The 140577-nt window shown below is 42.1% G+C and overlaps 10 protein-coding genes and 1 long non-coding RNA gene across 15 annotated transcripts in view; 6 read left to right on the top strand and 5 right to left on the bottom strand.

The window, feature by feature from the left end:
* The window catches only part of LOC103354390 (probable UDP-sugar transporter protein SLC35A4), a 1440-nt gene extending 397 nt beyond the window's left edge, over positions 1-1043 (top strand). Inside the window, exon 1 of the mRNA XM_008277735.1 lies at positions 1-1043. This exon is cut by the window's left edge and continues 397 nt beyond it. Within this exon, the coding sequence (XP_008275957.1) occupies positions 1-597 (597 nt within the window). The 3' untranslated portion in view covers positions 598-1043.
* Positions 1044-11818: 10775 nt separating this feature from the next.
* cd74a (CD74 molecule, major histocompatibility complex, class II invariant chain a) lies at positions 11819-17213 on the bottom strand. Of its 2 annotated transcripts, none has more exons than XM_008277733.1 (9): positions 17021-17213; positions 15247-15425; positions 14178-14260; positions 13999-14055; positions 13827-13910; positions 13662-13737; positions 12913-13113; positions 12751-12813; positions 11819-12642 (listed from the first exon to the last, which is right to left on the bottom strand). In XM_008277733.1, exons 1-9 carry the CDS (start codon positions 17107-17109, stop codon positions 12635-12637), a joined length of 840 nt encoding a protein of 279 aa, XP_008275955.1. In that variant the 5' UTR covers positions 17110-17213; the 3' UTR covers positions 11819-12634. The 2 variants fall into 2 exon arrangements, with proteins under 2 accessions (XP_008275955.1, XP_008275956.1); XM_008277734.1 differs by having other exon boundaries at positions 13662-13698.
* A 2536-nt stretch (positions 17214-19749) lies between these two features.
* Positions 19750-33714, bottom strand: ndst1b (N-deacetylase/N-sulfotransferase (heparan glucosaminyl) 1b). The gene is made up of 14 exons (XM_008277732.1): positions 33128-33714; positions 30632-31114; positions 29794-29881; positions 29239-29393; positions 26896-27081; positions 25617-25745; positions 23801-23983; positions 23367-23463; positions 22939-23062; positions 21798-21972; positions 21512-21682; positions 20903-21012; positions 20097-20199; positions 19750-19993 (listed from the first exon to the last, which is right to left on the bottom strand). The coding sequence occupies exons 1-14, from the start codon at positions 33671-33673 to the stop codon at positions 19874-19876; spliced, it is 2670 nt and encodes an 889-aa protein (XP_008275954.1). The 5' UTR covers positions 33674-33714; the 3' UTR covers positions 19750-19873.
* Positions 33715-66434: 32720 nt separating this feature from the next.
* On the top strand, positions 66435-71742 carry rbm22 (RNA binding motif protein 22). Its single transcript, XM_008277728.1, has 11 exons — positions 66435-66497; positions 67931-67984; positions 68085-68114; positions 68234-68366; positions 68467-68567; positions 68907-69079; positions 69260-69460; positions 69598-69762; positions 70266-70354; positions 70625-70753; positions 70994-71742. The coding sequence occupies exons 1-11, from the start codon at positions 66444-66446 to the stop codon at positions 71146-71148; spliced, it is 1284 nt and encodes a 427-aa protein (XP_008275950.1). The 5' UTR covers positions 66435-66443; the 3' UTR covers positions 71149-71742.
* On the bottom strand, positions 71616-77298 carry myoz3a (myozenin 3a). 3 transcript variants are annotated; one of them, XM_008277730.1, is made up of 6 exons: positions 77175-77298; positions 76600-76693; positions 75505-75665; positions 73931-74084; positions 73120-73303; positions 71616-72333 (listed from the first exon to the last, which is right to left on the bottom strand). In XM_008277730.1, the coding sequence occupies exons 2-6, from the start codon at positions 76685-76687 to the stop codon at positions 72150-72152; spliced, it is 771 nt and encodes a 256-aa protein (XP_008275952.1). In that variant the 5' UTR covers positions 76688-76693; positions 77175-77298; the 3' UTR covers positions 71616-72149. The 3 variants fall into 3 exon arrangements, with proteins under 3 accessions (XP_008275952.1, XP_008275951.1, XP_008275953.1); XM_008277729.1 differs by having other exon boundaries at positions 76600-76696; positions 77175-77297; XM_008277731.1 differs by having other exon boundaries at positions 74003-74084; positions 76600-76696; positions 77175-77295.
* Positions 77299-78914: 1616 nt separating this feature from the next.
* LOC103354395 (soluble guanylate cyclase 88E-like) lies at positions 78915-86636 on the top strand. Its single transcript, XM_008277742.1, has 18 exons — positions 78915-79034; positions 79217-79357; positions 80204-80343; positions 80515-80649; positions 80968-81091; positions 81181-81300; positions 81442-81526; positions 81792-81878; positions 82381-82498; positions 83096-83225; positions 83413-83559; positions 84319-84465; positions 84585-84741; positions 84817-84926; positions 85067-85156; positions 85938-86096; positions 86198-86335; positions 86484-86636. Exons 1-18 carry the CDS (start codon positions 78915-78917, stop codon positions 86634-86636), a joined length of 2301 nt encoding a protein of 766 aa, XP_008275964.1.
* Positions 86637-90586: 3950 nt separating this feature from the next.
* On the bottom strand, positions 90587-94086 carry LOC103354384 (ADP-ribosylation factor-like protein 3). The gene is made up of 6 exons (XM_008277727.1): positions 94069-94086; positions 92970-93113; positions 91611-91727; positions 91188-91238; positions 90895-91080; positions 90587-90654 (listed from the first exon to the last, which is right to left on the bottom strand). Exons 1-6 carry the CDS (start codon positions 94084-94086, stop codon positions 90607-90609), a joined length of 564 nt encoding a protein of 187 aa, XP_008275949.1. The 3' UTR covers positions 90587-90606.
* Positions 94087-95026: 940 nt separating this feature from the next.
* On the bottom strand, positions 95027-97679 carry LOC103354383 (uncharacterized). 2 transcript variants are annotated; one of them, XM_008277724.1, is made up of 8 exons: positions 97602-97679; positions 97373-97475; positions 97199-97267; positions 96983-97024; positions 96684-96719; positions 96329-96580; positions 96002-96100; positions 95027-95213 (listed from the first exon to the last, which is right to left on the bottom strand). In XM_008277724.1, exons 2-8 carry the CDS (start codon positions 97416-97418, stop codon positions 95131-95133), a joined length of 627 nt encoding a protein of 208 aa, XP_008275946.1. In that variant the 5' UTR covers positions 97419-97475; positions 97602-97679; the 3' UTR covers positions 95027-95130. The 2 variants fall into 2 exon arrangements, with proteins under 2 accessions (XP_008275946.1, XP_008275947.1); XM_008277725.1 differs by lacking the exon at positions 96684-96719.
* A 4437-nt stretch (positions 97680-102116) lies between these two features.
* On the top strand, positions 102117-113430 carry rgs14b (regulator of G protein signaling 14b). Its single transcript, XM_008277723.1, has 15 exons — positions 102117-102264; positions 104590-104611; positions 104765-104916; positions 105031-105123; positions 105928-106071; positions 106174-106347; positions 106440-106521; positions 106655-106755; positions 106954-107172; positions 107436-107512; positions 107883-108009; positions 109996-110077; positions 110870-110922; positions 111608-111701; positions 112324-113430. Exons 1-15 carry the CDS (start codon positions 102220-102222, stop codon positions 112599-112601), a joined length of 1743 nt encoding a protein of 580 aa, XP_008275945.1. The 5' UTR covers positions 102117-102219; the 3' UTR covers positions 112602-113430.
* A 379-nt stretch (positions 113431-113809) lies between these two features.
* LOC103354381 (uncharacterized) lies at positions 113810-120848 on the top strand. Its single transcript, XR_520042.1, has 5 exons — positions 113810-114358; positions 119916-120009; positions 120083-120160; positions 120240-120293; positions 120472-120848. It is a non-coding gene; the product is annotated as an uncharacterized LOC103354381 (long non-coding RNA).
* A 2574-nt stretch (positions 120849-123422) lies between these two features.
* Positions 123423-139062, top strand: LOC103354379 (sodium-dependent phosphate transport protein 2A-like). Its single transcript, XM_008277722.1, has 13 exons — positions 123423-123494; positions 124605-124678; positions 124783-124971; positions 125390-125536; positions 125822-125965; positions 127719-127830; positions 128334-128529; positions 130635-130736; positions 130885-130954; positions 131139-131306; positions 132884-133000; positions 137102-137226; positions 137745-139062. Exons 2-13 carry the CDS (start codon positions 124618-124620, stop codon positions 138342-138344), a joined length of 2031 nt encoding a protein of 676 aa, XP_008275944.1. The 5' UTR covers positions 123423-123494; positions 124605-124617; the 3' UTR covers positions 138345-139062.
* The last annotated feature ends 1515 nt before the right edge of the window (positions 139063-140577 follow it).

Genomic DNA, 140577 nt, shown 5'->3' with positions numbered 1-140577 from the left:
CTTAAAATCGCCTCCACTGCCCTGCTGTACTCCATCTGCCTGGGCAAGAGGCTCCGTCCTGCTCAGTGGTTAGCTCTGGGGCTGCTCATGTTCGCAGGGGCGTTCCACAGCTACAGCAGCCTGGATCTAGAAGACCCTATGGGGACAGATGCTGAGGAAGGTCCCAGGCTTCACATCACAGCTTGGGGGCTTTTCCTCGTGCTGGTTTACTGCTGTGTTTCAGGGCTGGCAGCAGTTTACACAGAGAGGATGCTGAAGAGCCAGAAGCTGCCCCTCAGCCTGCAGAATCTCTACCTCTACATGTTTGGTGTGGCCATTAATGGGCTGTCCTCCTTCACTACTGTAGCAAGTGACAAGAGCTTTCTGGAGGGTTACTCAGGGGTGGTTTGGGTCATCATAGCAGGACAAGCAGCTAATGGACTCCTTATGTCTGTGGTTCTCAAGCACGGCAGTGGGATCACCAGACTCTTTGTCATTTCCTGCTCCATGCTGGTTAATGCTTTGTTGTCTTGGGCCATCTTAGGTCTGCAGCTCACTCCCTTTTTCCCACTACCCGTTACTATGATTGGACTGGCAGCTTACCTTTATTACAAATAAGAGAGTCTTCATCAAAGGAACCACACGGGCAATTAAACCCTAAAAGAGTTCCCCATACAGTCTACCTAAAATTTTCTTTCTTTAGACTTTGAGATTAACTTTCAGATGTGGTTTGTTTTCTGCCTTCCATCCATCTGCCTTCTGAGCCTTGAAACTGGAGTTTTTCATTCAGAATCCAACCCATGTATTTGATTTGTAACCATATCAAGTGTTAACAGGCATGTTGGCCAATGCTGAATATGACAATTTGAATCATACACAAAAGTTTATTATTGTTACACTGTTACAGGTAATTCATATTCTGATGAATATTATATCTTGAGTTAAACATTTCTGAAGAGTGCTGCTATTTTTTTTTTGTTTGCTTTCATACCACATTCTTTGCCAAGCACAATGTCAAATATAATGTTGTACAGTGTGACAGCAATAAATTGTGCAAAACATTGTACTTATTCAACAGTTATTTCTCTCGATTTACAGTAAGTAGTGTGATCATATATTCATTGCTGGTGGGATATCATGTCAGCCATGGCGTCTCCTCGCACAGCTAAAGTGTCCTTTAACTCTCCCAGTGCTGTAAAAGAAGAATTTTAAAAAGAGTTTAGGTTTGATCTGTAATATAACCACATATCTGGTAGAGGTTATACACTGACCTTTACAGAGTTGTTTGTTGTCGGCTTGAAGCTGCTGGTTCTGGGCAGACAGGTAGATGGCATCCTGCACGGCTTCCAGCAGCACACTTCTGTATCTGCCCTCTGAAATCTTCCTCTGCTCCTCACTGACCTGACGAAACACTCTGAACACCTAGACAGCGGTACAACGGATCAGAAATGCAAAAGGCCAAACTCAAACATGCAACATTTTATTGACCAGCTAGTTTTAAATGAATTGAGGGTTACATATTAAAATGGCCTGTTTAATTTTGCATTGTATGTTTTTAGGTGGTCTTCTGTAGAACCAGTGTCTCTAGTATGAAGAGTTGCTCGACAAAATCCTGCCTGTTGATCTATTTTGTTTTTTATTGTGTACTGCTTCTAAAACGTTCATCAAATTTAAAGTGTGATTCTTAATCTCCGACTGCGGTGACTCCGAAGTGTTGTGTAAAATGCAAACTACTATAAATGGTATAGTCAGTATATTGAGACAGGCAAGAAGAAAACGCATTTGCTCAACATTATCCATGCTGTATGGGACAGTTCGTCATACACGTTTAATTGATTCAGTATGTTAGAGAGCTTAATGGTAGACTTAAAAATAAAATAAGTCCATGAAAACTTTATGGGCATCTGTATATACATATTTAGAATCACATTTTATAACAGATTAGAAGTGTTGTGATTGATAACAACCCTGATATTTAAAAAATTAAATATTGAAATCATGTTAATATACTACATTTGCATTTTGAGTGTAATTCATTTGACCAGTAGCATTTTTAAAAAAAATTCTCTGTAGATATTGCGATGATATTGTTATCCTGAATTCCTTTGACATGGATAATAATGTGGTGAAAATCTTGTGTTGTGAGAGCCCTAGAGCTAATGCAAATGTGTTAAAACTGGACACGAGGAAACATGTAAACATCTGACTGTGTTCGTGCTGAGTCCACAGGGTCATGCACTCTTCTGTGGTATACAGAAGTGTAGGTATTGGGTTAGACTTTGTCGTAATTTATTATTTCCAAAATTGGAAAATGCATAGCTGCTGCCTCCACTGGTAACTGCATTACAGCTTCCTGATTAGGGATGTGAAAAATGACAATAATTTTAGAATATCACCATACTAGAGACCAAAATGTTGCAGAACAGCAGATGTGTCGAACACCAGGGTAACTCATTATTTTCTGCATGTAGGCTCAATCACTGTGGCATCTATTGCTGGGACGGACTACCCACCTGCAGGCTCTCCTCCCTCAGACAGTGCAGCTCTGCTTGGTGTCTGTGATATTGATCCTGTAGGTCTCTTTCAGCCTGCTGGGCCTCAGCACGTAGAGCCTCCATCCGCAGCACCAGGACCTGCCTCTCTCTGGTCAGCAACAGCAGCTCTCTCTGGGGACCTTCTGTCTAACAGAGGAATGGATGAAACCGTGAAAAATGCAAGGAAATAACAGAATTAAGTTGCAAATGCAGTGGTTTTCACTGCCCGCCATAAATCCAGCCTTGAATTAATTAAAACTGACTCAGCACCCTCAGCTAAGATAGATCGCAAACAGAATAATGTTAAACAACAGTGTATCTCATTATCTCACCGGTAGCTGTTCCTGTGCCAAGTCTCTCTCCATCTTCTCCACCTCCTCCTGAATTAATCTCCCATGATCCTCCTTAAGTTGCCTCCTCTGCTCCTGTGCTTTGTTGTATTCCAACTGAGACTAATCATTAAATTGGCAAAACAAACGTCTTAGTGTAGGTTGTCCACTCTTACATAAATCTTATTTAGATTTAGAAAAGACTATTGACTCAGCCTTGTGAGCGTATAATCCAATCAAATAGCTTTCAGGATATACTCAGACCCCTTCATTTTTTTTACACTTTTTTGTGCTGTCCTACAATTCACACTGCATGTCAGAAATAGAGAAAAAAAAACCCACTGTAGACCTATTAAATTGTGGCAAGGCGTCAATCAGTGCAAGGGCATAAAAGCATTTCTAAAGCTTTGAGTGTTCCCAGGAGCAGCAACCTCAATAATTCTGAAATGGAAGCGTGGCATGACCGGGACTCTTTTTTTTTTTTTTTTTGAGTTTGATGTCTGGACAAACTGAGAAAGTGAGCAAGAAGGGTCTCAGCCAGACAGGTGACGAGGAACCCAAAGGTCACTTAAGTTCTCTGCAGAGATGGGAGAACCTGCCAGAAGGAAAGCCATCACAGCAGCACTCCATCATCAGGTCTTCATGGCAGAATGGCTAGATTGAAGTCACTCATGAGTAAAAGGGTAATAACAGCCCGCTTGAAGCTTGCCAAGCTGCGTTTAAAAGATTCTGAGAGCAGAAAGGAAAAGAGTCTCTGGTCTGAGGAGACAAAAATTTTGCTCTAACACTAGGCAGTGCTCATTAAATGACTAGTATCAGCTCTGTGTCAAAGCATGGTGTTGGCAGCATCATTGTATGCGGATGCTCCTCAGTGGCAGGGTCAGGGAGGCCGTGCTTGCAACCAAATACAGGGAAAGTTGCAACTTTTGCTTAAATGGGTGTCTATCAAGCACCAAATCAATAGTCTGACTGCTTATCAGCATTCAGCTTTTCAATATGTGTGCCTAGCAAGTTTATCCATTTCAAATTAAATCTGCAACAGAAAGTATGCAAAAAAAAAAGAAGGAGTCTGAATACTTTCTAATAATCTGTAGTAACACAGAGAGTTTAAAATGTCTGACGATGTGCGTTACTTGCTGACAGAGCTGAGCTCTCCCTGTCACGGCTCCACTCTTCAGCGTCTCCTCTCTGAGAGCCTCCTTCAGCTGCTGGATTCTCGCTACTCTCTCCTGGACTTTTTCTACATTCCCTTTACCTTCTGTAAATATGAGAATACACTGGTTACGGTTGGCCTTGTGCACAAAATGACAGTTTTGAATTACAGCACATTACCTCTAATATGCTCTTCCATCTCTCGCCTGAGCTGATCTTGCAGATATTTCATTGTTTCTGTATTTTCTCTGTGGTCAGTGTGATGATCTCCAAAAAACTGCTGATTGCTGTTTGAGGACTTGCATCTCTGCCAAATCAGTGCAAAACATGGAACTCATCTTGTTGTACTGAGAACATATACAATGCGATGTGTTAATGATCGCGCCGCATTACACTTATGACTAAAGAAATTCTGGTAGAAACCTTTGTTTTGTTTTTTATCTTCTCTGACTCTTCCCTCCTCTTCTCCCAGGACTGATTCTTCACAATCTGTTGTAGAGATCACAGAATGAATTTGCAGCTATGAGCTGAAATGGACCCCATGTAACATTTTGTGACAGTATTTAGTGTGGAGGCTCATTGTATCAATTACCTGCAGGTTTTGAGTCAGCTCAGCCAGCCTGTAAATGTTGTTGACTTCACTTTCGCCCTGTGACATTATCGTACTTCTGAGGTTCACGATGCCATCGCGAATCTTTTGCTCAGCTGCCTTTGGACTCCAGCAGCCAACAGTGGCCTTAGTTACCAGGCCTCTCACTCTCTGGGCCAAATCTAAAGCAGAAGGTGTTTCATCATCTATCAGACCTGTAAGGGGGAGAGTCACTTTTACATAAATTCAACACTCAAATTAGTTTTTGTGTATCCTATAGTTGGGGCCCAGAGGAACACAAACCTTGAGGGTTAATGCAGTAGATGAGGACTGTCCTGCTGTTTCCAGTCAAGGCATCATTAAGGAGCGAAGGGAGGAGGCTGGCATCGATTGTGGGAGAAGAATTTGGGATTTGGTCCAGAACCTTCACCAGTGGGTTGACTCTGAATAATATATATATTCAGCTGTTACCACTGAGTCCAACACACATTTTACTTAAATGGCCATTCCAAATTCCTCAGAGCTCCATCATTTGAACACGCTCATACTGTATATAATGATTGAAAGCACTGAAAAAATAATGTTTGTGTGGTGCATATGTTATAGCATTTTGAAAGGAGAAAGTGTGCTATAGAATTTAGGATGATTCATTTTAATGTTTCATGAAGCTGATAGATTCATTCAAGGGATTGATAACATACTTATCAAATTTGACGAGAATAAAGTCGTTCCACCGCGAAAAATCTTTCAACACTTTGACTGTCACATTGTGTATATAGAAGGCAAATGATGTCCTCCTGTTGATTTGACTTCATTAACGGGCCCTTTTCACTGCAGACATCTTGTCACAGTGAAAGAAATATAGGTGTTGCTAATGAGGTAAAACCTGCAAACCCATTCAGGCAGTCGCTCCAGTCTGCCGTGCTCATATGGCACACTCCCCTCAATACAGCACACATGCGACTATCTATACGCACCCTTTTAATCTCGGTGGTACAAGCTGTCAGTGCTCTGCTCATTCTTTCCACGCAGTGCTTGCTGCCGCTGATACCATTGCTAGTGACAGCACTTCAAAACACCCACCCCCCACCCCAGCATCCACCTGTTGGCTTCTCTGTTTGGGGGGTTGGTTAGTATTGACGCTCCAGACTCCCTGCAGGGTTGGGATTGATGTTTCATTCAGGGAAGAAACAAGGTCTGAACCGAGACACTAAATGTTAGGTCTGTACGTATTCAACATTTACAATCTGCTCCATGTGAGCTGGATGACTAAAATGTCATATTGTCGGTCTGTGGAGGAGTAATATGACATCAGTAAGGAAAACATTTGACTGGTGAATATTATCCTCCAACCTCATCTGCTCTTTAGTTCACCAAGAAAGACCCCCATACAGAAAGTCATTGCATTCCACAACGACTACAATTTATCAAGCAGTGCAAAATATAAACATACTTTAATTTTACCTACAAATAAATAGATTTAGGTCTGGAACAGTTAGCTTATGACCTCTTAGAAATTCTCAATATCTGCTATAAATAATATGAAAGTGTTCCCTGTGCACAAGACAAAGCAAAATGTATGACTCAGTGCTTTCTCCAGATATAGTAACTGATTGGTGACCACAAACAGGATAATGATTTAACATGTGTAGGTTTTTTAGCATTTTTAGCTCCTGCAGCCCATGTAACAGATATCTCACTGGCTGTATCACTGACCCTCTGAGGTCAGTCCTGCTGGCTCCTCCTGCCAGGCTGAACAGCTGCAATCTGCCGCGGCAGACATCTGACTCCGACTCCTCTGGATGGAGTTTCTGCTCAACAGTCACTGAGAACAGGGAACTGCATCTGTGGGAAACACACACCACCAACTGCTCGAAACAATAACAAGTTCATTCCTTTAGAAATTTCAGGAAAGGGCAACTTGACCCGCACAGCGCAGCACGACCTGATCACAAAGACACAGAGGTAAATCTGCAACATCATTCATAGAGCAGTAACACGTGTAGCTGTGTTCTGATTAACTATTGTAATAACTCCTACCTACCTGCTGGAAATGGAGCCTGCGCTGGTCTTCAGTGTCTCTCTGCATGTTTCATACAGATTTAAGGCTTCTTCTGCTGAACACACACACACCTCGCATAAACCCCCTACAAGGCTGAGAAAGGAAGTCCAGTCATTTTGTTTACATTTCAGTCACATAAACATGCACATGCAGAATCAGTGCTGCATAAATATTACATTTCAGCATGTTTGCCATGTGGGGTTTGTTTTGATCATGTTTATCTTGATTTATCAGAGGAGTACGGTTGTGAACAAGAGTTTACATACACTTGTAAAGAGCATGTCAATCACTGCAGTCTTAAGTTTCTAATGACTTCTCAATCTTAGAATTTTCTGCAATGGAATCACTGAAATATGCATTTTTTTCACACAAAAAAAGATTTACTGTAGTTGTTCTATGATGAAATTCTGCTGGGTCAAAACACATACAGCGTGTTAATATGTGGTTTAATGTCCTTTGGCCATTTTCACCTCCACTAGGTGCTTTGGTAGACGTCTACAAGCTACCGGTTGTATCTTTGATCACTCCACTTGACAGATTTAGTGTTGTTTAACTAAATTTGTTGCTTTCTGACACACACACACTTGTTTCTTTATCACAGTCCACAGGTTCTTGATGGGGTTTAAGTCAGGACTTTGGAAAGACTAGTGTAAAACCTAAACTTCAGCCTGATTTAGGCATTTCTTTAACACTTCTGATGTGTGTTTAGTGTCATTGTCTTGTTTGAACACCCAGTTGCGTCTAAGATCAAACCTTCTGGCTGATGATTTTAGGTTTTCCTGAGGAACGCAGAGGTAATCCTCCTTCTTCATTATTCTATTTACTTTGTCTAAAACACCAGCTCCACTGCCAGTAAATCAGCTTAATGCATAATACTGCCACCACCATGCTTGATTGTCGGTTGGTGTTTTTGGAGTTAAAAGTGCCACCATCTTTCATTCGAACATATTTCTGGTCATTTGGTCAAATAGCTTAATTTCTGTTTCATCTTAAGAACAGAACTTTCCTTGAGAAGGTATTTTCTTTGTCCATGTGATCAGCAGCAAACTTTAGGGGCCAAAGTTTCTTTCTTTCGCTGAGAGGCTGTCGTGCCTTAATAGTTATTGGAGCCATTGGACAATCAAGACTGCCGTGATACACATGGTCCTAACAAGTGTATGAAAACTTTTGTTCATGATCGTACATTATTAAGACACACCTTCCGAGTTCTGGATGTGTTACAAGTTGTAGAGTCTGTTTGTTGAGGCTCAGGAGATCCACTGCACTACCATCTGGATAAAACTGAAAATGAGGAACTTTAGTAGTTTTCCTGTATTATAGTGTGTCCAATGTGCTTTGAAATAGAAGGACAAACCTGAAGAAAGGAGACAGTGATGAATAACTCCTCTTTCACTTGTGACACTATACAACTAAACAGATTTGCCAAGACCTACAACAGAGTCACGAGTGAGATTATTCACGCAACAACTTTGAATCTGCCAATATTAGGTGTCGTGTGGTTTGGGGCCCCACCTGTCTGATGACGCTGCGGTCAATCAGAGCTTGAATTGTTTCTGTGGAGGCTCCACATATCAGCACCGCTCCATTATACCCGCTGGATATGGCCTCAGTGAGCGGCTGCAGGAGCTCAGCGTGGAAACTCTGCAGATTCACATTCACGCTTTTACCATCCACACATCATGACAGTGAATAGATGTGAAGAGGCTTGCGTTTGGTAGTACACAAACAGACTAGCTGGTTAAAATCTGAGGTCAGACACTCTTTTGTACCTCTGTGTTGTGAGCAGTCACGACTTGGTCAAATGAGAAGGACTTTTTCTCCTAATTGAAAAAAAGAAAAAAACCATCCGAGCAGTGAGAGCTTCCAGAGAGCAACATTTCTAACTGATGACTGAAGCACAAAGTGAATTCAAATGCTTTACCTCATCCTTTGCTGATTTGTAGTCAATGCCACGTCCTACTTCAGCAATAACTACACAGTCTTTACCCTCTGTGCATTAAAAAATAAATACATTTAAACATAATCCCCCATGACAGCGTTGCATGTTTACAGCCTTTACGCTTTCATCCGTGCTTTACCTGGGATTGTAGTGAGTACGACTCCTACTCTTACAGCTTCCTCACATATCTGGTGAAACACAGAGATCAGACATTGCCGCAGATGTTAAGACAATCTTCACTCCCTTAATTTCTACTATATTATGTTATCATACACTATCGGTAGTGTAAATAGTGTAGAATATACTTACAGGTGCATTCATGCTCACAGTTGCCATCCTGTGCGTACGTCTAACTCAGCTGCTGGCTCACCTGGATTCCATTACAGTGAGCTGAATTATTGATGACGTAGGACCCACTTTCACTGCTATGAGTGATCAGGGTACAGTTACCAAGATGGGCCGAAAGGTCACAGCAGGGGTTATTGATGAGCGGTAATTATTTTTGAAATCATATGCAATCATCTTCAATACGTCATTTAAATACTTTTAACCAGTTTAATTCTCACTGATTTATTAGATCATTTATTTCAAATCAGACTGACACAGATATTATAATATTAAACATTGGAGAAATACAGACATTGTGACAGTATTATTAGAAATTGATTTGTAGTCTCCTGATTTTCCATTTTATGACCCACATGTGTCCCCTTTTCCTGATAAGGCCCCCTTTAAAATGGGGCTATAAGTTTTAACTAATGTTTATTGATGGTTAAAAAATAATACCAATTACAGGTTAGAAATATTTTATGGTTTGATTCTTTATAATACTTTACAGATCAGTTATTAATCATTTAGAAAGAGCAAATTCGGAATTGCCAGTGGTGAAAAGCCTGAATTGCAGTTATAAATGGCTAATAAATTAATAATAAACTTTTTTTTTTAATCTGGGGAGAGAAGTAGTCGTGCATTCAAAGGTATTCTCACAACCTGGCACCCAAAAAGTTGCTTTAATTAATGAATTGTTATGATCTATATGTTTTAATAAATAATTCATTAAGCATATAGTGGGTTATTCGTTAAACTGTCTCTAAAAGTTGTCTAACCAAACACAAACGCTGTCAGCATAAAACAACAAGTATAGTATCGTGTCCCACTGCTCAGCATCACATTTTATTAGACACAGAAGCTGAGCTACTGGCGTGTTACACAAACTCTCAGGACAGTCGTCCATGAATCCGCTGTCTGTCCGTGAATGACGGTCTCACACTCACAGAGGCTTCTCCCAGCATAGAGGATGTCTAAGCTGCCCCAGCGTGCTCAAAGTCTCAAAGTTTGGAAACGATTCCAGTTTGTAGGTTGCGAATAATGATAATGTTCAACACGACAGTGCCATCCTCGTCTAAACAGTGAAGTAACTGCTGCTGAAATGACAGCGAGCCCCAAGAGCTCGAGCAGATTCAGTGACATCGCAGTCGGACTGAATATGTCAAGATTCGAAGTGGAAAATGTTGTCATGGTTTCGTTGGGACCTAGAAAATACATTTTTAAATGACTAAATGTAAGGCTTTAAACAAAACAAAAGATTTTTTTTATTAAAGAAAGATGTCATTTTGACATTGAAAAGATCTTGAAAGATTTCCTGAAACCTAAAGAAACTCTGATTTGATTTGATTGGACATTTCTGATATAAAATTTTTTCCCCAAAAAAACGTAACTTTTGTTTTCTGTTTTTTGTCTAAACACACTAATTTCTGGTTCAGATTGTTTCAAAAATCCCTGTTTTGTCAATTATGTGTTACAGGACAGTATTTTCTATGCAGTGTTTACTTACACCTGCAGAAGAACCTTTGGCTTCATTGTATACAAATTGCACAAGATACAAAAATCAAAATTTTCTCTCATACTTATTGAAATCAGACGCTTTCCTTCAGCCAGTTTAGACGCAGATAAGTATTTGTTGCCAGAGCTGTTCACCAAGTTGGAAGTAAAAATGTGCGACCTGCTTTATTCTCAGCTGACTTCTGATTTGTTGCCGCTGCCTTTCCTCACACCTCTAAAAGATGAGCAAGATCTGTGCTTTGGGACATACAGCACTTCCTCCACACGTGAAGGAGGACGTGCAAAACAAACTCAACATTCAAGAGCACAACAACAATCAACACTTTTTCAGCCATCCAGATTCTGCTGGCAGAAATGCAGAGCTCAACAATATAAGCAAGTGACATGACGCTGAAGACTGTGAAAACAGCTGAGACAGAGATCAACAGGGGGATTTTATCAGGTGTTTGTCAGATCTTGTTAATTTGATGAACGTTTGATAAAAAAAAAAACGGCCTTATTTTAAACTGGACTGGGTGTGAGTTTGGCATCTTTTGTGTCTTTCCTTTCTTAGAACTAGCCTGAGGAAAAAGAGAAAAAGACCTAAAGGTCTAAATGATTATTAACAAGCTGTGAAAAATGCTAAACATCTAAGGTGCTTGAACAGGAAATAACTTGAATGTTAAACTGAATGAGTCAATTGCACTTCACTGAAAAGTGAAACTTAAACCTAGAAACGGCACAAAATCTAGGACTAAATGAGTAGTTTTACTGGCATCAGGAAAAGTTTATAAAGGCCTCTTTATGCCTACTGTAAAAAAAAATAAAAACAAAACTGTAATTTTATGGAGTGTCCCCTTTTTATTTTAAAGATTTTTTTTTCCTGTTGTTTTTAAATCCACAAAAATACCAATAAAGTTACAAAATAATAATAATTACACATCTAATGCAAGATAACTTTAAGCACTTGTAACTGTAATAGCCATATAATTACATTTTTTTTAGATTTCTTTTTTACATATAATGATTGATGGAATACATTTGCAAATTTATCATAATTTCACAAATATTTCTATTTGTATTTAATGGACAAAACAACTAAATACAAATTTAATGCTGTAAATAAATGATAGTTTCTGTGATTTCACATAGATTTGTTTGTCAAATGAGAGATATATATTGCCAGACATTTTGACAAAGGAAATTTCATGAATTTTACACATGTAAATGTCCATTTAATTTAAAAAAACCTAAAAACAATCACACGATTAAACATTAAATTAAGGAAATTAAAGCTAAAAAAAAAAAGTTCTTTCTTTCTTGCTTTTTTTCTCACTTTCTTTTTCTTTCTTTCTTTCATTCTTTCTTTTACAGTCTCCAGACAGTGTGACATTGGTAAAATAATGTACACAGTGCTGTTAGGAAAACTTTATTTAACTTTCTTTAGGAGGAGTCACTTTCTCAAAGAGTCCCAACTTTTAAAGGGCAGGTTCACCCAAATTACATAAGATACTCAACTCACTCGACTCTCATGGACCAGCAATACCGATAGTTTCTGGGTTTATTTAGCTGGGCTTTCATTTGTGGTGCTACAGCATTGAAAACATTTAAGAAACTGAACAGCAACATCTCCTTCCAGAAACCATGTCCCCTGTACTCTGAATAATCCACAGACCTCACTGTGAACAGTTTTAACAGGAACTACTTTAATAGCACCTGTGAAAACTGTCCTCTGTGAGGTTTGTGGATTATCAGAGAAACAGGGGACACTGTTTCTGGAAAGAGTTTCAGCTCTTCACATTTTTAAATGACAATGCTGCATGCTCCATTAACAAACTTTTCCCAACATGGAGGTGGAGTGAAACGATGTGAAAGTGGAATGATCTCCGTTATTTGTAATTAAGATGAACTGACCCTTTAAGCATTCATTACAAAGACTCACTTGTAACACTCACATACTTTGATAAACACTGCTTAGATGATGCAGATACACCCTAAAATAGATTTTAAAAATTAAAAACAAAGAGTGACTTGCAGCGGTCTTCTATTGGTTTGATTTCAAGCAGCCAGAAACATGGTTAATATCAAGGGATTACAAGGAAGAAAAGCTCAACAGGAATTAAAAGTGCTAGCCTCTTAAAAGCAGATCAGCATCAAGTTTCACATAACCAATTTCTCATGTCTGCAAAGATAGCTCCATGAAGTTTCTTCTGCGTCGCTTCATTTGACTCAGTTGTCTGTGAAAAAAAGAAGCACAGCAAGTGATGATGTGCAGCACTCCAAAACGGTTGCAAATACGCAATATTGATTTTGTAAAATCTTTCAAGATCATCTGAGGGACTCACCATCAGGAATGAAGGTCTTCTGCATCATCCTGGGTGCGACCATCATGCGACGAGGAGCGTAGCCTAAAACCGACGGAGAAACAAAGACAGCAATTCAGTTCAGTCATCATTCATGGCAGCCTCAAGTGAAAAGATAAAAGCGCTGTAGTCCTTGTCTTTTACCTCCGCCGCACTGAGGACGGCCACGCATGGTGGTGCCCTGGATGGGATTGCCGGACTCATCCACACACCAGCAGAAGCCGGTGGCGTGCCAGCACTGCATGGGCTTGTAGCGGCCCTGGTCATCGCACTGGGGCTTGTATGAACCGACCTTGCCGGCCCCAGGTGCTGCCTCCATCTGGCATTTGGTCTTGATCAAAGAGGCTGTCCGATGGAAAGGATTAGAAACAAATTAAGGTCTGTTTGGTTTTAATTGTTGGTGACTGTACTACATAATGAACTATCTACAGGCAGTAATGGAGTCTACAGGAAAATAAACGGCAAGCTTTTGGGAAATGTACTTGTTCACTTTGTTGCCGAGTTAGATGAGAGGATTAGCATCACTCTCATGTCTGTCCATTTAATCTGAAGCTACCGTCAGCAGCAGCTAGTTAGCTTAGCATCACCCCAAAACTGAAAGAAGTGGGAAACAGGTAGCTTCATAAATATATATAATAAAGGCCTTTATTATATATATATCTATGGCTAGCTTAGCCTCCAGCACTGGTTGTTTTTTTTTAAAAGAAGATCAATCCACTACAACTAATTCTATTCCTGTTCAGTATTTCTGTTTTATATTGATATTGTCACAGTAATGTATTACAGCCAGGGTCGTTAAATCTTTAAATGCTGGGGGCTACTGGAATTACAGGAAAATCATCATCTTCTGTCACAGCTCTCTAAAACTTAAAGGGAATAAAACTTAAAGTAACCTGCAGATGTTGGGGGAACAGGTTTCTGCTGGGCCATCTGGAAAATCAGCCAGAAACGCATCCATGACTCAAAGCTCTGCAGAGTTCAACGTGTTAAACATTTTATTAGATTAATTTCTATTTTAGTCAAATTAAGTCTCCATATGAGTGTGTACGAGGCTTCACCTTCCACTCGGTCTCGTTGATCTGCTCCTTCAGGCCCCGCAGGTTGGCCAGGAAGGTCTCGTTGAACTGGGGCAGCTGGGAGTCCTGCTCAAAACATATCAGGAGCTTAGCTTAGCGGCAGCAGTGTAACATAAGTAAAGTGAGGACACAGTGGATACTGAGTGCAACAAACCTGCATGAGGTCCATCAGCTGTTTCTCCACACTGACAACAGCAGTGTCCTCCAGTTTCTGGTGGCAGGAAACAGAGAAGTAATTCAGAGTAAATACATTTAACATGAAAGTTTCGGATTCAAGCATTTGGTGTTCAAGTCTTACATAAAGGGTTTTCCAGGAAACATGCTTAAACTTACAGTCAAGGGTGTCTCCTCTGAAGTGAAGTCCATCATCAGTGGCAGGGTGTTCATTGGCATGGCCATCTTCATTGGACCCCGAGCTGAAAAACAAGGGACAGTGAAGAAACTTAGTATTTTTTCGAGGTGCAGGGATAACTATGAACTTTGCTTTTTTTGAAAAATAGAAGCTCCACAGAAAAGTTTAAATTGGGTCAAAGCAAAATAAAATACAAGATAAATAAGTTAAAAAACAAAAACAAAACTACATACATAACCTGGACTAAAACATACAAAAGTAAACCTGAAGAAATTGCCGTTGATGCCAGTGAAAGTAAAGCAGACCTGACTATGGCTGTGATTTATTCCCAAATCTGCTGCTTTATGTATTGTTCAGTGCATCGATGTGTAATCATCTTGTGTCAGATCTGTGATTGTTAATGACAATGGTTCCTATGATCATCTGCTCCCATCACGTTCAGCTCAGCAGATCCATTTGCATCATTCCATCTCAAATTATAGCATTTTAAAGCCATTTCTACCTGACCATCTCTGATTTGCATTTAAAGTTTATAGCATTAAATATAGATATTTTTAAAAATATATATATATATATTTGCGAAATTTAGCTTGATATGTCAAATACGTTTCAGGGTCCACTTTCAGCTGTGTCAGCTGTGTTCATCAGCATGCAACGAAAGCTTTATTGTCTTTCTTGATCACATGCTTTTGTGACGCAGATTTGTCCTACAAGTCAACCACAAATGCAAGATATTGGAACAGAATGGATTTCAAAAATATTATGGGAATTCCAAACGTTACTGCTTGAAATTTTATCATAATTATATCTACAAAAAGGTATCAGACAGTTGATTTCCTTCCCATGAATCAACATGCTTTCATTTCTCTGTCCAGCTCTCACATCATCTCACAACTTCTTCAGACCAAACTTTCACTTCCCTCTCCACCTCTTTAGCCTTCCTCCGCTTCCTCCTCCTCCTCCTCCTCCTCCTCCTGTCTGATGACTAATGTTGAAAATGATACATCCCTATTGGGCGGCTGCTTTGTCTAATAATTAAGATTTTTATACCCCCGGGACTCTGGGATGAGTGGCTCAGCTGTTTGCCAAGTCTCTCCGAGTTCTTCTGCAGCGTGTGGATCTGCTGCTTCTGGCCGAACACCATGTAGGCAGTGAAGACCTGGCTGGCCACCAGCAGACATGCCAAAGTTGTGAGGCCTGCAATCTTAAAGGCACGTTTGTTGGAACCCCTGTGGAAAAGAAACAAGTAAAACATGTCACTTGTGGAGGGTGAAACAGTGGAGGTTTTGACGCGCAGGAAATCTGAGCAAAACAAAAAGTGGGATTTAAACTTTTAGAAAAGATTCCGTGGTATTAAAGTGACTTGAGGGAATTTCCAAAAGTGAACTGTGTGGCATTTAATTCTGATTTTGGACAGTCCGGGACAAAAAAAAGTGCCCTTAACCTGACAAAAAAAAAAAAAAAAAGACCCAGTATTAATGGCATGGAAAGTATCTTCTCCTAATAATCCCAAAAATGTTATAATGATGCATATTGTCAGTATTTTGTACATGCCTGAATGTCTTTATTTGTTTCTGCACTTTTTTGCCCTTAATATCAATAGGACATATGTGCTGGAACCACTGGGCTATTGGATCCCCTTTAACACCTGCATAGAAAAACTGACACCTGACCATCCACTGCTTGTATTGCTGATGTTGTTGACCTCTAAACTGTATTGTTACTTTGTGTTAGTTGAATCAATAATTTACAACTGTTCTGTGAACTCTGGGGTAAATCAGCAATATCCATCCATTATGAAATCAATCCTTGCTTCAGCCAATAGAATTTGAGCATCACTAGTTACTAGGCAGACGATTTCTTCTGGCGCTACCAGGAAGTGCACATCCGACTATGATTTAGAGCATGTTTAAGACATCTAGGAGAGTGTAAAATGGTTTTTATCTCATGAAAAGTTGTAAAACCACAACAACTGCATTTTCATTTGTTTCACAAACAATTCTAATACAACTAAAGTGAAACTTCAACCAAGAAACCCATGTACTTCCATGTACTGTATGTAAACAAACGTCATCAAACACATCCAGGTGCTATTTTTAATAATATGTTAGATTTACTGTATTTTTTGGACATGATTATTACACAGAAATGCTTCAAAACCTACAATATAGTCAATGTTAGGGAACAGTAAGCCTAATTCGTCCATGGTAACTAACCAATCCTCCACTGCCAAATATTATTGTTTTTTTTTTATTTATATCTGAGTGACAGTGACAAAAAGCAACATTTTTAATGTATTTCTAACGGCAATAAAGAAAATTGACCAATGAGTTTATTTGTGATTATTTATGAGCCAATAAGAAATGACCACGTCAGCAATTGCTAGGCAGACCCGTCGCGCCGATGAAACGAGAAGCGATTGTACAATGTAGGTTAATTAGGAGGCATACAGTATGGTAGTAAATTTAAACACGTTTAAAACATTAAAAAGGTTGCAATAGATAACATTTACATGCAGCATATATAGATGACATATCTGCAGGATTTTACTGCTTCATGAACCAGGCTGAAAAAGTAACACTGGAAACCTGACAGAGATATTATCAGGTTTAAAAAATGCAGAATAGATTTGTTATTGCAAACGATATTTCAGGTAAGCTCTAAAGTTTAATTCTGACATGTGTCTCAGTTGTGACTTAGCTGAATACAGACACATGCTGCACGTTACAAGCAAAGATTACATTCTGGAAATACTTCAGAGTAAACAGCAGTTATTATTATTATTATTAGAAATAAAGCAGTTTGTTGAGCAGGTTCTCCTCACCCTCTTGTTACACTGGGGGGAACAAGGGCCGTTTCACTGGATGCCAGGCTCCCTGTGTCCATGACAGCATCTTCTGGGGTGTGGGCCATCTCTCTTGGAAGTCTGTCTCAGCTTCTTCAAGACAAAACACTGGAGAGAATCCCGCAGGTCAAGGGCATAAATCGCCACAGAGAATGAGGAAGGAACACAGTGCAGGTTCCAGAGAAAGTCCTCTTATTAAAAACGCTGTGGGATGGATCAGAGCAGCGAGCTCTGATTGGTCACATTTTGCAGCATCACTTGTTGAGAGAAGCAGACTTCAGGCTTACTTTACAAGAACTTGTCCTGTGCTGTGGTGTTTTCTATTGTTTATGGTAATTCTAAACCAAAGTGTTTTTTTTTTTTTTTTTCAATGAATTTCTAAGCTGAGATTTATTACTGCAATATAATATTATCACTTTATCACTATAACAGTAAACTTTGTACAGTATATAGTGTATTATGTGTAGTTTTTTGGTAAGGTAGCAATTGTTTCATTGGAAAATTTAATACTGAAATGCACCGTTTTTGTGAAATTCGTGTACTAATAATATGTGAATAGTGGTAAGTAGTCTTTTATTTACTTCCTGGAACAACAGGGGAGGCCACTTCTTTTTTTTGTTTTCCCCAAACAAGGAAAGTAAAATGAACAAACACGAGATACATGCAAGTCTACCTTTGGTTTGTCATGAGATCAAGGATACTTTAAATGATCTGATTTGTTGTTCAACAGGCCTGCGTTTAATACCATAATGAGGAATTCAGCTTCTGGAAAGTGCCTCACCCTGAAGTGAAACCAAAATTGAAGCCGGTCTGGTTTTCAGCCATTTTCAAGCCAAAGACAAAGAAACTGGCAGGTTTTCTAGAAATCTCAGCACAAAAGCAGCCACAGTCACTTTGAATTGGCAGTGACCCTGAAAAGTAAAAGCGGTTTTTAATTGTCACACGGAAGCTCAGGACGAGAAAGAAGAGAAGAAAAAAGATCCAACTACTGAAAAATACAGTGGTGTTTTATTTGCAAATTAAAAAGCACCGACAATATTAGTTACACTGTAAAAATTATTGACAACAATTACAAATCTTCATCATACAGTCCAGGAGATTAGTACCATCGTTGCTGTTATGTGTTATCACTTAATACTTTATATGGAGAGACTCGGTACCTTTGTACAATAGTTGGCAGTGAGAGGACATGAGAGGAAATAATCTTAGCGACACCTTCGCACAATGAAAACATCCAAACTCCCCTCAGCACAGCACTGACAGTTCACACTATGAAGAATGGGCTGATGGAGAGCGTAAACCCAAACACATTCAATAATTTAGGTCTACTGAGGGTTTTTTTTTTCTCGCATTATGTACATTACAAAGTCAGGAAATAATGGACCGACATGTGCATTGTTATTACATCAGAACATTGTACAAAACTATTGCAATAAGAGCAGCTTTTTGTTATCTATGCTTGACATCTAGTTGCAGTGGTGACACCTCGACCGACAACCAAACGTCCGTGTGGTCTCGCTGGGCATCCTGTTGGTTTCGCCTGGTGACTTTACACGCTTTTTACCCAGAGACAGCTTTTTTTTTTTCCTCTCCCCAAAAATTAAAATCCTATAGTAAATGAAATGTAATAAAATATAAGACAAAATATACAGTTTTGACAAAAAAAAAATAAAAAATAAAAATAACCCCAATGCTGAAAACAGATTTTGAAATGCACAATGGTTTCTGTACACTATCTGAATCTATGGGACCAGAGGGCTTAATTAAGATACAGTAGCTAGCTTATGATCTTCTTCACAGATTGAAGTCGGAGGAGCCATTGTGTTAGTGTGCTTTCCAGTAACCTGTATGTTCAGAATCGATGTTTTCGCTCGAGCGCCTAAAACATTGTGCTTTCAACGTCTATCCTACTTGTTCCTGCTTTAGCCAGTTCAGCGGTCATGAAACTGACTTTAAAAAAAAAAAAAAAAGGCAGGCTGAGCTGAAAACAGTATAAATAACTGCACTGTACACCCTGCCTATGTGACAACAACAGAGCTAAAATGTTTAGTTTTGGTACATTCTAAAAATAATGCATCGCCATCAGCATTATAGAACTGTTAAAATCAGAAAAAGAAAACAAAACATAAAAAAAAAAAAAAAGAACCCTCAAAAGTCCACGTGGTAATATTTTAATGAAGATTCTGTCCTGGCACTTGTAAATGTGATAACTAGATTCTACCAAGGCCTATCAAGTAAGGCTACAACATGCAGCCTAAGTCAAGACTCCAGGTGTCCCGTTCTCCCCTCATAAAAACACTTATATCAAAGGCATTTGTAACCAATGTCTCTCTGTGGATCAGGCAGCCAACCTAGAAGTCTGTATCACGTTGCCTGTTTGCCGGCATGAACAGATGATGGTGTTCGTGCTTCTGTCACCCGTTTTCCAGAGCTGAAACTGAAGACTGCTCGAGCTTCAGACCCTTTTTCCTTTATTCCTCCTCTCTTTGATTTCCAGGAAGTTCACGTGAAGAAAAGAACGTTTGATTGAGGAGAACCAGTGATGTGATTATCAAACACTGCAGGTCCCTCATGTGCCATCACTTCCCCGTTTCTTCTTCAGGACACACCATTAGGGCTTCCTACGTTCCTGGTTTTGTCCACTGTTGCCCTTATTTGGGAAGATCGCGGTTAAGTTTTGAGGTCTAGTTGGGTATCCCGTCCTCGAATCTCAACATATTTCTATTCTCTGGCAAAACTGTTTGGGATCTTCGACCCTTCAGGCCAGTGAGCCCCAGCAGGGTAGAGCAGTGGTTCAGAGTGTGGAGCTGTGGTCTTCCCCCGGTGGTGCTGCTACCTGGTGTGGACCAGCTCTTCTCGGAGCCAGCTGGGCAGCGGCTGACCCATCCTGTAGAGCAGCTTTGACAGCTCGATGTTGTGATCCCTATAGTACTCCCTGAGGAAGCCCTGTGACTGAAGGAGACAAAGAGGTGAAGCAGATGTAAGAAACATATCTAATGCACAGCAAATGTGACTGTAAAGACATTTTCTAAAGAAGATGCAACAATGATCTTACCTCTGGGTCCATGTCAGGGTACCTGCGTCCTTTACTCTTCCCCAAACACTTTGTCTTCCCTCCTTCCAGCAGCTGACACCAAAAGCCTTTCTTCGGGTCGAACCTGTTTGTGAGAGATACAAGAAAACATTAAGAACTTCAAAACACTTCATTTAAAGTTCTGATTGTATTTTCATTGACAGTCTCTCTCGCTCTTTTCTAGCTCATGCACGTACGATCGCAATTTCTGACTTCACAAATAACCACAGTCCAATAACCACTTTAAAGAAATGCAAAATGCACACTTATTTCTTCCAGCACACATTTTAAGAGTGTGTGGGAAATCTTGTTTTGAAGAGATACACCTTAAAATGAAAAATATTTCCATATTCAAAGAATAAATTTGATGTGCTTTTAGGACTTTTAATGAGTCAGATTAACTTTTCCATGGCAAAACAATCTGAAAAAAAATGCATTATTCAAAGCAAAGTCATTTTAAATTTCCTAATGCGTGGCTGGATGGGACTGTCAATAATTGTATATATGTATTTTCATTTAATAATTACAAATGTGTTTTGCTTTGGGTTTTTTTTAGATAGTGCCAGTAGAGTGATGGCAGTGACAACCACAAAGCCTCAATTTTCTTTAAGGAAAACTGCAATATGTTGTTGCTTTACACAACAAAACAAGAGCAGAAACTGAAGCCTGACAGGTGAACAAAACTCTACATCTGCATTTGGAGTTGATTTGGAACCAGCAATGCCATAAATCAGTCGGTTCGGAAACTTGGCAGCTGAAACATTATGCTGCGACAGAGGGATACTTACGCTAAGATCTTGTGGTAGTTGATAATGTTGGCGAGGCCAAGAAACTTCTGGATTTTGTCCATGACTGAGGCAGGCTCAGTCTTCAGCATCTGTCCATCCAAAACTAACAACTGGGTGAGACACACACACACACACACACACACAAAATATCAGAGTATGAACGCGGCAGCTGTATGGAAAAGCTGTAATATGACCTCAAATGAATATCACAACTTTTTTTTTTTTTTAAACTTCACAAATAACATTTCTATGCTATTCTTTTCCATAAAGGCTTTCTTTCGGTAAAGCTGCACACACTTAACTGTAGTTTGGTTGTGTGCAGCTTACGAATTTGGAAAGTTTGGGTTGATAAGTGCTTGTTTTTCCTCTTAAGTGTCCCTAAAGGGCAGCTCCTTTCCCTCAAGGTTAAGTGGATTTAAAATACTCCCTGTAAAGAATATAGAAAAGAGAGAACCGCACTCCCTCACCACAAACCCCTTATTATAAAGCTTAATATACCCACTGGAGGGCATTTTTACACGCCGACACGAGCAGACTTAGGTTGTTGAGAAACACTTAACATTGTTGGCTGATTGGACACTGCTCATTGCTATGTGCACGGACCAATACCTGGCTGGAGTGGTAGAAATTGAGCCAGCGTTCCAGGTGGATGGCGTACCAGCCTGGCACCAGACAGCGATTCTGCAGGACCCGTAGTTTGACCGGAGCGTTGTGGCCCGCAGTGATGACGTCGTGGAAGGAGTATTTCAATGCCACTGGGTCATCGTGGGCTCTTTGGTGCTGTGGGCAGAAAGAAAAGGTCATATTACAAAGTTGTTTATTTTTTTTTTTTTAATACTTCAATGTGCAGAGGTTAACAGAGCAGGTGTGAAATTTAGAGCTGCTTCTGACAGACCTGGTACCAAGAGTAAGCTCTGTCCGCTGGGTTGATGAGGATGGTGATGATCTTGGCTTTGGGCAGGAGAGCCGCGGCCCTCTGAGCAGCGACCTCAGAATCAAAGTAGTTGGCACTTTTCTCAAAGTAGTAGTCTGAACTGGTGTTGGAGGGCAGAGGGAAGTATTCCATGTACCTAACGCACAACAAACACAGAAACACTGAGTGTGACAGGCAGCCACAGATGATCTGGTCCAATTTGCTCTCTGTAGATAAGGATAAGTTCTCTGTTCATTGTGTGGGTGATTAACCATGCACAACAGCTTGGCGCCACACATACAAATAAATAAATAAATAAATAAAACATCTAACATTGTGTAGTGTTATACAATGTTAATATTTGTGCAGCCCAGTCAGAAATTTCCAGCCTGCCAAGTAAATTTTGTGTTGGATTCTTTTCAGGTGCTGTGACGCGCGAAGCTTCGCATTAATGCAGCTCGGAAATCAATTACAGGAAACTCTGAACAGAGACTTTCTAAATAAATAGGTGTTATGTGTGATGCTGGTCCTGCCCTTAGGAATGTCACTAATGAGTGGATATGTTGGTTGGCATCATTTGCATTTTAATGCTCGAGACAAGACACTACAGGTGGATAACAACTTACATGGAGTGAGACAATTATTTTTTAGTATAACACGGTTTATGAGATTTTCTGTTTGTTTAAGCAAATTAGGTATTATTTAATCAAATATGCACACACGTTCAATAAACCAGCTGTAATGAAATACACACCAACGGTTTATTTAGGGAGTTTTCTTCCACTATCGGAGCCAGAACAGTCTCAGTAATTGCTTGTGCATCAAAACAGCCTATTTTAACTGTGGTTTTATAACTTTAAATGCACAATACCTGCAAACCTGAAATTCAAATATGGAGAGGAACACGATTAAATTGCACTGTGTTATATACTGTGACTGTAATTCATTGCACCTGGACAAGACTTGTGTTTAAATAGAGATATTGTGAAACATACACAATATGAAAATTGGTTATAATATGGAGCCACTTCTGAAACTATATCCATCGTTAGTTGTTGCTGATGAGTCACTGCTGCAGCAGCACACAAAAAAAAAAACATGAAATGAGTGTAAGGTTTCCTACCAGTCAATGCCTCTGTGATAGTTGTGTCCATTGAAGAACTGGATCTCTTCAAAAGTCTCTTTGCTGGGGTAGTTGCTGGTCAGATCAGGGTGCATGCCAAGAAACAGATAAAGTGCCGTTGTCCCTGAGAGGAAAACGAAAGAGGGAATAGTATTAAGATTAAGATTAAGAAGATAAAGGAGGAAAAAAAAACACAAAAGGTTTCAGGGAATGTAATAATAAATGTATGTAATTCTTCTATGATCAATAAGATTAACATGCTGTAAAATGCAACCAAGGCAAACGACAGGAAGAAGATAAAAACACATCACAGATTTTTAAAGAAATAATGTATTCATATGAACTTCTGCTTCCAACCGAATGAGGAACTTCACATGTAATCCTTTCTAACTCTGTCCTGTAGAGGGTGTCGAAGCACTGCGTCTCACCTGTCTTCTGAGGCCCGATGACGAGCAGTTTGGGGAAGCGGTCACATGTTTTCTCTTTGGACCAGATGTCCTTGTGCCTTTTGTCCTCACAAGGATCCTGTAGCCCACCAAAACACATAAATCATCCCTTTGTTTAAAGTGTGCTTCCTACAAAACTCGAACACGTGTAAATGCAAAAATACACGCGAGGGCAGGTTAGCCAGGTCTACTGAAGGGTCCACCAAGCGCTATGATTTACAAAGGACATTCCTTTAATAAATAGAATCAAGGCTTCATATCAAATTATATATTGGACGATCGGAATACGTACTGCTAAGGATGATTGTACATTAAATTGTATATATGAGGAACATTATAAAGACGTTAAGATTATAGAAATCTAAGAACTGCAAATTATCGCCTAAATGATATTGTCGTCAGCGTTTTCTTCTCACCTGCCAGAGGGGGTCTCTCTCAGAGGGGAAGAGACTGAAGTACTTCTGAGCCAGCTGAATAGGCGGCAGCGTCTGCATCTTCAGGTTGGTCCACGTCTGGACGAACATCACCAGGCTTTTAAAGGTGTACAGGCCGAGGCGGTCGTTCCCGTAGTTGGACAGATGGGTCATGAAGATACTAATCTGTGAATGGAAAGCATAAGCAGAGTTTATTAAAGGGGTGAAGATTAACTCAATGTGGTCTGAAGTGGAAGTGAGTGGTGCTAATTGGGGTAAAGTGAGTGCCATCAAAAATCTGTGCCATGATGTGGAATTGACTGGAGCTCAATTAGTTAAATGACTGACAATTAGAAAAATGCAAAAGTCCAGAGTCCAGTTCATAGAGTGAGTATTGCATGTTTTTGTCATCTATCATAGTAAATGTTGAGTTCTGGGACACTGAATATTTTTACTACATTCAGATGTTTTATAGATTAAACAATAAACAGGTTCAATCAAGACAACAACAAAAAAAAAAAACAAGCAGATTAATCAGTAATCAAAATAACTGCTAGTCTGTGCCCTAACTTTGACTTTGCAGTTTATATGCCTACACAGTATAATGAATGTTAATTGTGTCATCAGCATTAGTGCAGCGTCCCTGTCCGTAATAAGCCACTAAAAACACACGGGTGAATGCTTTCTGTTCAGGGTTAAACAAGTGCACTTTAGGAAAACTGTTTAGAGAAATTCACAAAGAATAAAGACCAACAACCATGAAAAATACAGAGTAACGTTTCTGATTCCACAGTTGGAACGTGTCTTGGTAATGTTTTTACTCACTGTGGGCTCATTTTTCATTGGAATATAAATTCCTGCACCGCTATGGAAACAGCACAACCATGACTAGAAGAAACCAAAAATATCTCTTGTGCAGTAAAACACAAATTCCATAAATTAATTTATTTTACTAAAATTGAAAAAGCCCAGAGTCAACAAGCACTGTATTTTATCAGGTTCCCACAGAAGCTACCAAGACTGGGGAAAAAAATGGAGGTGCTTCATACTGTAGATAATTTACCATTTACATTTGTAATTTGTTTTCATACTTCTCTATCAGATATATATAATAACACGGATGGAGTTTACCCCAAGTCAACCCAAAAGTTCCCAATTTATTTGTCATGTGATTGTTGTTCGCAGCTGAGTCACTGAAGGCCACACTGTTCTGCTGAACAAAGCAGATTGTTTTAGCTTTTTTGAACACAAACTGTTCATTTGTGGCAATTTTTTACATGAGAGATCTATGAATAAAGTGATTAGGATGAAATGTCCTGGTTTTAAGCTTAAATTTGGTTAGTTTACCCAACAGAACTGTGAAATCACACACGAGTAGTTCAAGCACAGTCGTAAAGTTGAGAATCCGTAGCGTCTTTCTGTTACGTAATGTCATTCTGGTGGGGTTTTTTTTGTTTTGTTTTTTAAGATTACATGCCTATTAAACCTGCCTGCAGGTTTTGGACTTTAGGGTGGGAAAATGTCAGGCATTGAGAAGAATATTATCATCTGCTGAGCTGGTAATAAAAGCAGCCTTTTTATATCACCACAAACACACAAACATACAAGGAATTTTCAACACTCCACTGTGTTGTGTGTCCAATAAAAGAGGCTTTCACTGTAGTGTAAAAAGAGAAAGCGTGATGCAGACATCACCGCGTGAGTCACTGACTAGTCATTGTCCTGTCCCTTGTTTAAATTTCAATTTGCACCAGCAGTTAAATAGGTTTCCAAGTGTGCAAGACAAACGCTGTGCTGTGTGGGTGTGCACTTGACTCACAGGGTTGAGCAGAACGGTGAGGAAGAGTTCTCCTCCATTGATGAGCTTGTCCAGTTCATTCGGACTGCCTGGGTAGTCTTTATAGAAGATAGTGTGTGTGAAGAGTCCACATGTCTGCCTGGGCAACACCTGTGATATAAACAAACACAAAGTCACCAAACCAGAAAAAGGAAGAGAAAGAAAAAGATCACAAGCAATGCATTCACACAAATAAACACAGACACGCACACCATCAGCCCTCCACTGAGAGCGGAGCGGAGCTGTCAGTACTGCAGGCAGTTACCCCACACATTGTTTGCTTTCAATAACATTCATATTATGCAGCTCATTTAGCCAAAGCAAACCTCTTATTCACTCTGAGTCTATATGGAAATTCATGGAAATGCATTTACAGTTTGGAGTGTCTGGGGAACTGAATATCAATCATCAGTAAGCAGTGGAGACTGTCCATTCAGACTGCGCTATCTCAAGGACGGCAACAGAGCTCTGAGACCACACAGGCTGACTGAATGCCAGCACTACAAAGGAACTGGACTGAGGCTGCTCTGCTTCTTATCAGTTCTGAAGGTCAACCTGGGAAAGAAATGGATAAGATTTCTTTTCTTTCTTTTGTACCTCTTGAATGTAATCTATTCAACTTTAATTTTCTTCTCATAACCGTATTCTTCAGCAGCGGATAGGGCTGTGAGGCTGAATAAAGTGCAGTCTTTTTTCCCTCTGTGTTGACATTTCAGTGATTGGTTGTGTGCAGACACTTGCTATGCTGTTGCCAGATATGTCAGTCTTCGTTATGGTGCTGAGGCCTGCGAGGCAGCACTACCCAGACAGGTGTCTCATGCAACACTGGTTCACTTGAGCACATTATCATCTCCCACTCCATGTAAGAAAACAACGAGTCAACAGGACTAATAAGATGATTGCCTTTTTCAGGACTTCTGTTGCCTCATCCGTGTATGCTAAATGGAAATAATATTCTGCTCATCATCTTCAGGGACAAAACTTGAGAAAAGCAGAGGTGGAGGGGGATGGAGGGATGATGGACGAAGGCAGGCCGGAGAGAAACCGACGGCCACGGGAGAGGAATAAATGCAAGAAACTGGAGGAGATGCACAGATAATTACTGAATGAAGGACAGAATATGTAGATGGTGGTAGAGAACCCTGAAAGGGATTATTGGCTGAAAAGATGTTCAGAAGCCAAGTGGAGAGAAAGCAATGGGCCTTAGGTAAGAAGATAATGAGGCTTTATGAATGCCTGGGTGTATGAGAAGTGGCCTTACGCTAATGCCGCTGTGGATGAAACCTCGCCGGAAGCGAGCGGGCTTTAGGTGTGGGTATTCCTCTGTGCTGGTCACTTTGATGCCCCACACCTTCTTCCAGGCGTCGTAGAGCTGCATGTGCACGGGATAGACACCCGAGTGGTGAGGAGCCACCGCGTAGCCCATGTTAGTGGGGATCCCGTGCTCCTGGAGATGAACGCACATGAGTGAGAGTTAGGAGACAAGAACAGCGACAGGAAAGGCATTAAAATAAGACAAGGCTCATTAACGACCGCCAAGTTGCCGAAATGTTACAATTAGAATCCCTGAGAATTTTCCTGATATCAGTAGTGGAGCGCGCCATTCCCTTGCTGGATTCACACTGAGCAAATAAGCACACAGGATTCACAGGACAACAATTTAGTATGTAATCTAGTGCAATTTTATTTAATTGATAACAGCCTCACTGTTAGTCGGTGGCTGCCTTTACACCGTGCCAGAGCTGTGGTGAGTTAATGCTCGCGTAAACCCAACATTTCCTGCTGCTGCCTAACATTAAAAAGGTCCCATATGGTGAAAATCCATTTTTATTGTGTTCTGTGGTTGTTATAAACTTGGTGGTATAAAGTAAAAGCTGTTAAGATATGAAGACATTTACTTCTGCCATGCCTCCCACAGCGAGACGGCCTCCCATCTTTGCAAGCAAGTAGGGATTTTGGCAAACTGCTACGTACACCACGAACCAATATTTGCTTAGTTCAAACATTGCATAATCGTGCCGCCCCACTGCCCGCTGATTTCAGGTGAACCAATCAGAATGAGCGCCAGTCTCATAGTTCACCAGTATCACAGTTCACCAAATTGATTTTTTTTCTAGAGCCGCTTCTGTTAACTCTAAAATGTCTTAGCCACAAGCAAAACTCACCAAGTTCTTGCAGTTGGCTGTAAGAATGAACACAAGAGGATTCATGCACTTCCAACACCAGGTCCTCAGCCGTTCTCATTTACCTATTTTTTGTATTTATTTTTTAAACACCCAATGGATTACTTTTTTGGTTGATGGAAATGTCACACAACAATAGCGGAATCCTGAGTGTTATGTTATCGATAGGTTTGATCATTTGTCCACAGGTCAGAGCTCTGCGAAAACTGTAACGCTGTGGCACATAGAGAGATGATGGAAACTTTAAGACATTTCAGACAAATAAACAAGGATTAGTTGTATTGCTGTATTATCATGTTGCCTTTTGTGCTTCAACCACTGTTTACAGCTCTTTCCTGCTCTCTGTGCTCACATTTACTGTACTTTAATACGGTGGACTTCCCAATAAAGCTGGTCTCATTTACATATTTTTCTCTTCCTGTTGTCAGACAACAGGCTCATCAGTGCCATTTTCAATCGGCTGCTCTGCGCCGCTAAAACAGAGATTTTATAACCACAATGTTTTCCAACAAAATCACCATATACATTTATTCAAAACAACGGCTGTGCTGTGAATTCAGCTGAAGTGAAAGTTACAAGGAATATGAAGTGCTGTTCTCCCACACTGATTCACGTGGTCTTCTTCAGATGCATTTAAAGCTACAGACAGCCAGTTTAGGACAGGCCTGAAAAAACCAAGGGTTAATCAGTCACGGTGAAACAAACCATCTTCTATAGTACTTTAACTTTACAAGCATATTTGGGGGAAATGTAGACTTTCATTAATAAACTAATGACTGGACAATATGGGATCTATAAAAACTGAATTGGCAGAACACAGGGTGACTATAACCGTGAAGCAGAAAACATGCTAACACGATTAGCGCAAATTGAAATCAGCAAAAAAGCATAAACAAAATGCATTTTTTGTTTATTCTTAGCTCGGAGATAATTTCTTATTTTTGCAAGGGAGTAATGGGGCAAGAAGTAGCCGCCACAGTGACCTATTGACCTTCATACCTCGAGCTTCTCAGCAAAGCAACCGACTTCCACGGTGCAATCGTGTTGTACCGCAAACTACTTGTGATGTCTGTGGCAAGACATCTGACTGCAGATGAAATTAATTTCTTTCACTTCCTAATTAAAACAATGTGAGTGTGTTTGGCTTCTCTTTAAAAACAGACACACCAGCTGCTCTTTTGTATTACTGACAAAGTAGCTACTCAAGTAGTATTTGTTGTAGCATTAAACAATACTTGCTGTTACCACGGCAACCACGAGAGTCACTAACTCAACCCAGGCTGACATCGTACATGGTGCAATTTTCAAAAACATGAATACCTTGCCTGAGACTTTCTATTTAATATGGGCTAAGTATGGACAGCTCTGATCACAGTGCTCGCCTGAAGCTGTAATATGACCTTTGCTCACTCATTACTCACCATAGCAAATTTCTTGTTGAGCAACATCTGCTCGGCCAGCACGGACTGGTTGTGGAATAGATGGGGCTGCATGTGGCTCCACATGTGAGGAAACCACCAGAAATCCTTCACATAGGAAAGCAGCAGGTCATCTCCCAGGTCCTCCTCATCAGATCCTGAACACAAAAAACAGAGGTCAGGCAATAAGAAGGAAGAGGAAGGAGGAGACAGAGGGGAGGCGAAGGGGATTAACAGAAAAATGAGGGGTGATGGGTTAAGAGGAAATTGAAGAGATAAAAATGGACAAAGACAAATAGGAAGCAAAGGTAAAATGGGGCCAGTAATGACAAGAAGAGGAAATGAAAGTCAGCGTGGCAAAGGGAGAGAAAGTTCAAATATTAGAGTGAGGCATGTAAGAAATAAGCAACAGAAAACAGAAAGTCAGAGCATGACAGAGGAAAAGAGTAGAGAAATCAAAAACAACACAAATCTAAACTTCACAAACTTAGAAGTGTCATCTCTTTCGGTTTTGTGTGTGTTCCTATCTCTGCTCAAGTACCAAAGGCTGCATCTTACCAGCGTGAAAGAATTTCCCTGAGAAGCCCAGATTGAAGGTGAAGTTGGGCACATGGGTGCGCAGCTCCCTCTGTGTCTCCAGCAGGGCCTGTAACAGTGGGAGGAAAAGGAGAATGAGTCAATACACGACGTGCTCAAACTGGTGCACGAGTGCATTAATGAGGAAGTGTGAACACCCAGGCGGTCGTGTGCCCACATACATATTTTATTGTGCAAGTTTCTTTCGGTAAACATCCAACATCCACTCCCAGTTGCCTCACTCCTCTCCTCCATTCTGTTTGATATTTTGCTCTCCTCTGATTCGGGTGTTTGTTTCATTTGATCTCCACGCTGGATGAGACTCCCAGCACACACACCCTCTCACTCTCTCAGATTCCTCCATGTTGTCAGGGTGTGATTCGTTCCTAAAAGCTTGCTGTTGCGCTGCCAGTGAGGAGGGCCTTGATGCTTCTTCCATAAGTTTTTCTTATACCCTCTGCCTCCACATGTGAGGGGAGCCTGTTCTGCTCTGAGGGGACGCAAGCAAGGAGCTTTTCAACATTCTTTGTATGTCTCTGGGCCCCTGAAATATTCATTGCTGTGGAGCTTCTGTGACAGTGTGAGCAGTGGGGCCTGTCAGCTTTGAGCAGCCTACTGGGACGAATGCATTCAAAAGGAGAAGAGGAGCAAGAAGAAGGAGGTTCTGTGTGACTGGCAGAGGATAGCACATGCTATGTGTGAGGCGATTTCTATATTTTAGCAAAGGGCTGTTGAAAACATTGGTTGATGAATAGATAAGTATGTTTCTATTCTGAGAAAAAACTTTTTTTCACACTCTGAAACACATGCACCAACTCACCTTCACATCAGGCACCTTCATGCGGGTTCCCTCTTTGCCCACAAATATGTCATCTATGTCCACTAGGATGTAGCGCTCCAGGGACAACGACAGCCTCTTCCCTGTCAGAAAGGCCACAGCGTCCACAAACACCAGCTTGTGCAGCCAGAAGACCAAATTGTTGCCGAACAGGACCCTCTGGATGCCGTCATGAAGCCCCAGGTCCTGCACCACAGACGGGAGCAGAGCGGCATTCTGCCCCATCGATGCAACGCTCTCCGCTGATTGGGTCTTGGCCAGCAACACGGGTTCGTATGTAGAGTGGTTGGACTGGAAAACAGTCCAGTCATCCCCAGGGAGAGGTCCTGGCAGGGGCTGCCCGGATCGAGTGATAAAGAGAAGCGGGGACTTGGGGTTGACTGTGCAGTCCTTCAGACCCAAATTCGAATGTAGAAAGAGGGGGAAGCCTTTGAGCTGTGCACTGAGCAGACTGTTTTCATTGGCCTGAGCAACACACAGAGACAAGAGAGAAATCACACAGATTCATCATACACCAGAGTGATGAAGACAGAAATGTATTGGATATAATTCTCCAATTTCTCCAGTCATGTGTGAAATAAGGAATGTCAGGCCTACTCAGACGTGAAGGCATGAGGCAGCTTCTACCTGCTATGCTCAATCTGCTATGCTCCAAGATTGCAGTCAAAATGAATAACCTCCCGCTGTGTCCTCCAAGATTCTAAGACTGAGGGTTCAGTGACGACTTACTGAAATTTTCCCTCCCAAACTTGTCATCCTCCGATTCCGTCTTACTTTATCTTGCACTTTAACTGAAGCCTTACTTAGAATTTCACCATCGTACGTGTGGGTGTTAGTGACAGCATCCTAAAGTTAACGCTGACACATGTCCACATGATGGCCACTGATGTTCATGCATTGTGATGTGCAAACTAGGGACTGAAAGTTACTGAAGCTTTGAAAACAATAGTTTAGAGTTTTAAAAACAAATTCCAACAGCAATATATCCGCAAATATTCTTTATCCACTATATTAAAATATTGGCCCTATTTCCACATTCTTTGGAGCCTCGCTGATTCCACTGCTGTGGGTGTAAATATGATCATAATTGCAAAAAAATCAACCAATTTATTAAAATATTTCTTACTTGATTAAAACTTATTCACCTCCAATATCTCGACAAGTTTCATTTCCTTCAACAATAATTGTGCCTGCACACTGTGGGAACAAAGTCACCATAAGATGTTGTTATTCCACCAAATGTTTTATATGCTCTAAGGACTATGCAAGAGCAAACATGTCTTTATTCTGTTTAATTACAAGTCACTAACAAAGAACCCCAGTGCACATAATCCTACAGAGCGATGTTACTTATGTTCGAGGTCAAGCAGATCTCGCAGAGTAAAGAAAACACCCAATGATAGAAATGCAAATAGAGTTTGTAGGGCGTTGGAGGGGTTAATGTGGCAATAAAAGCACTGTCAAAGCCAATTACAGATAAAATTCTGACACTACATGTCTTTATCTGACTTCTGAAACATGTCAGCAGATTCTCATTAAACTACAAAAAGTCATTAAGAGCCAATGTGATAAAGTATTCCTTAAAGTGTGTGTGCGTGGTGTTTTTGAGCTGTTAGAATAAACCCAAGTATGTAATATAAACACATTTTTGATAAGAATCCTTCCAACTCGATAATTTAAGAAGTTTCAGAAACATTCACAGTTTAAAACACACTTGTCACGGTGACGCTTAAAACTCAAAAATATCTTCTTATCTGCCAACATACCGTTTAGGCCGACTGAAGCCTGTGATAAACCAAAGTTGGACAATGCTATCAATCATGCAGATACACTTGTATGTAGGTTTGGTTCAAACAGCAAAGCAGCACTGGTCTGTGACCAGGTCATTGGGATGCATGCCCTCATTCTCCTGCTTCCTCTCCCAATAGCCGGTAAATCCCACCAGGCTAACCTTCACCTACACTGCACAGCATTTCTGCACCGTCTTCCATTCCTCCACATCTCTTTCTATATTCCTTCCATGGCTCAGAGATGGTGATTAAAACCATAACACCTGAAAACTGGCCTTGGGCAAACAAGACCATCTAGGGATTACTGAGAAAGAGAGAAGGGAAGAGGGAGTGTAGGAGCGATAGAGAGGGAGAAAGAGGGAGAGGACTGAACAGCGAGAGAGACGAAAACAAAGAGAGAAAAACAAGAGAGTGGGAGACAAAAAAAAAAAAAAAGAGTGAAGGAGAAGACAATGTAGAAGAAAGAAAAATAAAATGATATAGAGAGAACATAAGAGAAACATAACATAAGACAGTGCAGTGGAGCTGAGTGATATTGAACCAGGCAGGTCTTTCCAACTCTGTGAATCCCATCTCCTTAGAGACGGTGGAGCCAGATGGACAGGGCAGAAGGTGTGAGTGAGAGGAGGGAAAGGAGGGAGGGAGGAAGGGAGGGAGGGAGGCAGAGGGAGTGTGGTGTTGTCCTAACCTTGAAGAAGCCAATGATGCCCACTCCATATTCCACACAGTATTTGTCCAGCAGCTCTCGGTTCCAGGCGTCCAAGTTAACATACTTGAGAATGTTCTCATAAATCACCAGTGTGAAACGTCCTCTCTCTTTGTCCGTCAATGTGGGCATGTCCCCTTTACCAGGAGAGATCTCAGTCCGGTACCTGAACCGGCCGGACTCCAAGATGGCCACGATCTCCTGCCCCAGCTGAGAATACTGGCTTTCCACAAACACCAGAACCACAGGATCTGTCCTGGCCCCGCCGGGATCCACCCCGGGGCCCCCCGAGACGCTCCGCAAAGGCAGCAGTCGTGACGGAGTGACCCGTGGGTCATCTGAATCGGCGGACGCTCCCTCGGCCCCGGACACGCCCCCTCCCGACGGCTCCAGCTCCCGCTTGACGCCATAGAGGAAGTAGGCGGAGATGAAGACGCTGACGGTGCAGAAGAGGAAGAGGAGGAGCAGGGAGGTCTGCAGGGGGAGGAGACGGACCAGCCGACGGAGGCGTGTCACGCATCCCAGCATCGTCTCACGCCACACCGCTCCGCCCCACCGGCCCAGCAACACGCCTTGGGGACAGTCTCTCTCAGTGCGGGTAAAAAAAACACAGTGAACGGGGATTGATCACAACAGAGTCAGTCTTGTTACGGAGCTAAATACAAACGGCATCAAGGTAGCAGCTGCAGCAGCTACTGGAGAAAGAAATGAGACGGTCTCACTTTGGCTCTCCCTCATATTGCAGCACTGCTTATGTCACCATGGCAAAGAAATAGGGGGCCTTGTACCGCTGGTACGCACACTTATGCCTCAGAGGGAGGGCTGGCAGGTTGAGTCACTGGTGGAGAAAGATGATGGAAGACTCCATCACCTGTCCATCATGTGAACCTGTCAAGCATGTCTTGGCTCGATTCTGTTCCGCCCTTTTGATTGGAGAATAATCTCTTGAGGAAACTAAGGCCACGCAGGTCATCTCAACAGCACCATTCCCTCGGGATCAAATCCTCTGACCTAGAAAAACAGCAGGACAAAAGAAAATAATGTTACAATCAAGCGGCACAGCATCAGCTCCTATAGAACAAACAGCATATCACATTCTTTTGTTGTGTGGGTTTAGTGGCGTGTGGGAGATGTGTGTATGCTGCCAGTGCCAACAATCCAAAAGTTCACTCCAAAGTAGTCCTTGCATTCACCTACACAAAGTAAGAGCTGCCAATTTCCCCCCTACACACACACACACACACACACACACAGACCTAACCCCTGTTCGTGCAAACAAACACACACAAGCGCACATTAAAAAAAAACAACAAAAAAAAACACACCCGCTCACGCAGCCTCCACACAATCAATAGGCAGAATGTGAATGACAACAAAGCTTCAGGGCAAGCCAATTCCCGATTCAGTCCGGTAGAACTGTGTGACTGCATACAAGTGAAGCCATCACCCGCGGGCACACTCGCCTTCTATTCCCCTCAAATCCTCAGTATCACGACCAAAATGGAGTGCCAGGGAAGGAAGAAAAACAAGCCGATGGAAGGGAAGCAATCCAAGAGCAGAGGAGTGGATGACAGTGACAGACAGACCTGGCAACAATAGGATCCTTTACTCGAGGAGAAAATCCCTTACCACACTCGATATACATTTCCATACCCTCTGCAGACCTAACATAATATACCAGGCCTTTAGTCAGTCTCCATCAGGTCAAGTGTGAAAAGTACAGGATGCAGCATGAGAATGGTGTGAGCTAGTCACTTACAAAAACATCATTTCTCCATTTAGAGTCCTGGTGGGGAAATGAGACAGAGCATCATTACCTTTGCATGGAAACGCTCTGACCATTAAGCCGCAGAGCTATCGCGGTGCACACATCCCTTTATAAAACCCTTGATACCGCATTAGGAGTCACATCCTTCTCAACCCGAAGGCATTAAACAGTGACCACTAAACCCATCAAGACTCTGACACAACACGGACATAAAAGAGATGTAATAATGCCATCAAAGGGTTTATTAGAAACACTGTAAAGCAAGGTTTAATTAAAGGTGAGTAGCATTAAAAATACAAGAGCAGCCGTGCTCTGCCCGGTACACTGAATTCTGATTTTTCACAGCCTGATAGAAGATAAAGGTCAGATCACTGTTCTATCATTTCGAACAGAATCCCATAAAGATAACCCTTTGATCACTGGCGTTACCATTAGCGGTACTACACGGGGAAAATCAAGCTCAAAGTATCATGCAGTGTCCCTCTCATGTAATCAAGGTCATCATTCTGGCAAGTACCTCTGCCCCCTCCATCCTTCCAGCTGAGCTTAGCAGAATGCCTTAAATCTCCCTGTGAGTGCGGTGGAAGAAATCGCACTTCTTTTTCTCTGAGTTGTGTCCAACTTTCCCCCCTTCACAGGGATGTGGAGTCTAATGTAAAGAGAGGCCGTGAAAAAGCAGTGGGCGTTCAGAGAATGTATCACAGCGGAGCAGACAAAAACCAACAGCCCTGGTCGCTTGAAGATCCCCCGGGTACCTTGTTTGTTCGTTTCTGAGAGAGCCGGGGTTCGTGCCACGGCATATCAAAGTATGATTAGCCACAGGAAGTGACTCCTGCTGGAAACAGTGAAGCAGAAGACAAGACCGGGGCGACAACTTTTAACACGACACAGAGGCCTAACAGCTTCTCGGGGAAAGGGCTTGAAGATAGAAACAACTTGGCGCGGCTGCAATAATGGGAGCCGGGAGATAATTCAATAATGTCATTCATCAGCTTTCAGCGAAATCATATTGTGATGATGTAATGTTATTGTTCTAGAAATATGTGCTGTGGAAATGAGAGAGATATCGCTTGGGCTGATATGTAGCTTCTCGCAAACATAATGTATATGTCAGCAGACACACGGCAAGAGGCACTGACATGCATAAGTGTGTTTGTCATAAGGGCTGCAACAGTATTACTATTTAATGAAGCTAAAGATGCTTTACAGTGTCTGCCTGTGTTTTTTTTTTCTGACAGGCAAAAACAAAGATTTTCAAATTACAATAGCAGACAAAAGAACAGCAACAAATTAATCCTCATATTGAACAAGTTGGAATAACCGAATGTTCCAATTAAGACTAATTATACACGCAGTCTATATAAATGCTAGTAGTACATATAGTCCACACTAATTTGCATTCTTGTTTTTGTATCTGTACCTCAGATTTATTTGCAGTATTAGATATCAGTAATGTCGCACTGTGCCCTGCCCTAGATTTTTAGGAAAAAGGCAATGTTAAAATAATTTTCTCTTGTTGAATAATCACACCGAAGAAATATTATCTTTTGTCGGCGTCTGCAGGGAGACAATAAGCTCCGCTGTGACTCTAATGACACTGCTGACATGGTCTTGGGAGCAGCTTTAATGTCGAGAGAACACAAAGAGAGTAGGGGCACAGAAAAACCGTCCCTCTTGCCCAATTCGCAGTAGAGATGACCGCCTCCCAATGTTGACCTTCAGGCTGTGATGCAGAGAGCCACAGCTGAAGGAAGGAAGGGGAGAGAAAGAAGGTGATAGCCTGAGAGCAGGAGCGAGAGAGCTGCTGACACAAATAAAGGGAAACCTCAAGGCCTTGAGTGCGAAGCAGTGAGATCAGGCGGGCTAAATAGAGAGCACAATGCATTAGAGACGATGATGGAAATGAGGATATAGCACTGACTGAACAGAATAATGGCTAATGGATCTCAAATGTCTGGCATGCCCATCTCACCTAATGTGTCTTCTGCTGGATGTGTATACCTTAAGAGAAGCCAAGCTACAAGTGCAAACGTCTCTGCTCTCCTTTCCCCACAATAATAGATGCAAAAATGCAGAGGAGGAAGAAAGGAGAACATGAATATTTCATGCTTTGTAGAACTGATGAGAGGTATAGCCAGCAGACATATTGGTAAGGTGAAGAACAGCCAAAAGGTTCGTAGACACCAGAGTGTTTCAGTCTGCCAAAGAGAGTCAGTGTCTTAACTCATGCACAAACGAGAGGCAGATGGAGACTAATGCGTATCTGATAGTCCAACCTTTTCATTCTCGATGATGGAAAGAGCTAAGACTGAATATGAGCTCTGTAATTGCACACGTGGACTAAAAAGTCCTCCTAAACAGGAGCGGCACACAGACCGAGAAGAAGGGGGGAAAAAAGGATTGAGTGGAAAAGGCAGGCGAAAGGAAAGGAAAGCAGATCTGAAACCTGGAGAAAAATCCAGTCGGTGGGAGAAATTAGCAAAGAATTCCCCCCGAAGGCCGACTATCAATCCCGAAGCTTCGGAAGCCTCAATTAAAATATTTCCCTCATTATTTTATAGCAGCGGAAAGATGGTGACAGATTGAAGTGGAGACATAAACAATAGCAGGTGACGGCTGAGAGGACAGACTAATGCTTCTCCTCGGGGTGGGTGGCCGCTCAAACCTGCTCACTCCACATCACGGGAAGCAGGCCAGAACCATACTGCTAGATTAATGAGAGGCGAAGGAGGAACAGGGGGGACGGAGGCCGGCCCTCAGCTGTAACAACTCTCCGGATAAACAACGCGACGGTCGGCCATATGTAGCCTTGCACGTCCTGTTCCCTCGTTCCCCTCCCCTTCCCCTGCCGACGCTGCTGTTGCACTTCTTTTAAAGTGTGAATACGACTAAGTGTCCCAGGGATTTGTGAGGAGAGTCAGTACATTAACACCATCAACCAGAGTCAGGCTTACCCCTGGGTGATCCCTTGGACAAATAAACTTTTAAAAAGGAGAGCTGGACCCTCGCAGCCCCCTCAGGACCCAGCAGTGCCCTCCTCCTCTTCCTCCTCTTCCCCTCCCCGGCTGCTCCTCTCTCCAATCTGTCCCCTCACTGCTGACTGACAGAAATAAACGATGACCCTCTGTGTTCAATCGCCACAGGCCTTGGCAACCGCATGTTCTCCATGGAAACGCTGGAGATGCGTTGTGTTAAGAGGCATGGAAACTGTGCCGAAGGAAACAAGGGACGGGGCAGTAATCCATAGGACACTCATCAAAAGGCTACTGCTGTTGTCACTTTTCTGACTTTGTGCTCGTGTGGATGTACCAAAGTGGTTCGACACTCAATAGAAGTGCACAAACACTCAGGCCTTGCAAACAGGTTTAGTCAGACTATATGAAATGTTTCAGCAGGGCATGGGTCAAGGTTAAATGGGTAAGAATGACGCCAATGTAATCCCTAATCTGTAATCCTGTTAATCTCGACACTGCAAACAGTACCAAATGTGCTTATGCCAGCTCTGCTAGTGTGCGAGATGCCTTGAAGGGATTAAGAAATGAGACACAATAGAGTGACTACAGTCGGGGTTTCGACACTACATCAGGAGGGAGGTTAAAATGGTATCCATCCATCTTATTCTTGGTTTTGTTTTGGTGCATGTTGCTCATTTATAAAGGGCTTAAATCTGAAGGCAGCAGACTCAAAACCAACCATTTTAGAGGTGCCGACTGTCCACAGCTACACGATCACTCAGTCGAAATGTTCCACCACAAGCAGCAAGAGGCACAGCTAAAGCAAATTTCTGCATTTGCATTCAGCCTCCTACTCTTGCAAGAGATTAAACTTCAAAAAGCAGGAATTTTCATATTTCTTTTGAAGCACATTTAAAGCAACAAACAAGCACATGAGAAGAGCGCGGACTCGCCTTCTTAAAGAGGTTACATTTTTAAAAGCCACAGTCACACGTTTTTTTTCGCCCTTAAGCCAGCCTTGGCATTCATCAATATAGAATCAATCAATCCGAAATTTGAATTCCATTTTATGCATCCATTGTGGCTGCTGCGATTAAAGGCTTAGGCCGTGAAATAGCGTGGAACGAGGCGCCGTATCCTCACTCCAGCTTCCGCCTCCCACCCTTCAGCCAATCTGAATGCACAAGCAGGCAGCTTCATTTTAGCTGCAAACATTTACACCGACACTTTCCCTCTCGCTCTGTCTCATCAATTCATTTCATGCCACTGCGTGAAGGACAGAGGACTCGGGAGGGAAATGTAGTTTTGCCTTCTAATTCTCCAGAAAGTGACTTTCAGACAATTTCCCCAACCAAACCATGTGGCTGAATTATCACATCATTTTTCAGCACCACAATTTACTGTCCCCAAGACTGAGGCAATTTCACAGAAGAAAAATGCCTTTCCTCAGTTTGCCAGTGCCCCTCCAATTACATCTCAAGGCCCTACTTGAAGACCTCGATCCCAGCGCCGTCGTAATTGAAATGATTGCAATGTTATTCTCTGACACAGTAATGGGACAAAGAGGGAGAGACTCATCTTCAAATACAGACAATGGAGTGCAATCTTTTCCTAAGCGCAATTACGAAGAGAATGGGACGACAGCAAAAGTGTGATCAACAACGATTCGGAAGAACAGGAGGAATCTCTGCGCCATCACTATATTGCAATTCCAGCACCAGACAGAACAAGATCCCACCCTCAGACTTTCCATCCATTAGAGATATCATGTCAGATCCCATCAGCACCGATGTCATCCTGCAGGCAGATAACCTGAGCAGGCACAGGAATAATGGCACGATTACAGATTTATATAATGCGGGGACAATTAGGGCCGAGAGGAATAAAAAACATGGAGGGAAGACAATAAAATATACATGGCACTCTTGAGTCATTTTCATCTCAGATGGGCTCCCGAGCCTCCCGTCTCCTTCAGATCTCGAGCGGGATCTGTAGGGACCACAGGGATGTGAGAGCATCAGGAAGTGTAAAATGGATTACCTCAGAGTGGGAAAAGCGGCGTGGATGAGATGCGAGAGCCATGGGAAAACTGTGGCTGGGTGGAAAACGGAGCGGGGAAGGGGTCATTAGGGAACGGTTTAACCGAGATGTAAAAAGGAGACTACCCTCGGTGGTATATTACTCCCCTGGGCCACTGGGGGTGGAGTGGCGAGAGTGGAACCAACACCTTCGTCAATAGCCTTGATCGCTTCGACGCTGTAAAGTACCACACACTCGAACGTTCCCTCCTGCTGATAACCACCGGCTGCTTGCTACCACAGTATATCTATTTATAGACACTCTGTGCCCCATTTACAGGCGTGGGGACACTGGATCTGTACAATAAAAAAATCATCAAAAGTTAAAACTCCATTAGGACGAACCCTTGTTGTTTGGCAAATGACAAAAAGTGTCATGTCAGAATTAACAACAACCTAATTCACTTGATTACACGGTGGACAAATTAACGAGGTAATGATCGCATAACGAGAGACTGGACTTATCAAAGGTAAAGAGAGGGAAATAATTGACCTCACTTTGGGAAGCTGTGCATGTAATTTGATCTTTGAGTGACACTGCAGACTATTAGGCAGTGGCAGCCACAGGAGAGGTGATCCTACGGTGTGTGTGCCACTGAAATACATAATAAATTCCTTTTTTTTTTTTTTTTTTGATGGTCTGACATCATGCATATGGATGTCCTGCAGGGTTGAGATTATGCCAGTGACATGTTTATGCGTGGAAATTATAGGAAGGAGTCGAAGTGGCGAGTAACCCACGCACTCCTCCTGTGAAAAAAAAGAAAAAAGAAACACAAAACACACGCTTCGGAGAAAAAAAAGGGGGCAGCTCACTCTATTGGATTTCTGAGGGCAGAAATAGGCTTGTAGTGCCTCGGACAGTCAACGTGAGGCAGAGGGAGGAAGGGGATGGTCGTTTATCATTTTTGTCAGTCCTGGTAGGAAAAGGAGGTGGGGCGGCCAGGCAGGGAGGGGGGCGCTTTCATATAAATTGAGTGTAGGTGGAATCAATGTGGTGTTGTTGGTGAAAGCAGGGAGGGGCGAGGAAGCCGGATCAATGCTGGTGGGAGTGACTGTTTGTTCCCATTGTTTATCTACTGTCACCTCAGGACGCTACTGAAGGACAAGGGAGCATGGCGGGCAGCACAATGTCTCCATTGGGACTGAGGATTCGTAATGGGTCTCTTCTTATACACACAATGCACATCACTCAGAGGTGAAAGCCACACTGCTCGTGGATGAAGCACTTCTCTGTGTGTGTGTGTGTGTGTGTGGATGTGAGAGTGAGTGTGGGAGTCGGTGGGGTTCTGAGTGGAAAAGGGGCGAGTTGAGATAACAGTACTTGTCAGAGTGCAGTGCTGCAGGGTCTGCCGATCAAATCAAACGCCTATTCAGCTGAGTAAACCTACGTGGAGCGGCGCAGAATGTCTGACTAAAGCACAACAGTTTTATTAGGACTTTCACACCTGCAGCGGAAAGGCAATAACAGATATGCTGACCTGACACCAACCAGAGATGCTATCAAGCAACAACAACGCTCGTGATGACCACAGACGAATAAAAGAAAACGATCAAGCTAATAATAAAATCCCCGGGCATGCTGTAACACGGGCTGTGGCACACACATAAACAGTGTAACTGGCTAATCTACTCAGTCAATCTGGGAAGGGTTGAGGAAGGGGGGGAAAGCAGCCAAGCTCGGGGTTGCATCCCGGACTGCAGAGGGTGTAAGTACAATACCGGCTTCATGAAATGATGGTGATGATGATGAGCTACATTCAGGAGGCCGCCCAGTGAATTTCAGGTATTATCATTCCCAGGGGAGCCCTTCCTCTCCTTCCCTCTTTTACACCTCCCTCTTCCATCTTCCCTTCTTTCATGTCCAGATAAGAAACGGCCCGCACTGATCTGTGTGTGATTCGCGCAGCAGAAATGGGTTCCCATGGGAATATCACAGTGCGGAAGAATAGCTGACACAAGAGATGAGATTCTGTTGTGCTGCCCATATTTTTGCCTGCGAGATCAAACAGATAGGATTTTTCCTCCTGCATGAAAACACGCTCATAATCCTCAGCCTGCTTTCAAATCACAATCAAGAACAACAGATAAATGGATGGAAGTGGAAATTTGTCTACAGTGTGTTTTACATAAACAAACAGTGCACGCTTGACACATGCCCTATTTGTGGTAAACTACAGGCGCAAAACGTGTTACAAAGAAAAGAAAAAAAAACTCCAACTGCGGAGAAACGGCCTGCCTCATGATTGGCTTATCGCAGTAGCAATAATTACACTCCCAGTTGTAGGCCCACTCATGAATCCTATTACAAGTCCTGTGTGTTTTTTGAAACTGAGCCTCGGCTCCAGTTTTTCTTCTTCTCTCTCATACTTTCTGCCACAGTCGCGGTTTCTGAAACACAACCACAGTTGAGCTCCGTTATACTCCCCAGTTTTCCAACGTGGCAGCATTAACCCCCACGAGTGTCTCTGCTATTTTCTCCAAGACTTAAAAAGTATTTCGACTAATATTAGATCTCTCAATATGGATGCAATTCCATGACAAATCTGCATTAGCTCTATATATGCTATATCAATATTGTCAGAAAAATCCCCTCAAAAATCCCAATAATTGTGCGAAATACACGTTTAGATGACACATGGCCTGTGCAGTCAATTATCCGAAGTTGCAGAAAATATTCAATGCTAAGCAACTAAGATGTGAAAACGTCTTGCTGAATGATGTAACGACAATTCCCTTCTCTTCACAGTTTTAATTATAAAGATAAAAGAGCATCCGAAACAAAAGAAATTATAAAGAAAATCTCCCAACATGTCATTGTAGTACAGTAAGGTCAGTCATTAAGGACTAAATTCAGCACAGCTGTGTCCTCAAAACCTGAGCGTCCCTGCACCGAAGGACACCAGCATGAGGCTCACCAAGACGCCTGTAGCAGCTCGGAGAATTCTACGGGGTGTTCATGGCTGAGAGATGGGAGACAATGTACTTTCAACAACTGTTGCCAGGGTGATTCACAAGTCAGTTTTATGGTAGACTGGCAAAGAGAAACTCGCTGTTAAAAAACTGATGACATCTCAGCTCGTGCTTGCCAGGAGGCGTGTGGGAGAATCTGGAACAAAGCTGAAGTAGGTTTTAGATGAGACCAAAATGAAGTTTTTTTTGGCCATCGCGTTAAATGCTATGTTTGGCGGAAACCAAACACGGCGTTGTCATCATAACTCATCATTCCACCATGAAAGCCGGTTGTCGCAGTATCCATGCGTACACATGTCAGAGTGCAGTGCAGCAGGATCAAGGAAGAGGGTCAAATAAATGCAACAAAAACCTACAGGAATACCTGTCCTTAAGAATCAAAGACCGTGACCTGGGTTTCAGCAGGACATCGGTGGTAAACACAGGCTAAAAGCCACATAAGAATGGTTTCAAAATAACAATGTTATTTGTCAAAAAATGGCAAAGAAATGCTCCTTTTCTCTGTCCAATCCTGTTTAGTTCTTGAAACTTGGCTGTGCCTGTGCCGTTCTGTAATAGGTCTATATGTGCAGATTAGAGCTGCAATTATTATTATTATTAGTCTTTAATAGTTGAATAAGTAGTTACTGAAATGAGTAATCGACTATTTAAATCAGGATTCCTTCAATTACAAATCACTGTATTTTAGCAATCACCTTCAACTAACAATGACAGTAAGGATGCCTGTTGTCCACATTTGTAATGTAAAATATGCTTTTTGCAACGTGAATTGCTGTTTCAATGCTGCAATTTTGAAGCCCAGTTTTGTTGTGTTTTGTTGAAAAGTTGTTAAACTCGACAGCTGGAAACACATGCAGCACGCTAACCCTAACCGAACCTAACAGAAACTAATTTATTGCCAGGTATAGTTCACACAATACGAGGAATTGGTTCTGGTGGGTTGGTGCAAAAAAGCAACAATAAATATAAAGTAAACAATAAATATACATTAAAATAAAGTAACTAAAAATAAAAATAACTGTGATAGTGCAAACAACTGTGATAGTGCAAAGAATCAAAGTTAAATTTAAATAAGAACCAATAATTAATTATCCATGATTAAACAAAAACAGTAATGTTACTTACAGGAATATTGAGGGTGCTGATATATTGATATTTACATTTATGCCGATATAAAGGGGGCAGGGGGGTGTCAGTGGGGGTCCTGTGCCTTGTTCATGAGGCCGGTGGCAGACGGAAATAAACTGTTTTTGCGGCGTGAGGTTCTGGTCCCGATGGACCAAAGCCTCCTGCCAAAGGGGAGTGACTGAAAGAGTTTGCGACCAGGGTGGGAGGGGTCGGCCACAATCTTACCTGCACGCCTCAGAGTCCTGGAGGCGTGCAGGTCCTGGAGAGAAGGCAGATTGCAGCCAATCACCTTGTCGGCTGAGCGGATGATACTCATGCACACAACAGAAAGGGCTGGTAAAAGTTTGTTGGCCGGTGCACTACTGTGGTTAAGCATCTTTTATCTACAGGCTGGTGTGGGCCAGTGACACACTAATGCCAGCGTTAGGATGGAGTCCTTTAGTTTCTGTGAGAACGTACCAATGATAAAGTGCTCAGTGGGTGCGCTCTGTTGACTTGTGCTCACTTGATAGAATGTCAGATATCACTGGTGAGTTTTCCAACCATTATATCTGTTTCCAACCAAGCCACACCACTTTCACTGTAGTTTTAAAAAACATCTTCCCTGATGCTCAGGCCCGGCAGGAGGGTCAATATAGACCCAGCGGGGCCACCGGGCTGGCAGTGCACTGTTGGAAATCCTGGTTATTATTTTTGGTTCATCCCGTTCTCCGGTGCTGAGCTCAGCGGTGATACTTGGTCCTGTCTCAGTGTATGTCCCCAGACTGCGAGAAGGTGGTCCAGGCTTTTCTTTAATCGCAGTGGGCAGAAACTTACAGTGGGTACTGACACAGTTCACTTCAGTCAGCGGAAACTGCTTCATATCGAAGGCAATTTTGTCAGGAATCAACAGTTCAGTTGATTGCCAGCAAATTTTGTCAATAATTTCATATACATATGAAGAGTTCATTTGCAAAAACAGATAACTATCTTCACAAACCTCCAGAAAACCCACTTTTCCATCGTCTACCTGAGACAATATCAATCAAACTTAAGTTATCTCTATTTTGTCATGTCTACTGAGAGTCAAATCCACTCAACTTCAGATTGATCGATATTATCTCAAACAACAAAAAAATATGTTTTCTGAAAATCTACTAAAATGGAGTTATGTGTTTTTGCAAATGAACTCTTCATATATACACACACACACATACCTAACCCCTATATTTGCCTGTAAGTTCTGCTAGACTACAGCTACTACTAAATCGAATTCAAAGTAGATAAATACTTGAATATTTGTGCAGAATTTAGGTGAATCTGTATCCATTTTTGCTTTAACACAAGTATTTATCTGGTTCTTAGTGCTCATACCCATTGTGTAGTAAAACACCAAAGCATATAAAGATAAGAAAGCCAATACTTTAAAAGCATCACATCCACCAGGTCTGCTGTCCCCGTCTCTCTAAGTCTCCCTATAATAAACACAGCTCTGCCACGGCTCACCATTATCCCTTTCACAGGTTTAGTCTTAACTTTGCCACTGCTCAAGACTCTGTTTCGCTGAAGCGCTCTACCTGTGCCCAGCCAGGCTGCTTTCTCTCTCTCTGTTCTCGTCCTGGACTAGAGGGTGAGGCATGTGTGGGTGTCACAGAGCTGACAGGTCTATCTGGGCTCTGTCTACTGTGCTGGCTATTCCCATTTCCCCTCTTCACCGCCGCCTCTACAGCTGCTGTGTATCCAACTGTGACACCACACTCACATATATCAGTTTACAGAAGGAGGAGGAGGGGGGGGGTGGCCGGCCGGATGGTTCCTGTGCACAGGGTCAAGCCTTCACAGAGCGACATGTGCGGTGTATGTGCTGGAAACAACACTTTGAAATCGAAACAATATTTCTTTTTTTTTTTTTTTTTTGAGAGAAGGAGTGCAGGACGGAGAGAGTAGCGCGTGTATTTATGCAGGAAGAGAGCCATGCTTTTCCCTGTCCGTTCAAGGAAAGCCTGTCAGAGTTATGGATTAAATGCCACTGTGCAGTCTTACACGCACACACACACACACACACACACACAAACACACACACACTCTCTCTCTCTCGCTCACACTGCCTGACAGTTTAATGGTGTGTATATGTATTCGTGTGCTCATGTGTGTAGAAGTTCACATTTAGCATGTGCATGCGGATCGGCAGTGGGTTACGGGTCCTTCAACTCGATCGGAAAAGCAGACTGTCACGTAGTGTGTTAGCCATGTAAAATCTAAAATCTGTCTCCTGCCACCCATCCATAACAGGCCAGCAGCTGCCAAAGTCAATGCGGTTCAGGCACACGCCGTCACCGTAAACCCTATGTAACACATTTCTCATTTGATACGCCTCTCAGCCATTTGCTGTGCTCTCCTGAGCGCACAAACAGCCGTTTCCACTCATTCACACACACACACACACAATCCACGTGCACAGACACTCGCGGAGATGCACACATCCACACACGGATCGGTGGCACGTTTTTCTTCCTGCTGGCTATAACAGGTGTGGTGACGGAATTGGGGGTAGGAAGGAGTAAGCTGATCCTGCTCGTTCCACTCGTCCTCTGCTCTTGCCAAAACATCCCTTGGCTCACTGGCATCTTTCGCCTCCTGAAGGGAAACTTCCAATCAGTTGGGCCGATCAATACACCCTCGCCTCAGGATATGAAGCTCTAAAGCTAACTAGAAGCACTTAAAGAGAAGAGAATCTGTATTGATTACAAAGGGTTAATGAGACCCTGTGTGCTGGCTACGCTCTTTCTGAGAATGGAAACGCAGAACTCTGTTAGCTAATTGATACAAATTGTTAACGCACGTACATCTCGGCTGGTGTTGAGGGTTTCACGCGACTACTCTAAAGGTCCACGGCCTCGTGTTTTGACATTTAACAGTACACCAAGGTGAAATAAGACCGAGTGAAATAATGATAATAGCTCCTCAGTTGGAGAACCGCACGGTGCCACAATGAATCAGTGCAGACTGAACTAGATGACCACAAAGAAAGCAAACTGGTAAATCTTTTATCTGAGCTGCAAGCAAAAATACTGCGTACGATAAGGTTCAGGATGCCACGACATCATCGCTCCAGTATCAATTATTCAGCATCGCCTTCCCTCAACCTTTAATTATACATCAATGTTAGAATAACAAAGGCTAAAGACGCTCACTGTGTTCCTGCTTACAAAGGCCATGACAATGAAACCGGATGGGGGAACTTTAGCCTTTAGGTAAGGCCTGGACAGAGACGGAAGCAAAAAGGCCTTGAGGCTGCTTTCCCCTGCTGTCGAGCTGTCATTTATGATGTGTCTGCCTCACCCACTGTGTGATCAGAGATCAAAGGGTTAACTGAAACTCTGGCCTATAGCCCTGTGCTTACATTATTCAACAGCTTGTTACAACAGCCTGTTCCCTGATCTCACACACAGGGAGACGGAGCTGGAAACTCCAGGGAGGGGAACACTGGGGACGAATAGGAGGATTAAGAAAAGGGATGACAGAGAGACCGGGAGGCTGGAGCGAAGAAAGATAGAATAGAATGAGGGTTGGACCTGAGGGATGTGGAGAAAAAAAAAAAAGGTGAGGTAGGAGGGGAAAAAAAAGGGGGGGAACTCGCTGGAATGAAAAGAGGTATTGAGAAAAGGGAAGGATGAGAAAGTGCTGAAAGATAGTGAGCGAGCACAGGTGGATGAAATAGGCAAGAGAGGGGGGCTGTCCGTCCAAATCTGCCTGTTGCCAGGGGAGAACCTCTGAATATGGATGTTTAACCTTTGACCACATACCTAATTTGTTAGCTCAGCTCCACACTTTGTCCAATCTAAGCAGATGTGTTAAACAATATCCAAAATAATTTACTTCGTCTTTTCTCGGCACAGCAGCAGAATATGCCTCAGTCCATTTTCAACTATAATGGAGATGGAAGGAGTTATGCGCTTTTTCCCTCACAAAATGTTCAAATTCATCCCTTTTCTTTCACTTCTCATTCCCGATAATGGACACCTGAATATTGTCTGGTAGTGTGTTCAAACAGATAACAGCATCCACTGATAAAGTGCTCTCAGACACACACTCAGACGCGCACAAAACAACAAAGCAAAACAACATCCATCAGATGAGCACTGAACTGACAGCGACCATGTTTTGGGAGCGCCCTGTTTATAGTCCCAGACTTGCGCCGCTGCTCAGTGAGCGGGCTCCTTTGTTCATTAATTGATTGGCCTCCCCTGCTGGGCCTCAGTAACTAGGTTACTCAGATCCATGAAAAGAGGAGGATCGGCCCCCCCAGTGAACGGCAGAGTATAGATAGAAGACTCCAGGGCAGAAATCCGAGTGTTAATATAACTAATGGAGTGAGGACGACAGTAACTTTATTGAAATCACCCTCATCTAATTAGAGCAAGCAGCTGATGAGAGCAGAGAGGGACGGGAAGGAGGACCGGATTCCATTATGCAAAGGGTGATGTCACCGTCGTATAAACTGAAAGGGCGAGGCGGTGGAAAGGTGAAGTGATGGCAGTGACAGAGAGAGAGAGAGACAGTGTGATGTTCACTATCCAGCTGTCACAGGCAGCTCCTTCTCACAGTCATACTGACAGGAACTTCTAACATCACTTTGCTCACTGTCACCTCGTCTTCTCCCGACAAAAGGAAGAGAGGCTTTCCTAATACTACGGAGGCAGTTTAAGGAGAGTGCAGAAGCGGTGCTGCGGACTTCACTGCCAGGTCACAGAGACATTTGCTCTAACTGAAGTAGCAGGCCTTTAGTGCCGCGCCGTTTGATGAAACTAAGTGACCTCCGAGACGAGGGGAAAACGCTCGACAGCCAGAAACACGATGTACCGGCTCTGCGGTAATACGAGGCGAAGAAAGAGAACGGTTTTACTCATTACCAAAACTTTTAGATTCTCTACGCCAAGGTCAGAAATTAAAAAGGCATTGAGGAAAGATTTCCTTTTACAGCTCTTAAAATATCAGTGGAATTTAAACAGAAAAGGATCAGATACCAAGAACTGGCAGATTACGCTCCTGCAATTCACTCAATTGACTTGTAATACAGCTGTTTAGATACAGCAAGAATTTCATCATCATGAGTCCTTGTAGCTCGTTACTGATTTTGCCCAATGTGTGTATGTGGTGATTTGTTAATTTTCAAAGTACAACCAAGTACGGAGCTTGTGGCAGTGGAAAAAAAAAAAAAAGACCTGGCATCCTGCTGTCAGTGGTACAAACAGACTGACCTCAGACAAGCCACCATAGCCATCAAAACCCTAACCACTAACCAATGTCCTTAACTCACATAAGAGGTTAAAGATGGGACTGTTTGAGGGAAGCCCATGTTTTGTTTTCGTTTGCTCTTTGCAAGGGAATAAAAGATGCAACAAATTCTAGAGGTTGAAATTGGATATTTATTTACATATAAGCAATGCAAATGAATTAATATGCAGTTAAATAAAACTGCAACTGCGAAAGGACCGCCAAAACCCTAAATTTAGATTTACAGAGCCGTGAAAACCTCCTTGCAAACAGTAAATGTCTCGCCCAGCCCTATAACTCCTCCAATAACAGAGACGGAGACATGCCGTGCCCTCCCTGTCTGCACAAGGCACGACAGCTGAACCAACGGAGGGTCTGCATCCACCCTGCATACCTCAGAGGATACAAGTTTCCACCATGCAGTTTATCCCTCAGGTGACAGGCCTGAGCTCCCTGCGCTAACGGAGATGAACTCAGGCAGATGGGGTGGTGGGGGAATGTGGCAAACAGTGCCGCTATCAGCCTGATGAATATGGCCTCTCTCTCGTCTAATGGCGGTCAATAAGGGGGATGAGTGGTGTGGATGTCATTGGCAATAGGTTGGGATCTAAAATAAAATCAAACACGGCCTAAGGCAGCCTTTGGAGAAAAAAAAAAAAAAGGCCAATCGGAGTATGACTCTGCAGAAAATTTTGCTGGCATAGTAATTCTCAACCCAAGTGGGGCGTGACGGCTCGCAACACAGTATTAATATATTATTTGATCCGCCCACCCCCGAGCGATGGAGTCATAATGCATTACCAACTCCAGCGAGACTCAAGACCCTGAGCGGGGGAACATTTGACCACTTCTTACAAGAGATGACTTTCAGGTCACATGAGGACAGCTCAGCGGAGATGAGGTTAATATTACTGTCACTGGTAGCCAGAGGGAGGGAAGAGAAAGAGGCAGAGGAGTAGTGGAGGGAAAATGAAAAAGAAATGCAAAGCATTTTACGTGTATTTCTTTACACTCCAAATTACCTGCTCGGCAAATTGCAAAGAAAAAGCAGTCCACCTCCTCCTGACAGCTTCTCTAATGGTGTTGTCTTTAAAACCTTTATCACTAATTCATTACTTCTGATTTTCCAGCGGCAACGGTTGAAGCTTTGTCTTCTGTCTAATTGAGAGCCAGCGGCTTCAGGCCCTAATCAGTCAAACCTACTAACAGCTTTCCTTGGGGGAGGATGAAGTCAAAAACAGAATTATTGTACCAGTAGGCCATTTGCTGTGTGTGCAACTTCAAATTGCTTTAATTTCAGACCCTCCAAAATGGTGATTTGTCGAGCGGGTAAAATGTCAGGCTGTAATGAATGTTGAAGTTTCCCCATTTTGTCCCACTGCCAAAGAGCCCAGGCTGTCATTGAGGGGCACGACATTCAAAGAATATGCCGCATATTCAAGACAGGAGTTTGGAGTATCTTTCAGTGCCCATTTAATCAATAAAAACTTTCAAAAGGAGAGAAAAGCCCTTCTTTTGCACTGCTGCTCGCCAGGTCTCGCTTGGCCCCCACCTCCCTCACACATGGAAGCGTACACAAGTCTAATTAGCTGTGTCATATCCCTTGATGACTCCGCCATTTCCTCTTGCTGGGAAGATTAACCGCCACAACACTAATATCGGCCTCTACATCAACACAATTAGGTGAGGAGTGAAATGTGAGGCATGTCGTCACGTCTCCCAAGCTTCATTAGGGCGCACAAAAGACAACTTGACGACAGACAGGCCACAGCGTCTGCAGGTTGGGGAGGCGCCCGAGCAGGTGTACTTAGCAACCCCGTCGCCATGGGATGCAGTTAGAGCTTGTCCTAGATAATACAATATGGCCGTGTTTATTGTTGGTGCTAGGGCTTATAAAAGGAGCTCAAAGGCCATGTCACAATGAAGACTGCCCCAGCAGCTTTCACCGCTGTTGGTCAGAGCGGAGCAACATGTACCCATTATTAAAATCTAGTCACGGGCGTATCAAAGCATTGGTTGGGGTTTCCTCATAAATACATATTTTTATGTAATTTTCCTGCATTCTCATAACCTTTACAGTGGTGTGTTGATTTTGCACATCAGCGTTGATAATAATTAGATGAGTCGTTCTGCAAAGCTTCAGGTATCATTAGGCCAAAGCTACTCACAGCTGACATGACTGGAATGATGATGTCAGGCTTGAGAGGGTGATTATAAAATATACAAACTTGCCTTTCGGACAATCCACCAAAACTATTTTAGCATGCGCAGCTGTCATACAGTGTGCGATAGGAATATCAAATTCAAGAATGCCAAGTCAATTTTCACGTCCTGTCCAAGATCTTCCCAAAACTCAAGAAAGTCAGGAAGGAGAAGCATCCATAATGTCTGACTTGGAGTCCGCTGAAGACAATCCATTGTTTCAAATTGCTTCCAGATGCTCTGTACTTTAAACCGTTGCGTTTTCTGGCCATAATTTGTCATTCTTTCAGTCAATCTTGGGGCTTCCTATTAGTTCCCGTCAGCCAAGCCACCACCCAAAGCATCCTTAGTGAGCAAGTGAACTTGTGGGACCTTTGGGTGCGTTTGTTTTTTTTCCTCTGTTACAAGAAATCCTTAAACAACTACTGGAAGTTATCTTATGCCGAGAACACTGCAATGCTCTGAAACAAAACAAAGCTAAACCCCATTCCCCACTGTCCACATACTGTTTCATTACCGGCTTTTTTATGCCAAGAGAAGATTTCTAGAAGAACTCTTGAGAATTAGTCATTTCATGGCAGGTTAATCGTCAAAAATAAATATGAGGCTTTGAAACCAAAGTCTACAAAACCAAAATGGAACTTTAACTGCACAGTATTCCAATGTAATCAACATGATATATTATAAAATAGAACGAGTTGCACTAATGATGCCATTAATAAGGCTCCATTTGACATTCAAATGTAAACCAAAGAGTAGCAGCGCCATCATTAAAACTCAAAACACTGAACTGGAACCTACTATAATTCATTAACTAACAAGACACACAAACTAAACAAGACTGCAGCTCAGTCTGACCTATTAATAACTGCTTACGCCATTTCTGTTATATCACCAGTGTGTATAAAATATAGTGTATTATACAGCAGAAATGACAGAAATTAATTGTTCAATTTGCTTTTCCCAGACATTTACAAGTTCCAGTTATTTAACCTTCTGAACCCCAAAACCCACCGGCAGGATGTAGAGGCATCTTAAAAACTCTTTCTTTAAAAAAAAAAAAAAACAACCTTACACCATTTATCAGAGCCAGAAACCATAAAAAACAGAGAGAGCAATTGGGTGTTCTACTTTCCGACAGTCCTTGAATTACTCATGTGTGACACGCAGTTCTGTTGGAAAGCTGAACCATATCTAAGCTTAAAATCGTGACATTTCATCAACCTCATTTTATTCTACATGCCTCATTAAAAACAAAAATCACCAAAAATAAATCATTTGCACTCAACAGACTCTCTTAAAAAACAAAAATGAAAATCTGTTCTCCTCAGCACGACTGTGAAGTCATTACACATGACTCCCTTGGGAGAAACAGTCAAGTGACAAAAATTTAGGGACTTTTCGGCTGAACTGGGCAGAACTGCAGGCTGTGTTTACACAGAGCAGATGTGAGACAAGTGTGGAAACGAATGAAAATATAAGCAGTGAAATATCTAGAGTGTGCAAAGCCACTGTTTTTCCCAGTGTTAGGAACACCTGCGGGCACTTTTCCAGCTTTTTTTCAACTTCTGCAAAATAAATAATGAAAGAATTTCAACTTTCGATTTTTTTTTAAAGATTTTCGTCACTACAATTTTGTCAAGCTGAAAAAAAAGAAGACATTTTTGAGTTCTCTCTACTTCTAGAAATGGTTGTGCTGTTTCCACTGAGGGGCAGGACTTTATATTGGAGTGAAAAATGAGCCCACAGTGAGAAAAATGTGACAGGAGACGAGAATTCCCAGAAACTGTTTGGGGGTTTAGAGGGTTGAATGTGAACAATTTCTGCCTTTCTTTGTCACAAATGGTGGCAGATTGAACATTTACGGGACAGTGCAAATAAGTATTGACAGTGGGAAAGACATCTTTAGTTTTTAAAAATAAAAAAAAGGCAAACATCTGGACACAGTTTGGATTTAATAACTTAATAATTTGCCTTGCGAGACAAGCGGGAAGCATTTTGTGAATACCCGAACCAGATGACCAGATATCACAGCAGTGTACAAAACTTCAATTATCTCTAGTGACCTGCACTCAGACGGCATTTTAAATAAGCTGCTGCTGGAGAAATAATAATGTTACTAAATCCTTTTTTTTAAATTTTATTTTATCTCCCTTTCCCCTGTTTTATTCCATTACACACAAGCACGCACCAAAACTTCGGAAAAAAAGTCTTTCATGTTAATGCAGTTACCTTAACTCACAAATATTAAAAAAAAATAACTTCAATGGAAAAAGCCATCAAACATGCACTCTGCTTTTTTCTTGTTAGACAAGTACCCTCATCATTTGCAGCTCGGAGAACAAAGGAGAGGAGTCAATGGTTACGCACACAATGAACTGGAGTAAAAACCACAATATGAGGTTCTTTGTACTGAATGAAGACTCCTTTTAATTGAGAATTGATTCTGAATCCAAGTCAAAGCGTGAGATTGCTGGATTGTGTGAAGCATTTTTGACTACTTTGTGATAGTTTATAGGCCAAGTGAGAAAATAATAAGATTAATCAAAAATAAGAGTGACAGCGTGGATATTTTAATCATAACACAGAGAAACAAAAAAAATACTTGTTTTTCCTTTAGATTTTAAAAACTCAATTGTTGGGCTTCTCCAAAAAAATAAATAAAATCGAAAACTGTCTAACAAAACAGCAGAATGAATATAACCCTTGTTTCGTAAAGTGCCAAATATTTGTACCTAAAAATAAGCGTGAGGCGGCTCCAAAGTTAAATCAGATGATCCGTCTATAGGGGGAATCACCGCTGCCTCTTATGTATTGCTTTTCAGCAAAAAGACGCGAGCAGATGCTGCAGTGACAACACAAAGTCCTGCCATGTGTGATGTTCACAAAAATAACTGGATCATCCTTCAAACGTTGTTGTTGCTGTAGATCCTCCCGTGATGTTTTCATTTAGACCTTCCGACCACCTAAAGGTTCCCAGCAGGGAAAAGTCTTCTTCTTTTTTTTTTTTTTTTAACAACAGCACCAGAACAGACACGGACAGGAAGACTGAGCTATCCTTGTGATCGGATATGCTGTCAACTGACATTAGAGCACACAGCGGATATTTACAGCTTTCTGGAAACATCTGTAGGCTCATCTCAAGCAGGCAGGGTAAACAACATGCTTACTAGCATCTCACACCCCCATGCTACCCAGGCCCGTCAATCACGCGAATCAAGTCGGTGGCTGCGATTGAGATGTGGATGAAAGAGGCCCCGCGCAACGCCTGGTACGAGCAGCAGCAAGCCGCTCCACCGCAGGAGCGAAATAAATAAATAAAGATGGCAATTCATTGGAAAAGACAAAGTGGGGAGTTTAAGACTCAAAGCAAAAAGACACAAACACACACACACACAACAAATGAGCAGCTAATTGAGAGGTTTAGCTCAAAGGACTGCCTTAGTGATAGCTTGAGCACCAAGTTCAAAAATGTGTAACAGAAGAAGAAAGCGATGAGAAATCTGCCACCGAGCAGAGCAGCGAAGGAAAAGAAAAAAAAAAAAAAAACATGCAAAGAGGGGAAACAAGAGAGCTGGAACAGAGGAAATCTAACAAAAGACAACAGAACATCGTCGGAACACAGTGGAGCCGAGCACAACACACCAGAACAGGCTGTAATTGTGTTGTGCGGGACTGACCCCAGCGCATCCCAGCAGGCATTGCATGATGAATGGGCCTGGCGATGACTACATCCCACATCCCCCCTCCTCCTCCTCACATGCTCTTTTCTCTCCCTCTCTTCTCTGTCGCCACTATTAGCCCTCCTTCTGTCCCTCCCTTCTCTCCCCTCCTTTCCCCAAAACCACACTCTATTCAGCTGCTGCCATCCCACAAGATTAATTTGCATTCAGTGCACTTAGTCCTTGTATTGTGCTCTGACACAATGACATATTACAGTGCACAGCGCACCTATTAAACATATAGTCGAGCTTGAGGAACGATGCCTTTTTTTTTTTTTTTTTTTTTTAGCAAGATGGTTATGATAGAGTACAAATGTGTAGAAGCATGAGGATACAGCTTGATTGGTTACGAACACAGAGAGGCTCTGACACACGAGTCACAGCGGAATCATTACAGGAACAGTTAGATAACCTCGATTAATGATTCACTAGACCCAAACTAATAAACTGGGTCAGCAGTGGTAGCAGGAGCAGAGAGACCTTCAGGTTAGGCTGCGTGAGAAGGAACAGCAGCAGTGAGAGCGCGCTAGAAAAAGAAAATTAAAGAGAGAGAGGAGGAGGAAAAAAAAAAAAAAGCAATAGAGGTGTTGGTGTTACTCCACCGTAGACCTTGAGGAAAGAGACAGTAATGCATGGGAAATGGGCTTTTTCCTCCAAGCTTTCTTTGCTCCCGTTCTCCTTCTACTGTTCCATTGTGCCCGAGCCCAAGGGGAGGAAAAAAAAAAAAAGGGGGAGACCAAATTTAATTTGCTACACTGTCTCTAGCCATCACCCACTGTGCCTAGGGGCGAAAGAAATGGATTCTGGAATTTAAAAAGATGAGTGAAATAAAGAAATAAAACAGGGCACTCAGGAGAAGGCGTCAGAGACAATAGCACAGAGGGTGGCAGGGAGAAATGAGAGCAGAGTTTGAGGGGAGCGGAGGGGCGGGCGAGAGGAGTGTTATGTAGGCCAGATATTAACTGTATGGTTATCATAAACCTGCGCCGAGGCCCGGACGTCTGGGGAGGCCACGGGGTTACTCAAACAATCAGATCAGGGTGGCGATAGCGGCCACTGCTGACGGTACGACATCCAAACGCTGAGGTGGCTGAGGGGGGTTAACAACCCATTACCTCACCCTGTTGCACTCCCTGGGGAGACACAATATGGGGTTTGTGGTGGCAGCCTGCTCGTTTTCCTCCAAAACCCAAAGTGCACCTTTGGGCGGTTGCTCAACAAAGGGGAGTGATGTCAGCGCAGACGTGAAGCGCGGGAGGAAAGGGCGTGGGAGATGGAGACGGGGGGAGGAGGACCTGGATGACGGTGGAGTCACATTACTCCCCTCCAGCTCTTCTCTACCTGTCACACAAGCACTTTAAGACTCAACAGTAAAGCCACAGCCTCGACAACTTCAAATGGCTGCTTCGCCGGGGCACATCAGAGGCGACGGAAGGGTAAAGGAAAGAATAAAAGGAAGAAAGAGGAATCTAAAAAGCACCAGGCTCGCTCCGTGTTTAGCCGCAGCACTGTGCTGAGGGATGTCATGAATTTCATTAGCAAATTCTTGACTCGAGTTCATCCACTGCTCCACTGCTCGGTCCCATAGTTTAAAAAAAAAAGAAAGAAAGAAGGGGGCCTCCACCCCGGCCCATTGAGAGCCAATGAGGTCTGGTGGAGCTGCAGCAGAGTGTTGGGGGCCATTACCAAGAGAAAACAAACACAGACCTCTGGCCAGGCACACACAACCCGACCCAGACACCTGTGTCCCATTCACCAAACATATCCGGCCACTTAACACTTCACAGAGGGGGTAGGGTGCTGTTTGTGTTTGCATGCTTGCAAACTCAAACTAAAGTTCCCTTTAGTTGAGCTTCTTTACCCAAACAGGCCCTAAGACTCTCTGTAAGGACCAAAGGCTTTCTGCTGCAGCCCGTTCAGCCGGGAGCAGCCAGCCGTTACACCACCTGACCGTCACAACTGACTCCACTTGGGGCTGCAGCCTCTGAATAAAAACTGGCAAAAACCTGGCAAAACAAAGCTCATTCATCCTGCTGTCATTTGCAGTCTCCAGCCATCCTTCTGTCTTGGTGCCCCAGCTGTGTCTGTGCTGACCTCCGGGTTGCCAACACCTGTCCTGCATAGGCAGGGACAAGCGCATACACACACACACACACCAACACACACACCTCTCTACCACCCAGAATGGATGAGAGACAGCCGGCTGGGCAGACACGGCACCGCCTCGGATCAGTGGAGGGGCGCACTTGGAGCTGCCAGAAGCTAAACCTTGGGTCGGCACCATTACAATTCTTTCCACCTCAGCAATTCAAAATGGAGAGGCGGTAACGTCATCGGCTGTGGACACTTTGTTACAGTGGATTCGACGGAGATGACCCATAACCCTGGCAATGCACTCACAGTTTCCACCCCGGGAGCTTAGGGTGCATAGCAGGGCTGAGCTGTTTACACGTATTAATGGCCGTTTGCATGCCACAATGCTTTGTTTGCAGTGAAGTCAAATGCACTCACAGATGGGAGCCGACTGGACACCAGATGACTCGCTGTGGTGTGGCTGTGTGCTCTGCTATGGGGCCGAGAGACGGGAGGGAAGAGAGCAGAGAGCTGGGGCACTGGGCACCAGATGCCCCTGCTCAGACTGTACTCCGTCCTGCTGTCCTGGTGGGATGCCACGACGCTCCGGCCCGGCCCGGTCTGCTCTCTAGCATCGGCGCAGCAAAGAGAAAGTCACCAATGCGCCTGCTTTTGGGCTGCATCGCCGTCCTCGCTAACAACAGTCTCTGTCATCACGGGCTAAAAAAAGGAAAACCGAAACCTCTATGTGACCTTGTGTAGGTGTCGGCTCTTCGCTTTTCTTCCCGCTCATCATGACAACGCTGTAAACATAAACTGTAGTTGGTAAACACAGAACATGGGATTCCTGACAGCTTCGGGTCAAAGCTGGGAAAAAAAAAATCGCCACAACTGCAAAATCCTGACTACGCAGTTAAGAAGCACACCCAAGCATAACTAACACAACCTAATGCAACAGTTCTGCCATGATTCCTACATTTGTGAGGGTCATAATGTTCAGCTCTAATCTGATCCGTTTCAGAATTTCAACTTTTATCAGTTGCAGTTTTTTGGTGCTGTTGAACACTGAAAGGTTTTCTAATGTTCCGTCCACTGCAATTATACCAATGAGGGGAGAATTACATATTAGAAACACCTCTTGGTACAATATAAGAGTACCACAACAGGCTCTAAAAATGATCATAAAGTTGAATAAACACCTCTCGAAAAACCATAAAAACATTACAACCTTCCCAATAGTCCGATTCATTGCGGGGCGCATTAATTTTAGACGGTGTGCCTAATAAACTGTCAACTGAGCGTATATCTCGATGTGCTGCTGATAATACAAACGCCGAACATGTCATTTTTACTTTTAAGCAATACGCCGTTCTAATTTGAAGTCGACTGATATTGCTGAATATCAGATCTGATAATCTGCGAAGCCAATGAATGGTCGACCCTTAATTATAATATGCAATAAAATTTATTAATTTAGACTCGTTTTTGTGTGCCTGTTTCAATAATACAGCTTAAAAGTCCACTTTAACAATGTTTCACAGCACCAGACGTGCACAAAGCTCAACCTTTCCACTTATGTGTGCCGGATGCTGTTTGCAACAACGTTGTATACAACTTGAGGTGACAGCGAACACACATGGGCTCCACAGTAGGTGACAGCATGTGTGTGGTATCTGTAACGCAGCCACACTCAGCCAAGACTGCCAGACAACTCAATAAACATACAAAAACCTCCCCCTTTCACCTGTCTTTCCCCCCTAATGCTCACATCAGCAAGCTTTTAGCAGCCAGCCATAGATCCAGTAATACAAGGCTGACGTCCAACGCAAGACAGACTGAAACTGGAGGAACAACCTTCATCACAGATTGCTTTAGCAACAGCACAAAATGTTCACCCCCCCAACACAAGACGCTCAAAGTTTCTCAATATCACCGTATGTCTCAATGCAACGTACATCTCCTGCTCTGAGTCGGCAAAAGAGCCATCCGAATAGCTAAATGGACAAAGGAAGAAAAAAAAAAAAATCTAATCATATCCGATGACTGATAGCACTTATGATGAGGACGGGGTTAGAATATCCTGCAGTGAAGTGGTGCGTTCCCATTACCGCATCTCTCCATCTCTGAAAATGGCTTCATTAACGGGCCAGTGCCGAGAGCTCCCTCGCCGAGTGTATGAACGCCGAGTACCCCGAGGGTCTGTCGGAATGGCTGAGGTGAAGTCCATTAACACCCGACAGCTTGTTTTTTGACCACTAAATAAAACAGGGTATTTTTCTGTGTCTGCAGTATAAATAGCCTTCAGCTTAGAAAAAGGGGGTTGGGGGGTGGGGGGAGGAAGCTGGGGGAAAGCACACATTTCTGGGGTTGAAAACTCCACTTAAAGAAGAAAACTGAACCCAAAGACTGGCAGGTGCTGATACAGAACCAGGTGAGGGTGTAAAATTCCATATAGAGAGCGAGGTGAGTCAGAAACCCGGGGATCTAAAAACTGCCTCTTGCCGTAACTTGTCGAGAGAGCAGCCGAGCAGGCACTAATGATTTTTTATTTTTTTTGTTATTCATCAGAAGCCATTTAAATGCGTATCCTTGTTCTCTGCCACCGTAATCAGAACACAATGCAACGCAACGTGCCAAAAACAACCAAAAGTCTTCCTGCTACATAATTGTTTTTGCACATTGCTTGGATCGGAGTGGCACCTAACCGGCTAATAATGATTTAACATGTCTGTATCTTTAAAGTGGGGAAGGAGGGGGAGAATGGGTGTGATAAGCCAAGGAGCTATAAAAACCAGGCTTCTGTCTTCTGCTGGGGATAAATCCATATCTCACATAACCTGTCCTGCTCCTCTGGCATACTTCCTGATCCCTCAGGCAACTAGAGCTGGCTACCTCTGAGCCTATGACATAGCTCTTACTTTCCCAGCACTTACGCTCCAATCATGTGTCATCTGATGAAACGCTACACCCTAGTCACCATTATTCGTCTGGATACAGGAGCCTCTGGAATGTATCGGATTCCTGCCTCGGGGGGTATGCACCTTGGAAACACGGTCCCACCTCCAACAGCTTGCCTCTCCCACTTTTTCCTCTCCCTTTCTTTTTTCTCTTCCGTCTATCTTTCCATTCAGCAAAATTCCTCCGGAGGCCTGCCTGATTTAAACTCGCCTCGTCGCCCCGGCTGACAAGTGGTTTTGACGTGCGTCTCACAATAGGAGGACAGTTCGGGGCTTTGGGACCGTTTTCCCGCTGCGTCCTTTACGTAACAGCTTCAGATAATGGGTAAACACCGCGCCGCTGAACTTTACCTTTTGCTCAGCCACAGTTATGAAGCTGGGTCACGCCGCCCCTCCGCACTTGAAAGCAAGCACCAGAGCTCGAGCAGAAATTCATAATAGAAAATTATTTTGTGCCCTTGTGCAACAATGGTATAACATATCGCCCCTCTCCAGAGAGCAACAGTTATGCCATGCAGTACTCAGGCCTATAGTATTGAGTATCTCTGAGTCACTGGCCTGCGTAATTCAGTCTGGGGAATTATGACAGTGGAAAATCATTTCCCTGGGCCGCGGATAGGAGGGCCATGGCTAATCGTTCAGTAATCTGATCTGCCTGCATACTGTAGCATTCAGCCGCGCCGCTAGCCTAGCCAGCCAGTCACACATGTGGACACCCCCAGTGCCTGCCAACTGTCTGATGGAGGCTAGCACTGTTCAAAAACAACTCTCCAGGTTTTCCCGAGGATTACAGATGCTATCGGATCATTTGCTAATACTCGCTTGTGCTGTGCTGTTTGAAATGTATTTACTCTGCTCCTGCTCTCCAATACCCCCCTACGACTGCTAAGCCAAAAAATGCCACAGCCACATTCCAGGCAGAAAAAATAAATAAATAAAAGAGACACTTCAATACTTTACAGGCTACAATGGTACAATCTGCCTCTCGCATTCTGGCATATTTAATCCAAAAGCTTCAGTTTAATGAGGAAACATCTGAGTTCGTCTGTCAAACAGCAGGCTATTTTGGGTGCACTTCCAGTTGTAGATTCCAGTATCTAGCGGGAGCCGGCGGTGTTGTAGTAGTGCATGAATACGAACCGTAGGGAGCAGTACAGTGGCACAAAGCGGTGCTTATACCCAGCAGAGAAGGTTGGGGGGGCTCGAGTTTTGGAAAGATGCCTGGCTTCAGCCGCACTCTAAAAGAGAGGTCTGCCCCCCACACACTGAGAGTGGCTACAAGGGGCACTGACATGGAAAAATACAAGAGTTGGCATGTTGTTGGGCCCTTATGTTGCATAAAACGTGACGGTATAGTCCCCTGCATGAATTTACATCCTCCTCCACATGCAGATAAGCAACAATAAAAACCAGTCAAAGCTCTGACTGACAACAGACAATCTCCCTCTTCCCGTTCAAATCTGAAACGACGAGCTGTCCGGGTGATCATGCCTCATTCTGATAAACGTCCAAATGCCGCTCGGCGACGTGATCTTGTCATACACTATCATGCCCAGGGTATTTCATCAAGCCCTGCGTGGAGGCATTGTAACCCAGTCGCACCATTTTCGCAGGTATATCTAAAGTGAAAAGATGCTGATATATGATCAAATGGATGCGGCAGCAGTGGCAGCCTTCATCAACTGAAAGCGTTAGATCACAGCATGTTTGGCAGCCAGTGGGAGCAGTCAGATGGAGGGTTAGAACAACCAGACAAACAGTTGGCGCGGATAAATAGAACGCAACTTAAGATTCAGCTCTCCACAAAATTTGACAAACAAATGACAGCAACCACACTATTTTTTTTTCTTTTAATCTGCAAATGGAATAAGCCCCACCATTTTTTATTTATTTTATTCATTTTTTATTTTTTTTACAAATGCAGGGTGGAATATGTGATAAACAACACATGGCCTGGGAATAGCAGAAATGTGAAGCGTTGGTCGAATAAATCTCATGACACATAAAACCAGAAGGACGGCGCTTTCCCTGCTACAAGAATGCCTTCTGCAGCTGAGGCGAAAAACGCAGGGAAAGTCCTTATGACTTTGCCAAATGCATTCTGAGCGTGAGTCATTCTGCTTTACAAATCTCTTACTCACATAGGTGCACGCCTGCATGCGCGCACACCCCAAGGCAACAGATTTCAGGCAGGTCTGGACTGCCCCCCCTCTTTTTTTTTTTCTTCTTTTTTCTGAAGAGCAGAGTCAAGTGTTTATAGTATTTAATAGATGCTGCTCTCAGTGGAGACAGACATTTCTTACACCACAAAGACTAACAAAGCGACCTCACACAGCACCATTCAACAAAAAGGCACACATGCACAATACATACATCTGTGCAGACATGTGCATTTGTTTGACTCAGATTTGGAGAGATGATGGTGGTGGCATCAGCAGCTCTGTCCTGCACGTTGCATGTGTTATTTTTTTTGCACATTGACAGGACAGAGTAGTTTGGAGACACCATCCTGCAGCCTACAGGTAGCTGCACAACAATGTGATGCATCAACACAGAGCCCTGCAATCAGGGCTGATAATTAACCCTGAAAACATGAAGTAACGCTGAAAGCAATGGTTGCTTTCCCACCCCTCTTGATAAATCTTTTGTCCAACATGTGCAAGAGCCTGTTAAATCGGGCGGCAGAACCAGTCGTATCGACCTTTTAAATTTTAATTCGCGCAACAAAATCGTTTTGGCCTTTTCATTGCAACGAGGCACATTAGAGCGTAAATTGTTGCATTGTGGTCAGATTGTTAACTTGAGCATTTGGGTTTTAAACGCTGTGCACTTAGCAAAGCTGCTGCTGCTGCTGCTGCTACAAAGTTACACAAACAAGTTGTCGCTGGTACCGGAGCTGCAGGACGGGATCCGACTCGATAAAAGGAATTCCGATGTTAAATCCCATCAGAGCAGAGCAGCCGGACACCGCGGCTCTATCCCGAGCGCAAACTTCGACCCGACCCGCTTCGACAATAATAAGCCCCTTTTTTTTCTACCCTTCTCTCCGAGCTACAAAGAAGGAAAAAAAACGGCTGCACCGAGCCTCCGCTACACCGCCAAACGGCTTTATGTTTCCAGCTCAAAGGCAAAGGAGGGGAGCGAGTGAGGCCGAGAAAACTGGCCTCATCTCCCCGTCTGCGCCAGACAACGTAGCCTGGCCTGGGAGACCGAGCGGCGGCGGCGACGGCGGCAGAAGCGGCGGCGGCGGAGGTTCTCGGTCGGTTGTATCGAGCGATATAAAAAAAAATTGAAAGAACAACCACCGCGACGAGACTTTGCGCGTCGATGTACTCACCTTGTCTGGTTTGTAGGTGGGTTTGGGGCGACGCACAAGCTGGCTGCGATGAATGCGGGGTTGGAGCACGCCGGGCGCATGTCGTCGTCTCGGTTTTGCTGTCGGCCGTGATGTGGAAGCGGCACAGCGGACTCGGCTGGGAGAAATCGGGAAATGTGAGAATGCCTGCCCCCCTCCTCTCCCTCTCTCTCCCTCTATCTCTCCCTCTCTGCAGCTCTGTGCACCGGCAGTAGCCCATAACTGTCGTCAGGAGGCGCCAGCACGGCACTTTTTTATTATGATTTTTTATTTTTTTTTGTCTGATTTGCGCATGCATGCATACCACACTACAGGACTCTTCAAAGAAACCACTGTGGAGATCATGTTCGTGCAGGAGCTCATCTGCACCTCAGCACTCGGATTAATGTTGATGTGCAGCTACTCTTGTTGTGCCCTGGTAGTGGGAGTCATCCTCAAAGTTTGCAGGACTGTGATGAATTCACCACAACACGCAGGTTACACAACAAGAGGCCATGCAACACACAGGTTATTTAACCAGCTCTGCATTCCTTATGAGAAATTTCTCCAGATTGTCCATAACATTACTAATCATATTCATCCAAATGCTCTCCTGGAAGCATGCTATTTTCCTCTGCAATCCCCTTTTTGTTCACCATCTTTTGAGGGTAATCTCTCCAAATGATAACAGTATTTATGGCATTGGTTACTGCTACAAAGAAAAGCAAACATTAGCAACTTTGAATGTCATAAAAACTGATAACAACTGGCCTTTACCACAAATATGTACCTTAGAGACCATGAACATCATTACAACTATATCATTTTGTTCTAAAGGAGCTCTGAACCATGCAGCAGCAGTGATGTGATCGTCCACCTACACGTCCTCTGACCTTGTGACTCATGAGGTTGGTGATTTTCATTACAGAGTGGCTAAATCCAAGACAAAGCCGTCCTTCAAAACAGCTTTGGCTGTCTCATCCACATCACATGATGGAGACAGGGTCACACGACTCATTAAGACAAAGAAGGCGATGCCCAGGAGGTTTACTTCGGTGTCCTGCTAAGCACCAGGGCAAGGGACAGACTGCGTACCCAGCTAGGGAGGAAAACAAGAGGAGGAGGCTGGTCGACGTAACTCCTTCTCATGGAAATATGATCACGGAGCAATCAATTATTGGCAATCAGTGTTGTCTATCTCTAAAGCCACTGATTCTTTAAAAAAAAAAAGCCTACGGGACAATATAGATAGTTTCCACTTGGGGATAGCCAAAAAGCACAGCAGACTTTTCCATTCTGACTTGCTAAATAGCAGATGCACTCGGAAAGATTTGCCAGTTCTCCAGGCTTCTAACTAATCCATGCACTCTGACTCCACAACCTCACCCTGACCCTAAATAAACATTAGGGACTTAATGCCCATCCGTAATCTGCAGCGTGCTTTGCCGCTCTAATTGGAGTTTCACACAGCAGAGACACCCTGAGCTGAATCGGAACAGGTGCATAGATAAACTGTAAGTGGACAACAATTGGCTTATACGGGCTCTCACACACCTGCCAATCAGTCTGTCGGCCTCAAACACACACACATGCCCGCCGTGGGGGAAAAGGTAACGCTCGTCTCAGAAAGATGAAGGTTCTTCAGAAGGTTCTCAAGTTGGTCACAGTGCCATCACCAATTCAGGAGCTTTACGTGGTTCTTGCAAGTAGTGAAGGTCTTTCATTTTTATCCGAGTTACTCGGTATGGTGACAGGTAGGAGCATAAAATTAGATGTGCATCTTACGAGTATTTTTCTAATCTGTTCTCAGATTTTTTTTCAATTAATTGAATAATCATTTGGTTTCTAAAACACCAGAAAACAGTACGAAATGCCTGTCACAATTTCCCAAATTGTGGTACTCTGTAATATGTTGTTCTATCTGACCAACAGTCCAGAACCAAAACATTAAATGTGTGATAATGGAAAGAACCCCAAAATCATGCAAATTCTATTTTTGCTTAAAGATTACGGAAACAATCGTAAAGTCCCATCATCAAACTAGAACCAGATGGTACCACAAAGAAGTATCTTAATAAATCGCTCCTTATAAAAACCAGTGTTGTTATTGCTCTTTAGAGTGCTGTAATGGTGCCTACAGGAACCACTTTTGATGGTTCTTCACGGCTCCTTTATTGGTTCTTTAAACCAGTAAAGACTTGTTTAAACCAATAAAGGATTTGAAGAAACTGCTCCACAAAGAACCTCTTTCAAAAAGCTTTTTTTTTTTTTTCAAAGAACTAAACATTTTTCTTCTATGATATTCTGCAATTAATCATTTTTGCTTTCAGGTTGGCACCTTTATATTTCTGAGGAGAGCTAACCTCACAACATAAAAACGGTGAAATAAACAAATAAACAAAAATCCAATCACTTTCACAATCAAGTTTTAACAAGTAACACCTTAAAATAAATGTGCTTCTTTGAATCACTCCTCTTTGTTGGTGTCAGTAAGTTCAGCAGAATGAATAATAGGGCACATTTCAACACCATTAAATAGACTGATTATATATTTTGATGTAAAATCCTAATTTCTGTATTTATATCAAAGCCAGCTGGTAGGTATGTAGCTGAGAAGAGTTCAAAACAAACACACAAACCTTACAACTAGGCCGAAAATGTTAGAGTTATTAGAATTACTGTTGCTTCTTTAGGGTTCTTTATATATTTACCTCTTTTATAATGAGGTTACAATAATTTAGGTGAGATAGGGCGACACCCCAAGGTGGGACGTGGCTCTGTGGCGCGGTGCATTGTGGGTTTGCACCTCTCGTGCTGCGACTTGTTTGGCCCGCTTGGCTCACACTCTGCAAAATGGCGACTTCCCTGGGATCCAACACCTACAACAGACAGAACTGGGAAGACGCGGTACGTTTAATTGGCATCATAGGTCACAGACTGTTGAGTTTGGCTGAAACACACTGTTCTCCCGTCAAATTCCAGGAATGAATTTGATGATAAAATCTGCCGGCTTGTTACTGAAGAGGTCGATTTGCTTGGTGGCTAGTTAGCCTTCCGTTAGCTAGCGGTAGCTAGGTGTAGCAGCGTGGCTGCTATCTTCTGTAGCATACATCCTTATAACGTAGCTAGTTTCAGTGTGAACAATAACAAGAACATAATCAAGTTCCCCGGATCCAGCAACGGCGAGCTACAGCTTAAGGGCGATACCTTCCGAAACTGGGCTCCAAACAAACTTTGGAAAGCTAACCTAGCCAAGAACCGTTACAGTTAGCACTCTATGCTAGTGAAGCTTAGCACTAGCGGGCTAACAATTCTGAAACGTCCCGATTAAAAGTGAATCCCCAAAACGGATGGAGAGAACCGTGCCAGACACACAACAATGGAGATACCTGTGATTTTTGATTCGTTAGCTCATCAGAATTGTACGCTCCTGCTATAGAGATGTAACGTTAGCATAGCAGCCGCTCATAGAAAATGCCCAAACCTGCTTGCCTGGCGGGTAAGACAACATTATCAGAAGAATTGTAATCTGTCAAAAATACAGAAATAAAACAAAAATCCAATTACTTCTTTCTACTCACTTGCTTATATGAAGTTTACAACAGATTAATGTTATTTAACGTGCAGAATTACCTTGCGTTATGGTGCTGATGTAATGGGCTATTAAAGTACAAAGTATTCTATTAGGGTAGAATAAACAGGACAAACCGAGCTTGTTTTTGGTCAGCTAAAGTCATACAGACAGGCTCGCATTTGTTGTGGAAACTGATATAACCTAGCATTTGAGTTTACACGAAGTTGTCATGTATATATGCGTAGTTTTGACTCACTCTTCATTTGCGTAACACGAAACTGTATTCTTAACCCTCTGAAAGGTCCATAACTCTACTATATAAGGTAACTAAAACTTATTTGAGACATGACACAACAGGGCATTGGACCAATGTTGGTTTTATTAAGACATCAGACTATAAACTTTGCAACCCTAGAATATGTAGTTGATGTTAGAGCCACAAGAGCTGCTTATATTTAGGTGTTTGGCTGATGCTGTCAGTAGGATGGATTAAGGCTTGGTCATTTTCAGCAGCTAGCACTTGGACTGAAACAGCATCCTTCAACAGATGGTAAAGTAGGCGTGAGCAAGTCCTATAGCACTCCTTCTATTCACACGTGTGTCCTTGCCAAGGTGTCCACAGCAGAAGGCAAAAGAGATGAGAGGCCAAGTTACTGCTTCAGATACCTCACACCTGGGGACTGTTGGATGAATAGCAGATATGGGGATGACTAAAAGATTAGGTGTGTTTTTAATTAATTGAACATGTGGTTTTCTTTTCTTCCAGGACTTTCCAATTCTGTGTCAGACATGTTTAGGAGAAAATCCATACATCCGTATGGTGAGTGAGCATTCCTATGTCGTCATAATGAGGTTATCTTATTGTAGTGTTTATACCATTTGGTGTGCATTTGCAAATCTGTCCATGCTTTGTTTTACAGACCAAGGAGAAGTATGGGAAGGAATGCAAGGTATGTTTTGCATCAACACTTAAAATCATGTGAATGCAGCACACATTATAGTTTAACTCATCCTTAAAACTCAATTTCCATTGAACAGTATCTATAATTTTCCTTTCTTTGCCCAACAGATTTGTGCCCGACCCTTTACTGTGTTCCGATGGTGTCCGGGGACACGAATGCGCTTCAAGAAGACAGAAGTTTGTCAGACCTGCAGTAAAATGAAAAATGTTTGTCAGACATGTCTGTTGGACCTGGAGTATGGTGCGTCACTGATTGTTTCCACCTGATGTGCATGCTTTGTGGGCCCCTGTATCATATAGCTGTGAGTTTAACCATCTTGTTTGCATGTTGTCTTTGGCAGGTTTGCCGATCCAGGTCCGAGACACAGGGCTCTCTATTAAAGATGAGGTTCCAAAGTCAGATGTGAATAAAGAATACTACACACAGAACATGGAGAGAGAGGTATAATTGTTACGTTCAATTGCAATAGCATACACGAGTTGTGATGATGTCACAGTTTGTCTTTGTATCTTTCCCTATCACTCTTGACACAGTGTCCGATCCAATCATTTACCTACATTAAAAAAAAAAAAAAAAGTGAATATGTTTTAGGGAATCATAAGCTGCATTACAGCTCTCCTTTCAAACTCATTTAATGCATTCTTTCAACCAGCAACACTTTATTGGTTTGGTGCAAGTACAGTATCAGTGGAAAGGGCTCAATTTGGAACATCCTTAACTAGATATATATGTTCAACATTTTTTCTGCCATCTATCCCTCAATTCTATTTGTGTTTGCAGATAGCCAATTCTGATGGCACACGGCCGGTGGGCCAACTTGGTAAAGCTGCAAGCTCAAGTGATATGCTGCTCAAACTGGCCCGGACCACTCCTTATTACAAGAGGAACCGGCCCCATATCTGCTCGTTCTGGGTCAAAGGAGAATGTAAGAGAGGAGAGGAGTGTCCTTACAGGTGAGTGACATGATGGTCTGCAGTTGCTGTATAGGGGTGGTTTGACTTTGCAAGATAGAGCTGATTGTGTCTGATTTTGATTTATGTATGGATTTTACGTATTTTATTTGAGTACTTTTTGTTGTCGCTAACATAGATATTTAGTAATTGAAATTAATCGCAATTGAACTTTTCTCACAGGCACGAGAAGCCCACAGATCCTGATGATCCTCTGGCCGACCAGAACATAAAGGATCGTTATTATGGCATCAATGACCCGGTGGCTGACAAGCTGCTAAAACGGGCTTCAACTATGCCTCGACTGGACCCACCAGAGGACAAGTCCATCACCACCCTTTACATTGGAGGTTTGGGAGATACCGTCACAGATGGAGATCTCAAGTAAGGATATTGATTTCATAACAGTCCGTTTGCAACTTGCCGTGATCATTTAGATTTTTATACTTTGTAAATTTTGCGTTGTACACTTTTGATTGCAAAATGTTCGCTCTAATGAGCTTGTGTCTGTGTTATTGCAGGAGTCACTTCTACCAGTTTGGCGAAATTCGAACCATTACCATAGTCCAAAGGCAGCAGTGTGCGTTCATCCAGTTTGCCACGCGGCAGTCAGCTGAGATGGCTGCCGAGAAGTCCTTCAACAAACTCATCATTAATGGCCGGAGGCTAACTGTCAAGTGGGGAAGGTGAGAAAGTGATTGCAAAGGGAAAAGTTAGCCATCCATGTGTGCATTATCAACTTGACCAGCGCACACAGAATCTATTAAAAATACCATATGCAGACATGGACTGTGTAGATAAAACCCCAAAAGATCATCCTGCAATCTCATCAAAGTTTTCAGCTCTCATGCACAGATTACTTAGGAGGGGGTGTGAAAATATATAGCTATAATTTGCTTATTAAACACCCATTGGTGTTCAGAAAGCATGAGTGTTTTGAAAGTAACAGCCTGAAGTAATGCTACCATCACTGTCACATCTGTCAGTAAATTACCGACTGCGACACTTTTAGAATATGACTATTACAGACGCAGTAAGAGTTTAATCATAATACAGAAAGTGTGCGAGGCAGGACATGTCAGGTTTTCACTTCTGGACTCTATTGTCCTGCTATGCTGCTGCTGGCTTCTCAGTGGTGTTTCACAAAGGGATGTCATTAGTACATCTAACTGAAATGGTGTGTTTTTAGGTCTCAGGCAGCAAGAGGAAAGGAAGGTATCAAAGATGGTGTCAGTGAGATGGGTACCAGACTGGATCCTGTACCTGGGCTGCCCGGAGGTGAGTCTGCAAACACTGGGAGAGTTTTTGGATGTGATGTTGATCCATAGTGACATGGTCATGCAAATTTAAGTTAAGATGCAGTTGAATATCTTGTAACATGTATTTATTAGATGTTGAGTTGTTTCAACCCATTGATTGAAACTACTTTGGCATATGTGCATGCAGAATTAGGAGTCAGATCAAAATGTGGCAAAGTAAGGCAATAAAAATACATTGCAGCTGTAATTCCACATCCTAATTCACGTCTCTTTGCTCCTCTTTGTTTAGCTCTACCTCCACCACCAGCTCTAGATGAAGAGGCTCCTGCAAACTACTTCAATCTAGACCCCAGCTCCTCTCCTGCTGTCATGAACATCGCTCTGCCCCCACCTCCAGGCATCAACCCACCTCCTCCAGGTAAAATTCTAACTTTCATCATTAAAGTCTACACCAGAGTTAACAGTGTATAACATGTGCATAATAAAGTGTATAAAATGGAAAAGCAAACTCAAATTCCTGGGTGACTTATTGAAATGGATTTTGCAGAATGTCACTGTAGGCTTATACCATTTGTGCTAATTTAATATAGTGAAATTTAATTTACAGTTGATAATTTTAAATAGATACTTGACATGTTCTTTTCTTTTGCTCTATCAGGTTTTGGCCCTCCAATGTTTCACCCCATTGGTCCCATGGCCCCACCGATTCCCCCTCCTATGAGCATGAGACCTCCGGGTCAAATCCACTACCCGTCCCAGGATCCTCAGCGCATGGGTGCCCACGCTGCACACGGCTCACGTCACGGCGACTAGCTGCCAGAGTATGAAATCAAGCTGTGATTAGGTGTCATTCTTCTGTAATGTTAAACCTGCTCAGACGTGTTCAGTTGAAATACTCTCGGTGAGCCTTAAACACAGAGACTGCTTCTGGGAGAAATGTACTGCATAGATAGCTCTTATTTCTTACTGTGCAACCTGCACTGCAGCGAATGAACTGAAAGACCATCTGTGTCTGGAGAGACGACAACCAGGATCCTACCTGGTCACCACTCGCAGTTAAATAGTACCAGAAATGCATCTAAACAGCGGAAATTAACAATAGCAATGAAAGACTTGAAACATGAGAGTACTGGCTACATGGGTTTAAAGGGCTCCTGTGGTTGGAGCCGTTGTGTATATATAAAAATGTATTCTTTAGATTAAACTTGTATTTGTCTTATTGTGCGTAGTATCACGTGGAGGCGAGAAACATTCTGAGGAACATTTTTAAACCTGTTTCATTTTCAGTTGCATTGACTTTTTTTTTATTTGACACAATCTTAATATTCCACAGCATAATGACTTAGTTTATTGTTCGGATTTGAATTGTTTTCACTTGTCCATTAAAATGACTCATTTTTTCTCATCGATCATCTCAGTATATGATACTCGGCATTATTTATGCAGCAATTTGTGGTTGTGTGTGGAGAAGAAGATGTAAAGCTGCAGTGTGAAAGAAAAGGGCTGTCTGTTATTGAGACATTGATGGGATCAGATAGCGCTAGAGGTGTCAGACAGGAAGAATAGGTATCACTGATGAGCCTGTGGCAGCATTGTCTTGAGACTTGTCAGTGTGTGTAATGAACTGATTCCAGCATTCGGCGTTTGCCCCAGCTGGTCAAACCACTCAGCAGTAGCAAACCACTTCATATCATGCACAAGTGTTATTTTTTTTCTCTCCCCTTCAGTGCCCTCTGATTAACGGAGGGCATCTTTGTCGGAGGAGAAGTGCAAGCATAAGTCAGTGCTTCAGTCTTTAGCTTATCAACTCATTTTCATAGTTCATTCGACTCAGGGCTGTAATCGATTCCCCATCCCTTGGGTGCTCTGTTGAAGTTGGGCCGTCGACACAGGCGGTCCGGAGCAACGGGTGGAAGCTTCTGGGATTCAACTGCCTCAAAGCCGATCACTGGGATCACCCTCTTGCTGGCCACAGTGCCTCCAAATGGCCTTGGAGATCTGAGAAACAACGAAGAGTCCTTATTAGGCAGGCTGTACACATTGAGTTTGATGTTGCTGGCAGAACACGACCCTAGGTATCATACCTCTCCATCACATAGAGGTGGAGCTCTTACATGATACATGATATGAGTTTTTTAAGTGAAGGTCCGTTTAAAAAAAGTCATCAGGGATTTAGGATGAATCAGACTGGATGTGTGGTGAACTTACTCATGTAGCTGCTCTGACCATTAGTTGAGCTCAGATTTAATTTAGTCTTCAAAATTTTATAATAATCTTAAGGGTGTAAAAAGATCCCTCCACAGCTCCAGACTGGCTGGCAGAATCCTCTTGACTGACAGCTTTAATTCAGTAAACTCTCGAGTTTGTCTTTCCTATATTCTCCATTTCACCATCTGCCCAAGCTTAACCTTTGTTCTGCCTCGCCCGTGTGATGCAGTTCCTTGTGTGCCATGAGAAAGGTGATTCCCGTTCCTGTGCAATCTGTCTTGTGAGCCATTAAAAGCTTGCAGCCCCCCCAGTGGATCATCTTTCAAGAGCCAGTGTTCAAAATAGCCATCACGCAGCCACACTCCAAGGAGGTGCAAGCCAGAGACTGGATTAATTTCCAAACTGTGGAAACATGGAGCAGAGCCGAGGGAGGAGATGATGGTGATGGATAGTGCGATGAGGTCATTTGCGGGTCTATATGAAGATGGGTTGGCCTCAACACGCACGCATCCGCCAGAACAGTTTGTGATTTATCTGGGTGACCTCGGCGACGGCTCGAGAGGTCGGCGTGCTTACCTGTTGAAGCACCTGTAGTTGGCGGGCTGCAGTCCTTGTGGGAGCTGGGGCAGCTGGGCATTGATAACGTTCAGGAGCTCCTCATTGTCTCCCAAAGCTTCCCTCCACGGGGAGCAGTAGGATTTGGGGATTACTGTTGTGTTAAACTTCTCATGAGGAATTTCCTTCAGGGGGCCAGAATATCCTGACCAAAACAAAAATGTAACATCAGTTGATTAAAAACAGCAAACGACTACTGGTACAGTGAAAAGAGCGTGATTAGAATGTGGAGTAATTTTAATGTAATTCAGGTTCTCTCTGCTGAGAAAAATTGATAACCGCCGGATTAATTTCAAAACTAACTGGATAAATTTAAAAACGACAACAACAACAAAGAGAAGGCCCATTTAAGCACACACAGATCTAATATACATATAAATTTCTTTGATGTCACTCCTGTCAACAAAAGGAAGTACAGTAATTAGATCTCAGTGTGAATCCCTGATAATAAACAGAGCTTAGCTCACTGTCAGTCAGACAGTAAGCAGAGCCTTCTGTCCGGCCAAATACACAACAGCACGCAGCAAAGATGCTCACAGATAATTGCTTTCTAAAAACTGCTGTGTCTCCAGGCAATGATTGTAATAACACTAATTCATGTGCTCAATGCATTTCCATCATAAACGTGAGCCCGAGCAGATCAGAGTGTGACACAGTGTCCATGTATTCGTCAAGCATTCACTTTGTCCAAGCATTTGGCATCGCAAAGAGCAAGAAATGTGGCTTGTGGCAGTCTGTGGCAATCCTTTCCTCACAGTGCATCACCATTTACCTGGAGCCAGGACATCAGGACTGCCCTTCTTTGCTACAGTCTTCTGAAGGTTCATGACCAGGCTATGCTTACCAGGGATGGAGAAAGCCTGGTTCTCTTTCCCTCCCTGTGGCTCCAGGATGATCTGCGGGGGAGGAACGGCCTCGAGATGAACCTGGGAAAGATGCAAAGTGAGGTTTTTGTAAATTAGTTTACTCCCCAAATGCTGCAACGTACTTTATTAAAGGGGCGGTTTACTAATTCTGCACGTGATTCAGTTCACTTATGGCACTGAGCACTACTCTGCTTATGAGAACAGCTGTAGAAGAGCTTTCCAAAGTTTAACAATAGAATTGTGTTTTTGGATGACAGCATTTGCAGAGGTTGGTGTAAAAGACTGAAAGTCAAGAACTCCTTGATGCCAGTCTGATGTTTTCTATTCTCTATAAAAAATGTAATATTGTGCAGCAATTGTAACAACCCATAAATTACTTCAGGGATTTTCTGGCCTAGTTTAAATATTTTAAAGATTTTCAAATATGAATGTTTTCTTTTTTGGTTTCATTTTTAAATGAAAACCTCTGATGGGTAATTTCATAACATGCTGACGGGTCATAAACCGAACTTTCAATTGACTGAGAAAATTACCTTATTTTGAAATACATACATATTAATAAAACTACAAAAAAATAGACTAAATTTACATGCCAAATATAAAATGGCATTAAAAACCCATGACAGTGAATTACCATAGAACTTGATTAAAAAGAAAACTGAAAATACTGCCATAAAAATTCACTAATTTATTTAAATTTCACGAATATTTCCTTTTTATTGAGTAAATTTGACTGTTAAATTTAAGTTTAATTCTGTGAATATATTTCTGAAATTAGAACCATTTACATTTAGTTTTAAATTAGAGATCTCTTGTCCAATTATGATAATTATATAATAACCATTTTTGTAATTGTATGTATGTATATATGGTATTTTATTGTTTTTCACACATGTAAATGTCCCTCACTAAACAGTAAAAGCCAACAAATACACCTAAGAGCATGTAAAATTAAACATTTATTCTAATTATGTGAAATTACTATATTTTACAAGATTATTATTTTAGCTTTTTTTTTTGGCATAGCAGCTGTTGATGTAATACTGTTTATTTTATTTAGTTTTCTTAAATTAAATTAAAGCAAAAAATAAACATAATATTCTTTGACAATTTTTACAGCTAGTGCAATACTAAATCTCTTGTGCAGCCCTGCTCCTGTTTTCAATAACAACCCAGCATTTATCATATTAGTATTTGTTGATGTCATTCCTCAAAATGGGAGGAGCTCTAAGATGGCACGCTCCACTTTGCACTTGCTCTTCCTGCAGTAGCATGTTTAAGGCCTGCTGCTGTACTAGAAAAGAAAAGAGACAGCAAACACTAAGAAAGGTCAGACTTGATTTGCCGTTACAGCTCCTTGATACATCCAGCACACCGGGATGCTGTTATTATTAAATACCTGACAGAAACACTGGTTCATAACAGGCTGCAGTGAGCTCAGCGGACGTGCTTCGTCATGTTTTATGTCTCAGTTCCTTACAGTGCCGGTGTTGTAAGCACCGTCGGTGGCGTTCTCCAGCGTGTACTTCTCGACCCTCCTCTGCCTCTCCTGAAACATGCGAGAGCCTCGATTAGAGGGGAGGTTGAGCTCCTCCATCATCACGTCTTTTGGAACACTGATCTTCTTCCCCAGGTTCAGTCCTTTTGCACAACACAACAGACAAACGGAGCTGGTGCTTTAATAAGTCATTACGCCGGCTATCCTGAAGCCAAGATTCACAGCAGACAGAACCGTTTGCCTCATTCAACCTTCCATAAATATATCATGACGTTTAGTTGTTGGTGCAAAGGCAGTGTTTGCAGCAAACTTCCAGACATTTTGAAAGAGACTAATAAGGACCTTTGGCAAATCATAATGTCTCCTCTGGTCTTTTTGTTTCTGTCAACATTTAACAGCTGAAGGGGACTGATATAAAAAAGCAAAACCATTTGCAGCATCACTAAGTTAGAAGCCTCTCAGCTTTGGGTCTCTTCTCATATTATATCATAGCACATTGGAGAGTCTGAAATAGCCTCAAGATGATGTCAAGTGGTGTGTAATGTTTGTTGTGGTCGAGAGTTGCAGGGGTAACGGGGCATATAAATAGGATCTTTGGATGAAAGACTTGCGTAAAAGCGGACGGCCTTCTTACTTGCACATGATAAGCGTTAGAAGAGGTCTGGGCATATGCCACCCTCGAGGAGCTGCCTTTGATCGGCCTGTGTAAAAAATTCAGTGGTGGGAGTCACATTTTGCTGAGTTTGGGAGACTTGGTTTCAAAGCCTAGCTGGCGGACAGCACTGGAAAGCAAACAGTGCGACTGGGATGGTCCCTGCTGGAATGTTTGGAGTATTTCAACAACACACTGGCACTCTTGGGATTTGGGCGCACCACAAGTCCACTTGTCTCCGGGCGGTGGGCGAGCACACTTTGATGTTTGGCTCAATTACATCTTGACACCATGGCAGGCAGAATATGAGTGTAAATACACACAACTTGTTGATGCAACGTGTAAACCAATATGTAAACTAATATGCGTATCAGCTTACCTCCAAATATTATGTACACATATTGTCCTGACAAACCAACACTTACCTCCCCTGGCCTCCCTGGACAGAGCCCTCGCCTGCAACATCCGCTGCTTGGTCACGTCATCCAGGCCGGACTGCATCATCATCATCATGTTCTTCTTCTGACAAACACAAACATTTTTATATTATTATAAGGTTTTTCTAGCACCTCTTTAATACACACCACTAATCTCTTGTCATTTCTTCTGATTTAGCAACAAAAGCTCACAGTTTTCTTGTTCTTGATGTTAAACTTAGCCACACAGTCAGAGGTTATTTTAAGGACGCCTCCATTTTGTTAAGTGAGTGTGCCCAGCCATGTTTATTGCGTGTTTCGGGTCCAAAAAATGTGGAAAGATTAACTACACATATAGTTACACACATGCAAAGCTCTCTATTAATTTCATGTATAACCAGAATAATCAAAAATCAGGGCCATAGCAAACCAAAGTGCAAGTTTACATTAAATTAACTTTCAGGATCTTTGCTCTCCATTTAAGCCTCTAATAACTTCCAGGCCTAACCCTCTATTTGCTGCTATGTCACTTCCTATTTGCAGATATATTAAAGCCTGCAGCCCCTCTTCACCTCAGTTCTTACCTGCCCGTCTGTATGCTGGACGTTGGAGCTGCTCTTGGGTGCTTTTGTCCCGGACTGGAGCTGGGATGCCGCCACGCTCCGCTCTGACACTCCTCAGCAGAGAAGGAACAGTCTGTATAAAACTCATCCCAGAACGCCTCCGGTGCTTACCTCATTGGGTTTATTTTAGCAGAGGGGTAAGAGAGTGAGGATGGATTGAGGGAGTGTTTTTCTTCAGGGGAGGGGGGGGAGGTGTATAAAAGGACGATTAAGGAGCAAAGATTTACATCTTGACCTCGAGCTTCTTCCATAATAAAAATTGGATCCCCTCTGTGCGTGCGTACGTGTGTGTGTGTGTGTGTGTTGTGATAGCAGCTGTCCAGACACTGACACATAGAGGCCAAGCATCCAACCTCCCCACTGCAAACATAGACACAGACACATACACAGGCGGTTTTTTATGGGAGCTGCTTTAAAATTGATGAGGTTGCTGTGATCAGAGGTTGCGACTCCATATTCTAGTTTCGGGCCAAAGGCTAAACACTGTGGCAGGTTGCTCTTGAGTTTTCTGATGGTGTGAGACCTTTGACATCCCGATATTTCTAACTGCTGTGAGTGACAGGCATTTATTCAGTAGTGTTAAAGATTGTGCTAAATAGCAGCACTATGTTTTAGCCATTGTGCTTCCATTTATTTGTTGTTTACCAACTGCAGCGAAACTCCACCTTTGATTTCTGCATAAATCCTTTTTTCCTCCTGTTAAACGATAAGTAATGACCTTTAACTTTATATTTAGTTGCCCTTTTTGAACTTAAGTTAGTTTTTATCATGCGGTTTTTCCCCCTCCAAATTGATTCATTGAGCTCAGCAGGAGGCTGGAGGGGAAAAAACATTTTCTTTATCCCTGCTGAGATTGGATATCGATTCCGCACCTGCCCTGCTCCACAATACCACTATCTCCCAGTGGGAAGCCTCCTGGCCTCTGAAAGAAAATGTGAAGTCATCCTGAGTCACAGAAAATTATCTACAGACACACAACAGAAGTTGAAGAGTTGCTGCCCATTAAAGGTTTATTTAGGAGTGTTTGTTTAGTAGAAAAAAGCAATTTAGCTTTATACACAGACCCCAGAGCCGCTTGTATTCCTCTTTCAAGGCTTTTATGTGGCTCTGCCGTAGCGATTAGAATAAATCTATCACCTGTTTAAACCTATTTCTCATGACAATTTATTACACAATAGGTAATTATAACAAGTGCCTACTCGTACATCAGCGGTTTGAAAACACATTTCCCCCCCAAAACGGCCGACAAGACGGTAACAAGATGAAAACGGAGCAATTTCTCATGATTGGTGTCATCTGTGTTTGAGAGGTTTCTTCCGCAGCGTGTTCGTGTCACATAGAGAAGGTGCACAGCCACCAGGCACTGACAGCTGACACAAGAACAATAGGGGCCCATTCATGCTCAAGGGGTTGTGTAATTAGGGCACCTTTAAAACGGTTTGCCCTGTTGGCCTTCTGATGAAACCTTATTGGCAGGGCTGAGAGCAGGAGACAGCAAAAGCAGCAATATTAAGTACATATCTTTTTATAGCTTCGCGCTGAAAGCTAAATGCATTAAAATTCAGCTTGCAGCACTGAAAAAGTCATCATTCTGAACTTTTCTTATCGCTCGCAGGTGCCTTTGGGAGGACTGTTGGAAGTCAATCAGCTGGGGAGCCGCCTTGACAGTGCTCAGTTTGAGCTTCAATCCAGAGAGAAATAATGTATGGGCTGCTGTGTGAGAGTCTTCATGACTTCATCAAGGAGTCGTACGGAGATGATGTGTGGAAGCTTGTCAGAGAGAGAGCAGATGTCAGACTGCACTCTTTTGTCACCCACCAGGTACAGTGTCTACAATATGACATAATATTGCATGTCTATGCGTGGAATAATAATGCTTGTGAGGTCTGTAGCGTGGTGTACTTTGCACTTTTATCTGTCAAGTCTGTTGCTTTTGTCTGAGACTTCATTGTTCTGATGTCAAAAAGTCTGTGTTTTCTAAGTGATAACGCTTGCATCTGCAGGTGTATAGTGAGAGCGTGATTCCCCGGATTGCAAAGGCAGCCAGCGGAGTGACAGGAACGCCCTACAATGAGCTCATGAATTCCTGGGGCGTCTACTTCCTGGGCTTTGTGGGGAAATATGGCTATGACAGGATCCTCAAGGTGGGAAAAGACTGCAGAATCAAAAGTGTCAGAACTGTGTTGTTTTTTGACAGATAGATATAAGTATTAAATATGCCATGAACTATGTATTTACTTCTGTGAATAGTGTGTCTTGCAGTGGGTTTTGTCAGTAGATGTTGAGGGAATCTGTCATCTGGGGCTCCGTGTTTGAAAGAGTTCATGCTGTAGTTGCACTTCGATGCACTGCTCTGCTCGATTTTGTGGATTCAGTCTTTCAAGACATTAAAGGAATAGTTTAAATGTTTTGTCACAGTTCTGATAAATTATAAATTATAAATGTGAGCATCATTGTGCTCTCAGTAATCCTACGTCATGGATTCATTTATATATAAATAAATATATGACATTTCTTTAAAGGAGGATTCTAATTATAATAGCTCCAGTAATGCCAAGCTGCAACTGTCATGCCCTTGAGCAAAGCCCTTAACCCTGTCTACTCCAGGGGCTGACGGGGTTAAGGGCTGACCCTGTGCTCTGACCCAGCTTCCTAACAAGGTGGAAAAAAGACAAAAAGACAATTTTTCCCTGTGGGATCAATAAAGGGGGGGAAAAAACCCCCAAATAAAACAAAACTACTCTATTTATTTTCACAAAGTTGGAGGACTCACAAGAGATTGACTCTAAAAAGAACGGTAAAGAAAAAGCTTTTTAATCTGTTTGTCTCCACACACACGATGCAATAACCCCAATGAAATAAAAGGGTAATATCCTACAATTCACGACATTTAAATTGACGTGTTTGTAAAAAGAAAAACTCACACACATTGATTTCCCTCCAGTCAAACAGAGTAGACTTGATGTGTCTCTTCGTGCCTCTGCCTGCAGGTGCTGGGCCGGCATGTCCGTGACTTCGTCAACGGCCTTGACAACCTCCATGAATACCTGCGCTTCAGCTACCCCAAGGTGCAGCCCCCAACCTTCTTCTGCCAGGAGGAATCTGCCACCGGAGTCACCCTCCATTACAGGTCTGCGGCTGGGCGTTCAGTGACTATACCCTCTGAATTGGTCAGAGGGTGAAGATTGAGGGGCTATTATCGGACGTAAAAGTTGAAAGAGGGACTAGGACAGCAGAGGGAAAAGCTGTGCAATTAATCTCTTTAGAAAGACATTCAATTTTCTTCCTCTGTGACCTGCAGGAGTAAACGTAAAGGCTACCTGCACTATGCCATGGGTCAGCTGAGGCAGATGGGGAAGCAGTTCTACGACACTGACATCCATGTGGAGGTGCTGTCTGAGCAGATGGTCGGAGACTACTCCCATGTCACCATGAGGTAAGTGAAAGACACACAAAGCCTTTTTTTTAACGAATAAATTGTGGAAAGTAACTTGCGACATTTACTCCAGTGATACTCTTTACCTGAGTCTTTTCCTTTAATGTGACTTGATACATTTACTAAAGTTATTTAACTTCAGTAATTACAATAGATTGAGATACAACATATAAAAACTAAACCAGCCCTTTTCGCTTGTGCTCCCTGACAAAAGAGGAGGATCTTTTATTGACTTTTCCTCCAGCGAAGCTCTGTACAATTCTTCAAACAATTAACTTTGAAGTTTTTCAAAAAGTTTTCATCTGTGTGGCTTCACAGGCTGAACTTTGACAACTCAGCCTACCGCTACATCATGAAAGAGGACGAGGAGGAGCAGGAGATTTTGCCCATTACCTCCGACTTCTTCTTTGAGGTCTTCCCCTTTAACATCGTCTTCAGACAGGTAATTATTTTGATTTATCGTCCTTCTGTTGCCGAGGGCAGTTGAGGAATGAAATGAAGTCACACTCCCTGATTATTTAAATTCTTCAGGACATGGTGGTGCACAACGTGGGCTCGGGCCTCGCTACAGTCTTCCCTGATTTGGATGGAAAGAAGATCAATGATGCCTTTTTGCTGGCTCGCCCTCTGGTGGAGTTCACCTGGAACATGGTGGGACATTTCAGACAGAAGTTATTTTACGTTTTCCGACCGATTCCAGTGCATTATTACACTACATGCATCTTTAAAATATCAACTGTAAGCAGGGTGATAATGAAAGAGGAAAATGCTGATTTAGCAATCTGTACACAGATCATCTCACACCCCAACAACCTGTTCGAAATCATGTCCAAGGAGCCTGTGAAGAGAGAGAGGAACCTTCACAACCGAGTCCAGAGTAAGAGCGGAAGCCGTGTAAACACTCGCAGGGGTGTGTGTCTGATTGGAAACGAATTGCCTCCTTGTGTTCTTATATGACACAAAAGACGCAGTGAATTTAAACTTCATTGAAAAAAAACAAAAACAAAATGGATGTCTGTTCCTGTGCGAGAGAATCAGCCTTTCTCAGAAATTCAACTGTTTGATGTTTTAGTCACCTTCAGCTGAGTGAAGGATGTAAATACGAATGTTTGTGACTGATTGTTCGCCCTGTTTCCTCACAGATTCTGACTATGAAAATGCCAATCGCTCTGCAGACGTAGATGTGGAGCTCATGGCTTTCCAGTCCATCATTGGAGATGATTACAAAGGTTTTGACCTTCCTGTTTTCCACAGACGTGTAGCAGGAGCCAAGCAAAGAGACCCTGAAGTAGTTAGGCCGAGAATGAGTGCACAGTAATGTTAAAATACAAAACAACCTCACTCTAAAGGGATTGTTGTTAGGCTGGAGCCAGTATTGAGTTTCCGCCATCCAAGAAAAAGTGCAGAACAAAACCTGCTGTGCAACATGAATCATTGTTACATTAAGACAAAACCAAACTCCCGCTGTTTCTACTTCCTAATCTAAGCTATTCACTACAGCTTCATCTAAACATACTGTACAGACATGAGAGTGGTACTTATTTATTCATCCAACTGTCAGAAAGAAGATGATGTACTGCATTTCCCAAAATGTCAAACAATTCTTTTAAAATGTTAAATCCATTAGGATGAAATTGGTAATACGTTGCAGTTATTATCTGCTGCCGAAGTCTAATCTAAAAAACACCTCTGGATGTTTGTCTTCTTGGCATTTGACTGGTCCCCTTTTAGACGGTAACAGCGCTAATGCAATGGAGAGCTGGGGTGATGGGAGCCGCTGCCTCAAGCTGAAAGGACAAATGAGATACATGCCAGAGTGGGAGTCCATCATCTTCCTGGGAACCCCTGTGTAAGGCCCACACACACACACACACACGCACACACACACACACACACACACACACACACACACACATCGATACAGACCTTTATTAAAAGACTGCAGCTGAAAAGTAAAACATTCTAAAAAGCAGCAAGAGCTAAACTGAATTACGAAGCTGGAAATAAAAGCCTGGGCAGTGAATCAAATCAGGGGCCCATTCTAACAGCACTTACCATGCATGAAATGAGCTGCTAATTAGCTTGTAATCAGACAGTGCAGCTCTTGTGAGCCTAATGGGAACCCATTTGCAACTGAGAGTGTTTTCCACAGAGTACATTACCAAAACATCTCCCTCCTCTTCTGAAACATTTTGTTTTGCAAGCAAAATGCCCTTATGCCTGTATTGACAAAGCTTCTGAAATGTTAAACGCCACACCCCACTGCTTACATTATTGATATCGCAGGAAACTAAAAATAATGTTTCCCATGATTCCCGTCTCTTCATCCTACAGTTTTTATAGGTAATGCTATTATAATGTAATGGATTCTGGAGCTGTTTCAGTGCATATTATTTAATATAACCATTGTTCTCTCCTTCCTCCCTCTTCTCCTTTCTAACTGCAGGATGGAGAGTCTGAGCGCAATGTTTAAGACCGGCCTGTACATTAACGACCTGAGCATGCACGACTCCAGCAGAGACCTGGTGCTGGCGGGCACGCAGCAGTCGGAGGAGCTGAAGAGAGCTCTCATACAGGTTCCTTGTGCCAAAGTGCCGCTACATTTTATATGTGTGATCAACCCACTTGTCACTCTGCATTATGCAAAGTTGCTCTGAGGCTCTTCTTTCAGTCAAGCAGTCCCAGATCACAGTCTGCAGAGCCGAGATACAAACTAAACAATATTTTTTTTTCTGTTTTCCTCCCTCTTCCCCGGGAGCGCAGGAGCAGAAGAAGTCCAGTAAGCTGGAAGAGAGCATGAAGATGTTGGACTACGAGATGAAGAAGACAGACGACCTCCTGTACAGGATGATTCCCAAGCCGGTTGCTAAAAGGCTGCGCAAAGGAGAGCCAGCTGTAAACACTTGTGAGGTCAGGATTGTAAATAGTCTGATATAAACACATATTGCTTTTCTTAGGCCCTTTTTCTAGTCTTTGCACGAAGCTAAGCTGTTTTTGTACTGATAGAGAATTATACTATTCTTCTACAACATGCAGGAATCAGAGGCAGGAGAGAAGACTTTTTTTCTCTGCATCAATAGATAAATTTCTCTGAAAACACAGAAAAATGCAAATGATTATATAATATCCGTACACCTCTCATATTATCTTCTCATGTTTCCTTTCACTAGACTGAGATTTCCTTACCGATATTATTAAGGAACTGAATCTTCCCTTTTATGGTTCACTTTAATTGGCCCTAATTAAGTCTAGCGGAAAGTGAGATCAAAGACAAGGTACATCTATGGTGGAGAAGGGAGTACAGAGGGTAGCTGTCATAACAGTGTGATATACTGTAGCTGCGCTGGAGAGTAAAGAATACCACGAGACCTTTGTGCCTGGTGCTCTGTGCTTACTTCAACTCACATGCCTGTACTGAGGCACCTTAAAAAATGGCACAGATGTGTAATTAAAGATTTAATCTAGCATCTACCAGGGAGTAAGTTTCTTTTTTCTTCCAACTGCAAAAAGCAACCTAAACAGACACCACCCTTATAAATCTTTCATATTCATACTACAGGAGACTTTTTGCTTTTTAATAAGAGCATGTACTGCCTCCCTCACCTCTGTATGTGTGTGCAATACATCAACCCGTCGCCTCACCTGCTCTTTTAATGCCTTTCCTCCCAGGTGTTCCCAGATGTGACCATTCTCTTCAGCGACGTCGTGGGATTTACTCGCATTTGCAGCCACATCACTCCGATGCAGGTGGTCTCCATGCTCAACACCATGTACACGCTGTTTGACACGCTCAGTGAGAAGCACCGCGTCTTCAAGGTTTGTGTTGTTTTTTTTTTTTTCTTTACGTGTTACACTTTTCCCACACAAGTGCTCCCAGGTAAGAACTGCTGTCCCTGTGTGTGTGTGTGTGTGTGTGTTGTTTTTTTTTTGTCCAGGTTGAGACCATTGGAGATGCATACATGGTGGTTGCGGGAGCTCCGGAGAAGACTAAGTATCACGCTCACAACATCTGCGACATGGCCTTAGACATGGTGCGCTCCATAGATCACCTCAAAGACCCCTCCAACGGCAACAACATCCAGATTCGTGTTGGTGGGTAGGCGGTGCACGGAGCTGTCAGTGTGTATATGTCAGGGTGACTGAACTGATCGACTGCTGTGCTTGCAGGGATACACTCTGGGATGGTCGTGGCAGGTGTGGTGGGACACAAGATGCCACGTTATGGTCTGCACGGCGACACTGTCCACACTGCCTCTGCCATGGAGAGCAACGGGAAGGTGGGTGAAAGACCGATCATGTCTCTCAAAAACTGAAAAAACAACGTCTCTTTCTCTACATATACAAATGTCTGTATATACTTAGCAAGTATTAGTTGTCTGTGATTTTGTCGTGACTGCTCGCTCTCTGTCCCAATCAGGAGATGCACATTCAGCTCAGCAGCGCCACCTACGAGCACCTGAAAGGAAGTCACTTCATTTTCGAACGGAGGGGCATTATTACAATCAAGGTCAAGGGTCAAAGCTGTTACCGTAGCAACTGCACCTTCCTCATTCACAGCATGCAATCAACCGCTACGACTGCGTGCAACTAATTAGCAATTGCCATACAACAACATGTGTAACACAAAGTTCAAATCAGTTCAATTCAATTTAACTCAAAGGACTTAATGCGTTTTATTTAAAGCACACGCAAATGAACACACACTAACATGTGATAAAAAAAAACAAAACAATAATAAATAGTTATGATGCTTTAAAAAAGTATTAAATGCACGTCTCCTCTCCAGACTAAATACATGTTATCTGCAAATAAGGGCCAAAGGCTGAAGCTCTAATTTGCTCTAATGGAAGGTTTGTGTATCAGCAATCAGACAGGGTGCACATTTCAGAACCTCAAAAATATATAAAATAATAATAACTCACAATGTTTTGGCTCTGGGGAGTCGGCGCACTTAGTATTCACAGCTGGTAATCGCAGCTTGCTTGTTGATTTGCCATTTTATCGTGGGGCTCGACTTTGAGGCTGTACATTCTGTGATAATACCAGCAAAGTGACTCCCGAAGGTTTCTGAGGCAACTGATTACAGGTGCCAATCTCAAGAAAGAGAGAGTGAATCATTTTTCATCAGGGAATTGAAAATCTGGCACCTGCCATTTTACTTCCATAACAGAGATTGTGCCTCTGAGCGTATATCTTTGAGTTTTTGTGCATGTGTCAGGCATCTTTATGTAAAAAAACCTAAATCTCTCTTCGGCTTTTTTTTTTTCTTCCCTTCATTCCATTTTTAGGGGAACGTTGAAATTGAGACATACTGGCTGAAGGGAAAAAGGGACAAGGATGGGAATGCTCAGGCAGCGTGTCCTCAGTTTGAGACCCAGACCATCAGTAAGGCCATCAGCAAGGCCACCATCTCAGGCCCTGAGGCCACAGGGGACGAGGAGGGACTGGTAAAGGTTCAGCTGAGACACGCTTCAATGCTGCAGACTCTCATTTGCTTCATTTTCACCATCATCATCATCTCTATGACTCCGTCTGTCTCTGCCCTCAGGTTTTCCCGCTGGTAGCAGGGGAGGATGAGGATGATGTCAAGTCTATTCGCTCTCATCGTATCAAAATGGAGATTTCAGGCCATTCTCTGGAGGAGTCAATAGAGGAGTGCCGGGTGGAAGAGATGTCTGTTCATAAGGTGAGAGCGAATATGTGATTTCTAGAATGATAGACTTTTAATGACTCTGAATATAACTCCTTCTAAATCGTTTTCTTTTCATCCATACAAGTCAATATGATTGATATTGATTGTTATTTATGTGATACATTTCTTGTTCTTTTCCCAGTCCCACTTTAAGGATGCTCTGCAGGACGAGCTCGAGGACTCTCACCTTGAACTGGACTCACCTGAGTCTGACGGCAGAGACTCCATGATGGAGTCCCGTGACAGCTCCTGTGACTCCCGCTGCTCCAAAAGTGCCATGTGCTCCGTGTCGTGAACCGCTGTGTCTTTAAAGCTGACGCTATCTGATGCTGATGCCAGTAATTCTTGTGTATTACTCCTTCTGAAGCGCTTTTTGTACAGCTAGCTCAAAGCGCTGAATCATAGGCCAGATGGCAGATAGAAATGCAGGTTTTAGCTGTTATTTCAGCTTTTTGAAGCAGTTGTTGTGTTGATGCCGAGGCAATATCAGATGACATGTTTGTATACTGACTAGAATCTAATCCTTGGAATTCTGAGTGACCCTGTGTGCTGTTAGATTTTACATCAAAATCATCAGTGCTTATTTTGCTTTGACAATAAAAAAATCAGCTGCAGCCATTTGTGTAATTTTACACCAACAGCTCCTTCAAATCTCTATTGGCTTTAGGAGTGAGCAGGCACTTCTCCATTTCATTCCTCATACTAGTCACCGCAACGCAAACTGAAACTTTGCAGTGCACCTATTGTGTAATATACTTCAGTAATAATAAGTGTGTGCTGCCATGTGGCACGAGCTCAGTGTTTTCGATGTTCTGCTGCACCTTGTGGATGTGACATCTTGCTTCGTCCTGTGAATAAATCGCTCCTCCGTCTCCTCCCTCTCCGTCTTTCATCCTGCATGTATCAGCTTATTGTTCTGTATCAGTCAAACACACAGCCATGGCACGATGAAATTGCCTGTCTGCTCAGTGAAAATAAAGTGAGACGTCTGCTGAGCAATGTGTCGATCCATTTGTTATTGTTTTACTTTTCACTCATAAGCATTGGCATTGAGACGCACATCTGTATGTTCACATATTTTACATGCTTTTATTAAACACAGTTCCATATGTCATTGCATTTGAGCTTAGAAATACATCATAGCTGTATTTTATGTGATTGCCTAGTTTACTTGTTGCTGCAGGTAAAAATGAATATCAAATGAATATGGGAGTTAAAGCATAACAAGATATCAGTTAATCCTGGTCCAGCATCCCGGTCAGACAATGTTCCCTACAGAGAGGTTATCAGATGAACTGCACTTGTAGGTGGCGTCCTCGCGATCTAGGCTGCATCCGTTGGTTGTTTGGGAGTCTTTGAGTGATGAATTGATGGAGCAGTGGAAGCAGAAGGCATAGAAAAAGGCCAGCAGGAGCAGAAAGCAGACCGCACAAAAAATGGCCACAATCAGGATGGTGTGCACTTCCATGTGCAACTTCTCTTGTGGGAGAAGTGTGGTGGTGGTCAGGAGGCTAGCAGTGAAACGGGGCAGCAGAGGAGTCGCTGTGGACAACTGGGGCTGCATGGAAGTCAGGTGGATGACCTCTGGCATGATGGGAGGATGTGCTCTGGAGATTTAGTTGCAGCTTTAAGAAGAAAACATTTTTTGTAATTTTCTTTACCACATGTAGAGATGAACACTTGCATTAGTAAGATACAGTAGTAATATCTAATTAAAGCAAGACAGTCACGTGTAACAATAAACCAATCAGTTGAAAACAACAGAATAACACAAGCTTAACATTATGAAATTTGGGGCAAAGCTTAGCATGGCAGATAAAGTCTGGCATTATTAATTTTAGCAACACAATTCCACCCAGTATAATAAAAAGCAGCAGGTTAATTATCTTTCCCTCAGACAACCAAACGCAGATTCGTCTCTTGTTCCTACCTGTGATGTGTAGTTGCAGTGTTGTTTTTCTGTCTGTCTGTGTGCAGGACTCTGTGCAGGGCTTCTGTTGGTAAACACAGCCTTGGAAAATGAGAGAAATGGAGGACAAGAGAAAGAGAGAGAAGGAGAGAGAGAGGGAGAGAGCGCGCTGGACTGAAGAGGAAAGGTGGCTGGTGGACCACTGGTAACAGGGAGGGTTGCCATGGCAACACTCGCTGAGGGGACACTCGCACGGGAGTGACATCATATCACCTCAAGATTAATAATGTGTTTTATAGTCAACAGATGGAGATGTTTGGACATTTTTAAACAAATGGAGCAAAATGAGTTCAAAATGAAGAGTAATCACCTAATTAAAATGATTTCAATCTTTAATTTATTTGTGTTTGCAGGCAAAAATAAAACCACCCTCCCAATTTGAGCTTTAGAATGCAACAACAAGAAAGACGTGAAATTATATTGTGTCATATCGCTTGTTTGGAAATAGCAGAGGCTCCTCTTCGGCCCTGAGATTGATCAGACCCTCTAATACTGCCCCCTGTTGGTAAAAGAAGCAGCACTGAACAGCCCATTACAAAGTGCTAACTCATCTCCCCGTCCTCCCAGCTCCTGTGCCGTCTGGTCTCTTTCAAACTGCCATAATGATCCTTTAGTACAAATTCTAATTGGCCCCACACCTCCTGCTGTGCTCCCTCAAAAGAAGCCTAAAAATGTTTTAGGACTTGCTCCAAATTTTAGTCGCCATGGAGATGACTAAATTATTCAACCAATAATCGGTAATTTTGTTAACACTTTCCAAGCAAACTAAATGGCAGTTTCCCCCCCTCACCACTCCCCAAGAACAACTCATAAATACCAGACAAAAAAATAAAAAATAGCAAAAATATTCATTTGCATAATTTCATGTAGAGGAGGACTCAGAACAAAGCCTGCCAGCTGATGTGATTTTAGAGTGCTTTCAGATGGTTAATTACAGCTCCAGACAATAGAAACAAAGGATCCATTAAATCCAACTGCAGTTAAGCAGAGCCAAAATGGCTGAATGGAGGGCTTAGTCTACACCAAGGTCAGTCTAAAGGACAAATATGTGAAGAATGACCACAAGGGTGTGTGGGCCCTCAAGCCTGGAGGGTCTCTGACTGCTGTCCTCCCTGGAGGAATGAAGTGACTCTAAAACCAATGATCTGAACCATCCTTCTGCGGAGCCCAAAACAAAGAAAACCAAGAAGGATTTTACTCAAACTTTCTCACACAAAGCAGACTATTTGCATTTCTGCCGGAAGAACACGCAGCGCTCACAGCTGGATGTGAGGTGTGTCATATGACCAACTACCTCTGTGAAAAGCGATCCTGACAAACAGACACATTGCTGCAAGAGAGGCTGCATACCATGTAACAGCCCCAGAATTAACATATAAAACATTTGAGAAAAAGTGTCCCTGCTGAAAATTAGTCAGCCTCTCTGCGTGTAATTTCCTGCACTGTTTGTTCTGCTGCGCCTTGAAGATCTGATATCTTGTTTTGCCATGCAATGTGAGTGCGTAATTGTAAACTCTCTTCTCTCCAACTCTTGCTTTTCAATTAGTCTCTTTCTCACTGTACAATGTAAGAGCTTGTCATCATGTTGTGGAAATAAAGCAAGATGACAGCTGAGCAGGAGCCGATCAGCTTGTTATTGTTCCTCTTGTCACTCAGTGATTTTTCTTACGGTCGCATTTGTGTGTTTTCTGTCTGTCACTGACAGTTTTAGAGCTGTAATTTGACCGGTAATGCGGCTGCCCCTATTGTTTGTGCATGTATGTACATATATTTAGATCATCTGAATACTGATGGCTTCAGCTGATTTGAAAACAAGTCAAACAAAATAGCAGAAATGACTAATCAATTTATTGTCAAAAACTCCCAAAACACATACTTTACACTCACACCAAACTGGTCTCTATGTAACTGACAAACCGCAACAGTCCTACATTTCTACACACTCAGCTTGGGTTTCTGAGTGTTTAGGGAAGCACACAGATTCACCAGACAAGGAACTTTGGGAAGATGGGAACAAAAACATAATTTGTTTTTTTTTTTAGGTCAGAACAGTAATTAATAAATTCCTAATTTACTTATTGTAGCTAAAATGTTTATTTTTATTAGCTACATTTGCAAAATATCCATAAAAATGACACAAATTGTAAAAACAAAATTAGCATTCAAATCTGTGAGGGGAGCTGAATCTGTCAAAGATGAGGTTTGCAGATATTGAATGACGGGACATATTTTTGTGATCCCTCATTTGACGCTGCCCCTCGGTTTGACTCCGGTCGGTGGTGTTTGAGATGCTGGTTCACTTCTTCTTGTTCACAATGTTGTTGCAGATCCAGTTCATGCCATCCTATTGATGAAAAAAAAAAATCACTTTCATACATGAGTCCAGACAGTCTGAGGATGAAAAACAGTCAAGATCATCCAACTAAGCAGGTGAAAAACATTATTGAGAGAATAAAGTCTCCATTAAAACAGTTCAGAGTGATTTTCAATGCAATATTGTGCCGCAGGAGCATAGGGAGCACTTTTATGTGGCTAATTAGGTTCCCTCTGAAGGAGAAATCAATAAATCAGAGTTGGCTCTGACCTGTACTCCCTCCCCTGACACAGCTGAGCAGGCCTGAATCTGCCACTCGCGGTCCCGGTATGTATGCAGATTCAGTCCCTCGGCAATCTCGCTGGCCGGTGATGCTGTGGCCAGATCCTGCTTATTGGCAAAGATGAGCACCGGAACGCCCTTTAAATTCTCCTCATCGATCAGCTCAGACAGCTCCTGCACATACGTACACATGCAACCACTTGTAAGCGACTTTTGTGAAGAAAATATGTGATATTGTTAATTTTGCTTTGGTTTTTGTCAGAATGCATCTGCAGGCTCACCAGACCCGTCTCCTCAAACCGCTTCTTATCTGCACTGTCAATGACATAAATCTGAAACAGCAAACACAGTTTACTAGCATCATATCCACATTTACTGAAAAGAAAACAGACAGTTCATGGATGATAAGATTTCTTTTTTGCCTTCACATTTGACTATCTGCTTGGAAATCACTGAAGGTGCCCAAAACTCAATGTAAAATAACAATAAAATACACCTTTTGTCACATTGTTTCAATAAGATTAGAGTTTTACCTTCATTAAAATACAATTTAAGCACTTAACCTGTGCTTACATGTACTACACTGTCCACACATATAGCAATTTAGTATGTAAAAAGTATCATAATTTAGGTATTTTCTGTTATGCTAATTGTCAGAAAAAAATGTAGATTTGAAATTACTTTAAATAAATGTAACTACTCACCAACAGGTCTGTGTTTTCCAGGTACTTTTTCCAGAAGGGCCTGATCTTCCTCTGTCCTCCAATGTCCCAAACGTTGAGCTTCATGCCATGAGAGGCAACACTCTTTATGTTGAAGCCCTGAAAGAAAACACAAAGCTGGAGTCACTGTACTACACATCACCGCCTTCAATTTAAAACTGTTCCGCTACACCTGCAAAGTCTTGTAAACGGTTATGAGGCAATTCATTAAGTGGCAGTGTACTAGAACACGGTCTTGTGTATTAAATTAATCACTGTTTGATTACTCTCTGTTGAAAACTCGTTACGTATCAGCAGGAGCGTTTACGCGTTTATAAGGACATGGTCACTGTGTTAATCCGCAGACGTTTTTCATAACATAGCTCCTCTCTGTTTCAGCTGGCTAAGTTGTATAACAACTTTATCCTGAGGGCCAGCTGAGGCACAGATCTGAGGATAAGACTGGAAGGATCAAGTGAAGTGTTTGTGTTCATGTGCCAAATCTGATTTATCTTTGTGGCGACCATTGGCATGTCATACTGCACCACATCCTCTCTGTCTGCTGTCTGATCAAGTGTCACACTTGCTCAGGACCTGGAAGTGCATCTGTTGATGTCTTGTCTTGTTGCGGTAGAGCAATGCGAGGGTATTAGATAATGATATTAGAGGTTAGATAATTACATCAGAGGGAGGTGATAAAATATGGGACGCCGCCAGAATGCCAGGATCTTCTCAGAAAAAGTGTTGAGAGCATGCAAATCAGCAGGGTCATGTAAGGCCGCGGTTTATCTCCCGATGAAAGGTTGTTCAACAGGATAATGGCGCGATGCGACATGCATTATCATTTCACTGACGAGTGGTTAAAGCATGTGTCATATAAGGCCAATCAATTCATTTCACAGTGTGTCAGAAAACCAAAGGTCATCTGAATCCCATTAGTTTGAGCGAGAGTGTGCGTTGGTCCAGCTGGTCTTACAAGATTACACCCAATCCTCTGGGTTATAGTATTATGAAAAAAAGAGACTGTCTTCTGATAAGCTTCAGTCAAACAACATAAATCCATCATTATAAAACAGTGTATTTTTTTTTGTCAAAAGCACCCAGCAGACAAATTGCTTTAATGTCGAAAGCATGGTAACTCGTTTGTTAACAAAATTCTGATGGAATATTGCTGGCAGAGTAACCCTGTTTATCTGAAACACACTTAATAAAGAACATCAGGTAATTATGTTGTAGTGGCTCAGCTGTTCATGGTGAGATGAATTCAATTAAACAAAGACACAAAAACATCATCTGCGAGTGTGTCGCGTAGTGTTTCTTATTATGCCGTGCAGGCCTGCTGCACACACAGCTCGCTCTCACCTGTGTTGGTGTGATAGTGTTTACGTCCTCAGAGGCGAGGCTTTTCAGCAGTGTGGTCTTGCCAGCGTTGTCCAACCCCAGTAGCACTATCCTGACCTCCTGCTCTGTGGATCCCTTCAGTTTCTCTATGACAGAGAGTAAGCCCTGCAGACGGGCAGGAGGGTCAGTGAGGGAAACAGAACAGCGTTATCCAGATCATAAGACTGACTGCAGCACCTTTAAGTACTTGTAGATTACATTTATCTCATGTGTCTTAAGTATCATTTGTTGCTGGATTTTTAAAACTCCTGTTTTTGGTTTAGAATACAAAACATGCACAATTCACAGTAATGGTAAAAAAAAAAAAAAAAGACTTCTACGGATTAAATCAGGCAAGAGTGTCATCCAGTTCTGACATTATATTATTGGAAAGCCAGATGATTGAGCAAAAGAAAATGATCTTCTTTACTTTCCTCCAGGGTGTAATGTTGCGCTGACATACTCTCGAAACATCCAATATCATGAGGTAAATGAAAAGACAGATACCATTTCCAACTGAAAACTAATAAAATCTTCCTGACCTCGTTCTGACTCGAGGTCAAAGCGCCCCTCGCAGACGGCAGTGTTGAGCATACATATGTGTGGCCGCGACGCTCCACCTTGCACTCCCGTCTCCGGTAGCTACTTTACAACTAACACTCACATTCAGTAACAATGAATCTGCTGCTTCATTTAGAGCTCCATTCATACATTAGTGACCTGATTAATTAACTAATTAGTCTGGGAGATTGTACAACCAGACAGAGCAGCAAGACTGCAAAGGTACTGTAGGTTTAAACATTTGAAATAATGCAACAGATCCTCGTGTCTGCATGATTAACTGCACATCGCAGAGATCCCATTTAGGAGCATTATCATAGCTGCTATATTGTATAAACACAACCAAAGGAATTTAGATAATCCACCTGTGGCTGAGAGCTGCATCTACATACAGAAATACTGTAAAATGTCTGATGATTCACACTGTGTGAGTCATGACCACCTGTGGGAAATGATTTTGTATCAATGAAGGCTCACATTTGGTTTTATAAGTCCCGTTACTCCAGATCAGGTCACCTACCTTTTGAGCTTCTCCCATGTTGGTGTGTTTCCTGTGGCTTGGCTGGAGGGCTGCAGCTACATTCTCCAGTGAAGCTCACACAGGTGTGTTAGCTATCCAGGTCACCCAGGTTAGCTATCCAGAAAATGGAACCAGCTACCTCGGTCTTTTCTCGCCTCCTTCTCTATGAACTTGAGTGGGTTAAGTGCTATGTGTGTATGTGATTGTAATATCTACCTGGGCGTCAATTGCTCCTCAGTGTCACTGTAGAGTTAGCAAGCAGGAAGAGGGGGAGGGTGGATGGGACTGGGATTAGGAGGCCAGAATTAGCCCTAGTCATCCATGCAAAGGCCACCCCATTCTCCCTCCCCCTCCTTCCTCCGTCCATCCCTCCATCTCCACTTTGCAGTGGCTTTACCTGGATTATCCCTTAGCCACCTGCCATAGGAGGAAACAGAATACAGTCCTTCCTGACCCACTCACACACACAGAGAAAAAAAAAAAAGAAGTTTCTGCCATATGGTTGAAGGAAAAATATGCTGTTAATGCAGAAAAACAAAGACACTCGGGGCAGCGTGAGCACTAGCAGCATGCGTGCGCCGAACACATACACTTGAAAGGATTATATCATGTTGTTGCACCAGGGAACTTAGTATTTCTGTGTTCATAAGTCAACTCTCAAATCCCACATACATCCCCCTCTTGGAGAGGAGTGGATAGCATTATCGTCCCATATATCCATTACACGGCAGCCACTGTAAAGCTGCTCTGTGTAGTGTGCGCTCCTGTGAGTAGAGCATTCGGCAGGATTAGTGCGAGCACGGCTATCCTGCGTCTGGATTAAAACATTTCTAGGCTCTTTTTCTCAACTGAACAGGCTAACATGACTGCTGCGTTACATCATGAATTCACCCTGCTGTGAAAAAAGGCCCACTCACAGGCTTGTAACCACATCTGATCACACACGCTTAGGCTCAAAGACAGAGACTGGGGAGTTTTTATTTCTGTATTAAATACTACAACAGTGGATTATGAAAAAAGGTCAGTATTCATGACATATAAATGTGACAGAGTGTGTCTCATTCAGGAGTCTCTTGGTGTGAATGGAGTTGGACCGCCAGTCTGCCCAATCTGTGCCCTCTGCTGCATCCTCTCTCTGTGTCTAGCTGCACAAAAAAACAAACAAAAAAACATTATCACTCTCATGTTTGTAGGGGGAAATGTTGCTGGAGTTTGCAATCAGTTAGCTTAGCTTAGCACAAAAACTGCCTCATTCCCAGGATAACAGAATTCACCGACCAGAACCTCTAAAGTTCTTTAATTATCACATTATGTTTAATCCAAAGTGTAACAATGACAGTTTACCACAGTGACAGTTAATATAATAACTGGCTTTTGGCTCCAGTTTCATGTACAGACATGAGGCTGTCTCTTCTTGCTTGACATTTGGCAAAAAAAGCAAATAAGTGATTTCCAAAATAATATTCCTTACATTTTTTTTCATGCTGCTAATCGTAGACTTGCAATATTGACTCATCTCCACACAAACAGATGATGATATATTGTTAGTGAGCTTTAGAAGTGCTGGTGGAGGAGGTGGATTTACCTTTGCACAGAGCCAGATTAGCTGTTTTACCTTTTTCTAGCCTGTGTGCTAAACTATGCTGAGTGGCTGCTGACTACAGCCTTACACTTGAAAGATTAGTCCATTAAATAAGACCACAGTAGTACCAACATCTCGTCTAAATCGTTTCATGAAAGCAAACACGTGCCTTTAACAGAATGCTTTGAGGTATTTTAAATATGCTATTTATACACTAAGAGGTAACGTAGACCTACAATATACATATATATATATATATAAAGAAGATATTTGAGAAACAAGAGGTGCTTTATTTGTTGTCCTTCCCTTTTTGTTGTCAACCAGCACAAACACTCTAAACTGAGCTCCTACCTTTGTCTTTTTCCAGCTTGAACTTCATAGCAAGCCCCAGAACCAAGACCAAGGCCAAAGCTGCAACACCACAGATCACCAAGAGGATCACGCTGTTGTCTGGACAAGAACACACAATTACACACACAAAAACACAGACCGGCAGCCACAACACGTGCTATAAAGGGTTGGTGAAGTGTTTAAGCATTTCATTATTTATATTAAAATCCAAGAAATGTTACTGCTTTCTTTTTTTGTCCTATTAGAAATTGTAAAATGCACCACATTCAGGCCCTTGGTTAATGACTTCAAATCCATAGTCAGAACAGCATAGAGATGTGTACGTACTGTGTACAGTGACATCGTGTGGTGAAGACGTGTAATTGCCACACAGGCTCTGCACAGAGCAGATGTATTCGCCTGCATCTTTCGAAAGCACTTTGCGAGAGAGCTTTTGTCCTTTTTTGTTTTTCAATTCGGTCCCATCCTTGTTCCACTTATACGTCACATTCATATCGGAAATGTTATGGAGGCAGGTTAGAGTGATGTCATCGCCCTCCTGTGCTTCGGATTGAGTGCCGTTGATAAACACCTTAAAGTCTGATGGGCAGAGTAAACACATAAGGGAAGCAGCGGTGATGGCGTTGGTTAAACAAATGTGTTTCAGCCCACTGTCAACAACAAGGATATTTTTAAAAGGTACCTCTTCTGCAGTTTTGTGAAACATTGGTTAATGTTTCTGAACAAAAAAAAAAGCAAACACAGCCTGAAATTAATTTCAAACAGAGACCACATGACACACTCCAGGTATTACACCATTTGTTTCTTAGGTAAAATAATGCATAATTATTTTCTGGCAGCATTCTAACCTAAAAGTACAATTCCAGCAACGCACCATTCTCCTACAACACCCAACTGACAGTTACTGCGTTTACTAGGCTGGATGTGAAATTCCTGAAATTTGTTTTGAAGTAAACAAATAAAAAGAAAGAGAGGACAAACCATTAATGCAGTCAGTGATGTTTGGACAGAGCCCGCAAGAATCTATAGAGAAAACAGATGGAAGGACACGGAAAAAATAGCACAGAGAACATTTTTTTTCCAACGTATCTTGCCTTGCAATTTATTGGAAGACAATGTTCAAGGTAGATTAGCCGCTACATAACATTTCCAGATGTAGCCCATAAAAAGACTGAGTGATTCTCTTTGTTTTTTCACCTGCTAGAGCTTCTCCTGTGACGTTACATCGCAGGCACTCGACAGGAATGCAGGTAGAGGCAACGTGAGCTGAAATAACAGAATACAGACTGCATTATGTCGCGCTGAATTGAAATATGCACTGACAGAGAATATGCACAAAAATGTATGAGAAAGTCAAAGTTTGTCCCTTACATATGAGGAGATGACCGAGCACAAGATGCAGGGATAGCTCCCTCATAACTGGACAAGACTTGCTTTAGAACTATTTAGTTGAAGAACTGAACAAGATGAATGCCTAAAAAATAAAAACAGCATTTAAGCAAATTAGGAACAGCAAATTCAATTAACACGAGGCTACATGAAGCATTAAATATCATTACAAAACTGAACATGTTATAATGCTTAAATGATTTTAGTTTACCCGTGTTGTCTCTTCACACGCAGACGTAAATGTTGTCCTCCTCTACTTTGCTTAACTGAAAGGTCTTTGCGTCGGAAAAGGCAAAAGAACTGATTATAAACACTGATAGCAATGCAAATGAATTCATTCCTGGAAATTTACAGCACAAACAGTGCCACTCTTTGTATGTTTTGAAGGCAAAAGTGACAATGATAGTGGGCTGCTGCTGCTGCTTTTATGTAAATTGAGTGAGGTTGAGGTTAAAGCGCAGGGATTTTTTACACTTGTTACAGAAACAGAAAAATGAGAGGTAGAGACAGACTGAGAAGGAAAGCTACTGAGAGGCAAAGGTATGCCGAAGCATAGCCTGTTATCAGGAAAACAGGGGTTTACGTATGCAAACTACCCGCTGCCTCTGCACACTCCATAATGTGACACGTTTGAAGGATGTCTTTGCTCAGAGCTTTTTGGATTACAGTCAAGCTGAATGAATTTTAAGAGTCAAAGCTCTGAAATACATCATTATCTTTCACTGGAGTCATGCATGACCTTCATACACATCTACTTATTCACACAGTTGCCAGCAGAGAGTGCTGCTGATCATCCATCACTGTTCTTAATGCTTCCTGTTCAGGTAGACGGGAGGCTGGAGCTTTTATAGAGCAAGTGAAAGAGAAAGAGAAGGAGTTCAGATTGGACAGGACACACTGCTAAATAGTTCAACTGCAGTTTAAACGGTGAACATACAAAGTGCACACAGAAAAAGCCTGACCATGTTTTCGTCAATTCAAATCAGGATGAATATATTATTTAGCCTGGTGTTGTTCCCCTGTCGATTTGTGTTTCTTGTTGCCACGAACACATTGCACCTATAGTGTGATCTGTCGTGTTAGAGATGCCTAATCATCAGCTGCCCTCACCCACACCCACAATGGAGGGCAACAGCGTAAAGAAACGCAATTAAAGAGGAAGCAGACTGACACAAGACTGGGGTTTTTACCATTCTGTCTGCCCTCAAGGTCTCTGTTGCTGTTAACAGCATAACAGGAAAAAAGATGACCCCAAGTCTTCTTCTAATTGCTTGATTTTCTTCTAACCTAAAACTAGGTAATATTGAGTTGTTACAAGGATGCTGGTGCTGAAGATCGTGAAGCACAAAGAGCAAATTTTCCCAACTGCTGTCAGTCTCTTGTTGAAGGAAGTAAACCCAGACCACTTGGCCCTGAAAAACCGTTTAAAGTAAATGGCCTTTGAAAGAGATTTACATTAATTACACGACCTTAAGCTGTTTGTAAAGAGGAATGTAAGCTTTATTTTGTGCTAATTACAGCTCTGAAGTAGCTCTAGTTAAAATTTTCCTGAGAAATTAATTAGGTGGCACTGCCAAAGTATTGTCTATTTATTAAGATCCCCATTAGTCATGCCCAAAACAAGGAAAAACATATGGCTTATCATACACAGTTTATTTACAGTGCTTTACAGGCAAAGATTAAAAATCAAACCATGTAAAAGATCACATTACAAACAAGTTGAATGAACTTCATGCAAAATTTATGGACTGCTAACTAACAACTTAAGCACATATTTTCTTGTTTTTTTTTTGTTTGTTTGTTTTACTGCTTAGAATTTACACAATCAGGTCACTTTTGTCTCTTTCATTTTTCTATTTCCTTTTAATTTTTTTCTTTTTCCCCCCCCAGATTTTCCATTGCTCAATCTGGATCAGTGTTTCATCAGGTGCCATCAGCATTTATGAGAGGATCTCCAAAATTTGTGACTAAAATTCCTACAGTATTTGCATGCTAGATGTTGCTGTATTGCTCACATGCTACTGTAATATCCTAACAGTAGCATGCTAAATGTTAGCATATTACTCCAGGAGACGACTGTAACATATTGACAGTACAATTTCAATGTAAGCATAACAAACAGACTACTGTAACATGCTACAATAGGTATTTGCATGCTAAATGATAAAATATTTTTCTAACAGGCTACTGTTTTAGTATGCTAAATGTTAGTATATCACTCCAGCACCCTACTGTAATATGCTAACACTACTATTAGCATGCTGAATGTGAGAATAATATTCTGATAAGGGTAATGTAATATATTAACCTTAGTATTAGCATGGTAATGTTAGCATATTACTCCGACAGGCTACTGCAACACATTAGCAGTAGTAATAGCATGATAAAGGTTAGCATATCACTTCACTAGGCTACTGTAACATGGTAACAGTAGTATTAGCATTAGAAATGTTTACATATTATTCTAACAGGCTTTAATTTGCTGCTGTATGCAAATTTCCCCTCTGTGGAATTAATAAAACTTATCATATTTCATATTGTGCCGTACAGTATTAGCATGCAAAATATTAGCATATTACTCCAACAGTCAACTGTAGCATACATCAGTAGTACTGGCTTGCTGAATGGCAGCATGTTATTCTGACAGGCTATTGTAACATGCTAACAGTAATATTAGCATGATAAAATTCCAAAGTTAAAAAATAAACTAGGCTAAATTTAAATGTTAGGAAGAGTAAAAAAAAAGCTCCTAAATGAATTAAAATACCATGATAACAGTCTTACTGTTTTAATATTTAGGTGGATAAATACTAATGTGTTTTTAAGGTCCTCTAAATTTTATAAACATGTCTTGCTGGAGCAGGTGGTGTTACTTCTAATAGTGCGCATGCGTCAAAGTGATGCATTTGGGATGTTTATTTAGTAACAATACAACAAATCAACATTTAAAAAAAAATAAAAATAAAAAATCCTATCTACTTTTATGCTGCTGTGTTGTGGCCATTGAGCATAAGGCCTCAAGATTATATCCTGATATTATCTTAAAAAATAAATAAATAAAAAGAGGTTTTGCACCGTTAATTAAGTTACCCAGCCACACCTGGTCATCAGTCAGTGCGCATGTCAGGACTTGCTACATCGTCAAGGTGGAAGTCGTTAATTAACTCTGACCTGGACGTTTCTGGTGCTGTGCTGCTGTCGTTTCTTTCGTCGCACATTGTGTTGCGTCCCCCGAGGATGGTCGCTTTCAGAGGACTTTATCACAGCTTCTCCCGCCTGGCAAAAGCTGCAGCGCAAAAGCAGTGCAAGAAATATGACAAATGGTGCACCATAGGAGGTGGCATCATGGCGGACAATAAGGTATGACAACAGAGGCGTCGTTAGCGTCTCAAAACTTGGACTTAGGCCAAGGAATGTTTAGATTTTTACTTGGTAATTGCACCGCTTTTAAGATATTTTCATACTATAGTAATTTTATAATGTGAGACAGTGTGATGTAGGCAAAGTAAGGCCATGCTGCTTTCTTTCTGGGCTCAACCTGATATCCACATCCATCCATCCATCCATCCACCCATCTATTATTGTCTTAAGTTGCATGTAAAAGAAATTTGAATTCCTGAGGCTTTAAAAAGTAAAGGAGCGGAAGTTCACTCATAAAGTTCCATAACACAATACCCAGAAAACTCTGTCCAGATCATATATAAAGTTTATCCAACTACAGCAACCTACAATAAAACAATCAGATGTAGTAAAATGTTTGCTAAAGTTAAGTTAATGATTAGAGAGGTCATGTTTTGTATGTAGTAAGGGGAAGCATCCATGCACATAATCATGTCTACAAATATCCTGCTGTTTGCCTATGAAAGAGAAAAGTCTTTATTTTGACTTCAGTGAACAGTTTAGACTTTTACGAACAGTGAACAGGCTTTAACGCAATCTGAAGGTCTGATAAATAGATACAAGACCATTTAAAGATATGTTGTTAGATTTGTGATCAAACACAAAAAAGTAGATGCAGGGCTTTTTATAAAACATTCGGGGCAATAGTCTCAGATGGCCAGGCCTAACTGTGCTACTTAGGACAATCAGACTTAGGCTGAATGGAGCGTACGTGTCTGACTCTTTTGTAGAAAGTCTACAGTCGGCTTGCAATTTATTTTGGAATCCACTTAGATTCATGTATCCGCAGAATAATACTCATATCATGAACTTTTAATTTGTCTGTGCAAAGCCTCATCAAAATGAGTTTTTTGCTTTAAGAGGACTTTGAATAGTGTGAAGTCACATAGTGGATTTGTGTTGTGCAGGAAACTCAAAATTTGAAGTTTAACAAAGAAAAGAATATTTACTGCTGCCCCGTGTTGTACATAGTTTGACTTTGTGTGTTCCACATTGAAGCTTAAATCTGCTTTGCTGTGTTTCAAAAAGCAGAAACCTATGGTACGTGCTAAAAACAAAGCTTCTCAAATGCAGCGTGGCGGCAAAGCTGCCGTCGATGTCGTATGACTTTTAAAAGCTGCGTTAAGTAAGAAATACAGCGACTGCACATCAAAAGCAGAATGAGTGCGACTGTCTTCGACTGTGTCCCCACATCATAGTGTTTCTCAAGACGTAGGCTGAGAACAGTTTGATCATAGTAACCATACTTCCTCTTTTGTGGCTTGTTGCTATGGCAAGACTTCCCTTCCAGGCAGGAAGACCCAAGTGATGAGTTTTTGAGTGTGTGTGAGAGAAGTGTGCATCAAGTTTGGGTGGAGCACTCTGCTGTGTCCCCTGACAGTGTACACATCGCACAAGACTTCGGTTTTTAATCTGGTGTTTCGGCCACCATGGCGAAGAACTGCAATGCTTTAGGGATTCCTGTTGGCCACATGGTGAGTTGGCACAACTCTTGTTAGGTTTGATTTGGTTCTGTAGTGGTCTCGTGGGTCCAGTGGTTCGGTTATGCGCTCGTGATATTATAGGAGGCTTTGTCAGCCCTTACATAGTGGAAGTTCAAGACTGTGAGCAGATTCAAAAGGGGTAATTTAGAGTTGAGTGTATTGAATATCTCTAAGTTGGAGCCTGAATGCCTTTCTAAAATTTAGACTCCTGGTCTAGTCTTTCTGTCAGTTTTCTACCGGGGTGATACCACTGAGCTGACATCCAGTCTAGAGTATCAAGAGTGCGGTGGAGCAGTTGTCTTGCATTGGCTCGCATTGTCGGCCTCCACTCCTCGGAAGCGCCAGGACCAATCAGACTTTGTGGCTACAGTTGGTTGCTACTGAAAACAGGCTGGGCCTTCCTGAGCCAGAGGCAGAAACCAAGCCATGCCTGTTGGCCAATCTGTCATGTGTGGGCTGAGCTGGCTTCAGTTTACTCAGTGTGAGATCATTATGTTTCTTGAAATGGTTCAGTGCTGCAAGAGGTGTGAAAGTATATCTATAGATGTATTTTATTGAAGCCAAAAGGTTCAGGATGTTACGTAGCTCCACAAAAGGGCTTTCTGTGCTTTGCGATTTGTGTGGATTGAAATGTGGAAATCTCTTCTCTTGCACACAGTGTGTTTGTGTATCCGTCTCTCTGCTTAAAGCAATTTTTTCAGAAAATCCCAAGTGTGAAGAATGAAAGGTGCGCAAGGAGGAAGATGATGAATCATTTGTTTTCATCACAGTTTTTAGAAACTGTGCATGAAGTGTTTGTGACTTCTCCCGTTGACTTCCTGCTGTCCTGACTCAAGCCTGGGAAGTTTATTTGTAGACACCAGCTTGTGTTGTTGGAACCAGAGTTTGCAGAGAAGAGCAAAAAAAAAAAATTGAAGAGGTGGAGCCACAGAGGAGCTCACACCTGCAGAAACAGTCAACCCAGTTCAGCCTTATATGGTCAAAGTGTAGCAACTGCAAAGAGCTGTTATCAAGAGCAGAGTTGTAGTGTCACTCTCACTATATGCACTAAAAAACACTCGCATGCATATCTTCTCACTTGCAATTTGTTTAAGGAAATGGAAACCTTAAGGCTACGATTCTCATGCATTAAGATTTCTGTCTGTCTACTTCAATATTAAAGATGGATAAAGATATTTTAAAGTTTTATGGAATGATAAATAATATACTAGAAAGTACTGAGACTGTGCCACTTAAGATATATTTTGTAGTATCACTGAACATTTAAATGCACAGTAGGTTTCCTAATCTTACATTTACCTAAATGCCAATCAGAGTGTGAGTGATGGTTAACTGTAACAGTAGTTATTGTGTATACCTTGCATCCAGCATGCTCTCTAAGCAGGTTACTGTACACAGGACTAACCTGCAAACACAGACAGAGAAGCACAATCACTTTCACACCTCTGGGCAATTTTAGATATTGAACTTACAAGTCTGTGGACTGTGGGAGGAAACCAGAGCCCCCAGAGGAAACCTAGACCGAGGAGCATGTGAACTACAGACAAGTGCTTATGAATTAAAACCTTCCCTCTGTGTTTTGAGCCAGTCGGTCTCTCTTTAAACAAGACTTCCATAAACTTGATTCTTGAGCAGCAGTGCTTCTGTGTTTCCATTCTTGGATCAATATGTAGTTATCGTGATACCTGGGTCACATGCAAACACAGTTGTCCGTAAAGGTTTGTGTGTAAATAGTTTGCAGAGTTCAGTGAGCAACTGTGACCGTGCTTGTGTAGAAACAGAAAGAGCTTCTACCAGATGTAAATTTTGAAAGATCAGAAAGCTGAATGAGAGCTTTTGTCATGGTGGTACAACCACTTCCTGTGAAAACAGCCTCGGCTGATTGCTCTGCAGTGTGACACAGAGGAAAAAAACAAAAAGCAAAAAAAACATGCAGCTGTTGCTCACATTTCACTTCCTAAACGGCTGCATGCTGGTGTATTCATACTGTGTGGATCACACTGTGTAGCTGTTGCAGTAACTTTGAAATGTATTGAAAAATCTCCACATTTTTGTGTGAAATCAAACAAAAATGATTCATTTTTGACTGTGTGAACTGGTGTTAGTTATGGTGCAATTGTTCTTTGCTATCATGGCTATGTAAGTCACTCAAGGGATTGTTTAATTTCTCAACTACACCAAAATGTACTTTAATACCATAGACAGGAGTTCCATGACAACCTCAGTGAAGAGAATTCCATTTTATGTTCTTATAAGCTTGAGTTAGTTTTAGTGTTGTTCTAAAGTTCCCTGACTTATTTCTCTCTGTGTTCACAGAGCCAGGCAGTGTCAGATGGAGGTGAGCATGAACAGCGCACACTGCCGATTCTGTACATCTCGCATTTCTACAGTCTGAACGTGTCTGTGCATGAAATTATCTGATTCAGTGTCGTTCCTGGTCATGCTTTTTGGTGCTGATAAATGGGTGTGTTTGTGTCTGGGTGTGTTGTAGAATTGAACATGTCTGCGCGGGGCTGTGGAGGCAGCAGCTCCAGCCTTCCAGGGACTCCAGGCGGAGAGGCCGGCCCCGCCAACAGTGTGCTGAGCTGGGCCGTCTCCTTTGAGAAGCTGTTGGAGGATCCCTCTGGGGTCCGTTATTTTACGGTAGTGTAATTTTGTAGTTTTCAACAACAGAATTTCAAGGGCAGATGTTTTCTAGCTGAGACCTCCCGCTAAGCCACATGCGTTCATGCAGTGTACTTGTGTGCTTGTCCACAGGCGTTCTTGAGATCTGAGGTTAGTGCGGAGAACATTTTATTCTGGCAAGCTTGTGAGAAGTTCAAAAGGATTCCAGACAAGTTCTTGGACGAGGTAGGATGGCACTTTTCTACCTCTTCACACAGTGAATTAGCCTTGCTTTATACTTATGTGTTTATGTGTGTGTAAACTATATTTAGAGCTGATTAAAAAAATAAATGCCCTGAATGCTCATTTCCTTTTCAACATTTTTTTTTTGACATGAAGTGGAAAGTTACTGTACCGCAATGCAGCAGTAATCTTCAGTTGTTTTACTCCGTTATCAAACTTTAAGTAATATGAAACAGCAATTTTCTAACTCTTCCATTGAATTCAGTGAAGACAGAAGCTGTTTATAGCCATAATTCTGGTATTTGCACCAGCTGTTTAAATACAAGTGGCCACCTGGGATGCTTCAGAAGCTAACACTAACTTTTAATCTATTTTGTACCTCCCTGGAGAAATATTGTTCATTTAATGAATTCTGTTGGTAATGGAACAAGTTAAGGCACCAAATGACTGAAGTGATATTAGTCCACACATCGACATGGTTTCTGTGGTTGCTCAGCTCTCTCTGAAGTGAATTGCCCTTTTGCAACTTGTATGACTTGCAGTATAGATGCTTGAATTAATTCATGCTACATTTAACAAGGAGAGACAAGTCAGTTAGCAGCTTTTCCCACACTTAGTGGTGTCTTAGATTGGCATTAAAAGCTAAATGCTCAGATGAAATCCACAGGGAAATTAATTCACAGTGTCACTGAGTGTGTCCGTTCTTGCTGATGTGTCAACAGCCTCTAAACAATAATTAAGAAACAAAGTTTAGGTCATATCTAATGTTCAGGATGATTCAGTCTAATGAGCTGCTGTTGTTCCCAGCTGAAAGCAGCAGCTCGCTCCATCTACAACACCTACCTGTCTGACAATGCACCCTACTCAGTCAACATTGATGATACAGCCAAGACAGAGGAAAAGGATCTGGAACAGCCCACACCTGACATGTTTAACAAAGCTCAAGCACAGGTCTGTAGGTAGTCCACACTCCAATTTCACCTCAATAATACAGTTATTTATTTTTGCTGGTGTAGACTAATTGTATGCTCCACTCGCTCTGCTTTGTGTTAGATATTTAAACTGATGAAGATGGACAGCTACAGGCGCTTTGTGCGCTCTCCTCTCTACCAGAGCTGCACCTTGGCAAGTGTAGAAGGTAAACTTCTACCTCAGATCTCTACTGAACCTGTCCGCATGGGATCCTGGGAGGACGTTGGCACCAGAAGCCCCCTAAGTGACAAGAAGGTAGATAAGCGGAGTGGTGGGGAAGGGAAAAAGGTGCAATTTTTGTCTGACTTTCACAGTAATGGCATTTATTTCATCACTGTCTCCAACAGAACAAGAAGTCAGACTCTAACAGCTTGCCAGGTGGTAAAAGTGCCTCAGAGAAACAGCGACAGAAAAGAGGATCCTGGGGAGGTAGTAACTGCCAAATGGCAGCTCTGGTGCTTCGATGCTCAGCCTTCATGTACGTCATGTAACTTTATGTCAAGTTTCTGTAATTCTCTCTCTCTCTCTTTTCCATTATTTTTCTTCCAATCAATAACAATAGATGCGTCCAACATCCAAGGTTCAGGCCCCCGGAAGGAGTCCCATATGTCAGTCAAGTCAACCAGCAGTGTGGAGCTTGGCTCCCTCTACAGGCAGATAGAGGTCAGTGCATTGGTGAGAAAACATTTGGAGCTTACTGGACTTATGGGAAATCAATGTTAATTTCAAACTTTTATGATTGGAGGCACACCAGAATGATAAGATGTGGTCTTCAAGGTGACAAATCTGTCATGAAGTGAAGTTTTCATGTATATTTGTCACCTTTTAGTCTTCTTACTCTCTTCTCAATCTGTGATACAGAATGGCCGATCGAGTCCCCGCTCCCCTGAGCAAGCTGGGGGGATTGGGAGTCGTATTGGGATGGAGGGGGGCTACTGCTGTGTCTTCCTACCTGATGGCAGTGCCTCCCTGGCCCCCACACGTAATGGGCAACCCATCAAAGACATGCTGGCCAGCCTGTGTGAGAAGAGAGGCTTCCCACTGAAAGATGTCATCATTTACCTTCAAGGCAAGGACAAGGTGAGCACTCCTGCTCTGTCTGCAGCACAAGCTGCAGCTGTAAATCAAGCTGTTGAAAAATGCCTACTGTGCCACACTGAAAAGTTGTTTGCACCAGGGAGCATGAGAGATGACTACCCTCTTCCTGTTCTAACATCCTCTCACTGCCTCATCTCACACTCTTTATTTCTGAGCTGTATTATAAAGTATCCCCCGTTGATGCTGACATCTGTAAAAATCACTTTAGTTTCTTTCTGTTTGATACACCATTACTTTCTCTACAGCAACCCTTATCGCTGGACCAGGACTGCTCTGTACTGAGAGATCAGCAGGTTTCTCTCGAGCTCAGGGTGACGTTTGCGTGAGTACACTGAGTCACTTCCTTCTCCTCCTTATTTTTTTCTGTCTTTGTCACCCTAACAGGCTTTCACACCCACATCTCCACTACACCATATCGCTTCTCACCACATTAGAGGGAAGTCCTTTCGTTAACATGACACACAAATCTGTTGGGCAGTAATAAGTTCAGTCATCATTTGCATTTAATATCTTATCCAACAAGTTATCAAGTTTTTGCAAGTATGGATTTCCGGCAAGGATATCATTGGTTGGCAGGTTTCTTTGTGACTACAGGCTTTTCGTGACAGTGACTCTATGGTGCTGTTCCACTGCATTTGATTCAGTTTGATTCAGTGTGTGAGGGAGGTTATTGAAATACATGTGTGTTTCAGCCTGGAGATTGCCTTTACTGGTAAGACAGTGGGGATCATGGTGAAGTCTAGTAAGACACTGCAGGATGCCCTTTCTGCGGTGATGCAGAAGCACCATCTCAAGCCGCAAGAGGCCTTGATCACCATGGTGAGTATCTGTTACGTATGAATGAGACCATGTTATGTGTCCTGTGCTTGGGTAGTTACCCATGAATAATCATTCCTCCAAATTCTAAGGAATTAATGTTTACTTCACTTTAATCATCCCACCAATGGATTTTCGAGTTCATTTTTGAAACCTGGAAATATCTGTTGATGGAGCTCACAGAATGACATACAGTCTGCAGCTACAACATCATTTTATTGTCATGATTCAGGTTTGAATCACCTATGAATAACTGCTCTATACCTAAGTTGAACAGAAGAGTATTTCCTCTCATGAACAATCAAAAACAAAAAAAACTTTACCAAGACTACATTGAAAATACAGCCCCAAAGGAGAAACTTGGTGCAACAAAAGTGAGTACACGTGTGATCACTGATACACAAGTTACAAAACCTATGATCACTAAGACAAAACTAAGTAGGATTTCCAAACACCACATCTGCATGAACATGGTTATGAAGAGATCTGTGAACACCAGAACTTCAGTTCTTTAATTTTTGACCCACTGACTATGTCTATCTGCATTATTGCATCATGGCTTCACGTGGAAAACTGTTGCCAGAGTGAAAAAAGAAAATCAGATTGTGAGTCTTTCCAATGGTGGAAAATGATACAAGAAGATTGGTAAACAATTAAAAAAGAAAAGTGGAACACAATTGCAACAGTAATTAGGAGGTACAGAATAAGCCATAGTACCACTAATCAGGGCCTTTGTCCTTTTAGAAATGAAGCCACAAAGAGTGCGCTACTAGCACAATATAGCTCTAAAAAACAAGTGCTGTAGACTTGCCACAGGGGTTATCAGTGGAAATATGAATTACTGTGACAGCTCAGACAGTGTGAAGTATATTACACAACAACATCTATGGCAAGCAACACCCTTGCTTGCTCTGTGCAACAGAACTACAAGAAGAAACTTACAAAGAAGTCTGATGAGTATTCTTTGGTCAGATAATGGCCAAAATGAATTTGTTGAACTCAGTTGTAGTTCAACATGTGTGGTATGAACCTGGCTCGGACTACCAGAGTGAATGTATAGTCCAGACAGTAGAGCACGGAGGTGGATGTGTGATGATTTGGGCCTAAATGAGTGCGAAAGGTGTTTGGGCTGACAAGATGACACCCTGTCCCCTGAGGCTAGACAGAAGATGATCCAAAGCACACTGCCAAAATCACAAATCAAAAGAAGAAAAAAAGTGAAAGATATGACCTGGGCAAGGATGTCGCTTGACTGGAATTCAATAGAACACCTTTGGAGGATTTTAAAGAGAAAAGTTGAGCAACAAAACCCCTCCAGCAAAGAGCAGCTGAAAGAAAAAATAGTTTCTCAAGAATGACACACCTTTCCAGAAATGTATGCAACATGGGTATCCACCACCAGTAAGACAATGTGTACTGACTTCCTACTTCCTGCTGTGGGACTTTTTAATATAGTAAATATAAGTTGCTAGGTTTTAATTTTACATAAGGACAAATAAACTCCTGTTCAACTAGAAAAAATGCAGTTAACTGTAATATTCTTTAAGCCTGTTGGTGAAGTTGTCAACATCTGACTTTATTAATCTTCTCTTTATGTGAAGTACATTACTGATCACCCCTCCCCAAAAAAAACAAAAACAAACAAAACAGCTCACTAGGTATCTGACATTTTAAAATATCCTACTTTTAAAGGAATCAACTGTCCCATCAGCACTTTTCTGCCTACAGCAGCCATTGCGAGGCAACAGTAATGCGTTAGTAAGCATTTTCATATGAATAAAAATGATGAAAAGCGTTAGCTACTTTGTCACTGGAATAAGTAATGCAATTACAAAATCAGTAGTGCTTTAATGTGTGTTTTCTCTGACTATGCGAGAGCTTTCTCCTGTGGGGTCTTGATGCTTCTCCCCAACAGCACTGTGCAGCTGATCGTGTGTCTGCATGTGTCCAACTGCAATTGTTCGTCTTATTTTTTCATTTTTATTTTAGGTTGGCAGTGACGAGCCCGTGACCATGAACAGCAACGTGTTCAGGCTGGCCAATAAGACGATACGACTTGACAGGACCAAAGGTTAATATGCTTGACCTTTTTAAAAACCCCAATGATTTTCTTTCAGTGTGAACCAGGCAGAATCATGTTTACCACATTTAAACTAATGCACAGCTCCTCAAGAGGCACAAACAGCCGGAGGACGAACAGAAACCCACTTAGCTGTTGAGTAACTCAAATCAAAGTTCAGTCAAATCAGATAAAGGCCCATTCTAGCTCTCCATCAGCTGTTAGTCGATTATGTGGGGCTTTGTGTTCTCTTCTGCTGCCTAAGCCTCCTTATTCAGGTAATTGTTTCTTAATGGGTCCTAGTAAGTGTTCTGCATTTCATGGCTGGCGGGGAAGAGAAAGTCTTTTCACTGTCCACTTTACTGCTCTGGTTTTTACTGTCTGCACGCTCCTCTTTCCCTGCTCTGATTTCTTTGTGTGTGTTTCTCTCTCTCTCTCTGTCTCTTCACTCTTTTCTGTGGGGTTGAAATGTCGGAGTCCATTTGGTTTGTTGAGTGCTGTGTCACTTTCAGTTCACCCACCTCATTTCCCAACTGCTGAGAGACCAGAACCAACTTCACTTTGGATCAGTGCTCTTCACCTCAGCTCCACTCACTGCATTTAGGAAGAGCCAAGTAGATCTGATAAGAGTGGTTGTATCCCAGGAGGACCAGTTTAATTCTTGCCCAGAATATTTTATCTGGCTGATGTCAGTGTTTAACACAGAGGGGAAGTTAAAGGTTTGTAGCATCATCAGCTACTTGCAGGCTACTTTTCTACTCCTAGTAGAAGTACTGATTCCTATTTCTGTCTGTGTGGATACAGGTAAAGAACAGACATACATTTCCAGAGGCAGCGGTTCCTCAGTAGCAACACAGGTGAGACCACAAACTTGTTACAAGCTTTGCTTTTGAAAGTCATACATATATTTGCGTACAATGAGATGAATGATAGAATTATTTGGAGTTATACATTAAGAACAAAAAAGTTATGATTTGAGGGGGGAAAAGCTACAGAGTTTGATATTTTTGATCAAGTTATAAATATATTTAAAGTGTTTCTTTGAAAATCAAAGCATTTTGTGAACAATGTCAGACACTACATTGGTCTTCGACTTGTACTTTAGTTATTTAGTTAGAAAATACCAGGAGCATTTATTTTACTGATGATCTTCTTTTGTCTGATAAATAGGGAATCTTACAGTGAATGTTTTGCCATCTATGAAATAAATGTGATGCATTCCATTATGAAGTTGCAAGCAGAAAGTAACGTGTATACTTTATTGTTTTGTTCAATTGTGGAGTTTTTTAATGCACTACACAGAACACAACATTTACACGCAGGATTTGAACTCTTACGTAAAATGGCTGACAGCCAACCTAGTGCACTTTATAGTGCGTCATTCTGAACACAGGCCAGTGCTCCTGGATGTCACCAAACTCCAGGGTAGAAAGCATCAACGTATACAATATAAATCGCAGATGAAAATATTAATATTTGAGCAAAATGTGTGAAAATTTAAGCTTGTATATTGATAGTGCCGGACCCTGTTTTTGCTCCTAGGCAGGAGCCGGGAGTTCAGGTCTGGAGTCTCGATCATCGCCGACAGACCGAGCCAAGACTCAGCCGAGGCCCGGTAGGAACCGCGATATGGACGGTAGGGCACCTCAGCAGGATCTAGTATGGCTGGGCAACATTTTACTACTGTTAGATTGTTTGACAACCATCAGGGGTTGTTCCATGTCATAAAAATCAATGGGAAATTTGATTAGAAAAAAAAATATTGAATCAATGTGATGGAATACTCAGATTTTAACAGAAATAAGAGTGCAGAGGAACTGAACAGTGTGTTGTAATTCTTTAAGCTGGATTTCCCAATTGCTGGCAACATTATCTCACCAGAAGGTTCATTTAGAAGTTGTTTTTTTTTTTTTAAGCTTTCAACACATATCACACAGTCCTTATCAGTGGATGCAATTACAGAAAATGTATAATCTATATTACAACATATGTCACTCTTGAGTTATAAAATTGTACAATAGAAGGTTTTATCCATATCGTCCAAACTTCACATCTCAGCAGGAGACAGATTTCATAAGGACTGAACCATTTTGTTGTAAGTTTTATGATGTAATCTAATATTAAAACTTGTTTGAACAATGTTGCCCACATGCTGTCAGCTGCACAGTGTGAACACATTAGATTAAAATTCTATTATTTGTTTTACTCATTCATATGAAAAACCTGCCACAACTAACACGATGTTTTGTCTGCATCAGGATTTCTGGACATGCTGACGAGGGCTCAGTGCTGCAGGGTTGATGATCAGCGAGGCCTTCTGACCAAAGAGCAGCTGGAGGTTCCTTCGTTCCTGCAGGTGCCCTCAGATCAGGAACAGGAGACGAATGAGCCCAGCACAAGCAGCTCTTCAACTACTGACCCTAAAGTGGAATCGGAGGAGAAGACGCCACATACTTCAAGTTCGGGTGGAGCTGCGGAGGAAACCACCGATTCTGCTGAACCAGAATCCAAAGACTTGAAGGAAACGGCTGTTTGAAAGACACGTGTTTGTGGGATGGATAAAGACATGATTGAAAACTACAGTGAACATCTCACAATGTTGAGAATCGTGTCAAAAGATGGATACTTGTTACTAATCAAAAAGCACTTTTTTTTATATAACGGTTTACAAATAAGCTCTGAGACAGCAGTGTGCTACCACCTCTGCTCCTGATATTTGACCTTTTAAGGCAATATGTAAAGAAGAAAGATCATGGCAAACATTTATAGTGTCACTTCAGAACACTACAGATCCCTGTTGGAAAATGTTTGCTATGAATTGTTTAATGCACCCAAAAATGTATGAAAAGTTGTAGCTGAAGATTTCACCCTAAAAGTTGTTTAAATGTCGTTTAACACACGTTTCTTTTCCTGATGTACAATGCTGTACAGTTTGATTTACTGTTCACATCGCTTCGGTTTTTCACAATCTCACTTGGTGTTTTTCTTTGAACTCTAACCCAAACAATGTGCCTGCACAGGAACTGTGACCATCCAGAAGGGGTTTTGCACAATTAAGTTGTCTTTATTTTAGCCTAGATTGTTATTTTAAGCAAATTAGTTTTTAATATCTTAAATTACTGTTTTTCATTTGTGTGCTTTCTTGCTGTGTTCAAGTGTGTGTTTCTAGCACTTAAAAGTGCATTTGGTTTGCTGTGATTGCACCTTGCAAAGCTCTGGTCAAGTCCTGCTTTTCTGTCAGACTTCATCTCAGGGTTCAGAGAATTAAATAGTAATGTGACATTACAGGGAATGAGACAGTCGCTGTGATCGTTGCTAATATCCCACAAGGTGTATCTAAAGAATTAAAGGGTTACATGAAGAAATGTGATCTTTTCTGCCTGCATTTGTTGTTGGGGAAGGAATCCTCAGTGAGGATTTTTTTTGGGGGGATGAATCACTGAGGTCAGTTTCTGGCTTGACAAATGCTACGTGATTTGGTTTTGTAGTGCAGCCAGACCCCCACAACCCATGTGTGACTCATACAGGGTAAGAAAAAAAAAAAAAGAAGTCTGATCTGTGTCTGTCTGTAACTGTAACCAGCTATGATTACATTCATTCCTGTGTCATTTGGTGTATTCTGGTAAACGGCCTCTAACGTGCTGTAATGTAATGATGTCATTTTTACTCAGTGACGGTGATCATTGCAGTGCTGTGATTGGCTCCGAGGGTGGGTTTGTAGCCAATGACCTGCTTTATCTGTCTCCACACTTGTTGCTGGAAGGTGATTTCTACTTTATGAGCCTGGGAGGGTTAAGTAATTGACTATTGTATGGGTTACAAAACAACGTGGATGACTCACATATGGTGTCATCCATATAGATGATGTCATTCATATTCCACCGTACGTGGCAGGTCGGACGGCATCTAATTTACTCATCTTGCCTGCATCGTCCCCTTGTGAATGTGGTTGTAACTGAGGTAATTGCCCTGAGATAATGACCAGAGTTGTGTTTGTAAGCATTAATGTGCTGTATACGATACCTGTTTGTCACACCCACAGCTCCCCACTGCCACGCTGGACACATTAGCATACAGAGCTATGAGTGACACACCTGGCTTTGTGTGTGCGTGTGTGTGTGCGCGTCTCCATCCATGCGTGAGTTGTGCGTCGGCGGAGCTATGAATGGGCAGAGAGGGGTGTTCTCTCACAGACACCATAGCAGCAGTGAGATGAGGAGTGCCATCTACTCCACTGCTCGTCTGCTGCACTGAGAGAAGAAGAAAAAGAAGCAAGAAGGGGGGGAAAAGGAGGTGAGTGTCTGAATTTACCCCGGGCATTTTCATTAATCTCATTTTTTGGGGGTGATTGCAATGCTTGTTCAGTCAGTAGATGTGTTTGTCTGCCCTTTCTCCCTCTCTCTCTGCCTCCCATCATTCATCCTCCCCTCTCGTCTGTCACCCGGTGCATTACTGTGCTTGATGAAATGTCTCATGTTCTGTTGTGATAAAACCTTTTCATTTCCTCATTCATGGAAAAGCTCATATTTTCATTCAGGTTGTGCCAATTCTTTGTCCTATCTCTGTTTAGTTATTTACTGCTTTCAGTTTGAGCCTCGCTTCATGAATTGGTCCATTCTGCGCTGGGATAAATAACAAACGGGTTTAGAATATCTGAAAGTGTTTATTTTCAGTCCTGCTAATGGGAGCTCTGAGTGGTCCTCGCTGTGCCTTTGAGAGTCCTGCAGAGGAATACATAAGTGCTGTGAAACAAAACCCATCCATCAGATCAATGCGTGCACATTACTGTGTATTGAAAGAATCTGCTCAGCCGGTGAAGGACAGAGTCTGTCCTCAGTGTGTTAAAACTGAAAATAATAGTGGATTCATTAACAGTGGCTCAGTTATCAGGTGAGATACACATGGCTCAGCTGTGATTCGGAAAGGGAGCAGCTGTACTGGGAGACCACTGACTAAATTCATCCAGCTGGGGGGAGCCGGGGTGCGTGTCACACCTGAACATGGCAGAACAGACGGCCAGTCATCGTCAATTACAGGACATAATGTCCTTGACACTATGAGCCGCCTGGATGTGCTCTCTGCTCGGCTGTCAGTAGAATTACTGCCTACATGCTCACCTTGGTGCTCTATAACCGTTTCCGTGTGCTTCTGTGGTGTAGCTGCCCACCTAATTATACACATCCTGAGCAAGTGAGGTTCTGTGATCAGTGTGCTCACCAGCAGCCATGTGCTGAGGCAGCAAAGTCTCACCAAGGCATCGATTTCCTCTGTTGGACTGGATACGTTTACTCAAAAAGAGTGGAAATGATCAACTCGGGGCTGAAGGGATCTTGTCAGTTAGTGTCGTCATTGAATCAATGAATGAGCGCTGATGACCACCAGTTGTGTCTCCAGCAGGGAGTCACTTGGCAGATGGCAGACCTTTCTTGGTGAAGTGCCAGAAGACAGCAGGAGTGATGCTGTAAAGGCAGCATGACTTTTCTCTTCTCGTGAAACTTTCACACACACACGCACACGCACACACAAACACACAAAAATTAAGCTCAGGAAGTTCTTGTCATGTTCTGTTTCTCAGCCGGGGAGTTAATTAGTATTGACCCAACACTGGAAGATGAGGCCAATCTCAGTCTCTGCCAGTGTTATGAATTCAAATCTCAGGAACAGATTTGGTTCTTATGTAATGCAGATATGAACATCAGCTTTTTATCAAGGCCTGTAAAGCCTAAGTACCCTGTCATTAAACTTTTCTACTTTCATTTCAACTTTCCTCTCTTACAGTGTCTTGTTTTGAGGGGGAAATGGGGATGAGGGACAATATTCACGTTGCCCATGCTTGCAGAAGGAGCTACTGAGTAGGCTTTAACAGGAAGGTTGGGCGTTGTGCCCATGTCTGTGTAATAATGTTCGAGCTTTTACTGCATTCCTGTGTGTGTATGTCTCCGTATGCATACCACGAAGAGGTGTAATGTTTTTGAAAGTGTCATCTTGGCTGGGGTTGGCTTGCTCATGTGGATTAATCGATAGGGAAGTGTTTCTCGAAGCCACGGGGCTTTTCTACCTCAAAGGAGAGGAACTTCTACCAACCTCCATCTAACTGATACGGTCGTCTGTCCCTTTGCTTCATCTGCAATGGAGGGTTTTCTCATCTTCACAAAGACGAAGGGACAGTGACAGAGGAAAGTAGGGGACAGACAGAGTGAGCCGAGCAAACAAATCATTCTCATTTAGGTCATTTCCTTCAGTGAGCTGGTCAGAAAGAGCACTCAGGACTCAGTGAATGCCCGTCCTGCCATCAAGGCAGAGATTACCCTCCTCCTATCCCTCAAAGGGCTGTAATGCACATTTTAGAGTAAGTGCAGGGAGCTCAGCAGCTCTCGTATACCCCTGGGTGTGCCAACATGTATGTGGTAATAGACCTTGCATGAAAGAAGCCGGGAACACTTGGCTGGGTCAGTCCCAGTTGTGTTAGAGAGTTTTGGCTGGCAGGCAGGTCTTGCTGAATATCACATATATTCCAGCCCAAGTGGGACTTTGTAATGGAGTTCCCTGCAGCACCAAATGTAGCCCCACTGTGACCCCTGATGTCACAGTGGGCGAGTGAACTCCCGTTGATCAAATCCCATTCATTCTTTATGAGCCCTGCGCTGAATGCTTCCTGTGGAGCAGCAGACTGAACTGCAGCTCAGGTTGGTAGACGGTTCAGTTTCAGCTCAGTCACACCAGACTTTCTATGTTTTATTTTAGCTTGGCTTTTATTACACTATTGTCTTGGCAGGACAGTCCTTTAGGACATTGATCTAAACTCTAAGAACACACATCTTGGGAAGAAATAATGTCAACATCAGTAATCTAATACACAAAATTACTCAAATTCAGTGCTAATTTGTTTTAAAGTGTCGCTTCAGATGTGAAACTCACCTGAAACATTGCTGTAGTTTTGTTCTTATCACTGGTTTGATTAAAACCTCAGTTAGATGAAGGTAGCATATGTCAAAGCACCAATCAGGCTTTAGCATCATCTGAATCAAAATTTAAATGACTCTTGGTGGTTATTTTGTCTCTATCAGTCAGATCTGACCCAACAGTCCTGATGAAGGAAACTGGCTGTCCTGTTAGGGTAAAATCTCAATATTGCTTTCATAAATACATATTAAATGAATAATTAAATAATAAAGTGATGTCACAAATCTTTAAATTGCTTCCAGCCTGCTTCCTTATATGTATTAGGCATCAATCCTAAAACAACCATTTAAAAAAGAATGCCGAAAAGCAAAAGAAGCAAAAGTTGCATTTAGTTCTTAATCCTGAGGTGAGTTTATCATATAAAGCAGAAGCAGCACTGGCACAAGGCCCTCCTATGTCGTGTCTCTGAAGCTTTCAGCAACATCTTGTGGACTTGGCAGATGGAAGAAGCTCTGGACAACTACAGCTCAGCTGTCATGTCTTTCCGCTGATGACAACCACAAGATGTAGCTGACAGCTTTGGGAAACACAAAGTAAGTCGACCTTGTGTTGAGAATTTCTTTCGCCACATTGTTGTTTCCAAGTACTTCAGATAAAGGCATCTGCAAAATGAAATTGCACAAATGCAGGAATGAATCTTTGTGCTTTAAGCTCTTTCATTTCAAATGCCAAACAGATATTATTGCTTAGAGACAAGCAGCGTCACTGAGCCACTTCTTCAAATCAGAATCCATCCCTGCCGTCAGTGTTTTATGCAGGTGCCTGACAGACAGGAGCAGACATTGACAGGAAGCTTGGGGATTGTTGGACTGTAAAGAACTCATTCTGTTGGACATTGACCCAGACTCAGAGGTGTTTTGTCCCCAGCCACCGGGGCTCCTGACGCCAGCTGTGGCTCTGACTGCGACTGCTGCAGAGTGTTCGCTGTGGCCTTTCACTTCTCCAGGAGCCATTGTTTGTCCTGCTCTTCTCTAACTGTGTAGGAGGCTGTTTGGAGATTTATTTTCTTTTACAGTTTTCTTCCTCTACATTTTACTGTTTTTAATCAGTTTTTCTGATTGTTTGGAGAACAATTTATGAGCTACTTCATTTGTTAATCTCAGGTGAAATTTGATTCTGTCATCTTGACTTTGCAAGGATAGCTGTATTTTTTAACAATGAGTGATAAAAATCTTTTGATGTGTAGTTCTGTAAAGGCAGACGATCAGCAGCATTATTATTAAGCAGTTTCATTGGAATCTGTCTCCGCCAATGATAACAAAACGTTAACTTGCCTTCAAGTGGATTGGTTGTGTCCCATAATTGGAACATCAGTGTGAGCATCCCAGTGTGACAATTAGGACCAAAATCAGGATAAATATCTGTAGAAGAGTCAGCCAGAGGCAGGAATAAGTGAGTCAGAGATGCCATCTAGTGAGAGAAGCACATAACTGCACTCTGATGATCATCAGAGCTTTCAGGACAGTAAGATTTAACAGGGACCAGTTTAACTTTTTCTATGAATTTAGAGGGGGGAAAAAAACTAAGGTGGTCAGTGACTCTATAGACTGTCAGTCACTTTAAGTTCATGTGGCTTTACACAACATCGACTAACCTCGCCTACAGGATGGAAAACTGTTTTACAGGTTTATCCTAATGTTCAACCAACATTTTAGGGATATTTCTCTTTTCAAATAATATTCCTCCTTTTAAATAATGTTCCTTTAACCTGCAACATTCAGAGGATGTTTATAGGATGTTGTCAGAGGCACAGGTTATGTTACACAGTAACAAAGGAGGAGTGTTTTTAAACCAATTTGCAAAAAAAATGTTCTCCAGATGTTATCAAGGCCTTAGATGACCAAACAATCTCCAAAAATGCTCCTGCAATGTGATGCCTAAACAAATATTCTGTATGCAATGTTCTGAGTACATGTTGGGGATATTGTTGAGGTAACACATTACAAAATGTTTTTGTAGAAAACGTTCCGATGTTGCATGATGGCAAAGGAAGAGCATTCTCAATGCAACATCCAGAGAACTTTTTGAGAATGGTAGGGCATGGTGGTCCAACAATATTATCACTGAAGATTTTTTCCACTTTTAAAAAGAACAATCTGGGAACTAACAGATAACTCCTCCCGAAAAAACATTACTAGAAGTGTTCACAACATTCTCTGAATGTTATTAGTACAACTAAATTCAGTTTCCCTGCTGCCTTTAAATTTGCACTCCGGATGATTTACTCCAAAGTCATCTGATAAGTTGTGAAAGTGCTGAGTTAAATTAACTGAACTTTAGAAAAGAAGTTCAATAAACTTAAGATTAAAGTTAAATCAACCAGCAGCATAAACAACAGCTACAGTCAAACTTGCTTTGCTTTTTGTATTTTTTAAGTTTAGAGAATTTCTCCTTCATTTAACACTGAGAACTTACTGCCTCAGCTGTTGAAGCCATTTCTGATTAGAGTCAGTACAAAGAGAATGTGTGAGGCTGCTCCTGGTTACAGAGAGATAAATTATTAGTCTGTGGATGTGGAACTGTGTTGGTTGTGATGAAAAGAAACAACCACGACTTCATTTGACATGTAATTAAGGTCTACTGCAAGTTTCCACCATTTCTGTTTCTCAAATTACCAAAAAAATCCAAAATAAATAATGACAATGTATCCTGGGAAATCTGCTTATATGCTAGTTTTGTTTCTTTTAAGCCTAATTTAATGAGTTGAGTTGAACTGCTCTTCATTTTAAGTCAAAATGCCTCAAGTTACATTTAGAATTTCTTAAGTGGTCAGAAAATAAAAGTTGGACATTTGAAGCTCATGAAATCAGCAAACTCATATATTTACAGTAAGTAGAGGAGATGAGGTTCAAGGATGTGGTTAGAAAGTGTCTCTTTTTCTTTATAGTTGCACAGCCAGAGGACAAGGTGATCCCTCCTAAACCTGCATCAGCACTGAGGAGAAAACCTTCAAGTGAGCCATGGAGCAGAAAGCTAATGAGGTGTGTGAACGGCTCAGACTCATAAAATCTGAATCATTCAGGCCCCCTCTAACGCTCCCCTCCCTCTCCCCAGTGTCCCACCACCACCTCTCCTCAGAAGCACATGAAGAACAGGTCTAAATCCACGGAGGAGATGCAGCAGTCGAAGAAGGTGAGCAGCGGCTTTACATTCATCTTCAGTCGCACCTCCTTTGGTTCCCTAATCTGATCTCCTCTGTTTTATCGAACAGGCCTTTGCTTCACAAAAATCCCTGCCAGGCCGACCAGAGCTGGACAGAGTGAAGGTGAGCCTTTTCTCTGTGGTTTCTATTTCTACCCTTACAAAAGACAAAATTACTCCTTTTCATGCTGCTTCTACACTCACGCCTCTCTTACCGTGTCCTCTGAAGTAGCACTGTAATTATTCGACTATAATTAAAGCATGAAAAAAACGCTGTATTTCTACATCTGTCTGTGTTGCAGGAGTGTCCTGACGGCTCTGACACGCCCTCATCCTCCAGCGAAGAACTAAAGTGACAAAAAAAAACAAAAAACAAACAAGACAATGAAGTTGCATTCAAGCTATACTATCATCATAAACATAAATGTACATATGTACACAGGGAAACATGCAGGAATAGCAAGCTGGAATACAAAACAAGCAAGCATGAATTAAAGACGAGCTTAAGGAAAGTGTATATAAAGAGAACATGATTCACACACAGACCCACAAACACACTGAGACAATCGCATGTATACAAAAGGACACCTGTGATGATGCCGTTTCATTGTGCTATGAGTGGTGTCGACATACCAACTGAATGTGTAGTGACAATAAAGTGATGTTGTGTGTGCTGAAACGCTGTAGGACTGTTTGTCCGCAGACTTGGAGCCTCGGATCCCTTTACCGGGGTTGAACTTAATAAAGGAACAATTTCAGAGTTTCACGCTGACAGGTGGAGAGTGGAGGAGCAGTGAATATAGTTTAAATAAAATGCCTGAGAATGACTCCCCGTGAAATGACTTGAAGGATAACAAAGGTTCGTCCTTCAGCGCATTCTTTTGCAGCCCCAGTGCAACGATAAAATCGAAACAGAACAGAACTTTATTGTCCGCCAGAGTGGAAAATTCTTACACTAACACACAAAAGCAGCTGGACAGTTAAAAACTGTAACTGTGACACTAAATATCAGAAAGAATAAAAATACCTGCAAGGGAGTGGAGACAGTGGAGCTGCTTTATAACTAAAACAGTGGAGTAACTTGTAAATGTTTCTTTGCCCTTGGAATACTATATTTTTTTTATCGGCCAGAGGCGCCTCGAAGAGGTCATATTCTCAAACTGAGGAAATAGAGGAAATGTCTGTCTGGATGTTCAGGGATTCACAGGTCTCTCAGCTTTATGTGGCATTTCCCAGTACAGTTATGAAGATCAGATCATGATGTCAACCCAATGTTAGAACAACTCAGATTTTTGTATGTTTTTTAAGTCATTGTGTTCATTTGTTTAAAACATGGTTCATATTGACTAAACCTGCAATTTCAATAACACAACAAGGTCTGTTGTGACATTTTGCTCGGCACAAATAATGCTTTTGCTAATGTTTGCAACAATAATTCACAAATTAGGGCTGCAATTAACACATTTTTACTATCAGTTGTCTTGGTAAATTGATTAATTGGCTAATTAATTCAGCATCACACAGCTTGTTTTGTTCAACCAAAGATATTCAGTGTGATAGACGACTAACAGCAACTAAAAGCAATACATCTGTGTGACCCTGTCTTAAAAAACAATCTTAATCAATAATTTCCTACAAAAGCTGCTGTCTGTTTATTTTCTGCTGATCGACTTGCAGACGTCTGATTGTTTCAGTTTTCCAGATTGCGCTTGAGCAAAAATATGCAGCTCCTGTTAAGGGTTCAGTTCTCATGTCATCGGCAAACCTGAACAAGCAAAAACAGAAGAATTACAACAATGTTCGAAAAGCGTCATTAGTCCTCTTGTTTAGATGACAGCAGCGTGCCAATGGCCAAGGTGAAAGTGGCTGCAGTTGGCAAAAAAAATGAATATTAGCGACCATATGTCTGGAGATAATTAACTGACGCACTGTTGTGATTCCCTTTTCCTAAAACAACAGAATGAGAGCTTACACGAAACATCATATGGCGTTACTTAGTGCAAGATTAACCCACGATAACACAGGCTGTGTGGTTTGCTCCTATAGCTCATTGATTGGCAGGTGTTTTGAGTGGCGGGCAGTGTCTGGGTAGCTTCCGTCTGATTTATCCCCAGGCTGTGCGGTGGCTGCAACCTGACTTGCACATCTGGAGAAGGGGATTAAACTGCAGCATGGAGGGCTTTTTACCAAACAGCTCTGGAGCCTCGCCAGAGATTTAGCCATCGCCATGTGTGTGTGTATAAATGATTACACAAGTGTGTCCATGTGTGCTTCTGTGTTTCTCTGCTTCACGCTGCACCAGATCTCAAGGATTTCTCCTTTGGTCGACAGCAGCAGCAGCAGCTTCAGTCCAGCTGCCCGCACAACAACAAGACCTGTTATCTGTCTCTGGCTCCCAGCTCTCATAACAGTTTGGAAAGTAACAACTGAGTCTAGGGGGTTATTACGTTCTGCTCCTCTGAGTTCATGGATGCAAGCCTGAGGTCAGCAGGTTTGGCAGATTTGGTTGAGAGCGCTGCTGATATGACAGAACCGTAGCTGCACTAATTATTAACAATTGCCCTGTTGCACTGCCTTCTCCCATGCAGAGGGGGGAGGACAGTGCCCGTGGGTAGCCGGGTGTGTAAGTAAAAGCGTGTGTGTTAAGAGGATCTCAGAAAATCTCCCTGATAGCTCATTTCCAATCACAACATGCTTGATCTTGAGTGCCGGCAAAGTAGCTAAGTACCTGAACACTCTGCACAAGTCAAGGAGATTACACTGTACGTGTTTGAAATACTTCCACTGACTTATCTCGCATAAGAAAAAAAAAAAAAAAAAGCAACATCATTTAATACCCTGGCTTTAATCTTTGCCAGGCTACAAAACGTGACGAAAACAGGAAAATGTGAGTGGACTTGAGAAAAGAAATCATGTGCGGCATTCTTCTAACATTTACCACTAGGTGTCAGGTCTCTCCTGCTTTTACATCTGAAAGGAGCAGCGCCTCGAACAACAGGGATGATTAATCACGTCAAACTAGCTGCTTCATCTTGGAATCTTTATCTGGCCCCAGATCAGGTGAAAAATAACTGGTTGTGCAAGCATCATTCATTACCTAATACACAACATGCTTTTCCAACTTATGCACCATTAACTGAGAGCTTTGTGTTATTGATTAACAATGTTGTGTCTGATGATGGAGCAAGTTAATCCAAGATAAGGGATTAGAGGTTCCTCTTGACACCTCCAGACCTGGGAGCTTATTTAAAGATGATTTACTCCTCAGTTTGGTTCTTTCCTTTTCAGGGGTCACACACAACACCTAAGGCTGGTTTGAGAGAAGGTAAGATGCTCTGCTTTATGATCAACATCAAATACTAATGATAAAAAAAACAAAAACGTATTTGTGCTTATATTATGTTCATTTGGTGTCAATACTGCAGCTTTTTAAAAAGAAATCTAATGCTTACATTCCTTTAGAAAGTGTTGCCAAGTCAGGCGTCACTAAATGTTTTACTAATCCTTTATTTTTCATCCGGTGAAGCTCAATTAGCAACACTTTGATGAAGCATAAACAGCACTGAAATACACAAGTGAGTCACGGTGACAGACGTAAAGACAAACTTGCAAATAGCACAAAATCCGAGACAGAAACAGATGAGCAGAGCGGCAGACTGACAAACAGATGAGCAAGGGGCAGCGAGATTAGAGAGGCACACACAAAACTCTCACAAAACACATACAAGTAGGCTCAGAGTTTATTCGGTGGCAATCTATGGAAGTCGTCTCACATACTCCCACATGCAGAGATACGGACATATGCTAACGGGGGCCTCTTCTTGCACATCAGAACCTGCAGGAAGATGCCACACAGAATGAGAATGATGCAGTGACAGTAATTACTGTAATTTTGGCTGCTGTAATTACTTCCATCCTCTTTGCTTTTAAGAGACACATTAGTACTCTCTCCTCTGCTGGAGTCCCCCAAAATATGGCAAAGTGGCTGTCATGAAAAGGGGAGGGGGGGAAACGGTCTCTTTAAGCCAGAGAAGCGTGGAAAAACTTTGAAGGCTCTATAGACAGTGGAGAGTCCCTTAAAGAGCTGACGTGCAGCTGTAGGAAATGGGGAACAAGTGAAGCTCCACGGATACTGATGTTTTCTTTCTGGTTTTGACAAGGTGTTCATTTGTTGGGTGGCGAGATGATGCCTGGTTTCAGTGTGTGATCTGACCTCAGAATCAAGGATAGCTGTGATTTACAAACAATGTGGCTCCTTGTCTGTTAATCTCCCTGTGAAAGATGTGCTCATATACAGAAATGCTGGTCCCCTTCGGCTTCTTTTTTTTTTTTTTGTCACTACTGCAGGTGGCTGATAAACATATTCGCTCTCAGTTGTGTTCCCTCTACAGCGGTGCCATCCTGTGAATTTAATTACTTGCATATCTCCCCACAGCATTCGAAGCGCCATGTCCTCTCGATCTATAACTATAGTGTCCTCTGGACGAAGCGCAGGGCCGGACTACAGCGGTAACTTATTAGTTTCAGCCCCCATCGTTCTGTTTTTATGCCTTTGAAACGCCTCAAAGGTGATCTCCGCATTCTGAATGGGCTTTGTTGTTCTTTGCTATCAGGGAGGAGGATGCACGCTCCGCGGCTCTCCTCACAGCCCAAACTCCCGCTGGAGGAGGAGGACAGGGAGTCTGGCATCGGCTCCACCCTTGACCTCAGCAGCAGCAGCTCTGAGCGCTGCAGCCAACATACCAATCACCGCCTCAACAAACCTTCACTAAACCAGGCAGAGACAACCCCCAGAGAGAAAGGTACAAGAGAGGAATGAAGAGGAGATTCACACATTCATCTCCTGAGTTGGCAGCGGGGCCGATCTCTTTGAAAAGGCAAAAAATTACAACAGCTGAACCACATGCTCATTAGATAAGGGCACACTCAAAAGACGCATAATGCCGGTGGTATCATGCGGTCCGGTCCCGCTGTCACTCAGCAGTGTTTGGCTGCATATGGGTAACATAGTACGTCAGATGCCTTTGCTCTCTACATGGGAGAGCTTCCTGAGGCTATCTCTCTCATCCAGAAATCACAGAATGAAACACAGAGCAAAGCAGCGTGCCACATTTTTGTGTTATCAGCTATAAATGTTTTACAAAAAACAGGTCAGCTTTGTACTCTAGATTTCAGCCCCATTGCAGGTCTAACCCTCTCCCCGGATGTTGTTTTGAACAGACAGCTCTCCTCAAACCTCAGCAGTGAGCCCAAACAAGATCAAGCTGCTTCTTATCAGTCTGTCCAAGATACCTCTTCTCTTCATCCTCCTCTTCCTCTTCGTTTGCTCCTTGGACACCCTGAGCTCTGCCTTCCAGTTAGCAGGGGGTAAGTACTATAACCCTCGCTGCCCCCCCTCAGAGAGCTGATGGTGACTCAGCCGGTTGATGTTTGACAAATAAGTGAGTCACTGAGGAACAGCTCACACTGTCCTAGCGGGCCCTGCAGCATAATTTACTGCAAAGCTTCATAGGCTGACCTTTGTGGATTTGGGGGGGAAACAAGCACTTTGAGTCTTGTTTAACATTGCTCTTGGCAGCCTTGTCATTTCTCAGACCACTGTTTGTTGTGTCTGTTGTGTTTTCTGTGTATGTGGACCGCATATTTAACCAGGTAAAGTGGCAGGGGATATTTTCCAGGACAACGCGGTGCTGTCAAACCCCGTGGCAGGCCTGGTGGTGGGCATCTTGGTCACTGTGCTGGTTCAGAGCTCATCCACCTCCACCTCCATTGTAGTCAGTCTGGTGGCCTCCGGACGTGAGTAGGCGCATAAAAGTGTGCGTAAATGTGTGCCTGCCAGCGTATGAGTTGTTGTAAGTTTTAAGTCTGAAATGGAAAGATATCCTCTCATTTAGTCTTGTCTTTATGTTGTGTTTGTGTGTTTGTGTGTGTGTGTTTACTGTATGCCTGTGTGTCTCTGCAGGCTATCATTTTGCATGCACATTACAATAAACAGAAAAACATGCAATAATTAAAAAAAAAAAAAGAAATACAAAATTCCCATGGTGCATCTTTGGCAATAACACTAAATGAATTTTCAGTTTATAATTATAATAACAACAATAATAATGATAATCTCAGTTTTCTGGTTCCGAGTCCAATACCATGCTGAAGTCCCTTTGGAAGATACAGTTAATTATGCTCCTTCATTTGCATTTCAGAATTAAGCATCAAATTAGCATAATGGTATCTATCTATCTATCTATCTATCTATCTATCTGTCTAACGTCTCTAACGTCTCTAACGTCTATCTACACACACACACACACACATACACACACGTATTCCAGAGGCGCACAGCCATGGTTTTCTATCTTGTGTCATAAATTAAAAATAAATCAAAAAATTAAAGCTGCCATCATTATTTTCTAGACTGAAACCAACATTGTGTTAAGTCGTCTCTCGGTTCTCTACATTTCCCTTTTCGTCTGAATAAATACATCTTTCAAAGAGTCTCTAATACAGATTTTCATTTATTTAGGAAAAAGGGAAAATAATCTCCTGAAATGATGGCATTGTATTTATTTTTTTGTGTGTGCAAACATTAACCAAAGAAGAGCAAACAGAGGATTTGCTGGAAGAGCTATTTTCAGTCGATGCACTTTTGTTGTGAGTATTTGCACAACCCCGTGTGTGGTACGACAATGGAAGTCTATGGCACATAATAAGCCATATCAGACTTTGGTGCACATAAAATACAACATGATTGTTCTTTTTATTGGTGATAGTAAAAAAAAAAAAAAGACTTAGAGATTAAGCTTTCTTTTGTGTGATTATTACCACGCGCTCACACTCTGACTGACTGGCCTAAAACAGACAATTTGAGACTGATAGCGCCGCGGTGGCAATCTGTAAAAAACCAACCTTAGAATTACTGGCGTCTAGCAGTGTGGATTGGGATCAGAGGGGTAATCAAATCAAAGCTTTTCACGCCGTGTTCCCTCCCACCATCTCAGTCAGTCCAGTTTATCATTCCTCATAAGACCAATATGTGGTAATGTTAGAGCTGCTCAGGCTCCAACGCGTAGGTCGGCCACCTTTCGTCTGTGTAGTTAAAGTGAATGGCATCAGTATGCAGGAGATGATTCACTGCTTCTGAAGTCTTTTTTTTTTTCATGAGAGCTAAGAAGAAGATTATAGGTAATTATCAAAGATAGAAAGAGATGCAAACGCGTGGATGTTTGTCTCTCTGTTGAGTGTCCTCTAGGTCATCATCATTAAAACCATACTCAACAATAACTCTCCCCCTCCTCCCTCTGCAAAGCCGCCTCCACTCACTTGGAAATTACAATCACCTCTCATCTCCATTAAAACTCACGTTGCATTCAAAATGTGGAAGGTCAAGGGTAGTAATTATATGCGTGATGCATTACCATTCACAACGAAGGCAGACGTTTACTCATTTACAATATTTTTTGTTTCTTTGGGGTGGGGGGTTTAAATTATGCAAAAAACTGTCAACATGACTTTCATATAAACATGTAGCCTTCTGTGTGGTCTCGCCTCGCAGTGTTGGAAGTGAGCTCGGCCGTTCCAGTCATAATGGGCACCAATATTGGGACTTCAGTCACAAACACCATCGTGGCCATGATGCAAGCAGCGGAGAGAGCCGAGTTTCAGCGGTGAGTGTGAGGAAACGTGACGAGGGAGAGGGAGAGGAGAGCGGGGAAGAAAGAAAGTGAAATGGAAAAGTGAAGAGGATAAGTGGGGAGATGGAGGAAAGAGGGATAAAAGTGTTAAAAGTGCAGGGGAGAAAGCAGAGGAGGGCGAAGAGAAAGCATTAGCAGCTGTTTGCAGCCTCTTCGCTTCAGCCTCCATCTGAGTGTAATTTCTGAAACAGTCACAATAATGGCACCAATCCACACTGATCCCATACCAGTAACCCTCCGGCATGAAAAGATACTGCACCGAACAGATGGCATGTTACTTAATCTGTGTCTGCTGAAATAAATATAGTTTAGTAATCTTTCATAATATATGCACACACTGAGTCAAAACTGAAACGCTCATTACATCACAAACACATCTGAAAAAAGTTGAGCCGATTAGCAAGCAATCAGTCTGAGTAGTTGATCACGCTGATGGCTGACCTTGGCTAATGGAACATGATTGTGACCCGCAACAGTGCCTTTGCCGGAGCGACGATCCACGACTGCTTCAACTGGCTGTCGGTTCTGGTTCTGCTGCCTCTGGAGGTGGTGAGCGGGCTCATGACCCGACTATCCCACCTGCTGGTCTCCAGCTTAAAGCTCCAACCAGGAGAGGAAGCACCTGAGCTACTGAAAGTCATCACTGAGCCAATCACCAAACTCATCATACAGGTGAGTCAGACGGTCTCCAATTCCGGGATTTACAGTTTCCTCAATCCCTCCCCCAGACTGTCCAATCACAGCTCGGTAACTACTCTCAGGTCTGCCAAGTTGGAGTTTGTAGGATGGTGTCTGTTACACACACACACACACACACACGCGCGCACACACACAAAACTACAAAAACAAACTCGTTTATCTGCTCTAAATCAGCTGCAGTCATTAGTATGCTACTTGCTTACTACCTACAGTGGTGATAGAGTGCATCACAGTTGTGTGTAATGTGTTTCCTGTAAAACGTGACCTCAAGTATACCAGTGTTGACCACTAATACCAAACCTCCAGCAGCATTCTGGTTCACCACAACTGGAAAACATGTTCACCACTGGTTTGGCACCACAGCTCGACTGTAGTGCTAAACTTCTAATAACCTTCTAGCAGGTTTATTTTTTGCCATTGATAACATTTCTGGTAATAATGGTTTCTGGCTGACAGCTATAAACAGTTACATTTTAGCATTGTTTTGCAGCTTGGTCATATTATACAAATTAGAACTGGGGAAAATCTTGCAGTGCACTTCTGGTCAACGTGGTGAAAAAGTTGCTTGAATAGTTAATGCGTGCTGCAAATTTATATTTTTTGTAGCTTTTATCACAAGACTGATGTTTGTTGTGCTTAGTGGTTTGCTCTGTCGCCTCACAACAAGGAAGGTATAGGTTCAGTTATGTTAAATGGTGATTCTTAATTTGTGAATGTGAGCGTGGATGCTTGCTGCACAGAGTTTGACTGAGACAACCAACCTGTAAAGGATGACGTTGGAGGGCGCCCGTATAGCTCACCTGGTTGAGCGGGTGACCCATGAACAGGGGCTACAGTCCCCGACACAGCGGTTGTGAGTTCGAATCCTGCTCACGACCCTTTGCTGCAGGTCTCTCCCTCACTCTTCTCCCCCCTTTCCTGTCTCTCTCCACTGCTCTACATAAAGGCAAAAGCCCAAAAAAATATATAAAAAGAAAAAAGGATGACGTGGGATAGCTGATGACTAATGGATGGGATCATTTGCCTTATGTATTGACCAGAGTTAGCCAGAAATCCATCGCATCCTAAGTCATTGTTTCCCAGAAACCTATGTTTTTCGTGAGGGAAGCCAAGAAGCACATAGTTCAGACATTTGTTTTTGGGTTGTCATTCCATGATGTGCATGAACTAAACACACTGATTGGTCATCTTTTTTAAAAATGCTTTTCATTACAGTATTTACAACTTAAACCTAAACTCCCAATAAAAAAATTGTCAAACAAAATACTCTTTTTACTAATTGTACCCATGATGCTGAGACTAACTCGCTGTACACTGCAATACAAGAACAAAGCTGTTTGGTTTTGTTTTCATATCTGACAGATTGGCCATCAAGTAAGGATGCTGAGTTTAGCTTCAGGGTGTGACTTCATATTAAAGACCACCTCTAGTGAAAGTCAAATTTTCTATCTTGTGAACATTTCCAAACGGTGTAAGCAGTCAATAATGTGACAACACATTTATGATTTGAAGCTGCAGTGTACAAATGAGAGTCACCAAAAAAAAAAAAAAGCAATTTCCCCTCAGGGATCAATAACGTATTTCTGATTCTGATTGTGAAAACACAGAGATTTCAATCGAAGAAATGTATGTAATATGCATGTATCTTACATGCACACAGATGAGTTTTAGGGATTAAATCAACCAGAGAAAGACCTTCAGTCAAAGGAAACATACTGTCAGAAAAACATTTTCATTCAAGCCGTGTCACTCGAGCAGATTAAATCTTCCAGTTGTGATTTCAGTGGCTCGCAATAAGGGCTGTTTTTTTAACCTCTGTTTGAAATTTATTTAGGGACCAACTGCTTCACCTACAAAGCCATTTGAGAGGTCAATCTGCTGTTGATATAATTGTGAATCACCATGCGAGGCTAGAAATCGTGGTCATTTTGCTTCCTTTGTGTCTTGCACTGAGACACTTCAGCAGGCCGCTTACTGGGATGAAAAATGAAGTCAGACCCTCCGTGTTAAGGTATGAAGACCTGAAAGCCTTTGTAATTTCTTAACTGTACTGAAAATGTTTCTCCTCTCACCCTCAGCTAGACAAGTGTGTGATCACAGGGATCGCCATGGGAGATGAGGACATGAGGAACAGGAGCCTGGTGAAACGATGGTGCCACAGCCAGACTGACCTGGCTATGGTAATGTCTCGTCTCCTGCACATGCAGACACATTGTGTCACACTCTGGCGCCAAATGGACACTGTCAGTGCTGTCAGTGAATGCTACGTTGCTAATTTGTGTGTTTGTCAGAGTTGTTTCTTTTTTTAATCTTTGTTTCTCTCTCCAGGTTGCTGGTAATGGGAGCACTGAAAACTGTGGCCCCGCCCACGACTTGCTGTGGTCGTTGCGTGTCAATTGTGAGTTAAAATTCAATCACATCTTTATTCCAGCTGCTCTTGTGACTCAGCTCGATAATAAGTCTGGAACTTTTGTATATTTCTTGTAAGCGTTTCCTTCTGGACCTGGTCATGTTAGAAATGCAACAAAACTGGGTGTTGAAGGAGAATGGCCTGATGATCGCGGGTCCCTGTCTCTCTGTAGGTACACATTTGTTTGCGTCTACGGAGCTGTCGGACCTCACGGTGGGCCTTATTCTCCTGGCAGCATCCCTGGCTGTCCTCTGCACATGTCTGCTGCTTCTGGTCAAGCTGCTCAACTCCCTTCTGGAAGGCCAAGTAGCAAAGGTCATCCATAAAGTTATTAACACAGGTAGGTGCCCGTTAGCTGATTGAGTTTTTTATTTGTACAAAATTTATTTTGTAAGTTGGCAAACAAACTGAAGAAAACCTTTAACCCTTTATTGAGCAAGGAACCATATATGGTAACTTCTGCTGGCTTCAAAAGTGGCAGAATCATGTGACTTCATTCAGCCAATCAGTGAAGTCACAGTGGCCTCTGACCAATCACAAGTGAGCCAGAGTGATATTTTGACACAAGTGTCATAACTTGTGTAAATGTTCCTTCATCTTTATATGTGTATTTTTTTTTACAATAATTTATTCACATATTATTTGGATTTTATTTTTCTTTGGTTGGCGACAAATTGTTTATGGTAACTGCTTTGACTTTGATTTTCTGCCTAAATCTGAAACTTTTTTAAAAAGTCAAAAAAGAAAAAAGTGTCCCCTTATATCCAATAATAACACCCCTGAGTTGAAATGTTAAATGTCCAAGTATTTCAGTGAGCACCCTATAAAGGGTTAAGGAAGTATTTTGATATGTTGGGAAACAGACACCCAAATTCTTAGACAGAGTTTGGTGAGATAATGTGTCTGTCTTTTAAATATGAAGCCACACTTACCCAGTTAGCTTAGCACAAAGACTGGAAGCAGCGCTATAAAGAGCTTAAGGTCACAAAACCATAAGAACAGTATTTGCATGAGGTTCAGTGTGATTCAAGGAAGTCACTGCACTTTTCTCAGACGTACCATAATAACTCTATTTACAACCATTACGCTTTTTGTACAGTATTAACCAACACAATGTAATATCTAATTTAAAGAGATTTGAATGTGCCGGTAGATGGATGAGGTTACCTCTGCACAGACTCAAGCTGCCTCTTAGTTCTAAATCAATAAAAACAAATGAAAGTGGAATTGATCTTCTAATTAAGCCATCAGCTTTCCAACAGACTTTGAACACAGTATCATGTGTGACATATTGTTCTGTCAGAAAATAACCAAATCTACGTTGTGTTATTTTATTAATATTACTTTAACATTACATTAACACACAGCTATTTAAATAGGAATGTTATTAGTCTTGGCACATTTCATACCAATTCCCACCAAATACTATGTACATTTGTACATTCTCAAGTGAATAGTTTAGCACTTTTCCTAGAAACTGTAAATACTTTCATTAATTTCTATTTAGTAAATTTCCTGAAATTGCCTCCACTTGTTGCTTGCTTGACTTATCCTGTTACACATACTGTCTATTGACTTGCAACGCTAGCTTTCTTTTTTAACATTTCCTACCTGTCAGTGTTTACTGAAACACATTAAATTGCAAATTCAAATGTCATGGTGTGAAAATGGTTGTGATTCTGATTATTCTTAATGTCTCATGTAAGCATTCTCCAAAAATTCATCATTTGCTTTAACCAGATTCTCTAAAAACCGTTATATTGACTGCATTAAAAAAAAAAAAAAAAAAGCCTACTTAAAATTAAAAGAAAAAAAACTGTTACATTAGTTCTAATTCCATTAAAGTGGTTGTGTAGAAGATATTGTTTGTACAGTAGAAACATGCGTCACTTCTGTCTCTCCTGTGTGTCCCAACAGACCTGCCATATCCGTTTGGGTGGCTCTCAGGATACATTGCCATGCTTGTGGGTGCAGGGGTGACATTTGTGGTCCAGAGTAGCTCTGTCTTTACTTCTGCCATGACCCCACTGATAGGTGAGTAACATGAGATTATGTTCCTGTGGAAAACAATCGAAATGTAAAGATTATCTCTGCACAGTGTCAAATATTACAATTTCTATAAGAAATATTAAAGATGTGTAGATATGCAGGACAAAGAAAAGAGTTAAAGTAAATGGGAAACTCTTGTGAGCTAAAATTAAATGAAAACCTTTAGATGATAACAATAGTATGTGCACTTAATAGATATTTTCTACATTAAAACTGAGATGAATATGTGACTTCAAAGAATGTGAAGAAAAGCACTACAATGTCTGGATATGCAGAAATATGTTAATAAGCCCACTAACAGGTCTACAGAGATTCATGTATTTATATATAAAATTTTTTAGTTATTAAACTTTATGACGCTTATGATGACATCCAACATCTGGAAGTAAAATGAGAGATGCTGAATTAACAGTTTCTAAAAACATAGACATTATCTATTCCAGTAAGCCTGAGAACATTATCAACACTTCTTGGATATCATGTGATTGCATTCTTCAACTCTGTTCAAGCATAAAGAACATACTTTAAGATTCAGTGGAAACATGCAAATTGAATTTATGCTGCTTGACTTGGGAGCAAAGTCACATGTAAAGTCACAATAGGACATGGTGCACCCAAGCATTGTACTGTACAAATTTACAACTGCTGGGGAAAAATACAGCAATCATCGTCATGAAATAATTCTTCTTTGTTTGGAAAAATGGAAAGAACGTGTGGAGAGAACAACACAACTCATGATCCAAAGCATACAAGTTCATCTGGTAGATATGGTGGTGCTTCTGTTTGGGCCTGGACATACATGACTACTAGAGTAACTAGAACTCTGGCATTAGTTCATCACTGCAGACTGAAGCAACAGGACAAATGTGAACGTATCCTGGTGCCTTCTGTGTGGTCAGATTCAACATCAAAATTCATTTTATCATTTACCAGGACAACCAAACCAAACATTGGGGCTGAAGTTACCACATTTTTTTCTGGGTGCAGTGGTGTAATATCCTTGCTGAGATAATCGCCTGATCTCAATCAACCATGCTGCATTCCCACTCCCTGAAGACCAGACTAAAGGCGGGGGGACCTTATGTTCCAGTCCTCACCTCCGGCCATGAGTTCTAGGTGGTGACCCAAAGAATGAAATCGCAGATAGAAGCAGCTGAAATGGGTTTCCTTCCTTCAAGTGAGAAGCTCAGACATCTGGAGGAAAGTAGGAACAGAGCTGCTGCTCCTTTACGTTGTAAGGAGCCAGCTGAGGTGGTTCAGGCATCTGCCTCATGGGCATCTCTACCTGCTGGAAGGAGACCTCGGGGTAGAGCCGGAACTCACTGGAGGGATTATAGATCTCATCTGGCCTAGGAATATGTTGAGATCCCCAGCTGAAAAATGCACATATGAAATGTTTTGTTTGTCCTGCTGCCACAACTCCAACCTGGATGGATGGATGGATGGATGGATGGATGGATGGATGGATGGATGGATGAATAGATGGATGGATGGATGGATGGATGGATGGATGGATGGATGGATGGATGGATGGATGGATGGATGGATGTATGTATGGATGGATGGATGAATAGATGGATGTATGGATGGATGTATGGATGGATGGATGGATGGATGGACAGATGGATGGATGGATGGATATACTTTTGCAAAACAAAGTTTCAAGGTGTTACACAAAGCAAACAATAAAATGCAAGAGATAAAGCGAACACAATAAACCAACAAATATATAAAACAAAACACAATAACCGCAATGCAAGAGTTCCAAAAAATGGAAAAACATAAACAAGAAAACAGACAGACTGACACAGTGATAAGGGCAAAGTAAAATATAAGAGAACAAGATAATAAAAATCACAATAAAACCAATTATGAGAAGGCCTTAAAATTTAAAAAAATAAATTTAAAAAATGTCACTAATGTTTCAAAAGAAGACAGTCATGCTGTCAGTTTGAGATCCTGAGACACACAAACTTATGATTTTGTTTGCCCTTGTGTGTCAGTCCAATTACTTCTGAGGTCTTTTCTATATAAACTGACTCAAATTGAATCTGACTTCTGGCACTTTAATGTATTTATTGTTCTATTTCAAACTGAAGTTTCAATCTGAAGAACAAAAACACATGTCACTGTCCAAATTATTCTATTCTGCATTTGTAACACTATAACAATGATGTATGCCAATGGTCACAAAAAGTTGTTCGTCACAAACACGCAGAAAGACGACTAAAACACCACATTCACTTCTTACTGTTCATCTGGACTTTGTTGCTCAGTTTAGTTTGTTTTCCACAGTTTGTTTTGGATGTTCTTGGAGAAAGTGCTGTGTAAAGTCCTGGAGTGATTCCAGCATATTCCCAGTTTGAAGGATGGACTTCTACAGCTCTTCCTGTGGTGCGTTTGTGTCATTAGGTGCCCGCCTTAGGGGAGACTGTCCCCTGTAATGTCTTATTAAACTGGAATCTGACTGTGCTGAGAATCAACTTTCATCCTTGAGCGGCTCAGCCCTGTAGAGGTGGTATTGCTTCAGTTGCGTTACTTGCCTGGACTCTGCTTCTGGCGTTTGAGCTTTGAAGCCACATCCAGTGTGCATCAATGCTTGAATGGCTTCATTTAATGTTCATGTGCTTACTTCGGTTTTAAGTTGTTACAGTGAAGCACACAGAGACTGACAGAGAGGCAGCGAGCAGACAGAGAGTGCAGCTGAAAACAACAGCGCAGAGTTTCTAACGTCAATCAAACCTGGAAGAATTTCCTCTGTCATCTAGCAGCTCATAAACTGGCCTGTTGTTTTCAAGGCCACTGGTTTCTGCACTGAGGTATAAATTCAAACACCACGACTTGTAAACAGACATTTACTGCTGTGGCAATAAATTATTAACAGTACATGGACCCCAGATTTACTGTTTAATAACTAACTAATATCCTTGTGTTCTCATAGTAATTGGAATTTTCCCTGTTGACTAATAGCTCATTTGCCAGCTAGAATGGGCCAAATAAGGATATAAGAATGATTATCTCCACTGATGGAGTCTTGTGAAGTTTCTAAGAACATGTTGCGTAACTGGCACTATATACCGCTGGCTGAAGGAAGCATGTAAAATTAGTGACGACTGAGTCATCGGGCTGCTACTCTGTGATAAATGTGAGATCGTTTTAAACAGAAGTAATTAACCAGCTGGAATCTAAGCTAAAAGGCAAGAGACTGATTCTTAATCCACAGATTTCTTCTCCAATCCCCTTCAAATCTCGCTGTTACCGCATCATGCGTTGAAAGCTCACCAGCAGATAGAAAACAATGATTTTTACACAAATTCAATACATTTAACTACATAGAAACTAGAGCAGTATTGTCCTACTTTTGGTTGTCAGTTGTTGTCAGGCTGCCAATTGTTTAACAGTCATCCTATCTGGCAAAGTAACATTTTCAGCCTCTATGATTCCAGTGTTGCTTTTAATAATATTTGCTTTTGTTCATTTTAACCTCCCATTATCAATCAATTTTGTATTCTGTCTATTTATCTGTGATGTCATTTCAGGAAACAATTCTCGGACAAACATTTATTTTCCCGAGGTGGCGTAGTACTGTTTCTTCTGCTTGTAACTGCAGTGACAGTTTTAAATGATGTTCTGTTGTTGCCTGCATTCCTCTTTGTGGCATTTTTCATCTTGAGGGTTGGTTGTAATGCACTTAATGCAAAGTGTTAAGTGCATAAACCATCCATTAGCTTTATCTTAAAGAAGGTCATGGGGGGGCCTTTCCCAGATGACACTGGGAGAGAGATGGGCTACACCCTGATCCTGATGCAAAGAGACAAACAACCAAACATCTGCCGTCCATGTATTTGGACTGTGGAAGGAAGCCAGAGCACCCAGAAGCACAGAGAGAGTGTAAACTCCAAAGAGAAACCCCCCCAGGTGACCAGCAGGTTCAAACCCAGAACGCTCTCGCTGTGAGGAGATAGATTTAACCACCGTTTCATGTTTCAACAGGAAGAACCCGGGAGCTGTTGTACTTCTTGGTTAACCATCATTGTTAGCACCACAGCATTTGTTTCCTTTGACACGGCATGTTTCTATCATCAGGTATTGGAGTTATCAGCCTGGAGCGGGCCTATCCTCTCACCCTTGGGTCCAACATCGGTACCACTGCCACAGCCCTACTGGCAGCTTTGGCCAGTCCTGGGAAGAAACTTGCAACTGCTATACAGGTAGGTTGATGTTTTAGTATTATCACGACAGCCATTTGAAAACTACAGCGCAATTTTAAAAAGGAGAGTGGAGTCACCACCACCAACAACAACAAGAGCATCACTCCCACCTTTGGTGGCAAAATAGTCAACTTTTCACTGATAAACCTATCAGAGAAAGAAATGGACAGAAAAAAATGAGCATGGCTACTGAGTATTATGCAGAGATGTTAGCTCATATACATGATGTAATAAACATTCTATGGATACTTATTACTATTCACTTGAATATGAATATGTGAGAAGGAGCTCTGCAGCTCCAGGGAACAATGCTGTCTTTTAGTTTCCTTTAGAAAACAAAACCGTGAGTCATTGGATTACATTGATGGTATGAATGTTGCATTGTAATAAAAGAGGCCCTGTAGACTTTTCTGATGATGTAACATTGAATTAATGTCACCACACAATGACTGTGAAGAATTGTGTTCAGCACTGAGCACTTCAGCACCTGTATCTCATTATGTTCTCTTCGTATATAGATTGCTTTGTGTCACCTCTTCTTCAATGTGTTTGGCATTCTGCTGTGGTATCCTCTTCCATTCATGCGCCTACCGATAAGAATGGCTGGTGTCCTGGGTGAGCGCACTGCCAAGTATCGCTGGTTTGCAGTCTTGTACCTGCTGGTCTGCTTCTTGCTCCTTCCTTCGTTGGTGCTTGGCCTATCATTGGCCGGCTGGCGGGTGATGGCCGGTGTTGGGGCTCCTTTCTTGGGTGTTACCATCTTCATTGCCATGGTGAATGTGATGCAGGCGCGCAGCCCCCGTCATCTTCCCGCCAAGCTCCAGAACTGGGACTTCCTGCCCAAGTGGATGCGCTCTCTCAAACCGCTTGACCGCTTGATCACCAAGACGACAGTCTGCTGCAGCTTCACATGTGACGAGGGTCAAGGAGAAAATGAAGAAGAAGAAGAGCACATTGCAACTGAGACACCATCTGTCAACACACAGAAAGAGTCTGCTGAGAGGAAGGCGCAGCTGGCTTATAACAACCCAGTCCTGGAATACCTGGATGAGAGCAGGCCAGGTGTCCCAGTTTTTAAACTGAAAGGCTTGGAGAGGTGCCACAGCACTCCACTGTAGCTGGACATATCTATGTTATACTCCATTTTGTCAATATTGTCAAAGGAGAAGGTTTTTGATGAGTAATTATGTAATTCTTTGGATGTAAACCCATTTCTGACTACTGATTGACTGACAATTTGAAAGGATCTCTCAAAGCTTAGTGCAAGAACTTTAGTTCAAAAGACATCAGCTGAAAACGAGCTCTGCGGACCAAACAGACCACTAAAACTCACAATCCATTAAGTAGCTGTTCTGGAGTTATCCACTATCCCACATAATGATCATTAAACACTCTTAAGTTTGTCATGTTCTCATGAAAACGTGGATGTTCACATTTCCATTTTTACTGAGCCCTTCAAGGTCATCTCCTTCATGTTCAAGTGGACAAACTGGGCAAACTCTATGTGCTAATGAATATCATGTTGCATAATCAAAAACTCCTACTACCAAACAGCAACACAGTGAACTTTGAGGTTATTTTTCTGTCACTAAAACATTAGAGGTACAGTGTGGTGGTGTAGTGCTGTGGCAAAAACTTGGTCCTCATTTGGTTTGTGCACATGCATGAGCAAGCATGTCAGAAGATCATAGGATGTATATTAAAGAAGGATGTAGCGTCTAACAAGTGACGCCAAGGCAGAAGTGACTTAAATATGCTTTTATTTTTTTTTATTTTGGCCAACAAGGAGCATTTGTTAAAGAAGTCAGACTGCATAAAAGTCTATGATGGACACAACTTGACTTCGTATGTGATTTATTACACCAGTAAATGTTTTCCTCAATAGTTTATGGTCTCAATTGCTAGTTTCAACCCTTTTACAATACGGCATGATGTTCATTTAGTAAATTATGGTCTCATTTAGAGTAAAATAGACACTAAAGTAGGGCATCCTTTCATGTCTAGCTGCCTTGGATTGGCAGGTCACTACTGTATCTGTTAGCACAGTGTCCATGAGAAGACAAACATGGTGAGGTTCAAATTCCAAATTCAAATAAGTAATCCACAAACCAATGGTTGATGTCACAGTGGTCATGTCCATCTTTTGTATACAGTCTATGGGTGTGATTCACTTTTGGATTTACACTATTTCACTGATGGTCAGTTAGGGGTATACATGCCAGAAGAGGCAGAGCAATGCACCAACAAATGCAGTGAAGACGAAAATATTTTATGTTTTATGAGGAAAGTAATGCATCCAAGCATCAAAGGTTAAACACAAAGTGTTGTGGTAAGAAACACTCAATGTAAACACAATTTTCTGTTTGTGTCCTGTAAAGCTCCACAGGGGATTTTAAAATTCCCAATAGTATTTAATTTCTATTTAAATTAATTTTCTGAAAATCTGTTCACAAAACTATTTGATCCATAACTTGTCAAATGTGTTTTTTCCCCTCAAAACACCTACTATGTTTTTCAAGTCGCATGTAAGAAGGGTTAATGCTATAGGGAATATCAAACAATAATAATTATTAGTTCTTAAATCCTACTTGGGGAATCCATTTACTTTATCCTGTAGTGCTTGTAAAAAACAAAAAACAACAACAACAAAAAAACACATACAAAAAAACAAGCATATTACTGAGTGGATAAGTGTTTTATTGTTATGTTAAAATACAATGTACTCACTGGTTATATAAGTATTAGTGGGCAACTGAATGCACATACACACTACAAAGAATTCAAAGTATTATCTCATTAGCTTCTTAATGCTATCTACAGAGAAGTGTATGAATGTGTTACAGCCTGTGTATGTGTTGTAGTGTTTGTATGCTCGTCCAAGTGGTGAGTATGCACAGTCAGGAGGTGTTGTTGAATGTGTGAATATGTGCTGCTGCACTGTAACAATTTATCATGCATTTAAGACTCTGAAGTCTGTCCTAATGAGACAATAAAGTCAGACTCGCATTCACTTTTGAGGTGACAGACAACAGAATGGCACGCTGGAGAACAATTTGCGACACCATGAAAATACATGTGAAAAAAAAAACTGTACTCTTTACACTGCTAGTAAACTTCCACCTTGATGTTCAGAGCTGTCAAAAGGCAGCATCATTCATTCTTGTGTGTCCTACTTGAAAGCACTTTTCAGTAGACAGAGATACCCTCTTTGTAAGACTGTTCAAAGACCTTGCTAATCTGCAAACTTACACTCCAAACACTTTTTGTTTCAACAAAAGCAGCCTCATCTCATCATGTTCCTCTGATCCTTTCATGGTCTTTAAAGTTTTGGTGTTTTAAATAAAATACAAA

The sequence above is a fragment of the Stegastes partitus genome, unplaced genomic scaffold (assembly GCF_000690725.1).
Source record: "Stegastes partitus isolate 25-593 unplaced genomic scaffold, Stegastes_partitus-1.0.2 Scaffold106, whole genome shotgun sequence".
NCBI lineage: Eukaryota > Metazoa > Chordata > Actinopteri > Pomacentridae > Stegastes > Stegastes partitus.
This window is presented reverse-complemented; position numbering and strand designations above follow the sequence as displayed.

Excerpts from the sequence above, each read along its gene's own strand:
- rbm22 (XM_008277728.1), top strand. The coding sequence starts at position 66,444 with ATGGCGACTTCCCTGGGATCCAACACCTACAACAGACAGAACTGGGAA. Across the intron at positions 67,985-68,084 it reads AAAATCCATACATCCGTATG|ACCAAGGAGAAGTATGGGAA; the intron begins GTGAGTGAGCAT and ends TTTGTTTTACAG. Across the intron at positions 69,461-69,597 it reads GTCACAGATGGAGATCTCAA|GAGTCACTTCTACCAGTTTG; the intron begins GTAAGGATATTG and ends GTGTTATTGCAG.
- LOC103354383 (XM_008277724.1), bottom strand. The coding sequence starts at position 97,418 with ATGAGGGAGCTATCCCTGCATCTTGTGCTCGGTCATCTCCTCATAT. Across the intron at positions 97,025-97,198 it reads CACAGGAGAAGCTCTAGCAG|ATTCTTGCGGGCTCTGTCCA; the intron begins GTGAAAAAACAA and ends TTTTCTCTATAG. Across the intron at positions 96,101-96,328 it reads ACACGATGTCACTGTACACA|ACAACAGCGTGATCCTCTTG; the intron begins GTACGTACACAT and ends GTTCTTGTCCAG.
- LOC103354384 (XM_008277727.1), bottom strand. Across the intron at positions 91,728-92,969 it reads ACACTATCACACCAACACAG|GGCTTCAACATAAAGAGTGT; the intron begins GTGAGAGCGAGC and ends GTTTTCTTTCAG. Across the intron at positions 90,655-90,894 it reads TGTCAGGGGAGGGAGTACAG|GATGGCATGAACTGGATCTG; the intron begins GTCAGAGCCAAC and ends TTTCATCAATAG.
- ndst1b (XM_008277732.1), bottom strand. The coding sequence starts at position 33,673 with ATGCTGGGATGCGTGACACGCCTCCGTCGGCTGGTCCGTCTCCTCCCC. Across the intron at positions 29,394-29,793 it reads AGGGAAATTCTTTCACGCTG|GATCTGATGAGGAGGACCTG; the intron begins GTAAGATGCAGC and ends TTTTGTGTTCAG. Across the intron at positions 25,746-26,895 it reads TCATCCACAGCGGCATTAGC|GTGTTGCCCAGGCAGACATG; the intron begins GTAAGGCCACTT and ends TTTATATCACAG.
- LOC103354395 (XM_008277742.1), top strand. The coding sequence starts at position 78,915 with ATGTATGGGCTGCTGTGTGAGAGTCTTCATGACTTCATCAAGGAGTCG. Across the intron at positions 83,226-83,412 it reads TGAAGAGAGCTCTCATACAG|GAGCAGAAGAAGTCCAGTAA; the intron begins GTTCCTTGTGCC and ends CCGGGAGCGCAG. Across the intron at positions 86,097-86,197 it reads CAGGGGACGAGGAGGGACTG|GTTTTCCCGCTGGTAGCAGG; the intron begins GTAAAGGTTCAG and ends CTCTGCCCTCAG.
- rgs14b (XM_008277723.1), top strand. The coding sequence starts at position 102,220 with ATGGCGAAGAACTGCAATGCTTTAGGGATTCCTGTTGGCCACATG. Across the intron at positions 102,265-104,589 it reads GGATTCCTGTTGGCCACATG|AGCCAGGCAGTGTCAGATGG; the intron begins GTGAGTTGGCAC and ends CTGTGTTCACAG. Across the intron at positions 106,522-106,654 it reads GAAAAGAGGATCCTGGGGAG|ATGCGTCCAACATCCAAGGT; the intron begins GTAGTAACTGCC and ends CAATAACAATAG.
- myoz3a (XM_008277730.1), bottom strand. The coding sequence starts at position 76,687 with ATGATGATGATGATGCAGTCCGGCCTGGATGACGTGACCAAGCAGCGG. Across the intron at positions 73,304-73,930 it reads TCCTGATGTCCTGGCTCCAG|GATATTCTGGCCCCCTGAAG; the intron begins GTAAATGGTGAT and ends TGTTTTGGTCAG. Across the intron at positions 72,334-73,119 it reads AACTACAGGTGCTTCAACAG|ATCTCCAAGGCCATTTGGAG; the intron begins GTAAGCACGCCG and ends GTTGTTTCTCAG.
- LOC103354379 (XM_008277722.1), top strand. The coding sequence starts at position 124,618 with ATGTCCTCTCGATCTATAACTATAGTGTCCTCTGGACGAAGCGCAGGG. Across the intron at positions 128,530-130,634 it reads TCACCAAACTCATCATACAG|CTAGACAAGTGTGTGATCAC; the intron begins GTGAGTCAGACG and ends TCTCACCCTCAG. Across the intron at positions 137,227-137,744 it reads AACTTGCAACTGCTATACAG|ATTGCTTTGTGTCACCTCTT; the intron begins GTAGGTTGATGT and ends CTTCGTATATAG.
- cd74a (XM_008277733.1), bottom strand. The coding sequence starts at position 17,109 with ATGGCCCACACCCCAGAAGATGCTGTCATGGACACAGGGAGCCTGGCA. Across the intron at positions 15,426-17,020 it reads CCCCCCAGTGTAACAAGAGG|GGGTTCCAACAAACGTGCCT; the intron begins GTGAGGAGAACC and ends TCTTTTCCACAG. Across the intron at positions 13,738-13,826 it reads TCAACGAGACCGAGTGGAAG|AGCTTTGAGTCATGGATGCG; the intron begins GTGAAGCCTCGT and ends TGAACTCTGCAG.